General features: G+C 38.2%; 2 protein-coding genes across 3 annotated transcripts in view; both read left to right on the top strand.

Annotated features, from left to right (window-relative positions):
• OTUD6B (OTU deubiquitinase 6B) overlaps window positions 1–5,754 on the top strand; it is a 10,289-nt gene extending 4,535 nt beyond the window's left edge. For both annotated transcript variants that reach the window (XM_069005080.1, XM_069005081.1), the window contains exons 4-7: window positions 540–852; window positions 2,353–2,414; window positions 3,052–3,158; window positions 3,657–5,754. In XM_069005080.1, coding sequence (XP_068861181.1) covers window positions 540–852; window positions 2,353–2,414; window positions 3,052–3,158; window positions 3,657–3,741 — 567 coding nt within the window. In that variant the 3' untranslated portion in view covers window positions 3,742–5,754. The remainder of the gene's footprint in view (window positions 1–539; window positions 853–2,352; window positions 2,415–3,051; window positions 3,159–3,656) is intronic.
• Window positions 5,755–24,226: 18,472 nt separating this feature from the next.
• SLC26A7 (solute carrier family 26 member 7) lies at window positions 24,227–101,283 on the top strand. The gene is made up of 19 exons (XM_069005082.1): window positions 24,227–24,313; window positions 31,465–31,763; window positions 44,888–44,998; window positions 49,261–49,433; window positions 56,975–57,139; window positions 64,772–64,924; window positions 66,246–66,328; window positions 67,872–68,019; window positions 72,278–72,391; window positions 75,628–75,705; window positions 77,180–77,275; window positions 84,127–84,233; window positions 86,252–86,318; window positions 89,994–90,110; window positions 91,800–91,848; window positions 94,532–94,632; window positions 96,914–96,968; window positions 97,058–97,161; window positions 99,170–101,283. The coding sequence occupies exons 2-19, from the start codon at window positions 31,574–31,576 to the stop codon at window positions 99,203–99,205; spliced, it is 1,947 nt and encodes a 648-aa protein (XP_068861183.1). The 5' UTR covers window positions 24,227–24,313; window positions 31,465–31,573; the 3' UTR covers window positions 99,206–101,283.
• Window positions 101,284–144,179: the final 42,896 nt, after the last annotated feature.

The raw sequence follows: 144,179 nt of genomic DNA on the forward strand, positions 1-144,179 counted from the left end.
CCCTTCTAATATTCTCTACATGCATTCTTATCCATCCTTTAGGTTAGGAGCAGTCTTTCATGACGTAGAACACATACCCTGAGGGAGTTTCAGTTTCATGGCATGAACTCCATTATGCAATCATGTACTTAAGTGGTAGATCCCACACTTCTTACGAAAGAGTGGTATTTTCTGATGTTTAATTAGAATTGCCATACTTGAGTGTTGAAATAGGTGATCCTGGAGAAAGGACAATGATTAATAGCCTTTGTATGAGTGTTGTAAAGTGTTATTTTGCATGTTGATATAATTAAGATTTCTCTTGCCATAGTTTCGGGTGTGATGTCAGAGGCAGTTAGGATATATTGGTCACTTAGCATTTGTTAAAGTTTGGGTTTAGGAGGACTCTAATTGGTAGTACTGATTCAGGCAAATATTTCATAGGTAAGAATGTATTGAGAAAACACTGAAAGAGTTAGAAGCAAGCACTAAGCCAAGAACTGTACGGACATATTCTAAATTTAACATTTGATGTAATTTTTGTGTGTTTTTAATCTAAGGAGAAAAAAGCTGCTTTGGAGAAAGAAAGAGAAGAAAGAATAGCTGAAGCAGAGATACAAAATTTAACAGGTGCTAGACATCTTGAAAGTCAGAAACTTGCCTCCCTATTGGCAGCAAGGCACTTGGAGATTAAACAAATCCCTTCAGATGGCCATTGCATGTACAGAGCTATTGAAGACCAGCTCAAGGATCACCAAAATTCCTGGACTGTTGCAACTCTGAGGAACCAAACAGCAAAGTATATGCAAAGTCACTTTGATGACTTCCTGCCTTTTCTGACAAACCCTAATACTGGAGATATGTATAGCAGAGGTAAGACTTGTAGCATATGAGATTTTAAAAACTACTTTAAGTGTTCCTGATAAATCTCAGTCTCAGTTACATCTGAATTGGGACTTTTATGGTGTTTGTAACATTGTTACTTTATTGGTCTGGCTGTGTTCCATGGAACACAGAGTTATGATCTGCTATGAAACTTGGTGCACCTAGATCTCTGTAATTAATATATATTTTTAAATTAATCTAGGAAATGTTATTCCCCATTTTAAAAAAACAAAACAGAACTTGCTGGTTACTAGATGATGTGTACTCATTCTGGGGATATGATTTGTTATTATAAACAGCTTGTCTACCAGGCCGGGGTGTTTTTTTGTCAAGTCTTATATTGGTATTTTCAATGTACACAGGAAAGCTGTTAAAAATGGGTGTGAAATTCAAGCAAATCTATTTTATAATAGTTTGAACAGATGCATTTTCTTACTCTACCTTGTTTTTTCACTGCAAGGTATTTTGGAACAGTTTTTTACAAATAGACTAAACTAAAAAATATAAAGAGCTTTAGAGTGGAGCAACAGTGTAGGCTGAGTAAATGTAATTAAACAGAGTTTATGTGCCTCTTACTTGAGCAATACTTGATTTATTCATTATGTCTGGAACACCACAAAAATGACAGCATAGATTTCCTTAACTTAGTGCTACATTTGTTTAATAGGCTTTGCTGTGGATTTCATGTGGTCACCGGGTGCTGTCTTTCCCATGCTGACAGATTGTTATCACAGGATAAATGTGTCCCAGGAGAATACTCAATGAAATTCTGCGCAGCAACAGGGAATTGTGGTTTTCAGTTATAAGGGAAATGTATGAAAAGTCATTCTGAGCAGCGTTCAGAAAATCTGGATTCTTCTTTCTCAAAATCTGTTTGTAAGGTTCAAAAGCTTGAGGGTTTGTAATTTACAAATTTTAAACTTGGGTTCTGTAGAACATGATCTGAAAAGATTTTATTTAGCTATTTACAAAGAAACTATTGGTAATAAATACTTTAGGATGCTAAAACCAAAGCAGCTAATTCAGAAATTTAAAGAAAACCCAGCCAACTGTTTAACTACATTCAGCTGCAAGATTTTTAAAGCATACCTGACACCTGGCTAATATAAGAACTAGATATAATACTCACTGTCACATTCTTTACTGAAGTTTCTGAACATCCTCTGAACAGGAAGAAAACTGTATGCAATTTCGTGTTTGTTGTTACCTGTTGTTCTCTGAATAAAAAATTTAAAGTATTAACTGTACTTCTTTTTATACTCTTCTTTTATCCCTCTCCTCAGTCTGAAATTTTCTCTTTAAAACAGGATGAGTTCAGGTTTTTTTTGACATCTGTTTTTCTCTGCTTTTCTTAGTGAACATATATATTTTCCTTTAAAATGTGTTTGTACTTTTCTGGCTCTAGTTCTTCATTGCACAGTCAGTGTTTTTCCTCAGTTGCTTGTTCTCAAAAACAAGTACTAAAAGTTGTCTTTTCTTTCCATGCAGAGGAATTTGAGAAATACTGTGATGATATAGCCAATACAGCTGCATGGGGTGGTCAGCTGGAAGTAAGTATCGTATTGATAATTTTATTTGTGAAATTCTGAACTGGGTGAATATACCTTAAAAAAAGGGCTTCTTTAGAAAAAATACCTGAAGGCATAAGGGAACATAGTCATAAATAGCTTATTAAGTACTTCTTCCTGTGGTTATAAGTTGTTTTCCCAAAGTAGTGGCTTTTCTGATGGTGCACCACTGTTCTGATGTATTTGACAACATGCAAGTTAGTGAATTAATTTGGTTTAAATATAATTAGAAAGACTGACACTATAAGTGGGGGAAGACTTAGATAGTAGCAAAGATGCCTAGAGCAGAGTATTGTTAGGTTTTTATCATGTAGGCAAGAACTTGAGCTTCAAAAAATACATATTTATTTTAGTTTGTCTTATTTTTCTTGAAAGAACAGTTAGGAAATTAATGAAAGTAGCCCAATGTTGTATCCTCTAAACAATGATTAGTTCAAGGCAATCTGTTTTCAATTAAAGTTTTAGATGTTAAAATAATTTTTCTTATTTTAATAAAGTTTATTTTCTGAAAATATTTCTGGTGTTATGCTTGAACTGTCTGCTAAAATTAAATGCCTAGTTTTCCTGTCTCCAGCCTACCTTGTATTTAATCCTATTACTAAATTATTTTGCCTTAAAGCTACGGGCTTTGTCACACATTTTACAAACACCTATTGAAGTAGTGCAAATGGATTCTCCTCCCATTATTGTTGGTGAAGAATATTCAGGCAAACCAATAACACTTGTGTAAGTATGTCATTTTATCACTTAAATTTAGTGCACTTATTTCTGTAACAGAGGGCTCAGCTTTGATTCTCACCTGCTCTTTTACTCTCTGTTACGTATCTGGTGTTGAAACAATGCTTGAGTAATGGTTGTGCAGGTCAGAAATTGTTCGTGATTGACACACTTACTGTGGAGAAATCGTAATTAGGCAATGTCTGACGTTTATCAGTCACTGATTCAGAGAATGCTGCAAGGTCATTTTACTTGTTAAATAATTACAAAATAGTAATGACATTGAGACAAGATGGAGGAAACTTTTTTTCCCTCTTCAGAGTATATGTCAAACTGTGCCTGGAAGTCACCAGAATTAAAAACTGTCTTTAATACTCTTCTGTGTAATGTTCCTACATATTTTGTTGTTAAAACTTGGCTTTATTTTAATTGTCTTCCAGTGCAGTTACTGTTTGGCATGTATACTTTTTGTTAAACTGAACACTATTTCTGTAACTTTTTTTTTAGGTATATGAGGCATGCCTATGGATTAGGAGAACATTACAATTCTGTAAAAGTTCTAACAGACACTGCTACAGAAAACAGCAGCTAGCATACAAAAGTTGTGCATTCACATGGATAATGGTTGCATTGTGATGTGTTGGACTCCAGGAAATTCCCAGTAAGACTGGAAAGTAAATGGAATGGATTATAGATTTAAAAAAAAAAAATACCTGCAAGGTTTGAGTGTAAATCAGAAATAGATCTTGATTTGAAACCAAACCAAACCAAAACCACACAACAATATTTTGAACTTGTTGGTATTAATTATGTTTAGAAGATCTTCTGTAGAATGGTGGCTGTGTAGATCAGTTGTTTTTTTAATTGAGCTTCCTCCCATGCTGCAGGGAAAATACCAAGTGGTAAAAATTTGTTTTGATTAGTCTGCATTTCTGCTGAAGAATTAAGGTTACTGAAGGTTCCTGTTCCATTATTTCTGTCAGATTTTCATGATAATGGAAGAGTTCAGGCATTTGAAATAGCTGATTGTATTTTGGTTGATGGAATATCCTCTACATAGTCCTATCTGGATCTAGTTTTAACAGTGTTAGTATTGATCCCCTTCTTTATTTGGGCAGAGAAAATCTGGAGGCAAATCCAGCAGCAGAGTATCTTGCTTGGCTGAAGGAATTGCACTATCTTTTTAAAGATTTTCATGTAAGATTTTTACCAAGGTTTGATGTAGGGTTTTGGTTTTTTTTTTTTTTTTGCAGTTGACAGTAGGAATTCAACTCTTGTGCAGGAAGATCATTGTTATTTATGAGTGTACATTATAATGTCAGTGCAAGTTAACCTTACTGTTCATTCTCCATAGTCTTTCAGCTGTGCATTTTGGTGAATCAATCATCTTACAGGGCTCCTCAGTGTCCTCACTTCAGGTAGTGAAACTCACCTGAACTCATAATTTATGGATCTGCTGATCTAAGCACTTTGTCATCTAAAGTGTGATGTTTTATAATGCTGAAAACAGCTGGTTGCACACAGCTGAAGAAATAAGTACTTTGGGTTTTGTCAGTAACTAAAGGTGATCTGGAAAAGAATTGTTTATTTTAATTGCTTCTTACGATGCACAGAGACTTGAAAGGTTTTAATATGGTTTGACATTTTACATTAGAAATGTAGATTGTTGTCTGTAAATGTGACTTAAAAATTAGGAGCATCCTGAAACCAAAGTTGTAATGCAAATGTTTTTTAACAAGAGAAGTGATTTTTAAATTTTTTTTAAAGCCTTAGTCAATAAAATAATTGTCTGTATTTTACTTCTGCTGAGTTGGTTTGGAGAAAAGCGGTTCATGAAAAGATTAAACACCTTTGCCCTGGTTTGAGGATTATGACCTAACAGTACATATCTTGTAGTCCTTCAGTAAAGCTAGCTTGCAGACTGACATTCCTGGAACTTAGAAAAATCTGCTCTTACTTAAGAGGGAGATAAGTGATCACTTTATGGGTCAGATTATGTCTGATTTAAAGTGCTTTGAGAGAGAGAGGGGGTGAAAAAAAAATCAGGTAATTACAGCAGGGGTTTTTCAACAAGCAGTTCTTTGGGCTGGTGCCTGCCAGGAAAACAGATCAGGAGTTTTTACATTCTTAATTATCTGTTACGGTATAACAAATATAGCTGGTTTATACACAAAATCAGCTGGCTTCCTGTAAAATTTGGTTTACTACCTTCATTATATAAAATGATGGTTTTAATTTCAAACAAAAAATAGGATACCACAGCATGGAAAAAAATGTTTCTAGTCATAATACCATTACAAATTTCACTAAAAAGAATAAGAATAATAAATACTCTTCTCTGCATTGCTTAGAATTGATGTGATATAAAACGCACATGCTGAATTTTATAGATATGCAGTTCTTTGGTTTATTTGGGTTTCAGTTTTGTTTGATTAACAGAGAGAAAAGATGCTGGAATCGGGGAATGCCTGTACCAACAGTTTGTCATGTTGAAGATGTTTACAGTTTGTATAAAGTTAAATAATTTAATATAGCAAGTGAAAGATCCCTGCTCATTCTGTATGGGACTTGCCAAAAAGTAATAAATTGGTTTATTTGTGGCAAATCTTGTTGTGGTCAGTTTTATTTTGTAGTCAAATAGTTCCCTTATTTCCTAGTATGAATAAGCTTATCCATTTAAGTTTTAGGATCCTACTGTAATATGAATTCTCAAAAACTGACTGTATTTAGGCAGACAAAGCTTTAGTCTATATGAAATCAAGTTGTTTCTGAACAAAATTTATCTTCAGCATTTTAGCAGTTAAACTTGAGCTCTTCTGAAAAGCTGTATTTGAAAATACTGTTGAACTTTGCCATGCATAAAAATGATGAAGTGGAACTGAGAGGGGGTCTTCTCACAATTAAGCATTTAACTTCTTTGTCAGATTACACTTTTCTCTGCAGAGTGACACTATTTACTTTGAGTTTGTATGTATTTCAGTAGCTTTCCTTGCTTGTATCTGTAATTCAGTTTCTTCAGCTGCTGTTTCTTGTAAGGACTGTCAGGTATTCTTTTGCAAGATTAATTGAGATTAGTTGCCAGTAGGAATGTTCACATGAACAGGAGGGAAGCTGTCTAGTGGTCTGCAATAAATTGTGTACAATGTTCTGAAAGGGAAGAATGTATTTGTTGTTGAAAACAGTGGTCACATGTGGCACTTACTGCTTGTCCTTGTCCCCTTCACTTACTCTGCACTGGTCTCTGCTCTCCTGTCCAGTTGTGTGGGCTGCAGGCAGCCCCAGAAAAAGGGTGTGAGAGGTGGGTGGCAGCCAGAGAGACTGCAGACATGTAATAATTGATTTAAATAGTAAATTAATTCATTTAATAATTTATTATTTAAATACTAAATTAGTTCAAGGATCTTTTAAAAGAAAGAAATTATATAAAATGCAATGAAGCAGTGATGTCCCTTGCATGCATTTGTACAATTCTCATAACTTCTATTTATATATATTAAAATATTGCACCAAAGCTAAAACCAGAACTTTTTTTATGTTGAGGGTGGCAGAGCACTGGAGCAGGCTGTCCAGAGAGGTCGTGGAGTCTCTCTCTCTGGAGACATTCAAAACCCACCTGCTCTGGGTGACCCTGCCTTGGCAGGGTGGTTGGACTGGATGATTTCCAGAAGTACCTTCCAACCCTAATCTGTGATTCTGTAAAACACAGTGAAGAGGGAATTTGTTTCACAACCACTTGCTTTGAGGGCAGAATTGTCAATAGGAGCACTTTCTGCCTTCTCTCCATGGTCTATTCTTCTCCCTTTTTTAACAGGCAATTCAACAGGGGCTGTGATAGGCTCCAGGAAAAAAAAAAACAGTGCTGAAATTTTCGGTGTATGCAGAACACATCCCCTCTGCTCCTACTGTGACTCAAGGAGAAAGATGTGCTGGCAGCAGTGTGACTGGGTACATCTGCTGCTTGTGGGATGGTGGCTCCCCCTCTGCTATGTTATGCTTGAGTGTAACATAGTTATGAATTACAACAGTGGGAATTACTGGAGCTAAATGCATGGGTGGCCTTAGGGTTGGATGGGGTCAGGAGGGGCACTCCCTCTGGCAGTTTGGGCTGTGGATTTTACCCAGTTCCTCCTTCAGCAGCTTGTGAATTCAGTGATGTGACAGTGACCAAGTGAAGGCAGGCAGTGTCCCTTTTGTGGGAAATACGCGTAGTCACAGTGCACAAAGGGAGGTGTGTTCAGGGGAGTCCTGCTCAGACACTGCAGAGGTGTGCTGGGTCAGTGGCATCTCCAGGGGTGCAGCAGCCTTCCTGCAAAGGAGCCAGTGATGAATGTCTCAGAGATGGCCTGAAAGCTTTGGTGAGAGTGGACATCAGAATGTCCCATCTGCATCATCTGGGTACTTTGGGCTGTCATCTGTCATAGGCCATGGAATTGTTGCAAGTACAACTTTCTATTTTTAGTCCTTGAAACACAGCCTGCCCTCCTCTGTCTCCCAGCAGATCTCCTGGGATGTAATAATGAATGACAAGCAGCCGGTGTTTATTACTTAATATGTAAGAAGATAAGCAAACTTAAAAATAGGATCTGATATACAGAAGGCATTTTCTGTACTTTCCTTGGCTCCAGTGAGAATGCTAACCCACCAATTCCTTTGTTTTGAGCAACTAATAAAAGGAACACATGGGTTATGATTGATCATTAGGGCTGTATGATAGATGTACTTTGGAATACAACTAAAATCCTTAGCAATTGCCTCTGTATGTTAGAAACAGTTCTATCATAAAAAGAATTATTCACACACACAAAAATACTTGGTAAAATTCAGAATAAACTGATGTAGTCTCTGTGTTGAAGATTAAATAAAGACCTCAAGGTGTTAATTGAAAAGCTTTATACTCTTTACAAGTTAGAAAAATTGGAGTGCATAAACTTGTCATAGTAAGCAGATTAAAAAGTATTCCTAGGAGCTATATTTTCTGCAAAGGCTTCTTGAACTTCATCATGATATATGAAGGAGTTAGACATGTTAAGAATCTGACAGTGCTGTTTGTCCTGAAATAAAAATCTTTCAGATGTGAGTGGTGCTGTTTTATTTTTTATTGCTCTATTTTTTTTTCTTTTGAAGGCTAGTGTTATGAAAACACTTGAGCAAGATCTCTTATTTGAAATTATTGTGTAAATCAGGAAAATGCACTTTAAGAATTTGTCTTGGTTTGAAAGACAGGTGTCTGCTAAGGAAGGCAGGAGCCTCCCTTGGAAAGGCAGATGCAACCCCCCTTCCCTCCGAGTTATTATAATTTTGAAATCAAGGGGCTTTCAGGCAAAGATGTGGGAAATAGGAATAACAGTTCTTTACTATTATATATCTGTATGTGTATAACCAGTCAAACAAAACAACAATAACTATGGCAGTAACAGTGAACAATCCCAAACCCAGTCCCGGCCTTCTCGGCTGTCAGGCCCTTTCCCCTCGGGTGCAGTTCCGCTCGCAGCCGGCAGGGGCGCTGGCGGCTCCCGGTGAGCAGGGCAGGTGCGATGGTTCCCCCGCGGCTGCAGGGGGCGCTCCGGAGCGAGCTCGGGGAGCACGCGGCACCGGTGCCCTGGGGTCCCGGGAAGGGATGGGACAAAGGAGCTTCACAAACCCCTGGGCAGCCGATCCCGGTGTCCGGCTGGACCCTCGGGAACAGCAGGCTGGAACAGCAGGGACGAGCACAAATCCTGGTGGCAGACGAGATGTATCCACACGGGGAACCCCCCGGGGGTCTGGGCGGGCAGGGCGAGCAGGGCTACAACGCAGCGAAGGCTCGAAGCAACAGCGGGGCAGGGAGGCCACGGCCCGGCTCCCAGCGGGGCAGGGAAGGAGGGCTTGGGATCCTGGGGCTTTCTCTGGCAGAAGGAAAAAGGAGCCAAAGAAAGCAGCCTCCCTCTCTGTCCAAAGCCAGGGACCGACTGTCCACACACCCAGGTGAAACAAAAGAGTAGCCAGATGCACCCCACCCCACCCTAGTAGCTAGGTCTTTTGTTTTTCTTAAGTACCCAGCAATTTGTCCCCCTAGCAACATGTATGGGGAAAATTCCTTTAACAGAAGAAAAAACAGAACTCCTAAAACCCCAACACAATTGCATTCTGGAAGGTATTTAAATATTCTTTTGAGAAAGCTAAGGATGTGGAGATTTTAAACTAATAGTTCTTCCACAATAAGGCTCCATTGAGTGGGGAAAGAGTGAGGGACAAAAGATAGCACATCTAATGAAGACCTATTTTTCTTCTAGCTGTTTGCAGAATGTTGGAGCCCAAAAAAGCCATACACAGAATAGGGAAAGTATTTGTGAACTGTGGATGCCCACATGAAATGCACAAAATTATTCAGTGTTGAGGAATATCCCAGGTGCTGGTGGCTGGGTGTGCTGAATGTTGTGCCCTGGCTGGGGGGAAGTGACCGGAGCCCCAGGCAAACAGCTGTGAGTGCCCTTCTACACTTCAGTGTTTTGAAGAGTTGCTCCGTATTAACCAGCAGCCTCCACCATTCAGGGTTTGGTGAGATCCCTGAGAGTGTTCTGTCGGTTCACTGGCAGCCTATATTGCATCTTCTTCACTGGTTGGTGGAACCGCAGATTGCGTCAACGGATTTTAAAATCTTGATTTTAATCTCTGGTATATTTATCAGTATTGGAAATACTGTTCTCAGTGTTGCTGATTCCATTTTAATGCTTGCTGCTTGCTTGGCCTGCTGCTTGCGTGTGTTACCCATCTGCTTCTGAACGTTTTATCACATCTTTTGCAAACAGCTGAAGATTTAGAGTCGACTTGGAGATCTTTGAGAAAAACTACAGGGGACAAGGAGCTGGAGAATGTAATGAAAGAATGTTTTAAATCCAAGTTGAAAAACTGCTGTTCAGTAAAAAACAGTGACGAGAGTGTTAAGGAAAATTATTCTGCTGTTCTTCCAAACCTTTACATTTTAGATTGTACATTTTAGTTGTGGGAATCAAGTAAAAATTTTGTTTTAAGTAGAGAAGAAGCTGCACACCCCTGATAGAAGCTGCAAAACCTGAGTACATGCTGTCATTTCTAAGAGGTCCTTAGCTTTCCCCATCTTAACAAGTGATATTCTCTCTCTTGTGGAAGGACACATTACAAAAACTATGATAAGCGTCTTTTTCTAGGAAGACCATTTGGGAATTCTGTTATTTTTCATAAAACATTTTTGATGCTGTCATAATCATCCACATAACCACTAGGTCCTCCTTGTGCCTGGCTGAGAGCCTTCTGTCAACTACTCTTGTCACAGACATCATACGGATACAGAGTCTGTAGAAAGGACAGGCTGGGAAGGTGAGGAGGAGAGGGTTAGCTTAGTGCTTGTCTGTGGGACAGGTGATGGGTCTGTTCATAGCTCATGGGTCAGGATCAGAAGGGTGGCCTAAGTGGGCTTGTTGTTACACACAGCAAACATATTTCATATTTTTATTAAGTTTACTTACAGTGTGAGTGTTTTGCACTCTTTGAGCTCCCTGGCCAACTCCAGAGCCTTAATCTAAAAATAAGGCAAAGCAGACAAATTTGAAAACTTTTGCTTAGTAAAAACATTTGATTATGAAATCTCCAGTAAATCCTGTCTATACAGTATATATGTCTATACTGTCTCCAGTAAATACAGTCTGAAATGTTGCATGTTTCCTCTGCAAGACTTCTTTATGCATTTGAAGAAGAACACACAAGACAGGTTGTTTGTACAACATATGGAAGCGAGTCTCAGTAGAAAGATTTCTGGTAGTCTCACTTACTTCTCACAATGTATGTACGCATCACAATGATACATGTACCATCAAAGTTTGCCTGATGCACAAACTAAGGTATTGTTCCCAGGGTGGCCTTTCCAAAACTCATAAAAAATGTTACTTGAGTATTAAAATAGTCTTTATAAATTTCAAATGCATTGGTATGCAACAATTTGCAGTCAGAAGACATAAAAAAAATCGTTTTACTTAGCCCCATCCCTGGCAGTGTTCAAGGCCAGGCTGGACGGAGCTCTGAGCAACCTGGTCTGGTCCATGGCAGGGGGGTTGGAACAAAGTGATCTTTAATCCAACCCAAATCATTCTATGATTCTATGATCATTTCAAGGACTGAAATCAAATATGCATTTTAATAAGGGCAGAAAATAATCCAATCCTGTACTGTGTACTGTAAAAATAGATGAGAACTACTGACTATTATAATAGGATCTAAGTAGACAGACCAAAAAGAGAATGAACTGGTAAAGGTATAAAGCTTCTATTTTATTTATTAAAGCACTGTACATGTTAATTAGATATAGTTAAGAATAAACTCTCAGTAAATCTTAATTCAAGAGCCCTAAAAATTATAAAAGTAACTTAACTTCCAATTTTGCATATAGTACATCTCAGAAACATTTCCTTTTGAAGTATTGAAGTGAGGGAATAGATAACCCATAGCTATACTGAGTAACTCAAATTATATTTTAAATTTTGAAACTAAGATTCTGCATGTTGCTCTCATGCACATGGACATACAAAAATATATAGACATGTAAAACATATATTTACATATTTGGTATTTTCTTCAGTTCATTTTCTAAAGTAATGCAATAGTTAGGCAAATTTCTGATGTCAGGACTGAATGTATCACTGGCACACTATGCATATGACATTCTGTTCATTCAGTTAATGACTTCAAGGATAGTTTAACCAAGTATCACTGGCACACAGTGCACATGACATTCTGTTCATTCAATTAATGGCTTCAAGGATAGTTTAACCAAGTGTTTGAAGAACTGTACACCAAGATTAAAGATATGTATTGAATAACTTTTTATCTCTTAAATATTATAACCTGTTTCTGTAATAGCATAAATCAAAAAGCAAAGTGGTAGATGTGAGGTGGGAATATGGGTCTCGAAGCTGGGAAAAAAGTTCTTGAGGGTTATCAGTGGCCTCAATAACACATTTTAAAACTGAGCAAGTACCTTCCAACAGCTGGCTTACAAAATATCAAAATTTAATCACACTTTTCTAAATGCAGTGTAAAGTGAGTAAACATGAAGCATGATTTTCATAGAATATTTTAGTTTTAAAGGGATCTCTGGTGGTCCTCCAGACTGGCATCCAGCTCAAAGCAGCACAGCTTTCAGATAGAGCAAATTATTCTGTCTTTTGTTTTATGAGCATCATCTTGTGTGTGGAAAAAGGGGAGGGAAGGCAACTGAGAACTCTGTAGACACAGTCAGAAGAGAAACGCATGTTCTATGTGTTTGCTTCAGGTTGCAGGTCCCTTGTCTATATGTCCATGCCAGTCAAAGGAACCACTCTGCTCCGAAATTTTTTATCTGAAGAATTCCCCAGTCTGAGTTGAGTTTTCCAGCTTCTTCGGTGAAGAGGTCATAGTGAGGGAGCTGTTTGCTTGGGGTTTTCTGATCACAGTAATTGACAGAGCCAGCTGACAGACTAGAACAGCTTTAAAGGTATTTCTGCTTATTCAGCCTATTTACAATACTGGTGTGTTGTATTCAGTAGAATTAACTCACCTGATGCTTATTCCTTTAGACAAGTCTTTCATTCCATCCTTATTATTAACTCTGCCTTTCTCATATGAGTTACCATGCTTAGTGCTTTTCAGATAAACCATTTAATTGGAAAATAGCTGAGGAGTTGCAGAGGCTGTAATCTCCTTCTGCTGGGGACTGTGTGAGTTACTAAAGAATTGGATATCACTTGTTGCTTGAGACTCCTGGAGCTCTCAGCTGTGTACCCTGGTGGTTGTGACCACATTCCTGGCAAAGAAATCTGCTTACCATGTTTGGGCAGATGGGGAGCAACTCACCCTTCATTTTCTGCTTGAATTTCAGTTTGTCATTTTTTGTTTGCAATTTTCCATTTCCAAGGATCTTTTCATGATCACACCTCCCTCCAGTTTAGCAGCAGCTGCACATCTCATTAAAGCAGTTTCTATTTCTTGCACCTCTTAAATGAAGGTGTTAGAAGACTAGACTGGACTGGACATTACTAATGAACTTTGTCACACAGTATTAGCTATCTCTCTCAGCAGATGCCTTGAACTCTTATAATTCTCCCTGAGCCTTTCTACATCAAGGAATGCCAGTCCCAATGAGCATGGAGTGTTTCTGACACACTTTATTATGTGGCATCAAATACTTTGCTAGTTGGACATAAACTACACAAGTTATTACATAGAAATTGCTCATTTCATAGGCCTTTCACTACTTTAGAAAAGACTTCTCCGTCTCAGAGTAGGTAATGATTTCTTTGCATGTGCAATTCTTGCTGTGACTGCCAGTAAGAGTTCCACCCAAGCCATGTTTTTTTTCAAAATCTGAACTTCATCCATGAGTATCTGGTCTCAGGCCAGGGAGTTAATATTAAATAGTTTGCAGCAGAAACTCTCTGTTATAACTCATAGAGTATGTAATGAAAAGAGTGACTTGGAAATGGAATGTCCTAAATTCCTTGGCCATCTCCCTCAGCCATCCAGTCCTCAAGACACATTTGCAGTTTTATTTACTTTCTGAAGCTCTGATAGCCCTAATTTTTCCTGAGATCCTCTTAAAGTTATAGAGTTTTGGGAGTAAAAGATTCATGTGTTGGATAATGAACTTTCAACCCCACATGAAATGATGTAATGCTTTTAAAAACTGCTCTTGAAAGAGACTGAGGTGGATATGCCTCATTCCAAATGTGGGTGACTTAAAGGGTCCCATTATGGAAAAATAAATGAAGCTTCATACTCATAATTACTTAGCTGACATGTTTAGCTGAGCAGCAATAAAACATACATCATCTAAATCTATATTGTTAATCTTGGCAATGATTTATACCATGCAAGCTGAAATTACCTCACCCAGTTAGACAGAATTAAGTCAGTGAAAATCAGCTAAGGATAATTAAGCTAGACAAAGTGGCAAATAGGTTTTTCACTGCTTAATATATGCTATTATAAATTATTTAAATACTAAAAGAAAACATGAAATTCCTTTATTTTAACCGTAATTGGTCCTGCTGTGGATGTGTTAAAACAAAAAATATACTTCAGATATTTCATAACAGTAAATAAACATGGTTTTATTTCATTTGGAGAACTGTATTAGAATGTGCAGATTTTAGGCTAAGAAATATCTGCAGCCTTGACATTCTTCTGATAAATCATGGATGCAAAGCAACAAATAAACAGAAGACAACCAAGAGAACTTTGCTGTTTGGGGGGTGTTTCTGAATACACTTCTTTCTGTACTGCTTGTGAGAGAACATTTTTGTTTAGGTGTGTTTCTTGCAGTCTTTTCTAATCTGAGAGAAGTCAGCCAGGTGATGACAGGAACTAGGAATCTTTGTAATAAGAGAAAATAAAGTTGTGTGTTCATCTACCTTTTCTATTTGAGATGATTATTCTTTAGATAAAACATACAGAATTTATATTTATTGGGGTATTTGCAAGCACTTTAGCATAAAAGGAGATAATTATATTTCATTGTCTAACAATACCCTTATTTTCAGTTTGGCCCTCAGGGCAGTTTTTGTAGCATCATTGTGCAAGATGGGCTTGTAAGGTGTAACTGCTGGGCTCTGCCTAGCAGGCTGCTGCTCCCTGAGAGCTCAGGAAGGGTTTCCTAGGGCCATGCGACTGGTCTCCGCATCCCGGAGACCATTCTGGGCAATCTGGCTCCGGCAGCCAGCAGCGTTACAATGCAGTGGTGGTGGTAAAGAAGGTAGAGAAGGGTCTCTCATGAGGGTTTGAGATGGCTTTAATCACATCTTTTCCCTGCGATGTTCAGAGCTACAGAGACAGTGTGGGCTGGATGCGGGATGGTTTTGTCAGGGGCCCAGGGGCGGTCCCTGGGCGGGGTTGGGGTACAGGAGCAAATAGGGAGAAACCGAGGGAGCGGCCAGGGCTAGGGTAGGGAGCAGGGAGAACATGTGAAATAGGAAAAGCAGTGGATTAACAGATCCCCACAGTAGGGTTCATATACTTTTTTAAGTGCTCCATAATGAAAATCAGATGACCAATTTCACTAAAAAATAGTAGTTCAAACCTAAAAGAAAATCCATATGTTTTTAAATCTTTTGTCATTGTTGTTTGTCATTTTGTAACATCTTGGAGCAATATCTCAGTTCAAGATTTCAAACAGAACATGGTTGGCTCTTTAATCATGGCTTTGCAGTCTCTTAAGGCCACCAGCACTTATGTTCTGTATGCCAGTGAACACAGGAAAACACAAATGTCTTCCAAGCAAAGGCCTGACTTAATAAGCTGTTTCAGATTACTCCTAGCTTTTGTTTATGACTGAGTTGTAAAGGATATGCTCCTATGTAAGCCTAATTTTTATGAGGTGTTGTGAATTAAATTTCTATGTATGTTCAGTGGAACACAGGTGCATGTTTGTGCTTGTTATACAGACCACCAATTTGCTGTGGTAGATAAGGTCATAGAGGTTAAATGTTTTGTCTGCGATATGATGAATTGTACAACAGGAAAGAGAATTGCATTACACAAAGATGTGGGATCTCTAGGAAGCATTTAGATGCTCAGTACTGAGAAACAGGAAATCCTGAACCTGGTTCAGCCTCAGTGTAAATATCTATGTAAGTAAATTAATTTGAAAGTGGACAAAGTATTTGGATTTTAAAACTGTTATTTTTCCAGTTCTGGATGATCTTAGATAAGAGGATTTACAGTATATTCATTGTAGGACTGAATATTTGATTGGTTTCTTATACAGCTGCTTAACTAAAGGCTTTATTCTGGTTTATAATTTATAGTTTACAAATCATTTTAAAGACATCAAATATGAATGTATTTTGGGTCCCAGTGTAGGCAATGGAAAGGAAGATTAAAGATGGTCAACACCTGGAAAAACCAAATCTCTTAAGAGCCATTTGAACATGGAGCTACTCCCAGCCAACAGTAACATCTGGATTTCACGACAACTTAAGCAACTTTCCAGATGGATGTTGCTTATGTTCCTATTTCTGTAGACACAGTTTACATTGTGAAAAAAGAGTGAGAAGCTTGAGGATCTGTTTACAGCATCTGTATAGTAGTTACCTTGTTCTTACTAGCAAGTCATCCATTTCATGGAGCTTGAGAGTCATGGAATTGTCATGGTTGGAAGGGATCTCCTGAGATCGTCTAGCATAACCCCCTCCTCAGGAAATTTAAATCTCTTGGCGTGTGTCCTGGTTTTGGCCCAGCACAGTGGGAATGGGCAAGACTGTAATGTTACTTAATACCAATTTATGTCATTGCCAGGGATGGGGGAAAGGGATTCTCTCTTGTTTCCAAGATAAAGAACATTCTTTTCCAGTGGGAGAAAGCATGGTATGGTGGGGAAAAGTCAGATGGCATTTGTCATGGTTTTCCGTGTAAATCGTTTGTCTTATACCTTTTGTTATTAATATTGTTGCTGTTACTGTTCGTTTTCTTATCTCATTGTTATTTCCAGTAAAATGTTCTTATCTTAACCCGTGATTTTCATTTTTTGTGCCTCCAGTTCCCAACTCCATCCCTGGAGTAGAAAGGGGGAAGGGAAGGAGGGAAGGGTGAGCAATCAAGTGGTGTCTGGTTTGGGAGAGTCCTGGTAGGGCACTGAACTGGGGAGTACCATTCCTAAACCACAACAGTATGTTAGCTATGGATGGAAGTCACAATAGGTTTCTGAAGATGTTAAACTGGATGTTGAATAGAGAGTAATATTAACAGTGTCTTGAATTTTGAAGCAAGACATTACTAATCTGCTGGATGCATCACACGGCGGGACCTCACCGAGGAAAGCAGGGAGAAGGCTGCTGCAGCCCACTGCCAGGCTTTCTGCTGGACCCTGCTTGGTCTGCATGCCTTGAAGAAACAACTTCTATCCTTCATGTGCTCCTCTCATTTAGAGTTTCTGAAGCAAACTGAGGGCAGTTTGTCCAGCTCAGGAGGGCAACGTTTGTACAGAATGAAAGTGAAGGTATGTATAAGCATTTAAGAGTGCATGAGGATTCTTTGGGGTTTGTGGGTATGGAAAAACTTCTGGGATAGCACTGAAAGACTGAGTATGCAGAAAAAGGCAGAATTCACGTAACCTTATCCATACTGACGTTTGGCTCTGGTTTTTGAAGTGAAACCTCCTCCAAACTTTGCTCAGTTTGCAGCCCAAAAAATGCAGGGAATAAGCGAAAACTGAAATAGAATGGACATTGAAGTATCTGATGCACAAGTTCATGTTCTGACCCTCAGTTACTTATCAGTGTGGATATTTTCCATGAAGTCCAATCCTAGTTAGAATATTATTTATACTGCAACATAAAAAATAAATTAACAATATATTAATTTCTTCTCCCTAAATTAAAAATAATCTAAGTTGGTTTTTTTTGATTTTGGAAAATGTGTATTTTCTTCAGCAACATTACTATCCACTCCTTCCTCAGGGTTGTATATGACATGACAGATAACAATAGTCCTGTCCTAAAGATCTCTACATTTAAATATTAATCTTGAAGACAGAATTTGAATGCAAATTGTGCCGTTGGAAGCCTTTGTGCCTTCAAAACCATTTAGAAAGAACCAACAACACTGTACAGAACATCTGACAGAAAAAGGATTCATCAGAACCTGGTGTATAGATTTGTGGAAAGTAATTTTGAAACATTGGTGTTACACTGGTGTTCCTTCAGAAAAAATGTGCAGCACCTCTTATTTTCAGAAGAAAATGAAAGTAAGCTGAAATGTACACCTGCTAGTATAGAGACAATGCTGTGCTCCTACCCAGTGTAACCAGGGATTGGATGCTGTTGCTGTGCAGTAGAGCAAGCAGGGAATGCACACACTAGATCAATCAGATTGCTCTCTTTGGTATTGTTTACAATAATTGTTAATTAGTTTCCTAGGATAGTACCTCATTTGTGGTCAAAATAAAATGTACACCAGATGGAGAGAAAATGAATTCCAAAGTAGTAATCTATTCATATACATAATTATTCCTTGTAACTCTGTAATGGTGGTGGTTTTGGCTGTTTAAACTCCAGCAACAGATAGATCAAGCAGATGACATTGCTTAAACATTATTTGGGGTTTTATTGAGTAAACCATAAACAATCGATACATGATTGCTTTTTGACTGGCTTCTTTCATGTGTTTTAATCTGATATTGTCATTAACATTTTTTCACTTAGAGACTTTGAGTTCAAATTTTAAAGTTGCAGAAAATGTTTGGATGTGCTTAAAGTGTTACTTTTAATATGTTTCAGCATTTTTGCTATAGGTCCAGTCCTACCTTTCCTTAGTTTTGAAATTGGCTTTTAAAATGTGGTGTATGGATGTCTTGATTTAGAAACAAATACATGCTTAAAAATGAAGATAAAATACTAGGTTTGAACTGTTTGGAGGGTTTTATGTTGGTTTCTTTTCTGGAACAACTTTAAAGAATCTCTTATACCTCATAGAAAATAGTTGAGAAAGCATGAATTACTTTATCTTTAGAAATGCTATATTTATATCCTGCCATGTGGATTATTTCATTTGGAATCAAGATTATTGTTACTTTCTTTCAGGCTAAGAATCTGATCATTCATGTCATTTCTCTCTCCCCTGAAGTTAGAGGGGTTTGTTATTTCTCATCCTTTTGAAACAATCATATTTTTACCAAGACAAAACTGATTCAGGAAACATATTCCTAAGCATGTAGTTAGTAAGTAATTTCAGTGGGAATCTCAATGTGCTTGAATTTAAGGAGGTGCCTAGTAAGCTTCTTCAACTGATCCAAATTTACTTATTTTGAAATAATTCTAGTATGTCAACTTTAAGGATAAGTAAGTCAAAGTTCCATAAACAGGTGAGGATTTTTTTTCCTATGTGGATACTTTTTTGTGTTTAGAATAAAGGATTGCTGGAATGCAAACATTTCTAGAGATTCTTGGCTCTGTGATGCAGCCTATGGGGACTTTGGGCTTGATCTTTTTGCTTTGAACATTAAAACTGGCTTAGAGATGAACTTCTTTTATACTGCTGTGCAAACTGTGAGGGGTGTCTTGACAATGCTGTAAATGCTCCGTCACCTTCCTGAATCTTAACATTTCAGTAAGAGGGTGTTTAAAGAACACTCAATTCTATTTTGGTTGCTAGGTAGAATAAAAATGACATACTAAATTCATATCTCTATCCCATTAAGAAGACATTAAGTAAGCTGTTATAGTGCCCAAATATATGGAGGTGACAAAACCAACAAAACCAGAGCTGATCAGAGGATTTTTTTTGTGCTTTCCCTTTAAAGGTCTTAGAAATCAACATTTTATATGCAATCAACTAGTACTGCCAAATACAAGAAGATCAGGCTATTTTCATAGCTGTCTAGTCTATGATATAACATTAAACATGATATAAAAGCCAATTATTTAAAATGTGTAAAGAGATCCTATGAAGGTTTTATTTTTTACATTCAACTAATTTATGTAATGTATATAATACTTTTCCATTGGGTATGGGATAAATCAAAATCCATCTATGTCAAGGAGAAAAGCATATTACTGAAGTTTATACAATGCTGTCATGTGGAGGGCTGTGAGCCCTTGGCACAGGAACCCTCTGCACTCCCTTGGAAGAGAGAGGCTTGAGGGCAAAAGGACTTTCCCCAGAGATAAGCAACCTTCCTCGGGTCATGGTGACAAAGTGAACCACCCCCAGCATGCCTGGTTTCTATATGGTAATAGTCTTTACCCAGTTGGCTGGTTGGTTTCTACCCCACCCCCTGCCTTTCCCATAAAAAGCCCCCTGTTTCTGCCCCTCAGTAGGGAGCCTTGTCCCTGGCCTCCCCTTCACAGGGGCTGCTGGACAATAAAAGCTGCCTCTGTGGAACTGCCAAACGAGGCTCCTGTCTCTCTGTCCCCGAGTTCGCCTTGGGTGATTTCACAAGGAGATGAACCACAAGAGCTGGAATCACTTGTAGCTGAGAAGTTGCTACACTTGCTGGAATCACCTGCTGCCCAGGGAGGGCTGCCATCACCCCTGGAAGAGCTGTTCTTTGCCGGACTCTCTCTCTAGGAAGGTCGCAGCACACCGGGTTGTCCACCCCGGCTCCCTGAAAGTGATACTGTCAGAGAGCAAATATTCACATGAGCACTGGCACAATGTCTTGTCTGCGTAGGAAGACATCCACACATACAGGTTAAACATTTAGAAACCTTGGGAAAATAAATGCACGTCGATAATTCTGTGGAACATTAAAAATTATCTGTAAATTATGTACGAAAATTGTTCTGTCCATATTTTATTGTTAGAGGTACACATTCTAACTCACACTGAAATACTTATTCTGGTTTTTTTTTTCAAAAGCAGTTTCATTACAGCATGAAGTTTCACAGTGTTTCCTGTTTGATATTACATGGGGATTGGTTTAAGTTGTCGACTTTTTAAATAACACAATTTACAAATACAAGTACAAATGAATAAGGCAACATCAAAGAGGTAGATTTTAATTATACAGGCAAATACAATAGGTCTTTGATGGCAGACAGGGGCCTCATTCATCAGCCACTGGGATCTAAGATGACTTGAGGTAGCAGAAGGTCAAAGAAGAGCTGGAAAATGGAGTCATGGTGCAGCGAAGTGGGTGCCCGCTCTAACAGCTGCCCAAACCTTTGGGCTCCGGTGTAGGCTCTCATTACTCCTTTGTAGTTTTTCCAGTTTGTGTAAAGGATGGTCATGAGACATTTCACTGCTTTATGTTCTCATGAGCTGCTGAGTAACATTTGCTTCTTCCATTTATGGATGGACAGAGAGTATCTGAAATGGAAGAGAGGATCTTGCACAGAGCTCCTCTGTCCATGGAGACCAAAATGATCATTGTATGTGACAAATTGGTGTCAGTACAGACAGGTGAAATTAGTCTTGTTTCTCATCCAAAATGCTTAAGTAAGCATGCCAGATTTCTCTGAAGTCTGCAAAGGTCTGAAAAGTCTCTCTGAATTAATCAAAGTTTCTCCTTCTCATTCTGGTAACTAAGTTTTCTGTAGCAATTGTCCCAAGATGTGTTTCAAAGAAAGTTGGTTTTCTTTAAACTGCTGTATCTTGGAGGAAGTTTGCCCTCTCTCCAGTGAAGTCCTCTTACAATTTCAGCTGTGGCAAAATTAACTCAAAGTAATTATAGTTTGAAACAACAAATATGTGTTATATATACCTTATTTTACACACTGTTCTGTCCAATGTCTTACTTACAAACATTGCACGTTTCTGAGTGAATGATTCATTTGAAGGAAGTAATTCTAAACTGGGAAAGTGTGAAACTGATCTGTGATTAAGAAACCCCCAGTGAATAATTGCATCACTGCATTTGAGCACAAGGGGACAGGTTTTAACAGGGTGGAAGGGAAATGTCTGTATGATATATGGGAGTCAGAACAAAGAAATCTTGCATAAGAGGAGGAAACTTATTTGTAAACCAGTGTAAGAGGAGACAAAGGCAACACAAGAGCTAAAATGTCTAAATTTTAGAAGTAGCAATGGAAGGAAATATGAGGGGGAAAGAAAAAAAATGGTTTTGTCATTTGCAAAGATCAGGAACTAAACAAAAGCAACTGCTAAGCACCTGACTCAGCAAACTATCCAGCCATATGCTCAAGTGCATTTTTACTTAACAAAGCACTGCACAGTCAATTAAGCAATCACTGGGGTCAGGAGGAATCTTTCCAAAACAGCTATGAGAATTTAATCTCTTAGATTTTATTCCTTTTTAATTTAGCAACATGTAGATTTTGTGTTCCCATTATTTATGGGATTACACAAAATGAGGCTGAGACAATGATAAAGATTTTTATAGTTTCTATGCAAAATTTTAAATGTATGTATAATGAAAAGCACTGTCTTCCTGATTACTTTTCAAAAAGTATTTGAAGAAGTTGCATGAATCACTGGGTTTATGTTTTGGAAATACACCTTAAAAATACAGGGTTTGAAGTATGTAGGAGAGAAAATTGGCATGGAATTACCCCAGTTGTCTATACTCCCTCTCCATGACAAGGAAGAATGGTAACTTCATAAGGTTGGGAGCTATCTAGGACAAATATTGATTATTTGGGAAAATGTAAAGTTCTGCAACAGTTGTTCAGTAGGAGTGGTGCATTTCTCTCACCTTGATGAGCATCCCTGCTCCCTCAGACCAGAATGGTGCATGCCAGCCATCTTTATCAGCTTTCCTCCACCCTCTAGCTGGTACCATGTTCATATTGCTAGGAAAAACAAGACATACTATGTTGTGTGATGCAGATAATTGCCTTAGAGACCCAGGAAAGGCATCATGTTCAAAACCTTGAGATGTTTACTGAGACTACCTAACTTACCATTATCTATTGTTATATTGTCTAATTTAAGTAACAGTTGATAATTAAGAAACCACAAAACTATGGCCTTTTCTTCATCAGTGAGGTCATTAGCAATCACATCAGAAGAGAAAGAGAGTATATCTTAATTAGCATTAAGAGGCAGAGCTGTAAAGACAGAATGCATTGTTCAAGGTCATCTAGAAGAGACTTTTTCTCTGTAAATATAGATCAGTAACAATTAGGACAAATTGTCCAAATCATAGAGTCCAGAACATACAAGCATGATCATACATTACTTTTTTATATAATCAATTGTATAAAATAATACACAGTTGCATAAAAGGGACAAGTAGCAGCATTTGGTTGGGTTTTTCTTCTCAACTATTCCATAATTTTATGCAAATTAAAATGGACTGTGGTTTGGGACTTGGGGAATATGGATCTGTGTAGTGGGCATTTTGAATAAAATATATAGACTCATCTAGATGGCATGTATGAAAGAGCAATCTCTCTTTTTTTTTTTCTTAGTACATTTTAATGGATTCTTAAGCACCTGGCATGTGAGTCATGGTGTTCCCATTTACCCAGCACCAGTGTACCAGTGGGTTGTTTTTGTTCCTACACTTCGGAAGAAATTGCTGAAGGAGTAGCAACAGTCCTGATTTCAGGGCACTTGGCAAGTATACTGGGAAATTTAGTTTGGATTATTTCTATACTTTTGGAATTTGGAATTGTTACATTTTTATATGAGGAAGTTTAAAATACATGTTTTTAAACTTAAGTATTTTGTGTGTGTCTAGTCTCTAAGTCCCAGGCAAGGATGAGAACTTTTATTGAAGTAAGCAAGATAGTTCAGTGCAGCTGTTTGTTGTGAGACTTTTCTGAGGTTACTGTCTTGTAGTAGTAAAGTCATCCAGAAAATGAATGTTCTTATGTCTCTGTATATCTTTCATGCTTATTTCTGGAGCTAGTAAAAGTTGATGTTACAATTCGGATTATTGTTAGTACAGATCTTTTTGTCCACTCTTTAATTTAACAGCAATGGATTTCCTGTATACTTGCTGATGATTATTATGTCAGTCTTGGCAAACAACAGCTTTGGGGAGAAAAATCATTAAAGTTTTTTTGGTCTCAAGTTTGAAGAGCAAGCCCTTTTTTTATTCAGTATCCACTATGCATTCTTCATGTGAAGGTTTCTGTTAAGTGTGCAGACTACAAGGTAGTGGTCTCATAAAACATCTTTTCAGATATTTTAAATTACCATGAGGAAAGAAAGGACTGTGTGGATATTTAATGCTTTTAGATTATCTATTTGCAAGAACTGTTTTAGCTTTCCCACAGGCTGCATGGAATTTGCTCAGCTGTGATACTGTAATTCTGTCAGTTTGCTGTCTCTGAGGGCAGGAAGATATTAGCTACTTAAATACTAAATTTTAATTATTACACTTCATAGGCTTTCCTTTTTGAATGGCTGTACTTTCTGTCGTGTGTTGTAAAATCTATTACCACTGTGATTTATATTATGACAGCCTACAGATCTGGATTAATATGCTGCTTTATAAATACACTGTTAACTTAGTTTCCTCAGTGAGGTAATTAAGTATCTGTTTCAGCTGGATGAAATTAAGCTAATGAGTGAAGTATATGGACACTCTAATATTGCAGGTTTTTCTGATTAACGCTTTCACTGCCTGATGTGTCTCTGTAAAATACTTAACAGCACCAGTTTGTTGTAAGAGAGTAGAAATGAGGCACTTAGAGGTTTTTGCACTGGGAGAAAAGAGTGTGATAAGATATCTTACCACAGGATGCAAAAGAAGGGAAGGGTCTGGAGGCAAGGTATTGCTGATTATTCAGATAGTGACATCCTTTCTCTTTAGAGTGTCAGAACTTACTGTTGAAGAAAGGTTATGTATTTTCGGGTAATCTGTGATTTTGTATTCATTCCACTGCCAACTGTATTCATTCCACACTCAACAGAGAGGAGTGCAGTGAGGGGGTTAAGCACAAGAACAGTTTGTCCCTCCTGAGCAAGGTCCTGAGCAACTTGATCTGGCTTTGAAGTTATCCATTCTTTGAGGAAGTGTTTGGATGAGATGGCCTTCAGGTGTCCCTCCCCTCTTAAATTATTCTATGCTTCTAAGGATATCCGGAGATAAAGTCCTTCAGGAATGTTTGTTTCGTTATACTAGTTCCCAAAGAGTTCTCTCATGAGGCAAACTGTAACAAATCAGCACCTCAATGTTCTGTGGTTGATAACATTGTGTTCACTCAAGTAAATGGTAACTTATTGGGTTGCACTTCTTGAACATAGTAACATTTTAGACCTATCTGCTGTTTGTCTAACTTACAAGACTGTTGCACCGGAGTTCCAGGGAAAATAGAGCCCTGTCATGGGAGGTGTCAAGGAAACTCTCCTGCCTGACCATCCAGGAGCCACTCAAGCAGTCACAGTCCCACCACCTGAGCTGGGACTGAGACCCCTTCACAGAGGGAGGCCCCAGTGATCCGATGGGTGCCCTGCATGACTCCCTACGCGCACGCTCAGACTGGGTTTTCTTACTGGTTCAACCCCAGGTTTCCCATATCAGAATCTTAGACCTCTGGATCCTTAAAATAGCTTAATCATGGTGCAACAACAGAATAACAGCTTGTGCCAAGAAGTAGAGCCTGAATAAAGGACTACCTGAGGCTATTATACCCTTACCTTAGGTGTGCAGTAGTCTGCGATCTTCCTGTCAGTGCATTGGCTCCTGCTGTGTCTCTTAGTGTCAGGTCACCTGGCTGGTGTCACAGGTCCCCTGCCCTTTGCAGTTCATGGCCTCTTGCCACCCAGAGCTCAGCTGGCACTGCACCCCGAGCTACCTGCACTGACTATTCTTCAACAGGATCTCAGGTCTGGCCTTCCCAGCTGCCTCCATGCCTCAGTGTCCCACAGCCTCTGGTGGGCCAGGTCTCAGCACCATCGCTTACAGATTAGGTCTCAGACATTAGGATGGATATTCTTCAAGATGTGCTTAAATGCTTAGTACCCACTGATTTGAAATGAAAGGATAGCTGGAGTGAGCAGAGACTTTGAATCTCATTCTCTGGAGGTCAAGGCTAGAACTGAAACCAGTGAAGATCTGCTTCTGTGGCACGGCTGCTCCATTCCACAGGCTGCTGAGCACCGACTAGTCAGTAAGATATGCAAGGGAAAGGGTCACTTGAGTTTGAATTTTTTGGTTTCCTAAGTTGAAAAGTTCTCCCTTATTTGTGTGGCTTGTGGGCTGGTTTGTGCACTCAATAATCAGAAAATCTGGTTTACTCTCTCTGTCGTAACATTTGGTTAAGTGAAATAATATGAAGAAACCAATGCCTGTGATTTAAATATTTTTTTCAACATGCGTTTTTTATGTTGAAACCTTAAACAGCATCTCTCTTGCACCAACAAATCTGTGTCAAGGGTAAGGGATTGCCACAAAATATTTCTGTTAAATGCCAGTGCCTGTGTATATAGATTCATGTATTATGGCTATTAAGATGTGTTCTCAAATGTAAGAGTGCTTACATCTGTTCATAGTCTATTCTTTGACATTTAACCCAGTTTAAAAAGGAAAAATATAAGGTCTCTTTTACTAATTTGAAGGTAATCTTCAAACAGCTGCTAGAAACAACCTTAAAAGGAAATGAAAAATTGCATTTTCTTCACAGATATTTTCCATAAGAAAGGGACACTACTGAATTTCTTATTCTCATTTTAGATATTCTAAAAATATCTAATATAACTTGCTAATAATTTATTTTTTAAAAATTTCATTAGCATGGCAATTAGTATGGCAATTTATTAGGAGACAGCTGTAAGGATCTCATCAGGAACAGAGTTTAAGAGGATGGTTGCATTATTACACTATTATTTTTCCCGTTCTACACTCCCTTTGTCATTCATTAGATGTGCTCAGAGCAAACTGTGCCTGAGCATTATGAGCTTCCATGGTTCAGTTCCTTGCCAATCTATCAGTTGACCTCCTGTCTTAAATTTCTGACTAGTAAACACATTTGAAATGTAGTGAGTAAACCTTTTTTGATACTACAGATAGCTGTTTTTCAACTAACTGTGTTAATGAACTATGTAGTTAATATTATCCAGTTCAAAACCCGTCATGTCGCGACACAGCATCAGATCGGAGCAGTGCTCTTGCGTCCTGCAATAACCAAAGGAAAATACCAAGCGAAGCCACTCGATGTCAGTGTTGCTTCACCGAGTTTTGCCTAGCGCAGCATCCTTAAAAGCGCTGAAAAGCCCGTTTACAGAGATGTTTAAGTAGAGCCCAAGCCTTTTGAGGCATGTCTAGCTTCTGTGTTGCCTCGATGTTACTGTCCCCATAGTCTCCTAAATATTCTGTATGATGAAGGGATGGAGATTATAGCTTTGTCTGTTTCGTGAAGGGTAAGAATCACATCTTTGTCTGTTTAGGTCCACATTCAAGTATTTGGTGACTGAAATCAGGAGTACTTTTAAAGTTAATTATTACTGAAAATGCATTGGATCCAACTGTGGGAGATAAATTGGCAAGCTTTGGAATTTGTGAATTTTGTCTGGCTTTGATGCAGCAGAATTTCAGAGGGGGAAGTTATTTAAATATCAGAAATAAATGATTTGCATACTTACACATATGCTTTTTCTCTGCCTAGTGTTGTGGTTTAACCCAGGTTTACGTAATACATGTGGTTGATAACCTACTTTTTAAAAATTCTCAAAATTCAGGAATGCTGTTTGAACAGTGTGGATTTTTATCACTGTTTTTGTGTTGTTGTATTTGTCAGCGCTCTCTTATTATTCCATTGGCTTGTATATTCCCATATGCTGTGTTCTGCAATGTATGAACTACACAATTTGGTCTCTCTAAATTAGTTCCTATCACCCCATTTTTAAAATTTGACTTTCATTCCTATCCAGTTGTTCTTTGTCAAACTACTTAAAATTTTTCATAGGATCTGTCTAGGAATTTAAGCCATAGTTCCTAAAGACACCAGCTTTATGTGACCAAGATTTTTGCCTGTCTTATTTTCCTAAGTCTTTTATTTAGAATCACCTAAATCCTTTAGCCATACTTAACTTATTTGACAGAAACAGAGCAGTACCAAAACTGAGTTCATAAAAATTGTTGGCCAGAATAGAGGACAAGGATGAACAGGAAATAGTTTCTGCACAGAATAAAAAGGTAAGGAAAGCTCAATCATTATATATTCATTATATATTAAGATCTAAATCATATATATGTTTTAGCCAGTGGCAGCCAGAAAGGTGTGTGTAGCTTTGGATTAATGATAGCACTTACTTCCCTTTACCCAGTGATGGTGGAAGGGAGAACTTGAGGAAGTGACTTGGATGCTCTGGATGTTCCTGGAGAACAAATGATGCACATCAGCAGGAATACAGGTTTAGTTCTTTTACACTGGTTTAATACTGGATATTTGCAGGTATCTAGTTAAGTGATCTGTCTTCCTGAGAAAACTTACAAAGAGCAAGTCACACTGCAGAATCACAGTGTTTAAGGTTGGAAGGGACCACAGTGGATCCTCCAGTCCAGCCTCCCTGCTCGAACAGTGTTGTCACAGAGAACATGGCACAGGATTGTGGCCAGATGGTTCTTGATTATCTCCAGTGAGGGAGACCTCACAGTATGTTCCATTATTTCCATCTATGCCTGTCTTAGGTGTGAATAACTTCATTTAGGTTCTATGAGCATATGTAAACATAAGTATAGTTTTTGAAATTGCTTGCCAGTTTATGTGAAGTCTAAAAGCAGTTCTCATCCAAGAATCCGAAGATTTCCTACAAAATCTGCTTCCTTGTGAAGTGGGGTTTAGGGCTTCTCTGTCAGAGTTTGCCAGAAATTTTTCCATTTGAGGTCTAAGTTGGAGTAAGGTGTTAGATTTTTTTTTTTTTTTAAATCCCTTGAGGCCAGAGCTAGAGAATCAAAACTCCTTTCTTCACATATCCACCATGTATGTAAACACCCCATATATGCAAATGTTAGAGGAGCTGATGAAAATATAGTCTGTCCCCACAGAGCTTGCCCTATTTATTTTTGGAACCTGTTGTAAACCAGGTTTTAAAAGCCCACCATATCTGATCTATGATGCAATGAATATCTCCTTCTCTATACTACCTGTATTCTAAATTTTTGACTTATGGTAATTATCTTTTTAGCATTGTACATAAATATTCTACTAGAATTATATTTTTATGCATTTCCAGATCAAACAAACAAACAACCAGGTAATCACTTGTAAATAGATTTTACTTATATAAGATTATCAAAAAAGCTAATTGTGAAACATCTAATATTACTGCAGTATGTGTGAATACACTGACTTAAATGTACAACCAAATTTCCTCATGCTTATCCTTTGGTGTTCCAGAAAATGAAGCTTTATGCACTTGTTTCAGACCAGGAGAGGGTCTCATAATTCTGATAGCTCAGGTTGAGCCTATGAAAACCCTGCATAGTCTGGGAGTGTATAGATTAAAGATTTATAACTAACAAAAACCAGCTGATGGGAAAAAGCTTACACATTGTGGGTGTGATACAATGTGTTTCCATTAGGATACTGATGTGTTCTAGGAAAGTAAACGGGGTTTTTATGTTTCTTTAAGATTCGAAGGCTGTAATATTGTGTAGTGAGGTATAGGCATGTTGTCATACATACCTAGGCATCAGTTTTCCTTAAAAACCTTGATTTCTTTGGGGGTTTGTAATTGAAATGTTGCTTTGTGTCATTGCTAACTAAGAGTACTTTATTAATTTCAGAGTTACAATAAACAACGTTTTTTAATAGTGATGGCATTATCAACTTCAGATTTATGGATAATGCAGTTTTTTACTTATCAAAATAATTGTTGGAGTAAAACAAAGTTTCCACACAAATTCCACATCAGCTATAAGATGTTTGCACTCATGCATGCACACACCCACAGAGAGATACCATCCTTTGTTGTCGGTGGGGGACAAATGCTAATCCTAGGAGTTCAGGTATTAATCTGGGATTGATAAAAACTGTCCAGTTTTACTGAATCTTCAATGAGGAGGTGGGAAAATCTCAATTACAGACTTTTTCAAACATCTTCAGCATTTAGGTGCATGAAGGTTGAGGAATGGATAATATGTTCTTGTGTGTTTAGCAATGGTTCTTTGGTTTCCTAAAGTGGTTTTTTTTTTGCCTGTTTCAGAATACTCAGAGCTTCTAGCAAAACATGATTAAAAAAAAAAAAAAAGAGGCTAGGTTCTTTTACACAAGTATCTGTATTTGAGTATGTTTTTGCACATGCATATTTATGTGTATAAATGTATTTTGATTTTTATTTCACAGTAAATACTGTACTGTTAGAGGTACTGAACATTTCATCAAAACTAAGCAGCACCTGACTGCTGAGTAGCTCTCACTGTAGCTGTAAGGATTCCTGTCCACTTCTGACTACTGAAAGTAAGGAAAGATCTGTGTTGTGAAACACTTGGCAGATATACACACCTCAGTTATGATGTCCTTGAACTGCACTTCAAAGTTAAAAAACAGAGATAACCAAAAACACAAACCAAAAAAAGAAAAAATAAATGATGTTTAGAGGTTTAATCTAATGGACAGAAGTAAGATTACCTGTCTTTTAAAAGTGTATGTTTTTAATGAATGGGCAGGGCAAAGAATAAGTATGCCAGGAGTACTTATAAGTGAGGGTCTGTCTCAAACTAAGACATTCTTTCCTTCTCTTTCTTGTTTCTTTTTGCCTTTGCAGTGCTATGGGACACAGTTATGAGCATCAGCTGAATGTCACTCAGTAGAATTAACTGTGATGCATTTGTCCTTGTGCCAGTCTACCTGTTGCATTTGGAAGCAATCTCATTTTTCTAAAGCTGTTTTGGATGGAAAATGCTTCAGTTTTAGTTGCCTTAGTCTAAACAATAAAATGTAAATTAATTTCTATTTTAAAAAATGGAAATATTTTAAAATATATTTATTTTTATTGCTTACTGCAGAACAGTGATTGGGAAGACACTTCACCCATATGATGGATCTTGCATTTCAACTTAAATTTCTTTGCCATACAGAGATACAGAAAACTTACAGGAAAGCTTACAGTGTCTTTGTTCCATATCAGTCAAGGCATTTAAAAGCCTGAACATTTGAAGCTCTTCCATGTCCTTATCCCTTTGTGTCTGAGCACTTTGTATCGTACACAAGGTGCATGACATTATTACCAGAACAAATGTTGGTGAACTGTCTGTGCTGAGAGAGCCTTTGCTGAGTGGACAGCCAAGAGTAGAAAGGACTAGCTTTGAAAAAGAATGATTGTCACAAGAATTTTTGGCACTTCCATGTGAAGCCGATACCCTGCAGTCCCTCACTGCACTTTGAGCTTATTACTCTTAAGTTTGAGGTTTCAGCCTACAGAGAGAGTCTGTGTATGTTTCCAGTAGGACTTATTGCTACCTGATGTTCTGCATTTGCTACATAAATAAGCTCTTTACTGTAATTTAGAAGACAAAATGTTGGTGGAGTAAGACAAGTCTTCTAGCATGAGCTTTGCTGAGGTCTTAATGCCTTCCGCCTGTGGCCAGAACAGCTCCCCCCAGGAGAGACAAGGCTGCTCTCCCGGGTTTGGCAGGGAGATGCCTGCTCTGCTGGGCACTTCTTGCTCAGATTAGCATAGCCCAGCCTATATCACACACACACCCAGTAATACCTCATTTTGCCACTGGAATGAGGCCAAAAGCACAAGCATTACAGGGATATAAAGCGGGAAGTTACTGGAAAGAATCACAAACTAACGTGAGACTAGACCAAATTTTTGCAAACAGCAGAAAATGTAATCTTTTTTGTAGAGAGTTCTTGCATTTAATGTAGCTGTTTATATGATTGAAGCGCTTAATAAGTGTTTTCATTGAGTATAGTTACAGAACAGCTGCAGAAATCTTAAGTGCTTCTGTTCATTTTTTTTTTCTCTGTAGTTTTGGAACTGAAAAATCTCAGAAGAAAACTGGAGGCTGACACAGATCAGGGTGATTCCTCAACTGTGCACTCTCCTGACAGAGGCACTGCTTTTGTGGGGTAGGAACGATGACAGGGGGAAAAAGGAAAAGAAGCACAGTCTGGAGGAAGATCCAGGCTGTTCGCTTTGAAGATATCAAAACCTGGTGTATGAGAAGGCTGCCTATCTTGAAATGGGTGCCTGTCTACAACTGGAAGGAAAATTTGGTTCCTGATACAGTGTCTGGGATGATGTTAGCCATCCAACAGGTGACTCAAGGTACAGTTAACTCATTTCAGATTAGTATTTTAAGTTTTTCTGATCATATCTAATGTTGATTGGATCAAAATAAAAATATAAGGAAAAATATATATCCTTAACTCATGTATAGAATGGATGTGCGAATGTGGATAGAAATGCATTGTGTTATTGTAGTTAAATTCTGAGGAACTTTACTATTTATCCCATACCTTGACAATTTTTCAAACATTTAATATGGAAGGTGAGAGAGCAGTAACTCTATTCATACAGGATATGGTTATATACAATGTTTTATCAGTTAAATGACCACTTTTTTCTCTATTTCACATGGAAAACAAAATATAACTAAATGATAATTGCACTGTAAGATATGCTATTCTGGAAGAAATAAATGCATGATGCTATTACCTGCAAAATTCCAAAACACAGCAGGAAAAATTCACAACTTTCTGTGCATAAAGAATGTTCCTGCCAGAGACATTACCCAGGGAGAGGATCTGTGGCATCCATAGCTTGTGTGCTGATTTCATGCTGTGTTGCATTACCTACCACACCTCTTTTCAAGAAGCAATACAAAGTAGGGGTGGAGCTAGACTCCATTTTACAGCTTAAAAAAAATAAGAAAGGATAAAAAAAGAAGGAAAAGGAAAAGCTCTTCAAACCCTGCACAATGACCTGCAGAAAGCTTAAGTTCCAGTCATCTTGCTTAGTAAAGTGATTGCTACTAGGAAATAAATGCTTTTGTCAGTTTTTGCTGTGTCTTTGATAGTGTCACCTTCTTATGACATTATATTATATTTGTCTCAGACAAATCACAGCTTCTTATCTCGGATGAACTTTAGCACCTTCCTTCATTTCAATGACATGTATTGTTTCTTAACAATCTTCCATATTAGGTATGCTTAACTATCATTCATGTTAAATTATAAACACTCCTTTAATTGAGTTATGCTGGAGCTGGAAACAAATGATTTGTGTAAGTATTTGTGCTTTTAAAGTAATTAGGAACATCTGCATTGGCATGATTTAACTTTAAGAACCTTAATACTGCAAAGTACCTAATTTCACTGGTATGTGTGTATACAACAATTGTAATTAAAATGGTGCTAATAGCACTATGTTGAAATTCATAAAAAATGCCACATTAAACAGCATTTCTGCAGTGTTGATAGTTTTAGCCAGGATTTTCGTGTTTGAGTCTTGTACCAAGAAGTCGTTTAATGTAACAGATAAATTTACAAAGATCCAGTGAAGACAAAAAATACAGGTTTGTGTTTTCTAGATTATTTTTAAATTCTCTAGAAACAATATTATCCTTATTTTATGCTGTTTAAAAAGAAATTGATTGAAACCCTTTCCTCCTGCTGATCTGTTTTTTCTTTCTCTGCTTGCTGCTTCTCAAGATTTCAGAATTATTTTAGGGGATGAAATAGGAGGAGGGTTAGAGACAGAAGCATTTCATCTTGTTTGTGGTGCTTTAATTTGAATGCAAGATATTAGCTCTTTCCCTAGTGTTGTAAGCATTCCAGTTACCAGAACTATCCTGATATTTCCACAGAAAGACTTCATGCATGAAAAAATGTTCCATTTGTTATATAGCACAAAGCAAAAAACCCACATATTTTGAGAGGTCCTATTGTGACTGTTTCCTTCCACCCACAAGATAAACCAAGAAATTTTGTAATGAAACGAAAGGCAGAAATTCTAATAATAGCCGGAAAAAAAGGCAACCTGTGATAATTGACTTGTTGAGCACAGGTTTAAGCAAATTCAAGTATAAGGAAATAAACTTGAGTTATGAAAGTATTTGGAAAAATGTACAGCTGTATTTGTATGCAACAGTTTTCTGGGTGATGAAAGCTGCAAACTCCAGAGTAGAGAGCAGTCCAGTAGGTTGAAAATAATTAAGAAAGGCCTTCCAAATGAGCTGCATTTTTCACAATTTCCTTCTGTGGGATTTCTTACTCACCTGGCATTGGTCATATTCAGACTATTCAGGTTGGCAGCTGCTCCAATCTGGTGTAATGTGTTTGTCTTCCATCTTCTAATCTAAATTTTAGATAAATTTGCTGTTTTCCCTTTGTATAGTGAGGAAGAAAAGATGAAAGTTGCTGTCCTTACTGTGTCATAGTGAAAGCAACAAAACTGGGCTGGGGGAGAGGAGACCAAGGAGTGTAGCAAGATGGGAAGGAAAGACATGGGATTATCATGATGTGCTGCTTGGCATTTGTGATGAAAGAGTCATTGCTGAAACCAAAGAGTCATCCTGCAGTGTTCCTACAGTTGTTTCATTGTATGCTAAAAATGACAAATAAATATTAATTCAGGAGCCCCAAAATTCACTGCTGAACTCTTACGTCCTGTTTACCTATTGAGACAAGACCTTTATTGTCTCTGTAAGTTTCCTCTAGTTTTAGAGTCCTTTATCTAGTCCCACAGAATATGGAGAAAGAAGTGTCACAGATAGTTATATTTCTAAATATTTTATGAAAATATCATGTAGGAACAAGACTCTACAAGTTCTAACAAAAAAAAACCCTTTCAAATACACCAGTTGGTGGAAAGGCTCAGCTGGACTTTCAGTCTCAGACTACAAAGTCAGTCAGCCACAAGTCAAAACCAGTAAAGGAAATCAGGCTTCATCAGTTCCAGCTATTTAATATTAGTTCCAAATATAATTTAATAATGCTGACATAGAATCCTTATTCTTGCTTTGATACCTAAGGTTGAAAAAATAATCTTTCCATCTAAAATGAATGTCATGATCCAGTCTTGAATTTTGCTATATGCTGTAATAGGAAGTTAAGAAATTTGAGCTTTTATGTTTTAGTAATCACTACATAATTTGTCTCAAAAATTTCTCAAAAATCTGTTATTGATGGAACAGAACAAGATGTCTCTAAATTAACAAAATAAATCCCTAATTTTCTTTTTGGATTAGCATTCATTGCTCTCTTCCCTTTCCCTTTAAAACTTATTAATAACCCCATCAACAGTGATTCTATGAAGAGTCTTCTTTCCGCTTAATTCTGTATCCCTCATCCTTGCAAATAAATTCAATTCCTAGATCCCTGTAGATGTCCCATAAATGCCTAATCTTTTTTTTCCTTTCCAAATTGAAATGGAAAACAAAGGGTCTGCAGTGCAGGTAAGTACTTCACAGCAAGCTGCTTTTGTATTCTTCACTGGTCAATGAAGACTTAGTTTGTAAGAGTTAATGAACATTAATTTATTAGAGAGCATCCAAAGGAGGGTAACAAGGATGGTGAAGAGTCTTGATGGGAAACTGAATGAGGAGCAGCTAAGGTCACTTGGTCTGTTCAGCTTGGAGAAGAGGAGACCTCAACATCCTCATGAGGGGAGGTGGAGAGGCAGGTACTGATCTCTTCTCTCTGGTGACCAGTAACAGGACTTTAGGAAACTGAGGAGGGGTTTAGGTTGGATATCAGGGAATGATTCTTCACCCAGAGGGTGGTTGGGAATGGAACAGGCTCCCCAGGGCAGTGGTCACAGCACCAAGCCTGACAGCATTCAAGAAGCATGTGGACAACACTCTCAGGATCATGGTGTGACTCTTGGGGTGTCCTGTGCAGGGCCAGGAGTTGGACTGGACAATCTTTGTAGATCCCTTCCCACTCAGCTTATTCTGTGATTCTATGCTTGTGAGAGGTGGTGAATGACTGCGTTTACATCACTTTTTTTCTTTTCTTTCATTCACTTATTAAGTTGTCTATCTTGACTGACAAGTTTTCTCACTTTTGCTTTTCTGATTCTCTCCTTCATCCTTTGAGGAGGAGTGAGTGAGTGAGTGAGTGGCTGACTGGGTACTTAACTGCTGGCTAGAATCAACCCACCACAGGCGTGATTCATCTGACTAAATCTAACCATCTGCTTTGTTAAGGTTGATTAATTATATTAATAAGATTTCCTCTGAGTGTAACGGGATTGGCTCAGATGTAGACACTGATGAGGCAGACATCAAAGTTTAGGTGTCTTAACCATGATATCCATGGCAGTGTGGGTAATAAGCAATTCGTGTTTAACATGGCTAAAGGCAGGTCTTACTGCTGTCTTTTCTGTAATTCATCCATTGACCTGTCACAATAATAACAGAGTTATTTGTGGTTTTTTCATGTGACATGGTCACCCCATACTCATATAAGAAGAATACTTTGTTCAGCCTGGGTCTGATTTTTTCTTGGTTTCCTTACATGGTAAAATTAAGGTGCATTTTGATGCAGTCTTTCCATGTAGCTAGATTTCATATAACTGTCATCATGTTTTTTCTGTAGCCTTCTGAATATGTGCTATAGTCCCATCATATCTCTTCAGAATGCAGCTGCTTAGCCTATTTTCACAGTGGTAACTTTTATTGCACCAAGCAAATTATTCATCTTTACTTTCAAGGCCTTTAATAGGTGATCTTTCCTGACATTGTTTATTCATTACCAAGCTCTTGGTCCATCTATCATTAATCCACTTTGTTATCCTTCTTCATTCAGTCTTGTCTTTTCAAACAAATAGCTTTGTGCCTCAGGATTTCAATTTTGAAGTCTTTATTGGTTGGCAGTCATACCTCAGTATTTTGCTATTAGAATGTGGGGTTTGTGGTTTGCTTTTTGCTCATTTGTTTGGTTTTATTTCCTGGGCAGAACTGCACACTGCTCACAAAGGCTGGCATATAAAAAGCAAGTAGTTAGTACCATGACCCATCAATAAGCTTCCCTGAATGTCCCTGAATGTAACAGAAATAAAGCCAAGTTTTCATGAAAAAGTTTATAAAACAGACCCTCTGTCATGCAGCTGAGTTAATTGCCAGAGGAATTATTCCCTAAGTTAGTCTGCTTGAATATATATTTTAGTGTATGTAACTTATTTATGTTCTCTATACAGGTAGGGGACACAAATGTGTCTGAAGCATTTTGGTCATGACATGCTGTGAAAATTAAGTGCTCTGCATAACACCTGAAGTTGCCTTACTCTTTCTGGATGTAAATTCCTAATGTAGGTACCTAACTTCAGATGACATCAACCCTTCTCCCCAAGCTTTTTCCGAGATCTCTCTTGAGGTTTTGATAATTATAAACCTCATTTTCAAGCCATTAATGACCAGAGAGGGTCCTTCTTACACAAATATATGACTTAAATTCTATTTTTTGGTAATTTTCTGGGTGATGATAATACTTATACCTTGCACTTTTCATTATAACAATTTAGAGCTCCTTACACTGTCCAATAATAGAAAAATATATAGGTAGGGAAATTAGACACACAAAAATGCTTTTGCTTGAAACAGAGAAATTACTTATGCAATACTACATTGAGAGTTTATGGTGTGAAGAATTCAGGTTTCAGTAGTTTGCTACTGATCTGAATATCCAACATTGCAGCTGAGTTAGACCCTTCCAAAAAACCCCAAACCTACAAATGTTTTTCCATCCTTCAAAAAGATGAGCACAAAACAAAGGCATGATACATTCTACTGAAGTATTTGATCTGAATGGAAGCCTCAACGCAAAATTAGAACTTTGAAACTTCAGTTTGCTGAAGGATGATGACTTTGCCATGTGGGAGATGGTCAAGCACATGGATATATAACTGATATCAAACAGAGAAAATGAAACACATTCAGACTGAAGGCTGAGATGGGTAATCGCCATCTCAGGATTCTGAAAAACTAGATGGGTGTCATTGTGGATCTGGTAAGATGTGCCCTAGATGATTCTGTCAAATTTGGAATTATATTCTATGGTTGCTAGTGAGCTTAATGTTGTACCCCAGTTACAAGTCTGTATTGCAGATAAGGGACTGGACCAGATGCAAGCCATAGAGTTGTATATCTCTTTAGTAATAATAATAATAATAATAATAATAATAATAATAATAATAATGATAATGCAAAAATATATACATGTAGAGCAATAAAGGATAGCAGAGTGATTGATTCAGCTCTGCAATTCTGAAGCAGGACTCTAGGACAGCTGGTGGGTTTTGCTTCAGATTTATGTATGGATTCTAAAGACAAATCTGCTGCTGCTCTCAATTAGAGTTGGTTTTAATGATGTGTTGGAAAATGATCACCCTATTTGAAAAAAACATGGGCTGCTGTGTGAGTTAGGAGGTGCAAAGTTAGGAGGTGCAAAGAAGCTGATGACCACTGTTAGTGCTGTCTGTTGATCCATTATCACAAATATACTGTGTTGTTTCGGTTGCCTCTGTTCATGGAAGATGATCTCAGCAGAATAAAAGGCTAGGAGAAGGAGAAGAAAAACAGAGATTATATTTGGGAGAAAACTTAAATGGCTCAGACAGGTTAATTAAAAACTGGAAGGTTTTTTCCTTATCAGGAAAGGCTTTTAAATTAAAAGACAGTTGCAGCACATGGAGAAATGAAAACAAAGTAACATGAATATGTTTTGATTTAAAACTGGAAGTAGTTCTAAAAATATTGCATTCAAATACTGGGGTAAGAAGATGGATCTCCTTATCACATAATTCCATTCACAGATGTGCTAAATTCCATGTTTGGCTGAGGGGGAGCAGACCACAAGGGAGGGTCTTCATAATTTTATGCTCCCTTCCAATATCTGCTGCTGCTCAAAAAAGTTTTGAACTTGTGTGTATCTATTAAAAAGTTAAGACAAATGTGTGGGAGTTTCAAAACTAAAATACTGCCACTGTATTTCTGATTCAATCTTTTCTTGCTAAGTTTGTGGATTCATAAACATTATTCTGTTTCTTTTGAAATAAACATTTGTCTGTGTGCTATATTGCATGTACTCAAAAGCTGCCTATTGGAAGCATGAGGGTGTAAAGTTTGGACTTTCAAATTTATCAGATTGAAGTGATGTCAGTGTTTGTAGTCTAAAAAACAATATTTTTTTTTGTTGGCAGCTAGTTCAGGAGTATGCTTCATATAGAATTCATATATACATTTGCTGCCTTTCCTATGACCTATCATGAACAAGAAATGCTTTGGCTCAAGCGGATTTTGGTGGGCTGTTTTTTTGGAGGGTGGAGGGCCCTTGAGACATATTTCCTCTAAAAGTTAAATATGTAGATGGCATCTGATGAAATCAGTATTGTTATTTCTGCCAACTTCTTTTTTTTTTTTTCATTCTTCAAGCCCAATAATAACTCACTGAGTCTTGGTGTGGTTTGTATGTTTTAATTAAAGTTAATTTAATCTGGAGCTGGATTTATTGCTGAACAACTAATTCCTTAACACTGGCTGGAGACCTTGACATTAAAAAAAATTAACTATACTGCTTTTCTTCATTCCAGAATGGGTGCCCAGTGTTTTGGAAGGCACGATGCCAAAAACTTATATAATTTTTTTTTTCTTAGCTTTTCATGGAGGAACCCCAGCTGTGTCTTCTCAAGGGTGATAGTTGCCGGGGGTTTATTTCAGGCTCTGATCATAAATGTAGACATAAATATACTCTGAGCTGACTAACTGGAGCTAATAATTTTATTAAGGGGTAAAGCTGCCTTGTAAATATACATCTGGCTTACAAATAACGTGTAGATGAAATCGAATAAGCACCTTCGGAAACAGAGCCAGAAAAACCTCCTGCAGAATGCATTGGAGAGTCCATGTAGTCCATGATTTGTGGAAAAGAGTGTCCAGTTGAACTCTGTTATAGTTCTCCCATGCAAAGAATAATGATGTAAGCTGAATATGAAATTTGACATGTTAGTGAGTAAATGTGGGACAATGTTTCATACTTTACAGTCTTCCAGCAGAGGAGAAAGGCACTTAGGCTGCTGTGCATGCAATGTTTTATTTCTAGTGCCTATAAAATTCTTCCAAGTTACACATGTGCTAATACAGACCTGTCTAACAGACTGCTAGAAATGTGAATTCAGTCTCTGGATGACCTCTGACTCCTCTGGGGCCTCATGTCCAGGTACACTCTGCTGTACATACATCTTTGTATGACCAGATGAGCTGTGCGGATCCCTGTGCCTTGGGGTGCCTGAGCACCATGGACAGAGACTGAGAAACCCAGGAGATGTTGATTCTTGAAGGAAGAAATGACGCCACATATAATCTTCCAGATCATAAAACTGTTAGTGTTCAGATCCTTGGCCACCAATTTGCCAAAATGAATGCCCTTTTCATGGATTTCAGAAAGTCCAGTTCATCCGGATTAAGGCCTGTAATCACTCATGATAGGTTTTTGTTTCTCCACAGCATTGATGCTTCTCAAAATATTACCTCATAGTTACTTGCTTGCCAGAAACTTCTTATACTTCATTTTCTGTTTATTCTTACTGAAATACAGAGAGATTTACCTATAATCCACTTTCAAAATGCTTCGTTGATTCTGGAGATGGCCAAATTTTTCAGGTATTATGTCTGACTGGTGGATAATAGCTCATAGAACTCACTGTAAAACAATTTAAAGAATCTCTGTGGTGTTCAGATATTGTGTCAAATTTGTCCTAAAGAGGTCTTAATGTTTCATCTCATATTGTCTGTCAAGACTGATAGCTTTTCTTGAGGAGCTCTATTAAAAGAAAACACTCAAAATTTTTAATGTCAGTTTTGTATGTGTCTAAACTCTATTATGTACAGAAGGGTCAAGCTGTCTTGCATAATGAAATCATAAGTGGGTCCTGCCATCCACTTGTTTCTTGTAAGATAATGCTTGCATATTTTCCTTTTGAACATTTAAGATACAAATGTCAGGATCTGGAGAACTGTAAAGTGGCAGAATAGAACAGTGTTTTCTCAAACCTACCTTGGATGTAGTTGTCAGATGGTACATTGGGAGAGCTGCATTTCAGAGTCTGAAATACTGTGAATTCAGGTACTATGGCTAACAGAGCTGAGGTGCTTAACTCTCACCAGGCTGAAGGAGTCAGTTGCATGGGAAGGAACTGCACTGAAGCATCCTCCATAAAAGAGGGTGCTTGCCAAATCAACATTGTGCGGTCTCTGAAAGATTTATGGTTCATTTTTGAGGATCTGTCCTTCCATTTTGTCTTTACATTCTTCATTTGCCTCAGGCTTGAAATGACAGAAGAACCAAGGAATGATTTTAAGCTCTGGGTACTTTGTCACAAAGTAAGTCAGACAGAAGGTACAATCTACTTGTGTAGGCCCAGCAAATGGGGCCATTATGTAACAGAGGTCTTGCAAGCATGAATGTGCATTGAGAGAACTGATACTGTGCTTCCCAGGTTTTGGAGGTAAATGACACTATTTCCAAAGGATCATTTTGTGTTAAGAGCTTTTGCAAAATAGCCATTGTCAAAGAACCCTCCAGAACTGTAGGTTTGTGTAGGAAAACTGTTATGAAATATAATACTAACTTTTTTTTCCTGTGGTGGGTTGTTTTTTTCTTCAATAGAAGTTAGCTATCCTGGAGTTAGAAATTAAAGCCTGGGATACAACTCATTAGTTGTCTAATTTGTTAGTTCTCCAAGAAGCATTGATAGGAGACTCATTAAATGTGTGTCAATTCTACATTTTAGGGCATCCTCAGAAATATCTTTCTTACTGCATAGTTCAGCTTAGTGAAAAAATATAGAAATTGTATTTTTCTGAAGCATCAGAGAGTGACCACACTGCAGATAGCATTTTTGAGTGGGATAAGATGAACTAGTGTCATTTCGGGTTCCATAAACCTGGGTCTGACCAGCTTAGTATAACCACATTTAAGAGTAAAAGGTTACAATTACAGAAAGTTATTTGAATATACAGTCTATCAGAAAAACTTTTAAAATATATCGCTTTTTACAGTAAATACTAAATGCTACTAATGTTGATGCTCCTCAAATTAATTATAGGCTTAGTACTTTTCCTGCTTCTTCAATTAATTTCTGCTTTGTACCTAGTATTTCCAAAAGACATGGTAGAACTTTCCTCAGAATAGATGTATGTGTCAGGAGCATATTTCCAGATGCAGAAAATTGTTAACAAGTTGACCATACTCTGGTGATTCACAGCTCTTTTTCCTATGCAAATTATTTTTTTATTGCTGTACTTTTGGCACTAGTCTAATCAGCAGGAACTACCAACCTAAACTGAGACTCTTCTCCTGTGGTCAGAGATGGCCTTGTTTCTCTTTGTATCAAGCTTGTTATTTTGTAGTTACTTGCATTTGACACTGATTAACAGCGGGGAACATCTCTTGCTTTTCAGAGTGGTGTGCCAGAGGATTGTTAAGCACCTGGTGCTAGTCACAGGTCATGGTTTTCAGTGAAAGTGTGTCCCACAATGTTATCTTATGATAAGGAGGTAGTTAAACAAGCAATATCAGTGTACTGTATCCAAACTTACTGTTCAATATTTGTTTGCATTTCTTTTCATGGAATTTGTATTCTTATATGAAAACCTTAATGTCACTGCCATGGGGGCTTCTCCATGTTACCAGTGAAGATTATGTGAGATCCTTACTTTATGATCTATTTCTTTTAAGTATTACTGTTTGGAATGAAAAAATAATGTTTCCTGTCTTTTGACAGGAAAGCTCTTGAGCACATGGAATGCATTGCAGTGAAGTTTAATATGAAAATTAATGAAATAAGCTGAAGTATACTACTGATTACATCTTGAAAAAGTATTTTAACCTTTAGAACATTTTATGCCTAATCAGAAAGCCTGAAGTCTTTACTAATTCTGTTTTATAATGGCTGTCTGTTCTTACACACTTCGGTAAGTGACATGCTTCAGTAATGGGAGTAAAAACCTAATGAACAGAGCCAGGACTCAAGTCAAAGGCTTGAGTCTCAAGTCAACTCAAAGTCAAATTTTAGCTCTGTCCTGATTGCCATGACCTCACCATGAGAACAATGACACACTGCTTCTAGAAACTTAATATAAAAGAATGTGAAAGGTCTAAGCATGAAATGGAGAGCAACAAGAGCTGAATTTAAGTTCAGACTATCTGCCTGTAAACAAGTGATATTTATCAGCAGCAGATAATCTGGATTTATAACCATAACCAGGATTTACAGGCTGTTCCCAAAAACCTTCTAAAGTACGTAGCTTGCTCAGCATTCAGTACTGAAACTTGTGTATTTCCCTTATGCTTGTCCACACAGGCAGGTAACTTCATTTCAATTATGTTGCTATAATTAAAATGAGACTGAAGTTATACTGATTCTTCTGATTCCTTTACTTTTTGGAGAGTAAAATAAATTAGCCTTGCATAATGCTTTATTGAAATGTTGGAATATCTGTGTGAGTAGTATTCAACTAATGAATTAGTTCCAAATTTTTTGTTTCCTTTTGGTTTTGTTCATAAAATGGTTATAATGGAAGAGCTTTCCAGCGTTAAACAAGCTTTAAAACATTCTTTCTCCTATTCTCTACTTCCCCCCCTCCTCCATGCTCAATTTTGTCTGGACAGGGTCATGCAGTTCTCTCCTGTGCTGTTTTTATTCTCCTCAGGCACACCCTTCTGTGTTGCTCTTGGGTCAGACTCTCCTTCTACCTCTATTGATCATGTGAACATAGATATCACACTACAATTTCAAAGATCTTTTTGGTTTATGATAATGCTGTGCTAAGAGAAAAATGGAGAAGTGGCTATCAGTAGATGCACTAATTGCACTAGATGAATTGGCTGAAAAGCAACCAAGTCCATTTCTGTTTAAAAGAAGTTTAAACACATTAAAATATCTCATTTCCAAGTCATAATTGATAGTGCTACTTTGCTGAGCACAATGTGGATGAAAATGATTCATGTAGGATTCATCTCAGCAAAATCTGCATTGTGAGGTTTTTCTAAGAGCACATGAACTGCTTCACTGAGAACTTGACACTTCTGATCTTTTGGCATTTTCTTGCCTCCCCCCACCATGTGCACTTTGTTACAGACTCAAATGAAAATTTAAGAAGGAGATTTTGAATAAAAATATTCAGAACTGCCTCTGAAAGCCCATAAACAAAGACATTCTTTGGCACTCTCCATATTGTTAAAGCCCCATAACACCAACATTTCAGGTAAAGAATGCTTTCTGGAGCAGTTAGGAAGGCTTGGTGAGAACAATTAATCCTACACATTTAGTTTTCTTTGGAGATCTCAAATGTACACAGAAGGCAACTCCATTCCACAGATCTGAATCACCTCTGTCCCAGACCACACATGGTCATTCTCCCAGTGCACACACGTCTGTCCTAGGCTTGTGAGAACACTCAGGTTGAAGGGGAATTTCAGAAAGGCATCTTGTGTGTTACACAGGCCAGTCCTTTCTTCCAGACTGCATGATTCCCCAAAATTAATGGAGCAACTGTGCAGGGCAAGTTCTCCTTCTTAGTTTCCAGTAGTAAGAGCTGTGAAATGGCAGTAGAGCCTGCAGATCTGAAGCACAGTCTGGGGAGTCTCCTTCTGATGACTTACAAGAAGTCAGTGCAGTGTGACTTGCTATCTTAGGTATCCTGAGTTGAAGAGCAACCAAATCTGCTGCTTTGCAGGAGTGTCTCTGTTGAAAGATGAGTTCTTGTCGTATTCCAAGATTTTCTAAGAAAAGGATGGATGCTGTCCTCTATAGCTAAGCGATGAAGGTAATTAGTAAGTCTATAAAGTTAAACCCTAACCAATTCAGTTTGTTCTCCATCTCAACATGAAAGTCAAATACTTTCTGCTTCTGAACTGACAGCTTTACATGATGAAAGAAATGTTAATATTTAAAGGCTTAAAAACCCCAGGCACCTAAAGAGGATGGACTCTGGAATATTTTTTTGTTTAAGAAATTAGAAGAAAGCAGACTGAAGGGGCTCCATCCAAACCAAAATTACAGGTTTTGAAGTATTTGTAAGAAATAACCATCCCATTGCCTGGAGACCTGGCAATCTCAAACCCATGTTTGTGAGGGTGGGGGTGAAACAATGCTGCCTCCTCCTGTGAGGCCTGGCTATTAAAAGAGGTTTGGAACCACTGATGGAGGCAACTTGGACACATGGTAGGATATGGGGATTTTGATGATGAAATGAAAAACCTTCCACAGTTCTTTCTGATCCTTATTTTACAGTAGTTCACTTGTAATGTAGGTTTTAATAAATGAAGATGATTTTTTCCTGCTCTTAATAAAACTGTAGACATTTCCTCATAAAAATAAAAAACAACGAAGTGAACAGAACAGTTTTATCTTCATACAGTGAAGTAATTCTATTTAACTTTCTATAGGGCTGGCCTTTGCTATTCTGTCTTCAGTCCATCCAGTTTTTGGTTTATATGGATCTTTCTTCCCTGTCATTGTCTATGCCATATTTGGAATGGGACGTCATGTTGCAACAGGTAAGTGTCTGTCTGTTAAAATATTTTTCAAAAATAAGGACCCGGATGCTGAAATTTATATTAGTTTAAAGGTCAATGGAAGGAAAATTACCTATGATTAAACAGAAATAAAGTGTTTTTGTGCTTCTCTTTACAACTTTTTTTTTTCACTTTAAGTACTTTAAAGAGCCTCATTAAGAATATATTGGAGTTACTCCATATATTGGAGTTACTCCTGCCATTATAATTTAATATTGCACTGACACTTCCTTTGTAAATGTAATTTACTAAGAGCTTTTGTATTTTAACTCTGCTTTAGAAATCTGCTTCAGGCTAAGAGTTTAACAAAGGGCTCTGCCAACAAAATGTATGCAAATGGAAATGAAAAATGTTTGAGTGCATCTTAAACCACAGAAAACACACACTGCTTCTTACCTGTCTAAAACACAAATCCTGCATTTCTCAGGGGGAAAAAAACCCAAAAAACTACTTTCTGAGCCCATTACCTGCCATTGTATTAAAGCTAGAGACTCTCCCAATGAGGACTCTTGTCCTCTGCCAGAGTAGTCAGGTAGATAGTGAAAGGTGCTGCCTGGCTGATCTGCTGGTAGTTATGAGTTACAGGTTTACCCTCAGCAGAGCCTCAGCAGCTGGAGAATTGAATGGTTTTGTTCTCCTAATAGGTTGATGAATGCTCTGTTTCTGAGCCCAAAGAAATCAAATTATGGAGGGAAGCTGGAAATACTACTCATTAGATTGAACCCCAAATTCTTTGCTGTGCAGAAGTGGGCACTTGATGGCCCCTAAAGTTTGCAAGAAGTATGAGACAGACCCAGTAGCAACACACAGCATGTCTGGGTAAAGGGAACCTGTGGCTGTCAGAAGCTTTAAGCAGGGAGGAGGTATCTCTTCCTTGAAGAGGAGAAAATCTCCTGAAAGGGGGAAAGATAGTTCTGGGTAATCACAGTCAAAATGAACTCTGCAGAGTCTGATTGCACAAGTGTATGCAATGTTTTAGTAAGAAGATAGCAACACATTTTGAGCACCCTTTTTTATCTAAAATATTCAGATAAATTATAAAAAAATAAAATTCTGAACAGCTATAAATTGTCTTAGAGAAAAAGGAAAGCTGAAAGTTTGTATTCCCTTGATGCACAGAAAGTATTTAAGCCTTTTGATATCCAAAAAGGATCTGTGGGTGTGTTAGTGTCTTAATATGTATGAGTAAGGGACTGTACTCAACTCATGTTAAAAAGGAAGCATTCCAAAAAAAGGTGAAAATTTAGAATCTGGGAAATGAATTTTACTCTTGAATAGAGACAGATTAGTATACTCATTAAAACTTTAGCCTATTTTAAAAAGCTGTTTCAAAACTGAAAAATTTAGCAGTGTATTGTCAGAAGTTTGTTGGTGCAAGATTATTAGGAAGACAAGAATCCATCATATGTAGGAAAGTAGATAAGTAAGCATCTGGCTGACATAAATTCTAGCAATGAAAACAGATGATAGAATAGGTAAGCAGAAGCTCTTAAGTCTGACGTTTTATCCTTGGGAGGGAATACTGTTCAGAAAATGACTTACTGAGTTCCACAGCTTCATGTCTGCAGATTTCTGCATGGTCCTTGGTGTGGAAACCCATTCCATTCATAGGTCTCTACTTCAAAATTTAACCTCATTCAAAAAAAGGTAACAAAAGTTTCCTTGCACTGATGGAATTTTTTTAATTAATAAATTTGTGTGACATATATTGTTGATCCTTTCAGTAGAAAGGTCTCATGCACTTGTTCCACCAGCCTCAGTTAAGGCATCATGGTGTGTAGCTGAGTGTGTAGGAGCTATACTGCCTGCCTCAAATGCTCCATAATTCCTTATGTACATTGGAGACAATCACTTACCAGAATCTTCTGTAAGATCTGTGATGCTCTCCATATGTACACAGGCTGTAAAAGTGCCCTTTGTTAGTGAAGGCAGTCATGTTAATATGAAATGGAAAATCCATCAATGGCCCTGTTCTGTCAACTTTTATTCATTTGAAATGCCTCTTCTTTGAAATAGCTGATCTACTTCAAAAGATTTCCCACCTGAGCAACAAACACCTACACCTTTTTCATGACTTATTTTAAAATATAATTGATTTTGAACCATCCTGTCAGACAGCTTTGTCTGTCGTAGTAACACATACAAGTCTTTGATTTAAGATAGAATTTTATGTGAGCTCTTTTCAGATTTAATTTTATGTAAACTGTTGTTTTTTTTTTTTGGGGGGGGGGGGGGGGGTAAGGGAGAGGGGTAAGTAAAAATAAGAGAACAGCCAAAAGGAAAAAAAAGAAATCTGAAAAGAAAAATATTTAAAACTATCCTGGGTGTTTCTTGAAAAAAATATATTTTAGGCCTAGATAAAAAAAGGGAATGTGATCAAAAAAACCACCCCTTCATGGTTCAAGGGCAAAATTAAAGGGACTGTAATGGGTAACAGTTTGGCACTTGAAAAATTTTAGCTTGGCTAAATGAGGTGGGCAGAAAAGCCATGAAATGTGATGGGTCAAACTTATGCAGGAGTATTAAAAGGCTAAAAGAATTTGAAGAATTCTACAGAGAGTATGATCAAACTGATAGTTAGAAGTTCTATAAATACAGCAAAATCAGGACAATGAGAAGTACATTGATAGGACACCTTTCTGACAAAGGGGTCACAGGGACATTCTGTGGCAAGGCCACAGGATTATCAACTTGCCAGTATAATTTTGCAGAGTAGTTAGAAGGTCTCTGCAGGGAGTCCTGGGAACTGCAGACCTGTTGATAACAAAAATAAAAATACTGAATCATAGAATCTTACAACCATAGAATGGCTAGGGTTGGAAGGAACCTTAAAGATACAACCCCTCTGCCATGGTCAGGGACACTTTCCACTAGATCAAGTTGCTCAGAGCCCCTTCCAACCTGGCTTTGAACACTCCCAGGGATGGGACAAAAAAAGATGTGTATAATCAGACCCTGCTGGAAAGTAATTAATGTGAAAATCCTACCTCACTACCTCCTAGACTACTGTATGAATGTCAACAAGCACATGGAGAAGGGATATACTTTGAGTATAAGATATCGGAATGGTCAAACAGCTACTGATAAGGTTCCATACCAAAGTTTACTAAAGAAACCAAGTTGCCCTTGTGATAGAAGGAAAGTCCTTTTATTAATTATTAGCAGGTTGAAGGATATGAAGCAAAAGGCTGGACCCCATGGTCATTTTTCAGGGTGGCAGTATCCCTGGTGGGTTCCCAAGGAATTCATGCTGTGAGGTTTACTCTATGAAGGCCAAGGTGAGGGTAGGACTGTGTTCACCAGGTCCTGCAGCGGTAGAAAAAAGGCGAGTTCAAAGAGAATTCGCTTTAAAAGACTTCTAAAGTATTGATTAAAGAAAACAGTACAGCAGATGGTGAACTTCTGGAACCTGCTCTCAGAGGACACTATGGAGGGAGATATACAAGCTGGCTCAGACAAGCCTTTGACAAATTCATGAATTCTAGTCCACAAACAAAATCAAAAAATGCGAGCTAAGGAAGAACTTCTCTATCACAACAGCTATGGATGCTGGCAATAAGGGCAATGGCCTGCAGAAAACAGCCAGGCCTGTGTGCTTTCCCCAGGTAACAGCTCTGATTGTCACAGCTGGAGGCAGAGTACTGGGCAAGATGGGCCATTGGTCGGACATAGCAAGATATTTCTTATGCTCTAATAGCTCTGCATGTTTGTGTCTTTCAATGTTGAATTGTCATCCTCATTTATCTTTGTGTTATTAAAAATGCTTTACCTCTCTCAGCAAATAAATGTTTTTCTCATAATTTGCCTCCATTTATTAGAGTGCTAGGTACTATTTAATGGGCTAGGTGCTATATATAGTGGGAATTAATTGCCCTAGAAATTTGAGTGGTGAACACTTGGGATTCTCAGACAAATAGCTGCTTGATCACATCCAGGGTGAGTTAAAAGCATTTCTGATAACTTGAAATCATTGTAAATTGTCGTATTTGAATCTCTTTTGTAAACCTGTCTAAATGAATGTGCTAAAAAAAAAGGATTTATATTTAATTTGCCTGTATAAATGGTATTTTATGGGAAGAAATGTGTGTTACATAGAAAAATTACCTTAAAAATTGTTCTTATGATGACAGGAATATACAAAATGGCACTTTTACTCATAATGGCTATTTTGGAAAAGAGACCATGAGTGATGAATACAGACAGATATACAATTATTGGTGATTAATGTGTGGCTTTTTTTGCAGGAACTTTTGCTTTAACTTCCTTAATATCTGCCAATGCAGTTGAACGCCTTGTTCCTTCTGTCAGAGCTAATTTCACTGTAAACAATAATTCCGGAATTCTGGGTTTGTCGGAATTTGAAATGCAGAGGATTGGAGTTGCAGCAGCAGTTTCATTTTTAGGAGGAATCATTCAGGTTGGTGGTGATCACATTTTTTGTATGCCACTGATGTTCTGCCTTTGCAACAGCTGTGACATTTGTAATACTTTTTTTACTTCTCTGAGAAGAACTTATGGAAACATCTGGTTCAATGGTCATAAATGATGAAATTAATGTGCTTTAAGAATTTGCTACTCCTTTGTTGAGATGTAGTAATTATCTGTATACATGCTCCTAATGTGTTACAATATGAAGCAAAACCACATTCAGTCAGCTCTAATATAACGCTCACTTGCAGTTGGTGTCCCCTTTCCTTCTCCTTCAGAAGCAAACATGAATCAGCTCCTGGTAAGCACTGACATATTCCTGAGGCTTTCTGTTGCCCTTGGCTTGAAAAGAAACACTATACAATATCCAATAATTAAAAACAGTAGGGAAAACTTTAAATTCTCTTTGGAGTTCACACACCCATCATTAAAGTGAAATAGTAAAACAGATGTCTTCAAATGATTCCCTAAAGTTTATTCAAATGATCAGAGGTCTTTTAAATTTCTTCTTTTTTCTTATTCTGGCCACAAGGGCCAAGTTCCTTTATCCATTGCCAGTTGCTTAGGTCTTCAAAGAAGGCTTCCCTCTTTTCTTGTAAATATTAAAATAGAAGAAATGTTCCAGCTTGCAATATTGCAACAACTCCTGGGAAGCCCAGACCCCTCCACTTGGTGCTTTGGATGCCTCTACCATGCAGAGGAGGAGCAAAGGAGCCCATAATGGGATCTTCAGTAGCCTGTGTGCTTGGCAGGAACTGGGGCGCATACTTAATGCTAGTCACCAGGAAATATCAAGAAGCATTGTTATTTCTGTTGCATTTTTATAATTCTTTTATTGGTTTATGACCAGGATTCTTTTAGTGGATTATGGCTTGGGGTAGGACCATGAGGGACAGCCTGCAGACAGCACGGAAAGCAGAGCTGATGCAGATTGCGCTGTGCCTGCACGTGCTGTCCCAGTGCACCAGTATGTGAAGCACAGCACCGCATCTTATGCAGGGTGCTTGCAACAGCAGAGCATGAATGCAGATCTTCATGCAGGAGACCTGTGCTCACTGGAAATCTACATCATCCTCAGAGAGGCCAAAATGCCTCACACAGGAAGTTGGTGCCTGCATTCATTTGATCTCACTTCAAAATCCAGTGCAGAAATTATTTTGCTTGGTGGCTGTAGAATCCCATTAGATGTGTAAGTTCTCTAGACCTCTTACTCTTTCATCCTGAAAAGTTCTGCTTTTTCGTATGACTTCAATTGCATCAGCTGATTTATCTCAGCCTATGTCCTGTTTAATCCTGACTGGAATGAGAAGAACTACAAAATCCTCCCTGCATCTTCAGAGCAGGTCTGGTAGGGAACTGTGCCACGTGCATGGACTCCTCTCTCGGGTCAACAATGTCACTTGCAATAGAATCATATTAACACAGGTGGTGCTTGTCGTGCTGGCACTAGTCCTTTCTGTGTGTTTAATGGTTGCAGACTAGAGTAAAATACTTATTTCCTAAAGAAGTGCCTTGAAGCTATTAATACTGTGATACGCAGGTGAAAGTCTGGATCAAGGCTGAGATTAAACTTTGCCATCTTCCCAGGTGCTGTTAAGTGTGGGAATCTATGTTTCTCATCATGATTCCAGTCTCCGAACAAACAGTTGCTGCAAACCCCAGAGAAGGTGACAGGGCACATTATGCTCTTAATGGAGAGCTAAGTCAGTCACCTTCTTCTATTTATCAGATTAGATTAGAAATTAATTAATAGCCTGGAGTTAATGTATATTCTGGGACAGGAAGTATTTGAGGCAACAGCTTTTCATTGAAGACATCCTGAAATACAAAAAGAAGTTGTATTTTCAGTTTAGTTATTATTTGGGATGGTACTGCTATGGGAAGGGAGCAGACCTGGGTTATGTTATCTACTATAAGACTTAAATTTTTCTGAAAAACAATCAAAATGCAGCTCTCTAACCAGCCACTAATTGCACAAAACAATGGATGCTGTGACTAATCCATACCTTGGGCAGCCTCCACACAAAGGATGAAAAGTCCTTGCCAAAGCAGCTGTTTTGTTCTTGGGAAGAGTAGGAAAAGAGCTGAACACCCTCGGCCTAAAAAGCAATTTGATACTTTTTTTCCAGTAGCCTGGCTAAGTACTCTAAACAGCAAATAATGTTATAAAACAAGGGAAAACATACAAAATAGTGAGTAATGGAGGGAAGGCATGGGGGGAGATGTTTTTGAGAGGAACTGCTGTTGGCTAGTTTGTGTTTAGTACAGACCACAACTGTGCATTTATGTGTGAGACAAACTCTGAGCAGGCTCTGTGAATCTCAGTGCCATCCAGACATGAAATAAATTAGAACTGTTTTCTGGTCATAAGACAAGAACAGGTAGAGCTTATCAGAATTGAAATTTGGGGCTTAGCTGATTAAGTTTTTCTTAAGTAATAAATTTCAGAGTCCTAAAGTGCTTCTGAAATCTAATGTTTGAGGAAGTGTTCATAAAAGAGGAAAGATACTTAGTTATATTAAGAGGCATTCTGATGAAGATAAAATAGTATTAAAATAGAAAAGAGTTAAACATAAAATAAAACCTGTAATTACCAAAACCATTTAATATAATGTTTTCATTATCTCATTTTTAAAAGCAGGCATAATGGAAAGCATAATGAAGATTTTTTTAATGTTTGTGTAGCTGCTACTCTATAAGGAAAAACAGGGTATGGAAAACAAATCAACTTAATAGAATTCTTCCCTGATATTAAATACCTCAGAGGTATTGATGGGGAGAGAAAATGATGGAACATAACAGATACCTGTAGAGTAATTTTGTAATTAAATTGGATAGTCCCTTTATAACATTAAAAAAATCCTCAAAAGAGCTTTTGGGTAAGATTTTTTTTCCCTATTAACATATTATATGTGCAAGAATATTCGCATAAATATATGTGTCTCTAAAAAATATTAGCATACTAAATTGAAATTCAAGATTAAGATTTGCTGAATTAATAGAGGAAAGCTCCTTGCAGATCAAATTTTCCTTGCAGAAAAAAAGTTTACCCTAGGAAAAAAGCTTTATTCTTTTAAGACCACAGTGTTATAGACTTCAGCTGGGCTACTCTTCTGTAAATGAGAAATAGCTGCTTATTGCATTCCAGTCTTGTGACATTTTTATTGGTAATTTTTTCATCTACTGTATTTTAAAAACTAATATAATTAGTTTCTGATATACAGTGTTGGAAATAAAAATGTTTCTGGTTTTCAGGAGAACAAATTTACACAGCCTATTATCAATTTGCTTAATAACAAAGGAGCACATTTGAATAAGAAGGGTGTTTTTGTTAGGCAATATTCTTGTCCAAATCTCAATTTCCCTGTGGGAAAAATGATGCTGCACTATTCTATGTTGCACATAGTTCTGGAGGTAAAAACATGAGTCTATTGTACAGTGATAACCAGGAAAAAAGTTCATTTTTCTTTTAAAGTGAAAATACCTTCTTGCAGGCTCAAATTCTGTATCTTGAAAACTACAAGTGGGCTGGGTGGATGCTCTGGTTCCCACAATTATGGTCGAGCATACCATGTGTTAGTACAGAAAGCATATAGAAAATACTTTTTCAGGTCCTGGAATGAGGAAAGTCCACTCTGCACACCATCAGAAGCTACCAGACACCCTCAAGACACCCAGAATGAACATAAGAGCTTCAACTCAGAAGACCAAAACCTACTGATCTACCAGTTAGATGTCTATTGAAACAGGCTAGGGAGAGTTTTAAATTGGCAACTCAGTCAGGCTGAACTATGTCTGTCTGTTTTCCCTGGAGGGTTCATAGATGTCTTCACTTTTGCAACCTTTGATTTTGAGATAACCAATAAAATATACTGAGAGGCTCACAGTCTGTACAGTTTCCCTCCAAGAGATGTTCCCCACATCTGACCTCATCTACCCAGTCCATGCAGCAAATGATCAGAAAGGGCACCACCACTTTTGTTTGCTGTAACAGTGAAAAAACCCCTTCCAGTACAGTGACATTTTGAGGGGCTTAAAATTCATTCTCCAAAACTGAATCTGTGCAGAAGGTAAAATGATATCAGTCTTTCGATTTCTGTGGATAGAAAGTTTGACGTTAGTGATTTCCAAAGAACTGTTAAGTGATAAAAATTTTTACTGGCCATGAAGTTAAATTGACTACATGTTGAAAGGAATTTTAATAATAATAATAAACTGAGCATGTTGTCATGGGAAGAAAGTATTGAAAGTGGACAAGAACCAAAGGTTCTGAATTAATGAACATAGAGGGCTTTGCTTTTTGCAATTGCTCATTTTTCTTCTCCTGGCTGAATTCCCATTCTCTTCTACTTCTCAGAGTAAAATTATGGAACAGTAAAGACAGCTGCAAGAAAAGGTTCCCTTAGTATTATCTTTCTTCCAATTTGAAATGTACTTCTTTTTTTTCTATTTTTTTTTTTAGAAATCACATCTTCCACCAGTTCTGTCTAATCACTTCATTGTGTACCTTGTTTCTGTGATCTTTTCTCCTTTATTGTGCATTAACTCAAGGCTGCTTTCCCTCATTTTCTCTTTTTTTTTTTTCTCCTTTCCCTGAAAAGTCTTAATTTACATGAATTTATTCAAGAATGTATAGCTGGTGAAAGCAAAATTAATCTCAAGAAAGTTACTTCTTAATGAGCCTTTTTTCATGCTGTTATGTACTGAAAATGCCACACAAATAAACAATAGCCAAGTGCCTTTCAAACCATTTTTGTATTGTGCATATCCTTTCCCTGAAATATGCTTTTCTCCTCTAGGAACTAAGTTTTTAAAAATTAAAAATTCTGAGTACAATTCTAAAATATGTGAAAATTTTGTTTCTTTTACACTTCAAGAAAATCCCAGTATTACTACAAATAATGAAGAGAGAAAAATATTTGCCTTTTTTTTCTTTTTTAATTTTCTGTTCTAGCACTTCACTGTCACTTTTCTCTGTAATTTGTCTGCATCAGGAAGGAAGAGAAATCGTACAATATACCAGAAAATAAAGTGGAAGACCTGCAAAAATGAGCATCACAACCGTAGCCAAGACAAAGCAGATTGTTAGACATTTCTTTAAGAATATTGAACTTTCTACATTTTGGTCAGTGTTACTGGGTGAAAGATTTTATGACATAGTGCAATGTAATGTAATTGTGTGGTGTCAGCTTAACTCAGTTTCAAATGGTGTTTATTCAAAATGTAGTGGCAGCCAAGCTTACATGGCTGTTGCCCAGCATGGAGGGTTAATTGTAGAATCAAGCTGGGTCTGTGTAATTTCCATGTGAGAAAACTCACATGGAACTAGATTTGGGAGGCTTGTTTCAAAACTTTTTGCCTCCTCATGATCTAAGCAGTTTCTGTGCATTACTCATGTTGCAAGGACAACAGGAGGTTCCCATACCAGCTTATGCTGAAAAGTACATCCTCCACCCAGGATGTTCTCTGTTCTGGTTCCTTCACTGTTAGACCTTCTCCATGGAAGATGTATGGGTGCACATCATATTTATTTAACTATCATGTAAATAAAGAGTAGGATGTTCATGATGAAGAAGAACTGTCTTTGTTTCTGGAAGTCCTGAGCTACCTTCTGCAATAAGGAGGGGGGACCAAGTGTAGTCTGTTGCTTGTTTAACCGAGTGGCTACAGAAATTGTCTAACTGAAACCATACTCATGGTTTGCATGTATTTTACATAGCCTACAGTTACAAACAACCAATAAAAACTATATTTGAAATGTGATCTTTTAGTTAGTACCTGTGAAGCATCCTCTTAAAATGATGATTAAAAAAAAAGTAAAAACCAGTAAGTGACTCTGAAAGTGATGCTGAAGTTTCTAAGTTCAGCAATCATTTTCCTGTAACTCGCAATAATAACTTTCTCTGAAATGCTAATAGTAACTAATACTTCTTTGTGACATTATTCAGTACACAGAATTGTCTCTGCAGTTTTGATTCCAAAGCTAAATAAACATCCAATTTTCTGGAAGCTAAGCTATTACACAGTTAGAAATTTCACATTGAGACAATAGAAACTGATCTTAGAAAACAAACAAAAATTCACCAGGGAAGGGAGAATTTAATTCTTATTGAACTTTGCTACTGTGAGCAATGTTTTAAATATATTAGTAGGCACACTGTTAGAACAAACAGCTAAACAAAATATCTGAAGTTTGTAATTATCAGTTTTAGGCCTGACTAACTAAATTACTACCCACTGAGGCTATACAGTAATTATCATTATTGGAGTCCAATCTTGAATGACAATCAATGTTCCAATTGCTCATAGTACAAAGCAATTTACATGCTATTAGTGGGAAATAGAAGAAAAATCTCAGATTTAATCTCTCAAATGGAAGAGGAAATTGCTCACTAGAGATTTTGTAGCAAATTAAAAGCCACTTATTTTGGTATTTTTGTTTCTTTTGTGGTACTACGCTCAAAGCTCACTGCATACAGGTGAGTTTTATGGTGAAAAAAATGAATAGTGTGCAGACATAAAGAATGATATCACCTGAAAATGATACTTTTAGCTTCAGAACAAAACAAAACAAAAAATCAAGGGAGACTGTAATATATTCCAAAATGATGATATTTAGTATGATAAACACAAAATGAACCTCTTAGAAAATGTGGTAACAAACAACTCTGTGCCAAGAGCGTGCAACTTTTCAGGCAGAAGAACAGCAAATGCAAAAGACCATAGAAATAAGAAACTGCAAAACTCATTGTAAGGGGAGATAATGTCAATGTAACTTAATGTGGATCAGAAAAGCATTAAGCGTTATGTAAACCACAGCAGCAACTGTAGTCATGTGACAACTTTGTTGAAAGAATTCAGAGTTGTCAAATCTCATACTTTGGAGGGAAAGACTCTTTGAAGTCCAGGATAAGGGGAGAAAACAGTTGAACACAATAATACTTTGTCCTGTACTCCTACGAAGTACCTACAATAATTGTAGATTCTGCTGTAGTTTAAATTCCTGGATTAGAGGTCTCACCACAAGACTCTCCATAGCACCTCATAAATTTGGTATCTGTTGAAATTACTAATGTTGGGAATCCTGATAGTGACATGATGGCAATCAGTAAGCTGGAGCAAGATATGGCCCTTGGCCCATTGAGGTTGGATAGCAGTGGCGCAGGAATGAGACTTAGAACCAGTCTCACTTTTGAGTTGCTGTGCTTCGTGTTGCAGCATCGAGTTGATGTTTTTATGGTGTTTATTGTGCTCACGTATTTGAGCAGGAGAGAATACTAAATGTTTCTTTGAGTCTGCTTTTGTTACCAAACCAGTGTTAGAGTCTGGTAAATTAATGAGTAAAATAGTGCAGGTAAACCCACAAAACTTCAGTGGGTTCCATTTTCAGCTATATTTGTCCTTCAAAGGACTTTCGTTTTGTATCTTTAGCTCATTTATCTTATAATTTATTAAAAGGACTCTGGCTCATTGTCCTATCACCAAGAAGCTGCATTTGTAATTGCTGATCCTCCTGCCTTTGCCTTCTAGGTAGCGATGTTTATGCTGCAGTTGGGCAGTGCCACTTTCTTGTTAACAGAACCCGTGATAAGCGCGATGACAACAGGAGCAGCTACACATGTTGTGACTTCACAAGTGAAGTATCTGCTGGGAATGAAAATGCCATATATATCGGGACCACTGGCATTTTTTCATGTGAGTTCACTGGAAAAGATGGTTTACTTCATTAGCTATCGTTTTATTAAATAACAACGCTATTTGTCTCTGTGCAAGAGTAAGGAATTTGTTATGCACATGTGTGAATGAACAGAAGATAAGCCTTCATCTTGCTTTGATTGTTTGTAAGAAAAGATTTGGAAAACTTGATAGAGAACTAGCAGGAATGGGCACAGTAATTAATTTAAAATAGATGTGTTAGGGCATCAATAATTCCATTTATTATTCTGAGCCATTATACACTCATACAGGGAGGGTAATCTCTTTCTGGATCAGCATGTGGAAGGAATATAAATATAAATTTAAACATAGTTTCTTCATATGCTGCTGAATGAAATCTGACCATGATTTTGGTAAAAGGAAAACGACGCATGATTTGTGCATCTCCTATGCAAAAATTACTCTATATGTGTTGTCTATTACTTTATGACATGATACTACTTTGCCATAAACACAGCAAATGGACAGCTTTAAGGTAATTTTTATAAAATGCATGCAGCATTTCATGCAGTATTGTTGCAAATGAGCAGTTAGGCTACTTAAAGAATCACCATTGGCGAATGCAGGTATGAGCTTAATACGAACTTATGAAAGTGCAACTCTGACAGAGTTCAGTGGCAAGGTTCACTCTCTTACTTACTCCAAGGCTGAAGCATTCATAGGAAAATTGCATTAGTATCAACTTAGAATGGATTGCATGGAGACCGAGGTTGAAAAAGGGTAAGGGTGCAAAGGGTATGGATACAAAAAAGGTGTGCCAAAGGGTTTAACAGAATTTCTTCACTGAGTAATTTAACATTTATGAAGTGATTAAATGGGATTTTTAATAAATATAACAGACTTAATTACAGTTCCATGATAACAACATTCACACCATAGTAATTTCACACTCACACTCACAGGCAGAGATGTATACATGTCTGTCTGTGAGTGTAAAGGTGTTTATCAAAAATTCCCCTTGGCTTCAGTGAAATACTCATGGCAAATGCCTGAGTGTTTCTCAACAGGCAGGTGTTGCACCTCGCAGAGTATGTGCATGTCTGTGTACCAGCCCAGGCCTCGCCATAAGTGATGGTCTTTTGAGAATCGCAGACTTGAGGGTTCATGAGCTCTGAGAGGTGCCTCACTGAGGGAGGTGATGGCACAGCCCACTGTGGCCCAGAAGAGCTCAGAGGGACTCACTTAGGTCTCCTGTGTCACAAGGTGATTTGCTTTAGTCATGAGTTAGTTTCCATCCTGGCCATAACCCGTGCTGGCAACTACTGGAGTTTCCAAAACACTTGGAAATTGTTTCCAAAACTTCAGCAACAATGGTGCTGTTCTGCTTGGGCTCCAGGTCAGGTAGGGAATGTTCTAAGGCTGTCAGGGGATGACTGATCACCCTTTGTTCCCCACCTGGGCCGGACAGTGGATGTTGCTGTTATGGTGTTGTTCCCACCTGTATCATGGGAGAGCACCTGGTACACTCAAGGACATGTCACCACCCGGCTGTTTGGTCAAGGGCAGGGGGTGATGCACCACCACCACTGTCATGGTTACAGCCCTCAGAAAGTACATATTTTTGGCTGAAACCTTAAAGAGCAAAGTTGTATAATCTTATTACACAAAAGACATGAATATATTCTTGATGGTTACTTATTCCAGCAAGCCCTGAGTTTAGGTGCTGTGAGCACAATCTCTTGGCATTATTAGTATTACAACTCTCCCTGCCAAAATGATACGTTGCTCATAGTAAAACTGTATTTACTTGCTGAGGGGATATTTAAATTGCACTGATAGTGAGACTTCATCCAGTCAGCCACTAAATTAGGACACCTTATTTAAAAGCACTGACTGTCTTTGTGTCCTTTATTTTTTCCTATTATTTTGGGAAATTTGCTAATGTGAACTCTTTGATTAGAAGATATTGCTTTTTAGAATGTTTTTTTTTAATAGTATTTTATAAATTTGGTAGTTTTTCATATGGATAATAAATTGGTATGTTTTTTACAGGACCAATTTATTAATGAAAATTAGGGGCATGTAATAAATACAATTAATTTATCCATTTATCTTGAAGAGACATACCTAAACGTGTCATAGCCATTTCTATGAGTAGTCAGTTGGCTTATGAGACTATTAAAAATGATTCTTCATATATTAATTTTTTTATTATTTAAAAACCTTTTCATAAATGATTCTTAATATAAAATGTGAATAGCCTCTTTTTCATGGTGTTTCCATGGAGACTGTACTTACATATAGGAATATTGTCATCTTGTAGAGATGACTGGTGTTAAGTACTGCAGCCAAGGCATAATCAAAATATACATTATGAGCAATAATAAAGAACAGCAGTGATATGAAGAAATATTTCCACGTTGGTGTGCTCATGATATCATAAATGAGGTCATTCAAATGCTTTGAAAGAAATCTATTCCCTTATCCCTTGTATTTTTAATGTATTTGAAACAAGTTCTTTGCCTTTCACTTCTCTTTTGAAATCAAACCCCTTTGAACACATTCCAAAGAAAAATTTTCCTGATTTTTTTTAAGGTTCTGAATTGCTCTGTAAATTGTGTGAAAATAAATGACAAAAAAAAAAAATTTGCTCTGTACAACTCGAAAGAATAATAAAAAAGGGGCAATTTTACTACATAAATGTTTTACAATGTTTCTGGTATCTGTTCAGACTTATGAGTTTCCTTAAGAAGGTACAGTATCTCAGTCAGAAACACCAGAGCTAGACTTTAACAATAATTTTCTATGATGGTTGTAGTTTTATGTGAAAATTATATGAATTAGATATAAGGTAGTTTGCACATGTATCTAGAGAGTGAAAGGCAACTTTGGCATCTCTCTGGACATGTTCTTTACTTCAAATCCTTGAAATCCAAAGACTGGTACTTTTGCTTACATTTTTTTTCTTTGTCCACTCCAAAACACCTCCCACTCACAAAGCCAAGTTTTGCCTCAGGCAGCCTTTGGGTTGGCAAAGCAAGAATAAGAATGTTTAATAAAGTGTGATAGGAGAGTTGCAAGTATAGCAAGCCAGTGAAATGAATTCTTTATAGCATGTGAGATCATGGTTAAATACGTAGAAAGGGACTATGCATATGGAGAACAAATCTAGTACACTGGCCTTGAGCCTGTGGTATTTTTGTGTTTACACATAGTTCACATAACTTATTAAATTTTGTTTTCCCAGTACATAGTTTGTCACATTTCAGTTGAGCTGCACAGTGCAGCACCACTTGGTACTTTGCAAATGGAAAGGGAAAAGTGAAGGTGAAGAAAAATAATGAGGGAATACTGCATGTGAGAGCTAACTTTACAAGGGACAAGAAAAGTGTCATCAAGTTTTACTCAGCATCTGAAAACAGAAGAACATACATGTATTTGCTCTTTATGTATAGATATGTTTCTCTTTCCACACGTTTCTGAGAAAATACAACACTGCAAAATGAACTGCAATGTAAGAAACTTGCTTTGCAAAACGGAGTCTTTTGTGGCCATGTTGCAAGTTTGTTGCAAAATCCTGGTGTGGTTTTGCTGAAATTATCTGAAAAAAATCCCGAACTTTCATGTTCTGCTATCAGTCCTTTTTTTACCCCTTTTTTACCAAGTTACTTGTACAGTTTACAGTATTTGCCTGTACATTTTCCCTCCAGTGTGACATATTTAAAAAATATCAGAATGAAATAGTTTTTAAAATTAAATGAGGTTTCACTCTTAAAATGTATTTTGTTAAATAGCATGTTCCTTTAATTCTTTTGTTTGCTTCAGCCTCTATACTTATTTTAGGGCTAATCTTTTGGGGTTTCATGTATACACGAAAAAACCCAACTCAGAGCATTTCATTATTATATCCAAATACACATCCTTTCTAGAATATAAACCACTACAACATTCAATATCACCCTATGAAAGTATGTGAAAATATGGTGGAACTCGAAACTGCTGGTTTCCCATGAGAAAAGGAACATTCAATGTCTGTATATATATCTGCAAAGCTGGAATACTTCTTGTTTCACTTAGGTCCAAATTTGCACTGATTACCAAAAAGTCCACTGATTGCTTATGATATTGTCAGATAGGTTCCATTAAGAATCTTTACACAAAACTAGCAGTAAAACTAAAAGCACGAGGCAAACAGCTCAATTAATATATTATTGTTGATTTTAAAAACTTTTAAAATTATATAATGAAAAAGATTGCTTCGTACACTGTAATATCGAGCTAAATTCTGCTGGATAATTTCCAAATTATTTCAGTAAGTGCATTATCAAAATATGGTAAATGCTGAATTTATAATTATGTTTTTGATTAAAACATTTGTAAATACTTCTTTTGAATCAGATGCAGATGCTACTGCAAGTTTTAGCTTTATGTACTTAGGATTTATAGTTTGATCTCGGCTAAATACAGTAACTGACTGGACAGAGTACCATGTAAAATCTATAGTTTAAAGAAATGTCTATTGTATATGGTAATTACATTCATGTTAAGAGCCACATGCTCTTTCTTTCTTGTGAAAGGGTCTCCTTGCTTCACTGGTCATATCATGAATTGAGGGGTTTTAGGTTTTCAGAAAATGGTTACCCAGGAACCAACTAGTCAGTCGAAGCCCTTTAGTCTAATGCAGTAATTAATTTCATATTAATGTATTACTGTCAGAATTGTTTTAGTGTACTACAGACACTTTGGGGATAGGGCTGTTTGGGCTACTGAATTCGAATGAGGTACAAAGTGTTGGTAGTTCCATTGTTTTTCATTTATTGGCTGATGTAGACTAAATACAGAAGGATATGACTTCAAAAGAAACACCAAAGGATGTACTAGGCAGTTCATATAAAGATTCTGTTGCAAAGTCTGAAAAACCTATGACAAAGGTTTACAAGATTTGGATATATATTTTTAAAATTAAATGGAAGTGTCAATGTGTCAATAGAAGTTTTTTAGTCAATTTGAAAGACAGAAATTATAGCTTGTGCATATTTCTTCACTGAAATTATATTTATTTACTCAGTCTTTTGTCTCACTTTGTCTAGGAAAATTAGGTTTAATGCCATGAACACAGATAGCTAATGCTGACACTCTAACAGACAGCATTCATTTCAAAACGAATCACATCTCTCTCACTTCAGCAAGTAGGAATCAACCCATTTCTTCCCTTTTCTTGCCACTTCACCTTAGATCTAGCTCACTCTTTGTTGAGTTTGTGGGCAGTTTTCCAGATTGCCTCCTTTTGTCTTAATTAATCACAGCTTCTGCTTGGGCACTGCGCCAAGTCCTGTCCTTTCTTGAAAATGCATTCTTGGAAAATTATGGGTACAGAGCCTAGTTCCAAGCCACTCAAGATACAATCCACATATTGTCTGATTACAGTAGGGCAATATGTGGTTAAAAACTGTGGTTTAATTGCCATTCTTCAGATTTAAGACATTTCTAGATCACATTACTTAACAAGTTGATTTTAAAATATTTTCCTGGTTTCTGAGAAATGTTTGTGCTGGGTTTTATTGTGCATTCTTAATTGAAACTCCAAGGGCTAAATTTCAAAGGACTGGACTACTTTTTCCTCTTTATGAGGAAGTTACTTTTCTGTAACCAAATTTAGGTGGGTTTTTTTTCCATTTCTAGATTTTGAAAATATTCTCAGAGAGAAAAAATCAGGAAGTTATTTTAATTTACTCATTCTTCAATATGAGCATCACCTCTTCAATGAGTGCCAGAATCAGAACAAGAGAAATAAATTTTATCATCATATTGACTACCTTTCTGCTAGAACAGGTTTTTTTCCTAAGATAATTCTCTAGTACTTTTTCCTGTCCAATATAAATATATGTATTTAAGCTCCAAACTGTCAAAACTTGTTAGTATTATACATGTATTTGAGTATAAGTTCTCTGAAGCAGAAAATTATTAATCTTTATTTTGATAAAACTACAAGTGCCACTTTTGATTTTTTTAGTGGTCTTCTTAATCATTGCCAGAGAAAACACCATTTTTATGTATTACTATTATTATTTCAAGTCCCAGTTGCTTGATTTTATTATCCTTAATGTTGGGGTTTTAAAAAAAAAGTTACTTGTGATGACGTCTAAATCTACATCTTACATCTTAACTTCTGTTCTCTCTATGGTTTATACTTCAGGATGCACAGTAGTTCCCAGAATTTAAATGCAGAAGTCAGGGGATTGAGCCTACCTTGTTTTTTCCCCTACAGCTTTAGTAAGCATATGTATTGTATCCATATTTATGGCTTGCTGTTGTTCCAGGCAATAGAGTGTTGCTTTTCTTCAGGAGTCCTGAAAATAAGTTGGGATAGAGATCTCATTATTCTTTATTTATCAGGATAAATATTCTCTCTTTCTTCACCCCTTCTAACTGTTTCAGCAAACTTCTAATTTTTTTCATTACTTTCTGTTAATCTGCTATCATACTGATTTATGCCTTATTTCCTGAACCCACAAATTCAGCATAGAGGCAAAATTATAGTTCACTGCGTCATCTGTGCTGGTTTGAAGTCAACTACATTCTTCTGAGTCTGTTACTTACAACATTGTATTCATCATCAAAGACCCCGTTGCTCATCACTGTTGCTCATTCTACGCCTGCTCCATATTTCTATTCCCCATGTTCCTTACAATTCAGCACCATATTTCCTTTCTTCATCACAGATCCAACTATACTTTTCTAACCTGTTTTATAGGTTATTGCAGCACTTATTAACTGCTGAAAAGCTGAAGGCCTCCCATTCACAGCTCCATAGCTCTGGCCCAGTGTCCTCTTTCCCTTTTCACTCTGCAGTCAGCAGAAAAGGAAACAAACTGGGCTAAACAGATAACTTTAGTTATTTAAATTACCAATAACATATGTACGCAAGCTTGGCAGTCATTCAGTGTGTGCAGCCCCTGGGCCTGACCAAAGCATGCTCCATGGAGCACTGTGAAAGGGGCAAGAACAACCAGCGGGGAGACTGAGGATGGCCTGCTGAAATTACTCTGGAAAAACAACCCACAGATTGCAGAGGATGCCCTGAAGAGGATGCTCATCTTGGAAGATTCCTGTTGCATCTCTTCCCATCCAGCCACTACTGCATTTTTCATTCCCTTTTCTTTTTTCCTCTTCTTCTCTTTCCCCCCTCTTTTCTGTCTTTTAATTTTTTTTCTCAGAAGTAACTTTTACTACTAGAATTGGTGGATGTTTTATGCTATGTCCACTACGAATAAACCTTTGTGCAAGAAACTTTTCTCAACATTTTTATGTGGCACTCATTTATCTCACTGAACTTAATGAGACTGAATAAGAAAAGGAAACATATCACATTTATTGGAATTTTATCACTTTCTTCTACCAATAGAAATGTTAAAATTAATTTATACAAATATTCACTGCTTTTTTTTTTTTTTTGGTGTGTTTTCAAAAATCCATAGGAGTAGTAAATTTGTGGATTTCCTTCCTTGTAAAATCTAAAGTACAGGCCAAAAAGTTGACCAATGACTCAGCTCCTGCAGTATTGATTCAGCTGTCACTGATTATTTGTCTGAAGTTGTGAGAAGATGCCACAGCATGTGATCCAGAATATATTTTTTTTGACGTGTGATTGTTATTTGCTCTTCACTGTAGATTTATGCCTATGTGTTCGAGAATATCAGATCAGTTCAGTTGGAGGCATTACTTCTCTCCTTGCTGAGCATTGTCGTGCTTGTTCTGGTGAAAGAACTGAATGAGAAATTTCAGAGAAACATTAAAGTTGTCCTTCCCATCGATCTACTTTTGGTAAGTACAAAATTATATATCAGGCTTTTTCTTACAAAGCTTTCAGTAGCTCAATCTGCTGAAGTTTACTGTGCTGTCTATAGTTACCCACACCCACACCTGCCACTTATTAAATGGACAGCTGATTTTCATGGCTGTAAGTTAATTGTAAGAACAGGAAACAGTATGGCTAAATAATTAAGGAAGAAATGACATACAGTCCCAATTTGTATAATATTTTTCATATGTTCACTACTTTTTACATAATCACAAGAACATGAAGCCTAGAATGTTGAAGTGTAAGGAGTTTGAAATAGAAAATGAAAAGTAACTGGCACATTATAACGCCAGGCAAGTCTTGTTCTGAGTAGTTGTGACTTAGATGTTGCTTGTTATTTATCTACAACAAAGTTAAATAGCTATGCCATTGCTTTCTATCATTTTACTAACCGTTTTCCTTTAACATGGTATAGACAAAATTGAAATTAGCAATTGCATTATAAACCCCTGATTTAAGGATTAAGTTGTAGTCAAATGATCGGCAACAGATCACCGTCAGAAGGTTTCTGTTTTTCTTTAAACCTCTAAAAGAAAATACAAAGTATGAAGGACAGTTGGCTTTTAGGGCGTATCATTGCAATTACTCTTCTGTTACTGGAAAGATTTACAAGGACAAAATGCTCGAAAAGGAGGAAGTGTGGTCCTGGTCTCAGTGTTACCTTTTTAAAAGTATTGGATAAAATGTACCAGCAAACTAAGGATTGCAGACTGGAACTCATACCTGTTCTATTGTGATTTGTGTATTCATCTCATCTGAAATATGAGAAAATGAGTTTGAATCTCCTCGGGGTCAAACTTTCCACTCCCTCTGCAAGATTCATACCTGCTAGAACATACGAGGCAGACATATCTGCTGTGTTTTGTGCTGAAGTCAATGCTGCCAGTCTGGATCAGATGTGCTCAGAGAGCATCAGCTGAATCAGGAACACCTCAATTATGAGCTACTTTAAGCTGCTCACATGAATGGCAGTGCTCTGGGGCACATGCTGAATAGTGGGACTTTGATTGCCAAGGTTCCTGAGGCTTTACAAAGAGTCATACAAATCTCTTTCGTTAACACAGAATGTACAAACTGCACTATAGCCTCACTTCATTACTGTGTCCAAATCTCAGTTTCTTTTGACTCTTCCACATATGCAAAAAATAAATCATTATAATACTTTCCTGTTTTACTGGACTGATCTAAGGATAAATGTATGTGCCATGTACTTAGGTACAGCATTAATAGTGACCATGTCAGAAGCAACAGAAATGTAACATCTTTTTCTGTTTGAATCAATAGATAATTGCTACATCCATTGCTTGCTACTACGCTGATATGGAATACATCTATGGGATAGAAGTTGTGGGAAATATTCCTAAAGGGTAATGTTGGTTTTATTAGCTTGTGGCTTTTAAATATCTTTATTTCTGAGAAAGTCTCTGAAAAGGTCAAAGTAGTTTCTGAAATAAGAATTGGTAAAAATCTATTTTGTTTGTTTCCCATCTCCTCAAATACTCTTTCACAATTCAATCTCATGTTAACAAGTTATATGTGCATAGATATCATCACAAAAATGCATTCTTGTACATTTCATTAGCTTTTCATTGCTTTGTAGAATAAAAAGTAGGTACTAAGTACCTGATGATGTATGACAGGAGGGCAAGGCAGTCTTTACAAGATTATTGCAACCTCCTTTTTGAGAGTTTTCTTGGGTTATTGTAGCAGAAAGGATTAACAATGAGATAAGATTTGTAGATCACTACACTTCATTCCTCTCCACCCATATAGAAATTTTAGAAAATGTGGTTTCTGAGGAAATGTGAAAGATTTAATTATGTTAAATCTAGAAAAGAACATTTTTACCGTAGTTAGGGATACATTTTTCTCCATGACCTTGAAAAGAAGGCAAAAAAAATTCAATATAATTAACTGGAAAGAGAAATTAGATTAGTTGTCAGACAAAATGTTCAGACTCTACAGGTTGGTATGGAAGAGCGCAGCTGTTGTGTAATCTCCTGCTTGGATATAGCAGTGTTTCCCTAAATGTCACAAAGTACAGCAGGAATGCATGTGTGGCAGCTTGCACTGAAAGAAATAAAGTAAAGGACATTTCTGCGAAAGAAAATGCTTTTTAAGTATTCAGAGCATGCTATGAATCTGAGACTAAAACATGGCTAAATGTGCCCTTTCTGCGTGTAATGGATAGGTAAACTGTATTTGCAGCTTTAATCAGGAATTTATTTTCTGTCTAACCTCATACAAGTAGTGTTGAAAAAACAGAAGCAGAGCCTGGATCATTCCTGAGCATTTTTAGACATTTACCTGAAATACCTAACTGCCTTGTCAGTGGACAACATCAGAAACCTTAAGAGTACAATTTGGTTTTCAGTCGGTGTGATTTGTGCTCTGGAAAGACCAAAGTCTTTTTGAAGAGTTCAGAGACAATCTGGGGTGGTTTGGTTCATAACTTGAGTTGTTTCATTGAAACCCCCATTAGATGGAATAAATGTTTGTACTGTCAGTAACCAACAGGAATACAAAATTTTTTAAAGATTTAAATTTAACTTTACAGGAAAATCAACTATATTAAAAAAAAGAGAAAATATACAGTAGTCTCTTCTACTGAACATTACAAAATTAGTAAATGGTTGCTAATTTTATTTGTCAACATCTCTTTATAATTTCTCAAATTAAAGTTTTGAAATTGAATATTCCATCTGAAACTGTTTCATCTTCTACAAATTCTCTTCTTCTCTTCCCAACAGACTGATATTTTAATAATCTAAAATATGGAAAAATGTCACCTTACAAATAACACGAAAATAAGCTGTTCCTGTAGAGATTGTTTCTCTGGTATTTGCATGAATTGCAGGTATATAGAAACTATGTCAAGTTTTGCAAAAATTACTGTCTTTTTTTTTATAGGTTGCCATCACCAAAAGCACCACCCATGAGTGTCCTGCCTGAAGTAGTCACTGAAGCTTTTGGAGTGGCACTGGTTGGTTATGTAGCCTCACTAGCTCTTGCTCAAGGCTCTGCTAAAAAGTTTAAATACGCTGTGGATGACAACCAGGTAAAGCTCTTTCTCCTTAGTGTCACTGAGCCTTGAAATTACTTCACCATTTGGGGAAAGTATCATAGATGAGCACCCAGTAGGATAAGTTATGTTCCATATAGCATCCTGACACCTTCTAGTGTTTACTATAACACCCAAAACTTGTTCAAATTGTCTCTGCAGAATGCCCTCATTGGTTGATCTGCTCCTTTTGGGGAAGCTCATCCTTCAAGATAATCTTGTAAGGCTACATTCAGTGCAGCATTTGGATATTAGTGTATTTTCCACTGCTCTCAGATGAGACAACTTCTCTGTTGCAGTGGGGATACTGCAACACGCCTATATCAAACCAGGAGTCCCGTGGAAAAGAAACAAATATAAACGGACGGATTCTTGCTAGATGTTTCAGAGATGTTTATTTCCCCAGCCGCATGGCCGGGCTCTGCTGAGGGACTCTTACAGTCAGGACCTGAGCTGCTTTGCCCGCGCAGGGGAACACAAACCAACCAATGGGGAACGAGGCTGAGCAGGGGCAGGGAAACCCCGTGCCTCCCTCAGGGCTACATGGCGCGGGGGAGGGACCCCAACATCTCACCCGTTTTATTTTAATAAAAGGAGAATGAAGACAATTGGATAAACATAACAAGAACAGTTTCAAAACAAAACAAGCCACCCTCCTGAGTCTTTAAATGTCCAAACAAATTCTGTGGAACATCTCAGGGCTGACAGAAGGGAGACAGAACTCTCTGGACATGCCTGTGGGGAAACTGAGGCAGGAGAGGGTTTAATTTCTTTCCTCCCCCTTTTCATCCCCCCATCGGCATCGGAAAGGGATTTTTGGGGAAACAATTGGCAAAGGCAGGGGTTTGTGAGGGAAACCATGGATGAAAAAACAGATTGGGAATACACTGGGGGTAATAGGACATAGGGTAAAAGGGAAAGGTGGGATTAGGAAAGGGAGACTGTAGGGAGGGTTTACAATGGAGATATTGTCTAACATGACTACGATTTTTTGCATATATACTGCCTTTTACAGGAACACCATCAGGCCCAGTGACCTGCGACGCTTGTAACCCTTTTCTACCTTGTATGATTTTGAATTCCACCACCTCCCCATCTCCCAAGCTTGGGATGCATTTTTCAGGGTTATTCTTTTTAATAGCAGTTCTATGCACGAATATGTCTTGCTGGTTATCACATCTTGTTATAAAACCATAATTTTGTTTAACATTATACCATTTCACTGTCCCTAAGATCTTAGCTACCATGGTCTTTTCCTTTTTCCGAGTGGCTGCTGTTTTCTGTCTCGCTGTGTCTTTGCTCTCTCTTTCGGTCGCTCCCGTGTTGGAATTATCGGCGCGCTTTTCCCAGGGTCGCGTTCGGGGCCGCGCGGGCTGGGCCGGGCCGCGCCGCTCCGTTCTCCGTGTGTCGCCTCCTCTGGTCACAGCTTTGCTGCTGCTGCCAGGCGCTGCATCTCGGCCAGGCCCCCAAGCGATGACCCCCCCGTGCCCCGCTCCAGCGCGCGTTTCGGCTGGGCACGGCTCCACTCTGCCGCTGCCAGCCGCCGCCCGCGCGCCGCCCCTCTCGTTCGGGCGCTCTCGGGGCTCGCTCCACCACGCGCTGCGCGGGGCCGGGCGGGCACTGCCGGGTCCCGCCGCTCCTGCCGCGCCTCGCTCCGCCACTGACACGGCGGCCCGCGTGGCTCCGCCCGCGCACGGGAACCGTCTCGCTGCTGCTCGCAGAGCGCTCGGTGCACGTGGCCTGGGTCGCATGGACTCTGAGGCAGGTTTCCCTTCGCCAGAACACAGCTGACATTGCTCAACAGTCTCGGTTATTAAATAATATTCACGAAAATATTCTTCCATCGGCATATATTTTGACTCAAATATTAACTGGGTCCAAACGGTCTTCCAAAAGCTCTTGGTAAGAATTAGATCCCAAGAAACATAGAAAAAGTCCTTAAACAACCATGCCAGGAAGTGTTTCAGTTCTTTCTGAGCTTGAATCAAGCTAAAATTTACAAATCGTTGTTCAAGAATCATTTTAAGTTTAAGATAAATGTCCATATGCGGCTCTGAAAGCCAAGAGTCTTCCCACGGTTCCTCCATAGTTTAGATATGGAATAGCAAAACAAAACCAAGAAGAAGAATCCAAAGTTTCCAGGGTTTACTCACACAAAGTCGCTTTGGGATCGGGGATCATTCTGCCCTCAAATCTCCACCATTATGTTGCAGTGGGGATACTGCAACACGCCTATATCCAACCAGGAGTCCCGTGGAAAAGAAATATATATGGACGGATTCTTGCTAGATGTTTCAGAGATGTTTATTTCCCCAGCCGCATGGCCGGGCTCTGCTGAGGGACTCTTACAGTCGGGACCCGAGCTGCTTTGCCCGCGCAGGGGAACACAAACCAACCAATGGGGAACGAGGCTGAGCAGGGGCAGGGAAACCCCGTGCCTCCCTCAGGGCTACAGGGCGCGGGGGAGGGACCCCAACACTTCTCCTCTGGAAGTTGAGCTCTTATAGACAAGTTATGATGTTAAATCAGCCACCAATTAATAAAACAAAGCAACTGTAAAACAAAAACAGGTACTTATAGCCCCATGACTTATCTGATGTTGTGAGAAGAAATTGTTTATACTTATGCAAAGTGGAAGTCTCACCCAAAATGAAGGTTTATTTGTAAATAAGAAGCTATGTGAGTTCAGAGGGTGCTGCCAAATTTACAGCCATAGGAGCTTTCTGTTCTGAGTTCCACTTTGCAGAGGACATGCTTAAATAAAAGTGGAACATCTCTACGCTACTAGATTGCTTGTCGTGGTGGGTGGGTAACTCCAAGCCAGCTGGAAATCCATGGAGATGATAATTCAAGCACTGTGGTAAGAAAGGCTCAATTTCAGAGAGCTGGCACTAGTACTGTGAGCTGAAAATGCTGCCTCCACCTTTCTGTTAAGTAGTTTGAGATAAATGACATAGGGTTGAATGAAGAACTGTTGTTTTGCAGCTGGAGGTCTATTTGGACACCCTATCTAGGCAGGTTGGTCTTGCTACATCTGTTCCTGACCTTCACAACTCTTATGTCATTGGAAAACACAGTGAGAACATTCTTGTCTATTCAGTTCTCTATTTTTCAGTTTGAATACATTGGGCCATGAATTTCTGTTGATGCTTCAGAGCCACATTTCTATGGAGCAGAGGGAGAACGCTTTGAACTTAATGCAGATCAGACTCCAGGGTGACATGCTGCTATGTTTCAAGGCAGTCCATGGAACACAGCAACCTGTAGATCTTTCCGCACCTTTGGAAGTCTTGTACCTTACTCAGCTTCATTACTGAAGTCTTGGAAACTCTGTGTATGTCTGCATCAAATAATGGAGCAAAAGAGCAAAACCTCCATGACAGGAGAGCAGTGAGGGGGTGTGGCTGTGCTCAGGGGCCAGGCGCAGTGCTTGGCATGGGGACTTGTGCGTGTGTGAGGCTCCCGGGGGTGCTGTTCTGTGCTGTGAACACAAACTCATGAGCTGGTGTTTTCCCGGCTGGATACAGCACCATTTGTGTCCTAAGCACTCTGAGGTCTTTTCCTACATGTTTTCCTCATCAGACCAATATGCTCCTTAAATTCTGTGATGCTGGGTGGCCATGTTGGAACACGTCCTTAAAAAACACTGTTCTTCTTAGACTGGCTTCTTCAAGGTGGCTTCTCCACTTTTTCTTCTACGAATCTTTGTTCAGACATGTCTGCATTTTGACTGTGAACAAACACCAAATATATTTGTGATGAAACACAGCATGCCTATAATGTGGCTACCACACTTCACTCTCACTAAAACGTGCTCTAAAAAAAGAGAAATCAGTGGCTGTCTTTTTCCAGTGAGTCATAAACCAGAAACAATCTGGACAGTTTCCAGATACCAGTACTTGGGGCCCTGGCCAGTTAAAAAAGCAGACATGGATCAAAATGTAAATATTTTGGTTGAACTTCATCTTCAAAACGTAGCAATAGCATTTATTCTGTGAACAAAATGTCTCTTCTGCTTTTGATGAATCTGGTTCAACAGCTCTATCATTCAAATTAGTTCTGAGCTGTGAGAAGATATATTCTGTTGGGAAATCCTTTGTCATGCACCTGTGGGATTTTTTTCCCTCAAAAATATGTCCATCCCTTAGCATTGCTAATATTTACATAGGGGACTCCTATGTTGGTGAGAGGCATTGAAACAATAGGAAACATTGAACAATAGGAAAAAAACATCTTCTATTTAATGACTTTGCAGGAATTTTTGGCTCATGGCCTCAGCAACGTGATTCCTTCATTTTTCTTTTGCATACCAAGTGCTGCAGCGATGGGACGGACGGCGCTTTTATACAGTACAGGAGCCAAAACACAGGTAACAGCTTAGAGTAAAGTATGTCTGAGAATTAAAGCTGTGATTCTGCTCACTGGAATTTGTACTGATTTATCCATTGTGTTTCCCTAGTCTCCCTTTTCGTCTGTCCTGAGAATGACTCTGCCCTGTCATTTTTAACAATCTGCATTAAATTGCATTCAATCAGTGATGTCTTCCTAGGAAAGACAATGGTCCCTCTTATTAATTTTTATGTTTCATTCAATATAAACTGTAAGGTCTGTGGCAGCAAGGAAGTTAGGAGTTGTGTTTTCAGACTGCAGAAAACTACATAAAAGCCCTTTCAGTTAATGTGAATTTGTTAGCATTGTAACAAAAGTGCCCTCTAATGGTGTTTAATGGATTTAATGGTACTGTCTAAACCAAAGTTTTAGGAAAAAATCACGTTTAATTTAGTGCTTCTATCTGATTTCCAAAATAAAATGAAAGTAACCTTTAGAGCTGTTTGTTAAAAAACCACAAGTAACCTCCCAGCTTCTGCCTTGTGACATGGTGTACTTGTCCTATCCCTCAGTGTACACTGAGCCCAGAGAGATGATATTTAGATTTTTGAGGATTTTTTTGGCTATTTTCTGCTGTAGGAAACTAAACCCACAAGTTCTTATTACAGTCACTGAGGAAAGAGGAGACTGTAATTGCTGAAAATGATAACTGTGACCCTGTGAGCCCTTCATCTGTCTGAATCGTGCTTGTGAACAAGAGAGGTGGCAAGCCACCTGGGGCACCCCCACAGCATTGCCTCTTCCTCTGAAACTCAAGGGCCTTCAGTGGCAACCCGCCATCAATGCTATGCCCTTTGGAGTTCACTGGTATTCTCCCAGGTAACAAGTGATAGGACAAGAGGAAACACCACCAACTTGAGCCAGGGAAGGTTTAGATTAGAGATCAGGAAATTTTTTTTTCATAGAAAGGGTTGTAAAGCATTAGAACAGACTGCCAACAGAGTCACCATCCTGGGAAGTTTTCAAAAATTGTGTGAATATGGCATTTGAGGACATGGTTTAACGGTGAACCACCATGGTGGTGGTGCTGGGCTGATGGTTGTCTTGATGACCTAAAAGGTCTCTTCTAACCTTAACAATTCTATGATTCAATGATTCCATTGTAATTTTATAGCTGTTGTTGCTTGTATAAAGGACATTAGCTGCAAGGAAAAGGTTCATGAAGTACAAGACTAAGTGCAATCCATAGGTACTGTTTCTCCTCAACCATGTCCTGCAATTATTTCTCATGCAGATGCCACAATATTAAGGAATTATACAGGGCTTTACTTCAATACTCTACATGTCAAATACTTGCTAATTAGCCTACAGAGTACTCCGAACTCACTTAATAGTACTGAACAATCTAACAAATAATAATTTGGAAAAGTATTTATATGCAAATATTTTAGCTACCACTTGGCTATTAGTTATTTCATATATTTTAGTTGAATTTTATGTCACACCATGTGCCATCATCTCACAGACATTCTCTTCTGTAACCTGTTAATGTACTCATTTTACAATTTGCAGTTGTACTGCATCATGTTGTACTAGCTTTTCCATGGAAGATTTGAGGTAACCTGCAGACCTATAATGTGAAGAAGGCTCACAGGGTATTTGAGCACTTTGGCTCTGGTTCATGTAGGCAAAGACCCCGATAAAAGGTTATTCAATACATGAAATGGAAAAAAGAAACCACTATAATTTGATTTCAAGATAGCAAACACATGGTAAAAGTCTGCTTGGTTTATCCATTGGTTTCACAGTATAGCAGTGCCTGGCTCTAAAAGTCAGAGTATGGCTGAGTTAGCACTATGAGAACACTTTAATAGGCATAACAATTTCTCCCCTGCCTTCTTGGAAAGCAACACATCAGCTTAATCATCTCCTTAGTGGCTGCCTAGGCAGAATGAAGACACGAGAAGATCATCACTTATAAATATTGGTGAGGTCATAGGCAAAAGGAAGCCTTGCTTTAATTACATAGAGGGAAGTCAGTTTGGCACAGGGCATGGAAGAAATGCAGAGAGCCTTTCAGGGGCACAAAGCAGCTCTTTTTTTCTCAAATGGCTATACCTGAGATGTAGTTTTGTCATTTGTTCCTCAGTGGTATATTTTACTGAGAAAAAACAAAAGTGAGGAACTCTATCATGGACTAGAAGTGTCCTCCAAATAGAATCAACACTTTTTTTTCTTGCTCTTCATGAAGGCAGAAAGAGGGAAAAGTTCCTTGTGACTTTACCAGCAGATTTTCTGTCCCTTTTTCTGTAAACACTTTGTCTATCCTTCTTGATGATATTTTTAAGTACACCATGACTTTAATTTTCTAGTGTTTTAACAACTTGTCTGGTTTTGTTTTTAACAACTTGTCTCTTAAAATGAAACCAAATTATTTTAGTAAAGAAACATATTATCAATATAAAAATAAAGTGAGCATCTGTCTACTTACCGTCAAAAACCTTCTGTGAATCTCAACTGTATAAGACCAGAAATACTCAGTGAGCACTCAGAGCGGAATAGGACAGTGCAATTTTACTGTAGTTTTCCATCAGATTAATACCATAAATACTGTGAAGAAATGTATAATTATTACACCATATATTTTTCTGAATTTATATTACTTGCATTAATTATAATCTTTAATATATTTTTTTAAATGGTGCCTACATTTTCTTAAGTAAATAAAGCAATATTAACATGAAATTGTTAGTGGTTTCTGGTTTAACAATAGTTTTCTTTTAGTGTTAATCCAAATAAAATAAGTTAGAAGTCTTCTCTTGTGGAAAAAATGATAGCAAACATAATTCTTGCTCAGTGCTGTGACAAATCTGTTATTTAGTACAATATAGGGTACATGGCTATAAATAAGTTGCAGAATGACAGTAGGTGCTGAGAAACTTCTGGGATGAGATATTGCACACACACGTTCCATTTAATAACCAAGTGTGTAAGTGATGCTCTGATGTATATCAGTGGGCTGGCAGCAGGGTCAAGCACAGATATTGAGGTCTCTCATTACGTTTTCACTGTAGTTGATTAAAGGTAATAATCGGAGATTAAAATTGAAATTATATGCATCTTCAATGCACAGATACATTAACAGCTAACACCTTCAACATCTGATTCTTGACTTTGTCTACAATATTTTATAATTTATCCTTTTCACAATTTCTGTTGTTGTTGTTGTTGTTGTTGTTGGACTGACTGATCTGCAATTCTTGTTTATCGTTTTAGGTGGCTTGCCTTATCTCTTGTGTATTAATTCTTGTGGTGATCTATGCAATTGGACCTCTGCTCTACTGGCTTCCTATGGTATGGTACTTATCCTTTTTAAAGATTAAGATGTCAAACATTTTCTAATGACAGTTTCTTTCAGGGAAAGATAGTGCAACCTCTAAAACAGCTCTATTTGATTTCAGTGGCTGAAAGAATAGTCAGGGCACTACAAATCTCGAAATCATAAAATACAGAGGTGACAGCATAAGACATATAGATTTTAGACATATATAGTTATATATAGGCTATCATGTAAGCATATAGAAGTGAATTTCTCTTCTATGTACTTTTGGCAGGTAGTTTATGAAAAATATACATCCAGGTTGCTGTGAACTTGTAAATTGACAAAGTGTGGTAGAAATTAATGAAGATTCATTATATTTCTCGAAGATATGCATATGATACACAACTTTGCCTTTCAAATAAATTTGACACAAATTATTTTAGATAGTGATATAAGCTTACAGAAAGATTATGAAGTATTCCTATATCTCTGTCATGGAATACATCTACACTATGACTCTATGAAGCAGGGTGGCATCTTTTCACATAAGCTATATCTAGCTTTTGGTATTACAAATTAATAGTTAATTTTAACTAGAGGCATGTCAAAGCTGCAAAATACAGCTCCAAAATTATCCACAATTCTGCCATGTATGTACATGAAGTTTTAACTCAACCATGTTTAAAAATTACTTTGTGCTATTGTTTACATGGTGTCATGAAAGTTCTCACTTTTCAAACACAGATCCTTTTATAGCTTATTTTAACCATGCAAAGTAAGGACGCTTGAAGAGGGGTGCTCAATATGTCCTGATTTTTTGCTGTACTTCTTCCCTACTTTCATTTGTTTTTATATGGATTGTATGTGAATTTTGACTGGTTTCCTGTAGGCTTTCCCCCCTATATTTTAAAAATACCTTTTGGTTTTTGCTTTCTTGATAATTTATTTCTCTTCTAATATGCTTTTTCAGCCCATCTATGCACTGCAAGTCCATCAGTTTGTACTCTGTTCTTTTTGGCTCTAGATGATTTTTTCATCCATCTCTTCCTCCTTCCTGATTCAAAGAACAAAAAATTATTTTGTTTGCTTCAAAATTAATCGACTTTGGCCCTAGAGGCCTTCTCTAGCAGAAGGGAAGGAAGTGAGGAAGGGGAATTAAAATTCTTCACTGCGTAGAAGTTGAGTGCTGATTTGCTTTTGTCCTTCAGACTGTGGCAGAATGTATCTGGTCTGCTGATGCATGGAAGAGTCTTGGGTAGTCCTGAGGCTTCTGTCATTTTTCTCACAATTAGGTAGCCTGTAGACTGCCTTCACAAAAAAAGGGGGATGAGGGGATTGATGCTGTTAGCATCTGTCACAAGGATGCCTGTGCTTATGTCATTTTCTAAACACCTACCAGTTTTTTTACAATTTAATTATGATATCGACTGCTAAATTAAAGAAAAAGCAGAAAAATTGTTTTCACTAGCAATTCTGCAAATGGCTTTTGTTTTTATGTCTTTGCAGTGTGTGTTAGCAAGCATTATAGTTGTGGGCTTGAAGGGGATGCTAATGCAGTTCCGTGACTTAAAAAAATATTGGAAAGTGGATAAAATAGACTGGGTAAGTAAAATTTAATCTAAGGAGGTTTTCCTGAGACCATTTGGCAAACACCTGTTAGCTAAACTTTAATAGTTCTGTGGCCCTAGAAGAGACAACTGCAAGGTATTTAGTAGTACTTTTTGCGCACTATCAGCTCAGAAGAACAGCATCTGTAATATCATTTGTATTAAAAAAATGACATTTTAGTAAATGATAAAGAATCAAACCTAATGCTACAGATGTGTATACAGACAGATCAACTTAATGTCAGCAAATACGTGTCTAATTTTTATGTCTTCTCTATCTGTTTAACATGCTTTTGCTACTGTAGCATTATTGAACAGATTTTGGTATCTTCATCCTCTGGGAATATGGAATGACCATACAGGTCAAACAGAACTGGAAAAATAGTGATGCAGAAATATACAAATTGAGGGGTGCTGTAGGTAAATTGCCTTAACTCTTTCAGATTTTGTAAGCAGAATATCTACTGTTTGAACATAGTGAAAGATTCTGCTCTACGAGAGGAGGAATACATCAGAAAGAGAAGATAGGTGAAAAGAGATATAGTATGAAAATCTAGTTTAATGCAAAATCTAAATAGTCTGAGAGATTTTGCACAGAATGCCTAGCAAATTAAAGATGAATCCATATGTAAGGACACTCCTGGATTTCTCTTCTGTGGGAGATTTTGGATGTAATGGCCAATTAGTGGAACCAAAATTTCTATGCACTTACATAAATACATACATGCTGACATCCCATATGTTTGAGTTAACAGTACTCAGAAAGGTATTTTGGCCATATAAGCCTTTTCTGTGGTGGGATATACAAGTAATTGGAGTTAATAATGAACTTTGTTGACTTCACCAGTGACTTAGTATTGTACACCAGTAATCATTAAGTCTAGACTGAATAAAATTTTTTTTAATAGAGTACTGGATTAAGTATGGGAAACAGAGCTGAGTAAACAACATCAAGTTTGACTGTGAGATTTTTTGCACTTAGTTGCAGAAAACTAGAGGTGCAAAAAACTTGTTTTCAGGGGTTTCTTTTGTATTATCCAGAAAAAAAAGCCCTATCTTTCATTAAATCTTTTCTTCCTCAAGCAGTAAAATTCAGAAAATATTTTCTGTCTCTTGTATTGTATTTGATCTTCAGCTTAACCCATATTTTCAGTGACAGAACTGGTGGATGATGCAGATCAAGAATTGTTTTGGGAACAATGGACTTAAAATGTTGATAGTTATGGCAGAGAGATATATCTTCTCCATCAGTTCATTGAGATAATAAGTCATTATGTTTTCCAGCAGGATATTCTGGAATCTCACTAGATTTGACACATCTTCACAGATAGACTAGCCTAATTGATTTTTGCTTTTCTGGTTTTGGCAGAAAAGGTTGTGTGAGTGGTTCGTTACTACACCTCTGACATCTGTCATCATTTCTAAGAGAGGTTATAGAATGGGGGAGTTTGCTGGGTTCATCTTTTTGATTAAACATACTTGAGCAATGATTTATCTTCAAGTAGTTTTACCATCAGTCCTTAGCTTGACAGGATAAATCATCTTGCTTAAAATAGCATAGTTTAAAGTAAGCCTATAAACATTGATCTTGCATTGCTGCCTGCTATGAGGAGCTCCACCAAGGCCAGTGATTTGTGTAACTACACTGGTGTTATTTTGGCCTGAAAAGATTCACCCCAGAAATTGACAGAACACTGGAAATGAATCATTCCATCACCCAGGTTATCCAAAGTGTTTTGAAGATATAAACCCTAACAAAACATTTGGAAATAATTAGCAGCTGTCCTTTCTGGAACTGATTCTTTGAAGGGTGTGTGTCATGTAGCATTGAAGTCAGGTTTGTTTTGCTTATAAGTCTGGCAAATGATAGCGCATGGAAACAGAGTATTATGAAGTTTGTTACCTTGTTTCTTCTTTAAGCATCTCATTAAACACAAGTGGTATGAGTAATATTTATTTGTTGACTAGTTCTTTATAAACATAATCCTTTTACATGTGGAAGGTAAGATAATGTTCAGGAGTTGGACTTGGGGATCTTCATTGCTTCATCTATCACAGGATATTCTGGGTTTCTATGAAATCTCTTCTTTCAGCCATGGGTGGCTTTTTCTTTCAGATTTACATCCTGCCTCTCAAATCACATTCGACTGCTTTTTAGCTACTACCCCACTGTCCTTATTCCAGAGATCTCTTTCCTGCTGTTCATAGCATCCATATGAACTTCAAATGTCTCCTGCTTCACTTAAGGTTTTCTGTCAGTCCCTACACCTTGGTTGGAGAACTTCAACAATCTCAGTTTAATAATTGCACTATTCCACTATATATGTTATATGCATAACTGAGAGTGATTTGTCTTATTTTTTTCCTTCTTTTTCTGGGAACTGCCAGGAAGCTAATCTGGCATTAGTCTGTAAATATGTCCCATTTGTCAGGTCCTCAGGTCAAAATTTGATTTCCTTGTCCTTTCTATAAGCCTAATTTCTTATGCAGGCCCACTTGACTAACTTACCGTTTTTATTCTCCAGCTTGACAGTGCACTTCCCTAGTATCACTAAAAAGACCAGTGAAGCTCTTGTTAACTCTTGATTTTAAGGCTCAGCATCACAGATAAACTGCCTTTTAAGACAGACAAAACTACTGCCTGGCAATGGACTGCTGAAGAAAAATGTTCTCTTTGCTGTTAACAGTTGGACTTGAAAGTAAGATGGAGGAAAAGTATTTCAGAAGGTGATGTTCTAAGTGAAACATTATAATAGAATAAAGATCATTTTCATGAGTTAATTATATAGCAGGGATATGGGAAGTCCAGCAATGGAACACTTTGGCATTTAAAGAGAAAAGAATGTTTTAAAGTTGCACATATGTCTTGACCAGAAAACTACCACAGCTGAGACAAAGCCAGGTTACATGCCTGACATGTAGGGCAGGAAGAATGGCAAGAATTTGTGGTAAAAATTACACATTCCCAACATGGCACTGTGATGACAGGTAGTTATGGATGCATGAATTGTAATTGTATGTACATATATTAATATTAAAGGATGTAAGGAATGCTACTAATTCAGCGATTAAAGTAGATCCAAGAATGAGGGTCTCATTTTTGACCAGTATCCTCCAGGATCTTGCCATTGTGAATTTCCGAGACATGATAAAACACCCTGCCAATCTATTTTGTTAAAATACTTAGAGGAGAGGGCCTGGGAAGGGTCTTCCTCGAAAATTTTGGAGCTCATTAGTGCAATTTCTTGGGGTTTTTTAGAACTTCTTCACATATTATCCTCAGGAGGAAGATGGCCTTTTAAATTTGTTCATCACACATGGGTCCTGAATCATGAGAAGGCTCTGAGAGCTCTCAGGGCTCTGCTATAAAGACAATTTTCTATGAAGTAGGAAACCATCTCTTCTGTGAGAATAATTTTACATCAATGCCTCTAGCTTATGACATCATAGGGAGATTTTCTATTCTTCCTGCATTAGTGAATATGCTACTGTGAGTTATATTACTTGTGCTGTAGTTGGCCTCAGTGGGGTGGGAAGGAATTTGCAAATGCTTAATCCAACGAAAGTATGATAACCATATAAATTATTTTTAAAGAGTAATATTTGTATCAGTCCCTCTGTTTCCAGGGCTGTTTGCAAACAAATACTGTCTCAACCATTGTGGATGGAATGCCTGTGAAAAATTATATTAAAGAACTACCATACCACTTTATTATCATAGGATCATTTAGGTTGGAAAAGACCTTTAAAGACCACCTAGTCCAACTGTTAACCCAAAACTGCCAAGTCTACCCCTAAACCATGTCCCTAAGTGCATTAAGCAGCTCCTGCTCTATAGCTGTGGTGGTCTTCACTTGAATCCTAAGTTTTGATGAAGGGTGTGCTGAGGATGAATACACACATAAGTCATTTGTTTGCAGAGGGATGTGGGAGCATGGCCATGTCACTCAGTCCTTAGAGCCAGAACCAGGATTCCAGCATCTTTCCTGCTGAGAAAGCTCCTGAATGAGCAGGCTTTAATGGGATTCTCCTTTTGGCTATATTGTGGTGGCTGTAGCATGGGCCTCTATCTGAGCAACTCATCACAGCCTCTGGTCAGCTGAGTCATGTTCATCTCTCCCTCTATTAAGAAACAGCATAACCAGGTAGGAGTTAGATGAACTGCACCTTGAATTTTCTTCATCCTGATAACCAAATCCATTTATTATGGTAGGAAACCAGACAGCTGTGTTGCAGATAGTTAAGTGCAAGGAACCCTACCCATTCAGGTGATAGCTGATCATATCCTCAGTTTGCAATGAAAAAGGGAAGTGCGTAATCTGGTTTCAAACTCACACAGAAACATTTCTTATCACCATACCTTAGCATTGCATTGTTAGCCCTAGGTTCAGAAAGTATTCTGCAATTTATTTATATGCTTTTTCCTACCAGGTGCCAATTTTAGACTGTCATCAATGGTGGATGATTAGACCCTATGAAATGGAAAGTCTAAATGGAGGCAGCTGCTGTACACAGTCATTGTACCTCTCAGTGCTTCTGATACTTTCTGATATATACAGGAGTTGACATAAATGCATTTCTTCTGCTTGTTTCTCTTCTCCCTCTTTAGAGTTTTTCTCTAAATTAGTACAGTACAAGGATACTTTGAAGGTGGATTTTGTTTTGATTTTTGAAATTAACATGTGCCTATAATATATTATTGCTAAGATTTGAAGAGTGATTAGATTCTATCTGTTGTGGAGTATGCAATAACCATCTTTAAGTAAATTGCCAAGGAAAACTTTGGTATTTTTATGACTTCTTTGTTGAACTTTGCAATAACCCATGAATTAAAAAAAAAAAAGTCTATCAGATCAACATAACTTCTTTCTACAGGTTTGGTGCTACCCTAATTAAAGAAGTACTGACTCCAGGCCAATACAAAGCACTGAAAAGGTGATTGACTAATGAGCATATGATTGTTTTGGCTCAGGCTCTACAACAATGGCAGTCTCTGATTACAGTTAAGATGTAAGATACTAGACTGCTGGAGAGGCACTTAACTAGCTTTCTCAGTACTCAGCAGTACTTAAACATTTCTGGCTTTGATTCTTCCTATGCAGACTTTGTATTGGGGTTTTATGCTTTCTGTTTTCTTCTGAGACATAAGAATTTTGCAGGTCTGCAGCAGTGATTTAGTTAGATGTGATGAAGTTCAGGTCTGCAGCTTAACTGGATTGCACTGAAGTGGATTCAGGTGTTGTCAAGGGCTCAGTCTTATTAAGATAGGCTAATTCTTGATCTCTCAGGTTTATAGTAGTTCTGTTAGTTTTTCCATGTCCAGGTGAGTTTCTTTATAAATGTATATTGGATTTATAAATCTTAGCATTATTTTCTTATTCATGAATCAGAACTCAATATCTGTTGCTCATAAAGGTAGTCTTTGCAAATATATGCACAACAATTTGGTAAGATGTCATGTTAAAATACAACTGGTGATTGAGGACAGTTTCAGTTTACCTGTTTGCCTAGCAGCCATCCTGTTGAAGAAATGAGAACTCTTTTGCAGTAGTTAGGAATCTTGGAGATGAAAAAGGCTTCTTGATAGACTCATGTAACACTCTGTCCTCTATGAAGCACAAGTTAGTATAGTATGACTTACATTTTATAATTCATAAAATAACAGTTCTGGGATCTGCTCAAGCAAAATTCTTGTGGTTAGGCTGAAAGTATTCTATTGTCTCTGGCTTTCGTGAGTTAAGTGAAAGCATGAGAAAGGATAATCTTAACACTGATTGTGCCATTGTAATGTGATCTGTTATTCTGCAAACATGAACAAGAAGCACTGCAATTCTTGAAACAGGCACCTGTGGGGATCTGTATATCCAGAGGAGTGAAAATACTTTCTATTCTTCTTTAACCCCTTTTATAGAAATATTAGATAGCAGTCCTTGCTTAAGGCTCCCTCAAGGAAAGAAATATGTACTTTATTATAACAATTGGGTTGGTATAAGAGATCAAGTAATTTGTACTTTTCTTTTAATTGTAAAATCTGCATGTCTCTTAGCTGTACACATCATTGTAGTATGGAAATAAAAGTGATCATTTCTGGTTATAAAATAAAGGAAAAATTGAAATGTGAAAGTTTTTAAAAGTTTTTTTAACATTTTAAATTTCTTCTCAAAGTTACTTTAGTTTCAGATATGCTTGTGTGTATTTCTTAAACTTGTATTTAAAATGAGTCCAAAGTTTTAGTAATCAAATATTGAAAGATGGGGAAGTAATATGAAATCTTACCATTTCCACTGGAAGGAATTAATTCCCCAGTAATTTTTATTTATTATAGAGCTGTTTTAGTCAGCTGTACTCTGATAAACGCCACTGTTAATCAGCCTCCTTGCAAATTATAATTCCCACTTATATGATTAGTGGGAGAAAAGCTCTCTGTATGTGACCTCATTAGGGCACCTCATTATGTGAAAGGAAAGGAGGATTTAAAATCTGTGCAGTGAAGAAGGTGACAAGAATTTGCAATGTGAAAAATAAAATACAGGTTTTCCAAAACAACTGAATTCATTGTGAATTAAGCTGTTAGCACAAACACAAATGCTATTTTAAGTAACCCTGGAAGGAACCTCTGTGAGCACTGGGATGAGTTGTGCCGTGCTGTTCATGGCCTCCCACGGGGAGGCATTATTTTATTTGCTAATTCAGTCTTCAGTATTTGCCAGTTCAAAGATGAGAATGTTCATCATGTTCACATCTGAGAAACTATCTTAGTTTTAAAAATCTTTATTTCTGATTCATAAAGCTCACATTACTATAAAATTTGAAACTAATTACTTCTTTTTGCTCCCCTCCTTAAAGAGCATATGGGTTAGTACCTATGTGTTTACAATATGCTTTGCTGCTAATGTGGGACTGTTGTATGGCGTTGTCTGCACTATAGTAATCGTGATTTTTCGCTTTCCCAGGTAAGAAACAATTCATTGAAATGTTCTACTAGCACATTATTATGTATTCTTTCTGCATATTGCTTCACAGTCAGGATAGACATACGGTATACTAAATTTAACAACTCAACTTCAGTTTTTTAGTTGCAGAAAATTGCAAGATAAGACAATTCAAAGGGAAAAGTCACATCATTCATTATGTGAAGGTAGCATAAAATCAACAGGAAGATTAATAATATTTTTTTCCATTAGATATTTATTTGCTCCTTAAGGAGAAAGTATGTCTGGGAAGCTTTAGTAACTAAGAGCCTTTATAAACCTCTAGGTACTATGTTGCACAGGAGTTGGTAGTTGGCAATTGCACTGCTAATATAGATTAATGAAACATAACTGTACAACTATTCTAATGTCTAACAAAAAGTATAAGTTCTGTGTATCAATTAGAAAAGTCAGGATAAAGAAACTAGAGCAATCAGAAATTCTTCTTTTTTTTAATATATTACAGTTGCTACTTTGGATCATGAGTAAAGGGAAATATAGCTGAAGTTCATGATTGATTTGTGCTACAGAAATAATTCACAGCTCACCAGTCCTGGAAATTACTTGCTGCTTGCATGCAGTTGTTTGCATGATCATTGAATCCCACTGAAATTAAGCACAATATAGACAGCTCGATTAAATGCTTGTTAAAGTTAATGGTGTTAGACATTTGTGCACAGCTCTGTGCTCACAGAATAAGTTGCAGAACCAGCATGAAAATAGCTCAAAATTTCAAGGCACTTAAAAATGATGGGAGATTGATTCAAGCAGAAACTATCAGTACCTTTGTGATAACATTGTGCTACTCAGCAAACTAAAATTTTGGTATATTCTGGTAGTAAAACAAAAGGCAAGTTTTCATGTTGTTTTTACCCTGAGCCTGGATGTTAGAGGTTCTCCAACAGCAGAAAGGGATGGATATCTAACACAAAAGAGCCTGATCTAGTGGAGACCTCAGTCTGAACCTGCACTAATTAATGTAAATAAGACTCTTTCCAGTGATCTCTCTGTTCTTCAGTGAAGCTGCACATGCTTGTCCATGCCATCTAAATACATTGAACAAGGTAGCAGCCTTAAAACTGGTATGGCACAGATAGGGTTAACAAGATAACCTCTAGTAAGCCATACAGTCATGAGCAAAAGCGTTAGCAGGAGTGAAGCAAGGAAAATACCATGGACTACTTATTGTAAAATTTCTGTTCAGATGACAGACTATAGGATGTGGTAAATATTATGTAACAGAATGTATTAAAACCAGCAGCAGCCACAGCTCCATTTATGCAAAGATGAGAGAACAGCTGATATTTGAAAGGCTCGTTTATCTGGCCCCAATACCTGCAAATACTGCTTGTATATTGGTGCATCTGTCTGACAGGATAGCTAGTTTCACAGTCTTCAGCAGTTAAATGTGTTCCTGCAAAGAATGTATTGAATCGGAAGATCCTACGCTGAGCTCCCTTTCCAAGGCAACTTTCTCTTTTCACTGTGTAGAGAGCACAGGAATACTGGCCCTTTCCAGTAAGTCCCCCATTTTGATAGCTAGAGTGCAATGTTCTGCTTCTTAAAGACGTGTCCATTTCAATGACAAATAAAATATCTTTATTTTTCATGACCCACAGCTATTCTACATATTTATTTTCCCTTTCCTTACAATATGATTTTGCAGTTAAAAAATATTAAACTTCTTAACTTTTGAAGCTATAGGTTATATATGAGCTACTTTGACTTGAAAATAGTTCTCTTGCCAGCTAATGAAAATTAAGATTTTCTTCACCAGAGAATTTCATTATTCATATTTTCAAAATGATATAATTCGAAAATTTTTACTCTTTAAGTGGATGGTTATCAGAAAAGATAAGGTCTGTAATCACAAAAATATGCAGATTGCTTTGTCAGACCTTTAAACTGCTATGCTGTAGTTTGGGGTGTGTGTCTTTTTGTTTCTGTTCAAGGCTTCTAATGATTTACTGTACAGATTTTTCTCTATGTATTGATTACAGAGCAAAGACACTCAATTTGAAAAATATGAAAGAGATGGAATATAAATACAAAGCAGAAGATAATAGTGTAAGTTAATTTCTTTTTTAACCTTTTGTATGTGTGTGTGTTTCACTAATTCAGATTTGTTTGTTTTCTCTAGTTAGTTACCAGATTGTAATCAGGGAATCAAGGTAATGTGTTTATGATAAGACCACTTGAAATCTAAAGCCAGTATAATATAATAAAAACAAAACTAGTTGGCCATCAGAAACTGGAATATTTTCAAGGTTCTGCTGCTTGTCTGCAAAGTGAAGTTAGGCAAGTCCTCTTAGATCTATCCATCTTAGTTTATTTGTCATTTTTAGTTAACAAACACTCTTTCTAAAGTTTCCTAATTCCAAATTTAAGGAAATATCTTGCCAGGAATGGCAAGGGCAATCTGAGCAGACAATAGCAGTCTCCATATTCTTATCACATTTCCTAAAATCCTCTAGTATTCTCATCATCCCCAATCTCTTTTCTGAGACCATTTCTGCCACCAACCCCTCGTGACCAGACTGTTCCAGAGGACACCATATGGCTGGGCAAAGAGGGGCAGCACCACAAAGTTGTCACAGACTGCTTCACACATCTCATCACCCTTTGCACATGAAAAATGGATGGAAGAATCTCTCCCAAAGACTGTGCCTTTAAAATTTGGCTTCTTACAAACCTAAAGCAACCACTCAGATTCTTTTGGTTGTTTTCATTGCAATTATCATCAAAGTTGCTTTTGCTCAGGTCTATGGTAAGAAGAGAAGGGTAATGACCCAGAGAGGTGAACTCCCACCTCCAAGATGAAATGGTAGGTCAGCAGCCAAGAGAGAAGTAGAACCATGTGTCCTTTGAGCACAGAGCCCCACCACTGGGACATTCTGCCTACTCCACCGTGGCAGTTTCTCTTACGTCCTTTTTCCTTTCCTAGTGCTTATGAAAGATCTTATGTATCAGTAAGCCACATGCTCAGCAGTTATTGCTTCACCATTAAGCAGCTCTTCTTTAAAGAATTTATTATTTCTGGCAAATGTCTTCCATCAGAGCTAACTTGGGCTCAAAATCTGAACTTCCAAGGGCTCAAGGGTATTTACTGTTTTGGCATGCTGAGCAATGTTGGAATGTGAAAGGTACATAAGAATGGGGAGGACTCTGAAATGTGAAGTAAAAACACTGTTGTTGAGGCTGGCCCAGCTGTCAATTATTATATCACTTTTCATTCTTAATAAAAATGTTGGAGTAACTTTGTCAGAGATGGGTAACCAAAATTTGATTTGCCTGCTATTTTTTGTATCGGTTCATATCATGAAGCACTTTGTACAAATGCTTATACTTTTTTTTTTTTAAGCTATCTGCTCCCCTGCTACTTTTTTCCCCCTTATTCAGTAAGATTAACGCCAGTAACCTAGTAATAACAAACTAGTGTCTGCAGACAGTGGGGAAAATAACATTATGTTAGAGAAGAAAATTGCTCAAGAGCTTATTACACAAAACAAAGAAGGAAAATATGCCTTTAATTGAATTTAGTCACTGGGTTGCAGCAGGCATTTAGGGTAATTTTTAATGTATGAATGTTAGACTGATCCAAGTTTCCCTGGTAAGTAACAGATTAGACATAAACAACAAGACATTTAAACATGAAAATATGCAAGCTTAATGATCTACCCTGCCATTAAGGTCTGTGGATTTATAGGGGTTATTTCATCAATAAGAGAAACGACACTTTAATGTGGAAAAAAATCAAAGGGTGTTTAGAAGCTTATGTGAAACACATTTCATCCCAGGCATTCACTGGCACTGAACTCGTACCCAAGCAGAGCCAGTGCTGTGCAGAAGTGCGCAGGTCAATGGCCTGGGGCCTTCTAAGTGTTGGCAGGGACCGACACGTGAGATAAATTTCCTACTTTCTTTGCAAGGACTCAACAAAGAGGAAGCTCATTTTTCTCTGAGCAGTTCTTGTTAACAAAGAATCAAACCAGACCCAGGAATAACTGGCTGGTCAATTTTAGGCACAGTTGGCCTTGTCCATTCTGGACAAAAAAATTATACCTAAGTCTATCTGTTTGATCTGGCCTTATGGTTTGACCCTTTCAAGTTCTGTACCTTGTACTTTTGGAAGCTTGATCATCACTGGATTTGATCTTTGCACATCAGTCTTCCTTTTTTCTTAGTTTTTATCTTCTACTTTGACAGTGCTGCTATGGCACTGAAGTGTGCACTTGTCTCCACACCAAGCTGTGTATAACATAGTTTTTGTGGGATGTCAGAGCATTTCTCCATTCAAGCATATACTGTCCTCTGTTTTACCCTTTAGAGCTTTATTCCATATAAATGGAGACATTTTAACAGCCAGTTGAGCTTTGCCACTTGTCTGACTGGCACGTCAGTGATGTGGTATTTACCACATCACACTCGTAGGTAAATTGCGCAAAGTCTCTGTGCATACTCTGGGGTTCTTTGCCTCAGTTTGGGATGTTTGAAATGTTTCCTTTATTTGATGGTCACTGTGGTGGTGTCTGATAGCTCATCTCATTCCCAGAAGTCTGAACAGCAGTAAGGAGATAGTTTAGGTGGTTTGTGGTAAAGATTTCCATTCTTGTTTTGCTTGAAAGTCTGTTGGGAAAACTGCATATCTTCAATGCAATCCCAAGCAATACTACTTAAAAAAATGGTCTGTGTCAGCTCCACTTACTTGTGTTTGACTGTGACCTTGTTACATGACTTTTGTTAGGAAGAAGAGAGACTTTTTTGACCTATATTCTCTTGCAAATTCTTGATTTTTACTTCCATTGTCACACAACCTGTGGAAAATTGGGAGTTCAGTAGAATTAACTTAATTCTACCTCCTACAAAACCAGGATTTAAGCATGTCTTCCTGGTGTTCAATATATTTATATATAAATATTAATTTTCTTACTGGCTTTTGAAGGTGTTTTATAAGTACACCTTGAGAGTGAGAGAAACAGCCCTTGTTTTGTGCAAAATGTCTCCCACTTGTACCTGGGGGTTTCTGAACATTATCTGGTGTCCTTCCAAAATTGTTCTGCTGTGTAACACTTATGTTTTGAGCTACACAGTCTGAATGAAGGTACTGGTAAGCTGCTTATAGCTTATTCAGTGAAATGCAGAGACAGGATCAAGGGCAACTGATAGTTCTCATGTAGATTATTGTGTTGGTTGCAGATATTGGCTGGAAAGCTTTAAATGTGTCACTCAAGGTTGATCTGGATCCACCAAGTATTTTCATAGAGAACTATCTGTACTAAGGTCATCTTCAGATGACCAAGATGAATATTGCCAGCTTTCCCCAAACCACCTGCAGTGTTTGCCCTAAATCCTTGTGTACCTTTTTCAAGACATGTTTGTCTAATAAAATATACTACCTGTCTGCAAATGTTACCTTGTCTATGCTTGAGGATCACACCAACTGAAATAGTGCTATTATAATTGTTAGCTCACAGTTCTTAGTATTATGCTTTATAACACGCATGCTTTTTCTCATGCTAGCTAAAATGATAGAAAATTTTCATTATATATTACTTATATTTCCATTCTTCATTTATGTGTGAAGACTGATCAATAGAATTATCTGTTAAATTAGACTCACAATCCAAAGCTCCTCCTGGGTTAATTTACAGGTATTTTTAGGATTTTTAGAGAAATTAGTCTGGGGTTTGGTCTCCAAATCCAAGATGACCTTTTCAGCATTATGTTTATTTCATTCCACAGGAGTCATTAAAACGGGTAAAAATAGTTTCAGTCAACAGCCCGTTAGTCTTTTTGAATGCCAGAAAATTTCATGCTGACCTGTTAAAGATAATCCAGAAGGATGGCATGAGCAGCCAGGTATGTGATATTGTAAATGAGGTGGGATGTGCTTTATGCTTCAGTAATCACCGTGATTGGGTTGAAGATCGTGTTTGCTCTCCTTGCATTTCTTAGAGAATGCAATCAGATACTGAAACAAGTATAAAAAAGTAACATTAGAAATGATTCATTTAGAATAAAGCTAATCCTAATCTTAATCAGATTCAGTATGGACTATTCTCATATTACTACTTGAAAACAGTATCTCTACTGTTTCTGCTTGTGATCCTGTAAGATACATTAAAGCACTGACCCCAAACTCCAAAATTTCTGCAAGAACTTACATAACCTCAGCTAATGTAAGACTGGGATTTAGACAATGAATAGCTTTCATATTTCAACAAATATGCTTGAATAAAATGTGATTTTCTTTTTTTCTGAAAATAAGTCCATGAGAGATGGACGCTTCATTTCTAACTATAAGTTGTTTCTTTTTCCTCTTTTGCACTGATTGTATTAGAAAAATAAACAGCACACAAATTACATATAACATGTTTTTGGAGAATATTCCCATAAGTATAGTATTTTCCAAGTTTATTGGCACATAACTACTGCAACTTCCTGCAACATTTCCTAAAAGGCAAAAAATAAATTATCATTTTTCTTTCAGTACCATGAAGACGTTCCAATACTATACAATGCTTACTGTAGACAATTTCATCCAGTTTGGCCAACTGGGCTGAGAAAATCACAGCCATGCCTTAGATGGGTTGTTAGGACAGCAACATGTGTCTATTACCTCTGCTGTCCCTTGACAAAGAGTTGTGCTAGCCATATGCACATGGATGGGTGGAAATTCAGCTCAGAAAATGTGATGGTTTTTTCCCTTGTTTTTGCTAGGCTGACTGATTTGGATTAGTATGATAAAAAACCTCCAAACAGAGAAAAATTACTTAGGATTTGCATGGAATTAATTAGAGTCAATTCAAGAAGTTAATTTAATAAGTTAATTTATACATTCCTATAAGGGAGGTTTTATCCTTTGTCTCTTCTGTAAGGTACTCAGCAGTACAGCTGCCTGAAACACTGTGCTTCTTTTTAAATTTTTCTTTTGTTTAATAAATGTCTTTCTGTAGCACATAATGGGTGTGAAAAAAAAGCAGTTTCAAATTTTTTTCTGTGCTCTGTTTCTGGTTTTAATTCATGTTTCTACTGAGAACTTGCATATTGAAATAATTATTATAAAAATTCTCCAGATAAATGTAATTTTTTAATTAATTTACACATCAAAAATGTTCTTACTAAAATATTAGTGTAGCAGATGAGATTGCAGCAAGTAGAAAATTAATCAAAAGTTAATCTTATAAAATCAGTGCCTAGAATTTTTCTTTTCAAGAACATATCTCCCATCTTTTGACCACTTCTTAACCACAAAAACACTGTATCCAAAATATGCTTTCTAGTGAATCCAAACATGACAGAGGTTGCGTCATGTTTGGAATGAAGTGCAAAATATCAGTTTGAGAGTGTGCCTCAGTATTCTTCTAAAGTTATACCAGAAAATACTATACATCCAACAGGCTGTTGCATAGCACATGATTTTGGAGAGAATGAGTTAACTTTGATACTGAGAAACAGAATTCTTATGTATTGCATTGATTTTCTCTTGTTACTGTGCAATGGGCTAGTTTTCCTTGATATGTAAATCATTTGTTGCTTTTATTTCAGTGTGAGCAGAACACATTGCTCTGTTCATTTTCCAATGGAAGTTGTCATGGTGAGTTTATATCTACAAATCATATTAAAACCAAGATGGGTGTAAGTGTGCAAAATGGCTCCACATTTTTCTATATATTTCTAGGTGCCCACAAGTTTTATGGAAACAAATATTTTCAGTTAGACCAAACATTCAATGAAGCATGAATGCTAAACAATCTTAAACTATGTTAACTTTGGCCTAACAAGTCCTGGTTTTCATTCTGGTTTTGACTGACTTTTTAAGATTTCAAAAGCAGGGAACCCCATAAAAATGCCTTTTCTACAGGAGTGGAAGGTTCTAGTGGACACCTTATTGCCCATCACAGGGGGGTTGGAACTAGATGGTCTTTAAGGTCCCTTCCAACCCAAACCATTCGCTGATTCTGTGTCTCTGCTTGTGGCACTGGAATTACGGTGTGTGTAAAGAGACATGTATGTAGTGGGGGAAACACTTCCCGTGTTGTTGCCTGGACTCATCCTCAGACCAGGCTGAAGAGACTGTTTTGCTCAGCTCTGGTCTTGGGTATTTTTGGCGTTCACAATTGGTATGAAAAAGTAAAAGTAAGATTAGAACCATGTCAAATCTTTGTGATCTTTAAAGCCACATAAGAGAAAATCTCAGAAAATGTCAACTCAGTTTTCAGTGATGCCATAACCACCAATATTATACAGTATATCAATACAATACAGTATATCAATACAATACAGTATCAATACAACATATAATAAAAAACCCTAGAGGTTTATTTTTCAATTAAGCTGGATAACTCCACTCTTTTCACATTTTGTAACACTTAAACCAAATCAGAGCGCATACATTCCCACAGGAGAGCTGCAGCAACCTTTTGCAGTAGATACTTTATACAGATGACTTCATTGTGGTTAGAATTAAAACAGTGTTTATTTAAAACACTTATAAGCATTAAGGCCACGGTAGAAAATTTGATTTGGAAGCTGTTGTCTGATTGTTCGTGTTTGTTAACTAGACTCAGGACATTTTTATGAAACTACAATTTAGTTTTCTTGGGGGTGACAGAGTGCTTTGCTGTAGCATAGCAACCTATGAAAATGGCTACTGAAGATTATATTGTATTTTATTGACTATATTGTAAAATACTATGTCTGAGAAGGTCTTACCAGTACATATTTCAGTCATCTTGAAGATGAACTGGTTTCTCATATTACAAAAAGTGGCAGAAGACACAAGACGTCTTTTCTGAAAGCCGAAGTCCTGCCTTGAGGACTGAAGTGCTGTTTACTTGTACCAACCAGTCTATGGTGATTCTTCATGGGGTCTTTAAAACAACAAACAGAGAGAAAAAAGAAAAATCCCTGTAAAGAGAAAAGCAAAATGTGGAACTTAAATTTTCAAGAAGGAGGGGAGCATGAGGACACAATCCTTAAGCCTTATGGCAGTTGTCCAGGAAAGCATGGAAATTTATGCCTTTGTCAGAATCTTTCCTTTCTCCCTTTGGGAAATACTGTCTGTATCAGCACCAAATGAAACAACTGCTCTTGCTCATGCCACTTTTACAAAGAGGTTGCAGGTCTTTGCCTACCCCCTCATTTAGAGGCCAGGCATCCTCTATTGCAATTCAGGATGCAGCAGGGAATTTTTACACTGAGCCTGGGAGATCACATGAACCCTTTCTGGGTTTCTATGACAGTAATTTCAGGCAGGAGGTTCCCCTTAAAATTCTATATTTTTGTTTGTATCTATTCATGTGTGTTGGACAGTACAAAGACAGTAAATGTCTGGAGATGCAAGTCCAAAAGTCTTTGGCTCTCAGACTACTGTCAGAAAGGAATTACCACCATTATAAATTTGCATAATGTGGAAATTCCAAGTCCCCTCAATAGTTTAAAATCTTTACCTCTGCTCTGCCAAAATCATTTAGCTTAACTCGTCTTTACAATCAGAATTCCTTTCCTTCATATTTTTCTTTTCTTTTTTTTTCAGTTGCATGCATTATGATAACAAACATTTGCTCACAGAAAAATATAAATAAGTGTGTATTATTTTCTAGTTTTCCGTTTATGAATGCCAGGGATCATTTATCTATGTGCTAGTTCAGGATGCATTTAGAGCAGAGTATGTTTCAACTAAACAAAAGATGGCCTGAGGTTGAAGAATGAGTATAAGACCTTTGCAAATCTTACCAACACAATTTTCTTCTCCAGCATCAATATGTCATAGTGTATTAAAAAATTAACCAAACAAAAACCAGCATAGTAAAACCTTAGGAAAATGAAATGCTCCACTTTACATATGTCTTCCTTATGGGTGAATATTAAGTTAAGCCATAGGCAGGTGTTTAAGTACTATGGAAATCAATGTCATATCAGGACTTAAAACAAAGAGATATATTTTCAGTGTATCCCATGAAAAATCTTCCAAAGAAGCCAAGCTGACTCATTGAGAAATTCAAATTTGAAGAAACAATTGTTTAATTCTTGAGACACTATTGCTGCCTAAAACGTCTCATTAGTATGTTCTGCCTGTCATCACTTCTTTCCATTGCCCTACATGTTCTTCACTTGAGCTTCTAAAATGTGGTATTTTCTTGCCTGATAGCCTAGCACATAACAGTAAAAGTTTTACTGTGATAGTTTGGCTTATTTTGTTGCTCTATCATCATTCTTATATCCATTTCTTAAGTATTCTCCTTTTAATTAAAGTTTTTCATTTATCAAATGTTTAGGTGAGTCGGTGCAGTCATGTCACAGTGAACGACGTGTTTTGATATTAGACTGCAGTGGACTGAATTTCTTTGACTACACTGGAGTCTCAGTGCTTCTTCAGGTATTCATGACATTAGAAACATTCTGTATATGTTATAATTACACATATGAGTTATTGGGGCCAACTACTAGTCACTTCACCTATATCAGTGGAGAAATATTTCACCCATAGAAAATATAAACACAGATTTGGTATTAAATTGTACTGTGTGTATATATAAAATTACATTAAAATATTTCTAAATATTTTGGGTAACAGTGCAAATGTACACATCTGCAAGTAATGAAGATGAGCTTCAGAACTCTTTTTTTTTTAAACTTTGTTTAGGTCATATTTGACCCTGCTGTGTCAGTTGTAGAGACATGTGTAAATTTACTGCTTTAAAGTTTCGGCTATAATTCTGTGCTTTTATCTGTGTGCTCATCTTTTGACCTCTGGCTTAGCAGAAAGTAGATCTCCAACCTTTCTCCCATGGGCGACATATCTTGCAGACTGGGTTCAGGCATTGCAGGAGCTCCAAGATGCTCCCAGAAGACTAAACCCAGTAATCACTGGTTATTGGGGTGAATGGAACTAAATCCAGGTGGCAGCTGGCCTCAATTGGTGTTCCCCTGCGGCCAGTCCTCTTTAATATCCTTGTTGATGATTTGGACAAGGGGATTGAGTGTACCTTCAGTCAGTTTTCAGATGAGACCAAGCTGGGTGGGACTGTTGATCTGCTGGAGGGCAGGAAGGCTCTGCAGAGGGATCTGGACAGGCAGGATTGATGGGCTGAGGCAGACGGTAAGAAATTTAGCAAGGCAAAGTGCCAGGTCCTTCTCTTGTGCCAACCCTGTGCAGTGCTACAGGCTGGGGGAAGAGTGGCTGGAAAGACACGCATAGTGGTGGACTTGGCAATGCCAAGTTAAGGCTTGGACTCGATGACCTTAAAGGTCCTTTCCAACCTAAACAATTCTATGAGTCTATGGTTCTGCATAATAAGCAGTTCTATATAGTGGATAAATATTATGTTCAAAAGCTGTTTCTTACACTTCCATCAGATCTGGAGTTTAAAAGTTGTGTAGTAACTACAGAGTTCAGTGGGTATGGAAGGTTTGGTTTGCATAATTTTTGTGAGTAAGATAAAGGACTAGATGCAAACTTGGGTCTTAGCCCAGGTTTTGCTTGCCCTAAAAATCTTTTCAATTTACTGCAGTGATTGCACAGTGAAGGAAGTGTTGTCTTAAAAGATTTTAAATTAGAACTACACATATAGGCATGGATATAATGAAAAAGAAAACTGGAAAAATAAGGTTAGCGGGAGTGACTCTTTATTAGCTATCCCTTAGAAATATAGGGCATTCAATATAGTATTAATTTAAAAAATAATGAAACTGATTTCCAAAAGGTCTTAGAGACCTCCAAATTACAAATTACTTTAAAGAAGTGTTTGACAAATTTTTGAGAGGTAAGTCTGATGTGGGCTGTGAAGAGCACAGGTTGGTAGTGCAGCCTCTGGATAAATGGTTGGTCCAAAACCAAGTTGCTCAGAGAGGACCACACTCAACATGTCCTTGTTGTTACACTCCTTCCCAAAATATCATCACTGATGCCAGAGATGGAGGATTTTTGAACTGAGTAAGGTTTTTGGTTTATTTTTTAAAATAGAGTATTCTGATGAGGTCCTCACTGACTCTCTTCTCTCAGAATTCTTCTACTTCATATGGATTATTTAAAATTTTTTTGATGCAGGAACTGCTTTGGATATTCCCCATTTGGCAGAAAAATGCCCTACTCTGGTTTTGGAGATATTTTCACTTTTTTTTTCTTTAGCTTTCTATCTTATTAATATTTTGTCTCTGTGGAGTTGACCAGTTTCAAAGAGAGAATAAAGAACAACTTAGTTGTAGCATGATAGTTATGGTGTTTTTTTGATAAAAGTCTCAGTTTTCTAGGTCTGATTCCTGTCTATGTGGACTGGTAGTAAGCATATGGTAAGGGCATGGGAAAACACGTTGAAAAAAGAGAACTGGAAATAATACCCCTAAAAATTACAGTAAGAAAATGCAAAATTGTTAATCACATTCAGTTTTACTTCTCAGCAGAGCTGTAGAGTACTGTGAAGAGGTGGTAGGAAACAGATGTGGCTTGGTAATGTTTGCATTATAGAAGGGCTCACTCTGGTGGCTGCTGGCAGTACAGCTGCAGCAGCACTCCGGGCTCTGCCTACCTTGAATATGGGTAGGCAGGAATTTCTGTGTATTTTATTCTCTGTTGGTACTTAAAACAGGGTTGTTTTTTGGTTTTTTTTTGGTTGTTTTTTTTTTTTTTTTTTTTTAATTTCTTGTTTTCAAACATATAGATTTACGTGGACTGTAAAAACAGATACATCGATGTGTTGCTAGCACACTGCAAAGGCAAGTATCAACTTACAGTAAAAATTTTAACATGATGGTTTATGTATCCTCACTACCTTCTCAGTGTTCATGTGTTTGTTTTATTGCAGCTTCCTTGATAAAAGCAATGCAGTACGGTGGAAATCTTGAATCTGAAAATCCAGTATTTTTTGAATCTATTTCTTCAGCAATTGAGGCCATTCATATTCACAGGGTAAGACTTTTAAGCAGGAGTAAGTGAAGCCTGGAGGGCTTCTTGGATGCTCACAGCAATTTGTTAAAGCCTGGGAAAGTCTTATTTACCCAATGAATCCATTGTGTAGAAATTTTTTATCTGTCTGCACTCTAAAACTGGTCCTCAGCCTCAGGAATGCAGTTTTCCATTTTTTTTGCTGCTAGCACTCTCTTCCCATTACCCTGTCTCTTTTTGCATCAACTTCTTGATCTTCTATGGTAGGTCCAGAGGCACTGTGTTGTGGTGCTTTAATCTGGGCTCATTCTCCACTGGAAAGATTTATGTCATCTAGAAACACCTAACGCAGCCTCTCGGTGAGACAAATTCACCCACAGCCAGCTCTGCGTTACTGAAACTACACTCCTGTTTCTCAGCCTGGGGTGCTTGAAGCTGCTTCACACAGCACCGCACTGGTCTGACTGAAATGCTTCTGCATTCTCAGCAAGTTTGGTTTGAGACAGAAATCTTGTCTCTGCCCTGCACTGTAGCATGCTCTGCTGGCTCACTGGTGGAAAGAGGGGAATTGCACGAGGAAGAGAGAACTAGAGGGAGAAGGGAGGCTTGAGCATCTATTTACTTGCTCAGTTATACTTGCATTCCTTTTTAAAAAGATTGTAAACATTTCTTCTTGAACTATGTGATCCTTTTCCACTGTCATGCCAGTGTAAGTGAGCATGCATTACAAGCAGTGTGCTTTCCTGTGGTTTTATTTACAATTCAAACATGGTTAGAGCTTGGCTCAGAGCCTTCTCCAAGAGACGTTAAACTCATCATCGTCTGTGGTTTGGTTGTTTGTCTTTTTTTCTTCACTTTGTATTTTACCAATTAAATTAGAGTTGCCTATGGACAAAACCACTTTCCATTGATTTATCCAGATTAAGGTGAGTTGGCACAGCTGGTCTAGTGAATTGACCAGAAAAACATATTCTCTTCAGAGCTTTTCAACATTTTTCATTATGTTGTCCTACAAAAAATAATTTACTGAAATGGTAACTGCGGGGCAAAAATAACGGGGTTGGCTATTGTATATTTTGTCTGGGTCTGATTAGATGAATTAGAATGATTGTTGTGTTATAAAATGCCTGCATTTTTTATTGCTATTAATTAACTTTCCTAACATTCTTGTAAGATAGTTATGTACTAGCACTCCCATTTTATGGAAATGGGACATGGATAGACCAGGACAAACGTTCATAATGAAAAGCAGTAGTTAAAACTCAAAGTCCACTTTTTTAGGAACTGATTGCTTGTTTCTACCAGAGCTGCTAGGCCAATCAAATCTCCGTATAGTGGCTCAGCAGTTTAGTCTGAAAGGCTTGCATGCAGTCTCAAATTTTAAACATAATTATGAACAGTATATATATATATATACTGCTGACGCTTCTTCTTCAGAGTATTCTTAGTACGTGCATCAGGGATTTTTATGTGTTCATTGTGTTTAACACCTGAAGATAAGGTGGACAGGAGTGACAAGGCAGGGTGATGGCAATAGCAGCACCACACTGTACCTACCAGTCTATGTACTCCTCCTGTGCCTTTTTAAGCTGCTGAGGTCAGTAGGACTTTTGAGTGTTAACATGACAGAACCGGCAGAATAGGATAGGAAAATATGAAGAAGGGGCTGGAGACTAACAGAAAGTGATTTGTTCTGATTTTCATTTCAGCTTCCCCATACAACAGGAAATAGTCTTTCACTGTCAGAAAAGTACCGGCAAGAGGGCTTTGTGGCTAATTTTCATCTCTGATGCTGTTCAGAAATGCAAAGATGTTCTTATCTACATCCTCCAATGAAAATGTTGTGTCATTCTCATTTTTACGTTTATAAATTGATAAGAAACTTGCCTATTACTTTATGCAGTTAACTAATATTTCAAAAAGTTATTTACTATTTTCATAATGGTGGCATTTTCAAGCTTCATCTCCTAATTTTATATTATATTCTAAGAAAATATTATAATACTTTTTTTTTCTGTTTCTCTCAATTTAGAATTACAGCAAGTTCAGTGAACAGAGTGAAGTGTGATGCCCACCCATTGAGCATCACTAGTTTCATCTGCTCATATTCAAAATGAACTACATCATGCCTTCTCCTTAACTTTTTTCTCCAGTGGGTCTCATAGATGATCTTTTATATGCCATGTATATTTAGTACATTCAGTAATGACAGATCTGCCTTTCAAAAAGAAAAATCTTTCAGATGCAATCACTCAGAGAATGTTCATGCAATTGTTCTACAGTGGTTTTATATAATATTTTTATATACATTTAGATAAAAATTATTAGAAAGCAGACACGAGGTACTAACTGTGTTTACCAGTTAGATGTATTCTTTTAGATATCTTCTATTGTAACATTAGTTGTAATAAGCATTTGTAGTTTTGTGTATGGAATAGAGACATTATGAATTCTTAAAAGAGCATGCTATAATTGATACAGTATCCACAGGAAGGCATATACCAATGCATACTGTTTCTAATGGCTTTACTTACTCTTTCCTCTGCTCAGGCCAGCCATTTGCAGTAACAGCATCATATCACAGCTATCATATGCTTCCACTTTTTTTACTTGGCTTTGTATGCTTTTTAATGCCTGCCCAGATCAATGGGAGAACTTGCAAGTATATGCAGAGAAGGCAGATGCATGTTGACTAAGAACACTGGATTGCTTCCCCTCTATTAGTTGTCTTCTGCTATTATGGTTTGCTACATTTTCAAAGCCACAGGTATTCTGTAGCTGAGGCAGCTGAGAGGTGATTGTAGGGACACATAAGGTGTGGGCCACATTTCGGCCACAATCCTGATGTGCAGTACTGTGTGTGAGCACACAAAGTGGGTGGAGGAATTCACAAGTTGAGGATTTGGTTTGTATTTATGAGTTTTTGGCAATCGTGTTAGATTATATTATCAATATCATGTTATATGGCAACATATAGAGGCCTTCCAGTACCTGAAGGGAGCCTACAAGAAACATGGAGAGAGACTATTTACAAGAGCATGTAGCGATAGGACAAGAGGGAATGGCTTCAAACTGAAAGAGAGTAGGTTTAGATTTGATATTAGAAAAAATTTCTTTACTGTGACAATGATGAGGCACTGGAACAGGCTGCCCAGAGAAGTTGTGGATGCCCTAACTCCGGAAGTGTTCAAGGCAAGGTTAGATGGAGCTTTTAGCAACTTGTTCTAGTGGAAGGTGTCCCTGCACATGGCAGGGTGTTGGAACCAGATGATCTTTAAGGTCCTTTCCAACCCAGGTTATTCTACAATTCTACGTATGGCTTTTTTCTCTTGCCTTTGTTCCCTTATGTGAACACCAGCAGTAAAATGTGAGTTGAGCAAAAAGGAATCAACAAATGAGAAAGATGAGGAAGTAGGATTTTTTCTCATAAACTTAAAAAATCTATGGAAGCTAAAGGTAAATGAATATGGCACAGCCATAATGGCCATCTTAGCACTACAGAGAGGAGGGAAGTACAAGGATGCTTTGTGCAGCTGACACATATAGGCAAAATCTAGTGCTAAGCACTCTGTTTTCAGCAGCACTTACATCTGTATGCTCTGTCTGCCCAAAGCTGCTGCCTGCAGGAGATGAGGTGGCTCATGGAGTGACTTTTGCATCTCTACACAGTTAAGAAATTGATAAGCTTTTCCTCAAGTCTTGGTAACTCCACACTACTAGATGACAATGGGAGAAAGCCATGGGTTTTTCTGCCCTTTCAGTTATGAGTGACTCTTGTAGTCATTCTCTACTTTGTCCCACAGATAACCACAAATGTTCTGTACGAGTTCTTCTGAGACTGCTTTGGTAATTACTATGCAAAAGGTTGATAAGTAACTGTGAGAAACTCATTATACACAGGAGAAATAAATTCTGTGTACTGTCCCAAGCACATTAATTTCAGATGCTGTAGTTGATTGCAAATGGCTCATTACATCACTGGACTCAGTAACAGGCTATAACATTTGATTAATAATTTCCTCAAACAGTTTTAGTAATTTATTAACACTTTAGAAACTATTTACAATGTACTTTAATCGTAGAAGCATCAATTTTATGTCACAGCTGAATGGAGATTTCTACTTAACTGCAAACTGAATAAATGAATAAATGGTATCTTTTCTACTAGGTTCAGCATTTGTTCTTTGTCAGCTAAATGTTTTTTCTGAAAATTTACAGATAAGTTGATTAACGAAATTGTCAAAAATAGGGTCTTTAGCAAAGATAACATCTACCAGGAGACTTTCACTTTCGTTCTGAATGATCTTGTAAATGGAACAACACAGATACTTTTAAAATTCCATGTAGTATTAGCCTTTAATGAAACCTTCTGCATTTAATGATCAATTTTGTAGTGCTTATGAAAATTGCTTCCAATTTTTACTGCTTTCAATAGGAATAATTTTTGCCCAGTTAAATGGCTGTTTTAGGGATGAACATTTATCTCCCATTAGCTCCAATCTTCCAACACTGGGTTTTGGTATAGTTGTAATATTTCTGTAATCTATTTTGCTGCATATAATAAGTCTAAATAACTTTCCGAGAGTAGTTAATTATATTCCCTGTCTGACAAGTGGCATCACTCAAGATAGCTGTTTCTCAGCAGAACAGAGTGTTTAAGGGACATATGAAGGTAGCTTCCCTTTCAATTTCTTCTAAAATACCTGTACTGAGTTTAAGCTCTGTCAAACCAGAACTGCTCTACAGAACTATGGGCAGTGAGTGAGAGAGTGTCATTTTTTTTTTACCACTGACTTAGAAGAGCAAATTGCAAATTCATTACTGATTCAGTTTCCATTTCTCCACCACCCACCCTTCTGAGCTATTGATGTTTACTAAAACATGCTATTGTGCATTGCCTGTCTTCAAAAGGCTGGGATGCCATACCATCAGACCTCATGGATCATGCTTCATGTCCTCCCTGAGTTGCTCTGTGAATCCCTGATGCTGGTGTGTTTGTGCCACTCAGAGTCAACATAAAACAACTGCTTAATTCTTTGGTAAAGATTTAAGGAAACACCCTAAACGTACTGGATTAAGTTTTGGAGGCAATTCCCACTATCAATTTTAACCCTTCCCTCACAGCTTTTTTATACAGACTGCCCACTGGCTTTCCTCTGGCTCTCAGAAAGAATTATTATGTAAATATATGGAAGCCCAACCCAAAACATCACAATTAGCTTCACTGGAATAGAATGGTATAAAATAGAATACAGTAGAGTAACATTTGAAAAAAACCAACAGTGATCACCTAGTCCAAATGCCATTAGTATAAAAGAATATCATAATTAGAATAAGCCATACTTATTCTTCTCATCCAGAAGGGCAAAGGGAACCAAACTCATCCTGTACCAAAGAGCCTGCACCAAGTCTGTGTGTCCTTATGGCTGTGCAGGCTCTGGCCTCACTATCCCAGTGGAGGTGAATTACAGTCAGGAACAATAAGGGGCTTAGTTATTTGTGCCCTGCTGAGGCAGACATTCATCTTTGTACCTTCAGCCTTACTTACTAGAACACCCCTAGGGACTTTTCAGAATAATGCAAAGTTTTACTAGCTGTGGTTACGTCTGTGAGCTTGTGCAGTGTTAGGAATAAGAGCAAAGTGTGGAGCTCTCTCTCTCCTAAGTGATTCCTAAAGGTGCAAGAGAGATACTGCACCTGCCAGCAGAGGCTCGAGGAAGTCTCTCATTTACAAAGAGGTTCCAAGTAATGAAACCAATGAGTTTACTACTCTGAGCAAGCAATTCTGAAAATCTAACCATTCACTTTGATTCCTGTATGTACACTTAGATGCTCAGATTTCATACTGCAAAATTCAGTATGTGTGAGTCACCTAGCTTTTGCAAATCAGTGTTTCAATTTTGTTCATTTGGTGTATTCTGCACTTCAGAGGAGAACCTTAATACAAGATCGTTTTCCAGAGATGGTCCAGTGTTATCAGAGATGATATATTTGCTTGATGTGTTTAGGAATTTTTAGCTATTTTTATGAACTTGATCTACATTTTTAATAGTACATCATGTGAGTGAAGAGTTTTTATCAATACTTAAGATTTGCTAACCAGAGTATATTAAAATGGTGATCTGATCATATGCTTCTTATAGAATTTGTTTCACGCATTCCAAAACAAAGGAAGCAATGAGGAAAAAACTAGGGAGCAAACTGATGTTAAAGAATGAGTATAATGGCAATTAAAAATTAGGCATAAAATATGTAATAAGGAAAAAACTGTTAACATTATATTTATGCAAATTAAATGCTTCTAATTCTTGTCATATGTCTTTCATTTTAAAGGTTATTTGCCCTGATTCTATGATTCAAGTGTCACAAGGTCTGGCTGTAGCTGCTTTGACATAATTTATTTGACAGCTCTGTGTGTCATAAATATATAATGTAACAAGGAAAGGTATCTTCACTGTTGAATGAAAACATTAATGTGTCAATACTGCGTATGAATACTGTTTGACATTTACTTGTTTCAAAAATAAAACACACAGTATGCCTTGAAAATATGGTATTCCTATTTTTGGAAGATACTTTCTTTGTCTACAGAAACTCATAAATAAATGAAGGAGCACAGTTCCAGAGTGCATAATAAATGGTGCATTCATCATTAAGATAGATTTTTAGTAAAGATCACATAATCTGTATGTTTCCATATGTTTTATAATGCATTTAATCATTTTTTCTTTTTTCAATTCTGTGTATTAGCATATGCAAGAATAAATTTATACTTAAATAAATTTGAATATGAGACAATTTGCATGTAGAAGGAGGAAAATGCCCTCATTATTTGGTTTTACTTTTTACATTCTGTACTAGCCAGTTTGTAATGAGATATTTTGCCTTTTTCAACCTCAAAATGTATTAAATCTTAACAATGAACAAAGAGAAATTGCCTTACATTCAGAAGTTTTATTTCTTCACAGCTCTTACAGGAGTATGGCATATAACAGACATTTTTACCTCTATAAGAAATACAGAAATCTTGGTCCAATTCCTCCAGTATTGGCTCTTTGCATGCACAGTCATTTGAATACGTCTTTTTTTAATTGTCATTTGCATCTACAGATGGTGCACCTCATATCCAATTGGCACATACTGATGGCACTACTTATATACAGTCTGTGGCTTATCCCAGTAGAGACAAAATGATGGGCAAACCTTCCCACCACCTCCCAATAACTGTGATGACATTAATGAAAAATGGATTGACATATCTTTAAAAATTTGGCCTTGAAAGTAGCAGCTTAATTTTTCAAGCCTGGTAATTTATGAAAGAATTTGCTTCTACCAAAAGGAATGCAACCTCTACATTTTTTTGAATTTACAGTGGCTTGCAGAAGTATAAACAATTTACAGTGCCATGAACTCTTAGATGCTAGACAGCTAAATACTCTTAATGTTAATGACACAGGATATTTTCTAGAGCTTTTCTTCCCAATTGCACTCACACAATAGCAAGGAAACCTCCAAATTATCTCACTTTGGAGTGAGATAACAGAAAATACCATTATTTTTATTCCTAGAATGGGCATGTAGAAGCCCAAGATTGGCTCTCACCAGGAACTTGAAAGGTAACTTGAAGTGCAATTCCTTCCCTACTGGGAATCCTCTAGTTCCACAGCAGTTCTGAAGAGCATGACAAGCAAAAGCAGAGAAATGTCTGCTTGGTTAATTTTTTTCTCATGTGTTTTCCAATAAAGAGGTCTTTTGTGCTGGATACATTCAGGTGGTTAATAATTAAGAACCAAGAAAGTGGCTCATGCTGTTGCTCTGACTGATTTGATGATAAATATTTCTCATTCCCATTGTGCTTTGATTGTGATACTGTTGTAGTTTAAAAATGCACAAAATCTTAGGAATTCTTGAAAACTCCACAATGCTGAATTAATCTGTACTCTGTACATTCACTTAAATACCACAAAATATATCTCACTAATTTGGACACATTGTTTTGTATTCCATTTGAGAGGCAAAATTATCTGCACCCTTAATTGTTACTTGCAACTAATAGTTGTAAGATTTTGGGGAAGGTGCTTTTTGCACATTTGCTCTCATTTGTAGGCTCAGGTAGTATGGTCAAAAATGTCTGCTGCTCATTGGGTCAGGAAAGGAGGTCTCAGTTCACAGTCAACAGTCACCAAAATTGTGAGTTAATTCTCCAGAGCAGTATCACAGAAGTATACTCCAGCATAAATTAATAATTTCAAAAACTCTCAGCATTTTGCTTCAAGTTCCTTTTTCTCTTCTCTCTCTCTGTGACTGTTTTTAAATCTCAGGAATTTCATTACTTTCTGATTTAGCTTGGCTCCTACTGCCAAATTCTTAATTCAGAATACCTCCATAAAGGAAGATACGTTTTGAAAGAACAAGAGCAATCCTTATCAGTTAGGGAAAAAAATATGCTTTTTTGGTTCTGGAGTGCTTCCAGATTTGAAACATGTTTTGGAATATTACCTTTGCAATCTACAATTCGTGATCATTTTAATCTTATTTTTAGTAATAAAATTGTGTTTAAATCTGCTGATCACAGCTCAGGTTTGGTGCTGGACTGGCTCCACTGTTACCCCGACTTCATAGGTCTCCAGTATACCTCTTGTCTTCAGTTCCCAACCCCATGAAACAGAAATGGTGACTTGTAGGTGACCCGTGATGCTCTGCAGACCTGGGGACTGCTCGCTTTGCTCCTTCCTTCTGCCTCCCTCCTAGCAGGAGACAATCTGCTCTGCAGACTGCAGAGCACTAGTGGCTGCAGTACTGATCGAAATACAAGTGAGATGCTGCAGATGCAGAGCTGGAAACCAGGGCTAGCATGTTGGTGGGCTGTGAGTCTGTCGTGCATGGGACTGGGAGGAGAAGGGTGCTGGTGTGGACAGCAGGATATAGGCAGAGGCTATACAGGAGAAAAAGACTCAAGGGAACAAGACTGTGATATTGTGCATGAATGAAAAAGCTGAAGAGCAAAGGTGCAGCTGGTATGTCAGGCTGCATGAAGGTATTGGATGAAGGGGAGGCAGACCACAAAAATTTGAACCAATTCCTATTGGCAGGCCCTTGATAACCACACAAGGTCGTTTTCTTCCTAAGTGCAGTTTGCCTCACACAAAGATAATTTCCCCACACTGCCATTGCTCCTGTTAATGTTCTTTTAGCAGCATTTCAATTATTTCAAATGAATAAGAGTTGTTTGGTTTTTTTTCCTGGAGTCAGACAACTTTTTCAGACAAAATGCAGCATTTATAGCTGTTTCATTCATGTAAGCATGAAGTACATGTATAAAAAAGCTCACATCTGGCTCTTTTCAGCCTCACAGACTATACCTTTTCAGAGAGACAGGTGGTCCATAAGGAGTAACAGGTGTACCCCAAGTATTGCCACCTCCATGTTATGAGCAGCCCTTGCAAACACCGTGCTCAAAGCACTTCAGTCATTTCTCCATCATTGTCACCACTCAGATACTTCTCCAGGATCCACCTGGAGTAGTGGCAGCTCCATTCATGTAGTGCATCAAAGAAAATTTAGCACAGGACCAGAAGTGTGCAACAAAAAGAAATAAAGTTAAAGGGGAAACACTTTCAGTCAAAAGATTAATTCCAAGCTAGGATAACAGTTTTAGAATAACCAGTCCATTAGGACTAATCAACAGTTAGCTATGGGCAATGCTGATAGAGTTTAATGGGAACATGGTACCCTGTGCTTTGGTGTGTGCCTCCACTCTGTCCATGCAGGGAAAGGCTGAACCAGGTAGTGCAGTAGAGTCTTCAGCACCCTCAGTACTCTTCGGAGCTGCACTGAGATGCAATTGCCCTGGAGATATGCAGGCACTATACAGAGGACAACTGTGATCCACTTAGTACCGGGCAACCAAGCATTAGGGTAGGCAGAGACACTCTTGCACGTTTTATCAGGAGAGAGACATCCATGTGGGCTTGGACAGCTGCTGAATCTGTCTTTATTAACATCGTCCTCAGCTTAGAATGGCATCATCCTGCCTGGGCTGTGTGCATCAAGGTGTGGTCTGAGAACTTGAACTGAGTATTTCCAGATCACCAAAATCTACTGTGCCCAAATCTGGACTTACCTCAGGAAGGTACCTTAACTCTTCTATGCTTTCTCCTTCCTGTGGACATTATCTGGCTGCATAGAAAAGAGGACAACAAGACTCACTGGTGACAAGGGCAAAGACAGCAGACGGCATGAGCTGGCGATAGAAGTTCCTGGGATCATAATGGTGGTTTAAAGTAAATATATATATATATATATAGTCCTGGGAAGAGAGAATGGTACCCTGAAGTTCCTCACTCCTATGACTTCCCCAGGCACTAAAATACAGTGTCTCCTTTTGCCAGGCAGCCCAGTTAAGGCATAAACTCTTTTTGGCACAGTTTTGTTGTAAGGTATCCTCACCCACCACTAGGAAGGTTATTGCCCTGAAGGTAAAACGGTAGACGTGGATTTTGTCAGCCTGAGAAGGAAGTTGTTTCTGGATCTTTCAACTCATATAGCAGAACCTGGGCTATTGTATTGAAGGAGCTGCCCTATCTTATGCATGAAATGAGGACTAGCAATATGTTAGCTCTCTGCTGTCAACACAATGGACACACTGGAAAAATCCATGAGAAGTATCCCTGTATTTCTGCAAGGCGTAAGGGAAATGCCTCACTGCATGGTCTGGTCAGCTGTGGACAACTCTGGTGCTACAAGAGCCACAAGTCTGGACACTAGGTAAAAGCACATAAAGTGTTCTAATACCTAAACTCGTAAGCAACTGCCAAAACCTTTTATTAGGTGTTGGAGGTACTCCCTCTGCCCCCACAGTTGTCAAAAAGGAAAAAAAAAAAAAAAAAAAAGGCGATGTTTAACTCTGCAGCATGTAAAGCATTTCTGCATCAGCGATTGCTCCCCCACGGAACACAGCAGGTAAGTCTTGGTGACAGTCAAGCTTAAGCTTTTTTTTTCCCCTTCGATTTCCTGGCATTTGCAAATCTAAGATAGGTCCTTAATGTTATATTAACATAGATTTTTATGTGTCAATTAACAGATAAATTCATTATGAAAACTCATTTAGGAAAGGGCTGACACCAGATAAAGCCTTGAGGCAGCTGTGGAGTACTGGGATGAAACATCTGCTCCACCAAATTGCACTCAGATGCTCCCGTTTCTCGGCTGTTCACCCCTGCTCCACAGCATCTCAAGCAGCCACTTACCTCCTCGGGACATACAAGTTTGGACACAGACCCACAAAGGCCAAATGTCTCCATCAATTCTCCCAGGCATAACCAGCTAAAGAAAGTTGTCAAGATATGCAACCCTTTGACATCATGAAAGAAAAAAATCTGTACTACATGCCATGTTCATTTTTCATGTGAGATTTGCTTTTGTTGACTTATTTACTCAGTATTGAATTTGACAACTATCTCAAATATTGAATCTACTATTGGAACCCACCTATTTTTTATGTTATGGACCTCATTTGCTATTTTAGCTAATGCAAAAATGCCTTCTACTACTAGCTGTGTTGCTTCTTATGACATAATAGAAATTGACTCAGAACGTAGCATATGCTGTTATCACCCATAATAGATCAGCCACATCTCAAGGATTGGAAGCCAAAATTACCATTTGGCATGTCTGTAAATTCAAATAAAACGTCTGTCCCAAGCTGAAAATTAATGGAATTTTATCTATTTTATATATATATGTATCAAAGGCTTTGCTTTCACTACTGCCATAAAAGATTTTTCATTTAGTATTTGTGTTAAAGTAATTCTCTGTGGGTGTTTAATGTTGTTGAAGAGCTCATCAGGCTGCAATTTGTAAAACACATCTCCTTCTGCCTCTCTGCAGATTGTTTCTTCCACTTTGAGGTTCAGTGCTTCCAGAAACACAGAGAAGGTCCTGAGAAGCTGCTTCTCTATCTCCCTGTCCCAAGGCAGGACCCACTAAACCATTTCCAACAGTTTTTTCTTACAAAATAGAAGGCAATACTAAAATACTGTACATTTATACATATATACATCCCTTCATATATGTGTCGTGTACATCAAAATTTCTTCCCTATCGGTTGTTACTATTTAGTTTTTAAAGGGCCAGTAATTCAGAAAAGAGCAATTACTGAGGAAGAACCTTACCTGAACACTTTCAGAACAGAAAGCTCCCTGACAGCAGTCAGATCTTCATGCACATACATGGCAGGATCAGACCTTTCATGAGTAGCTCATTTCTTACCTGTAGCTGGGGTGCATTTTCAACCAGCACATGAGTTCTTTTTGAGGGTGGGGATTTTTTACCCAATTGTGCAGAATTTTTTTTCATCCTCTGCCACTCGTGTTTTTGATGAGGATTTCTTTTCAACAGCTATGGTTTCTAAAAGGGACAAATTATGCGTCCAGTTCTGCAAACCTGCCTGCAATGAACGCCTTTAGAAATCAGTGGAGCTTTCACATGGCAGATGGCTCCCTAGGATTGAGCTCTACATAATTTTGCGATATTTTAGCTGGGGATATTTTAGTGGCTTTTTCCCTATGCATGACAGCACGATTTGCTAGCTGCTAGAAAATGTCATCAGACCCTTTCTCATTCCACAGTGAAACCTTTGGATTTTTTTTTTGAACGGGCAAAAACGTTTTCTTTCCCTGCTGTATAGAACACTCCTATCCAACGAAAAATATTTCCAGATAAAAACAGTGACAGTAGAAGGGCAGAAGGGTAAACCAGCCATGCTGAGATTCAAAATAGATGTAAAGCCAAAAGAAGGGGGAAGAGGTTTTGCTAAAAGCCTTCAAACAAATGTTCTATTATTGAAAATGCTTCCATCCCCTAAAATCCTTGTGGATGACTTTCTAATTATTTCATTTATGGTGTCATCTGATTTCTCCTACAATGCAACAAATGCAAAAATATTATGAATTCACCAAGTTTAGCTTTTTTGCATTTGTTCAAAAAGGATGAATTCAATGATTATTGCATGTCAGTCCACATCTAGACTGCCTCCCACAAAAACACAGCAAAAGAAAAAAAAAGTTGCTGCAAACTTCTCTCTATTTTGCCAGCATTTGTCCCAGTCCCAGAAAGAATTAATTCACTATATCTGGGCAGGCCTATATCTGCATACAGAGATTGCAGTGGATTATTTTATACTAGTTTTGCCAATGGACTCTGCAGGGAACATTCTCCTTCAAGATGGTCACACAACTGGCTAGGAGTAACAAGACATGTTCTAACCAGCTACTATAGTGCTTAAAATGGACTTGCATGTCCAACAGATGTTTAAATTCAAAAGACCTGTCAGAGAGTGAAGTAAAGGTTACCCAGCTCCCTGGCCAGTCCATAGAATGAAATAGGAGTCCTATTTAGATAGTTTACATTTCCCAGTGTGTCATTCCCATAGAAGATATATGTTGCTATGACTTACCATCCCTGGCTAGTAAGACTGATTCTACTGTCAATTTTTTTGCATTTTTTTTTAAATATAAGCATCTATGTCTCTATTCTGAAGCAAAGCAGATATTCTGAACACATCTCACTCCATCCTAGAATATGTAGTCTGTAATATCATTTACAGCACACACAAATACACAACTCCTTTTGTATTTTTTTTCCATTTTGATCTTGTGAATAATTATTCCTTTCAAACGTTTCCACTTGTTTTCATAAGGCATTCCTTCTTCTTTGACCCTTCAGTATGATGGCTATTCAACAAAATTAAAATTAATGTGGCTTCCTTCTCTCCTTCTTTATACAACAGTGTAATCAATAATATCATCTGACTTCTGGAGACAGGAACTGTTAGTTAACCTTCCTTGCTGCTCTTGGCTGAACAGCTGCCTGGCATTGCGGCATGTAAGACATTGTAAATTACAGCAAAATAGCGCCTATCTTCAAAAATATGGCGATACAACAGTCATTTTAACAGCAGGATATTTTGATTCATTGTTCACATTCACTGTTCACATAAACAACACTTCAGAATTTGAGTCTGGGCTATTGAAGAGGGGTTTCTTTGTGCAGAATAATTCTTAACCACTGTACCAATGGTATTCTGAGGCAGACACTTGATCAGAAAGGTGTGGAGTCTTGGGAGACTGTTACAGTGGGGATACTGCAACACGTGTATCAAACAACAAGGCCCGTGGAAAAGAAATATATATGGACCAATTCTTGCTAGATGTTTCAGAGAGATGTTTATTTCTCCAGCTGCATGGCCGGGATCTGCTGAGGAACTGCGGCAATCACAGGACCCGAGGGTCCTTGCCTGTGCAGGGGAACACAAAACAACCAATGGGAACGAGGCTGACCAGGGGCAGGGAAACCCCGTGCCTCCACCCCAGGGCCCCTCTCCCAGGGCTACATGGTGGGGAAAGGGACCCGACATTTCACCCATTTATTTTTAACAAAAAGAAATTTAAAACTTAACATTGAAAACAACTGAATAAACATAACAAGAACGGTTTCAAAACAAAACAAGCCACCCTCCTGAGTCTTTAAATGTCCAAACAGATTCTCTGGAACATCTTAAGGCTGACAGAAGGGAGACAGAACTCTCTGAGCATGCTTTGTAAGGAAACTGAGGCAGGAGAGATTTTCTTCCATTTGTACCTGTTGGAACTCTAAACAACAGTATTAATTTCTTCCCTCCCCCTCTTCATCCCCCACTCAGTATTGAAAAGGGATTTTTGGGGAAACAATTGGGAAAGGCATGGTTTTGTGAGGGAAACCATGGGTAAAAAAACGGATTGGGAATACGCTGGAGGTAATAGGATATAGGGTAAAAGGGAAAGGTGGGATTAGGAAAGGGAGACTGTAGGGGGGGCTTATAATGGAGATATTGTCTAACATGACTACGATTTTTAGCATATGTACTGCCTTTTACAGAAACACCATCAGGCCCAGTGACCTCTGATGCTTGTAACCCTTTTCTACCTTGCACAATTTTGAACTCCACCACCTCTCCGTCTCCCAAGCTTGGGATGTAATCTTCAGGGTTATTCTTTTTAATAGCAGTTCTATGAAAGACTATGTCTTCTTGGTTGTCACATCTTGTTATAAAACCATAATTTTGTTTAACATTATACCACTTTACTATTCCTAAAACCTTAGCTACGATGATTTTTTCCTTTTTCCGAGTGGCTGCTGTTTTCTGTCTCGCTGCATTTTTGCCTTCTCTTTCGTTTTCGCTTGCTTCCGTGTTGAAACTGCCAGGGCTGTCAGTGCTGCCGGGGCTGTTGGGGCTGCTCGTGCCTGCGCGCTCTTCCCGGGGTCGCATTCGGGGCCGCGTGGGCCAGGCCAGGCCGCGTCACTCAGCTCCCTGCGTGCCGCCGTCTCCTCTGCTCTCAGCTGCGCTGCTGCTGCCTGGGGCCGCGCCCACGTCTCAGCTGGGTCCCTCAGCGACGGCCCCCCTGTGCCCTGCTCCAGCGCTGGGTGCGGCTTCTCTCCACCACCGCTGCCTGTGCGCCGCCCCTCTCGGTCGGGCATTCGCGGGGCTCGCTCCACCACGCGCTGCGCGGGGCCGGGCGGGCTCCCGCCACGCCTCGCTCTTCTGCTGACACTGCAGCTTGCACCGCTCTGCCCACGCGCAGGAACTGCCTCGCTGCTGCTCGCAGAGCGCTCGGTCCACGTGGCCTGGGTCGCAGGGACTCTGAGGCAGGTTTCCCTTCGCCAAGACACAGCTGACATTGCTCAACAGTCTCAGTAATTAAATAATATTCACGAAAATATTCTTCCATCGGCATATATTTTGACTCAGAAATTAACTGTGTCCAAACAGTGTTCCAAAAGTCTTTGTTAAGAATCAAATCCCAAGAAACATAGAAAAACATAGAAAAAGTTCTTAAACAACCATGCCAGGAAGTGTTTCAATTCCTTTTGAGCTTGAATTAAGCTAAAATTTACAAATCGTTGTTCAAGAATCTTTTCAAGTTTAAGATAAATGTCCATATGTGGCTCTGAGAGCCAAGAGTCTTTCCACGGTTCCTCCATAGTTTAGAGATGGAACAGCAAAACAAAACAAGAAGAGAAATCCAGAGTTTACTCACAAATCAGTCGCTGTCCTTAGGGATCGGGGATCGTTCTGCTCACATTATCCACCATTTGTTACAGTGCAGATACTGCAACATGCCTATCAAACAACGAGGCCCGTGGAAAAGAAATATCTATGGACCAATTCTTGCTAGATGTTTCAGAGAGATGTTTATTTCTCCAGCCTCCAGTCAGGGCTCTGCTGAGGAACTGCTGCAATCATGGGACCCCAGGGTCCTTGCCTGTGCAGGGGAACACAAAACAACCAATGGGGAATGAGGTCTCCCCCCCAGGGCCCCTCTCCCAGGACCACATGGCAGGGGGGAAGGGACCCTGACAGGAGACTATTCAGACTCTCACCTGAGATCTCCATGGAAATTTCATGCGCTGTTCTTCCTGAGCATGGAAATACAAATGGGAAAAATACTCACTAAGAAAACAGCACTAGGCATGATAAGGGATCTGGTGTTTTCATTTGTTTTTTTTTTAATGACGTATCAAATGGACAAGAAAATGTTATAAGAAAGGAGAATGAATAAAAAATAATTTGCTTTGGCAGTTGAGAATCATGAATGTGTTTTGCAGCTGGTAACCAACACAGCTAGGGAGGAAGAGTGCTCATTATTGCACCAGAGACAACAAGTTGGTACATGAAGAGTTAATAAGACCACATTTAGAAAATTAGGGAAATGGGACCTTAAGGAAGCACTCTAAGGCATAACATGAAAAGTCATTTTTGCTAATCAAAGAGGCATTGCAAACTTGGCTGACATTTGCTTTAATGAAAGACTTTCATTTTTCTCCAGCTCTTCCACAGAGTTCAGAACTGTGTAGCTGAACTCTAAATTGTCTGGTATTTTGTGTTGAAGGTCTGAACTTTTTTTGTCAATAATGCAATGGATTATGCATTCCCATTTTTCAAACTCTGTTCAGCCAGCGTAGGTGACCTCTTGCTTACAATCACAGACTTGTAGAGCTACGTTAGTTCATGAGGATGAAAAGGGAATTAATTTTGCTATAGGATTACCACATCAAATTTAGCATTCTTTGTACAAACTTACTGAACCAGAGCAGTAACTTCCTTTATATACTCATTTCAAAACATTTCAATTTCCTAAATATAGAAGCACTGCTCTCTGTATTTTGGAGGAACCTGTTTATTATCATCTAAGTAGAAACCTACCCATACACATGTACAATATTCTAGAAACAGGAAGTCTCTTGGTCTCCTTTTATAGTCTGAAAAATAAGTTACATATTGGATTATAACTTTAAAACTGATATATCCATTCAAGTTTTTCTCTGCTAAGGTTCTTAAAAAGTTTAGTTAGTCTAACTTAGATCAGAATTCAATCACAGAGGAGAGAAAATAAGGAATATTTACTATCAGAGGTAGTGTTTTCAAAATTGTCATAATTTTTATAATTTTTTTGTGGAGTCAAATCTGGAAAAAAGGCAATAATGCTGTCTTCTCCAATCCGAGATTTGAGGGGAACTATATCTTACCATGGCAGAAAAGTCAGAGCATCCCCGAGATCAGTTCACTGGCCATCAAAAAACATCATCAAAAAGAAGCTGGATTTATGGATTGAACCCTTAAGAAGAGTTGATGTGCCTGAGATATTCCCTGCCCTGCCCTCGTAGGTGAATTCTGACAGTACCCAACAGCATCCCAAATCAGAGCTAGTTAAAGAGAGGGTAAGTTATGTCTGAACAAATTAGTTCTTATGTTTTATTCTGGAAAAAAACTTTATTTTCATTCTTTGAGAAGGGATTGGGCAGGCGAAAGAAACTGTTTTGATTTTAAAAGCCCCTTGTTCCACCAGTTATACTGGTTTGGTACCTGAAACACGAAAGTGAAGTGCTTTTTGTCCACCAGTAACAGAAAAACTATTTAGTTTTTATTCGAAATTTTGTACTAATTAAAAGGATGAACATTTTTGAATTCTTTTAGTAAAATTTCATGTTAATTGCAAAATAATTTTTCACTGGGGAAAATATCTTGATAGAATGTTGCCAATTTAACCTAATGTAAATGAGAATTAAATCCTTCCATGCTGCTAGAGAATAACAATGATGTAAATGAAATTGTAATCTACCAGGGAAAAGCAAGTTTAATTTACAGGAGATAAGAGCCTCATAAGATAAGAGCTGTTCAGTTGAAAACCCTTAACATCCTTCCAAAGGCTCAGTCTGAGTTGCATCCGATGTTTTAGCTGCTTACAAGACCCAGATTTTAATTCAGAAGATGGAGCTGTCTTGACCAAAGCTTCTGTGGTGCTGTGTTTCCAAGTTGTTTCCCATTCCAGGAGATGCCAACACAGGCAGACCGTGAATGGCTGACACCCTTTTAACACTTTGATGCTATTCCATGAACTTAAACCGAGCTGAGCTATTTTTTGTTTTTTCATCATCCATTAATGATAAACAGCAACTCGGTTAATTAATCCATGTATTTCATGGACTGTCAATGTTGAAAAAAGGTGAGTTTTGGTCAGTATTTTGCACCTAATTCTTACTAACACTTGAACAACAGACCTGTAAAGTTTCTCTACTTCTTTGATAGTGACTTTGAAGAATGCACAGCTATGCTTGAACTCTATTACCAGGAATGAAATGCAAAACAAAAATGCTCCTAATCTAAGAACAGAAACAATGCTCTATTTACACTAGATGCTTATAACAATAACATTGATTATGTAATCATGACTAAATTATTTATTCCAATAATTTGTTGGTATTTAAGGAGATTCCTGCTGAAAACTCTTTGCACTCAATTTGTGTTTGAAAATGTTTTAAAAAGCTGAACTAAAACTGAATAATGAACTCTATGGGTATTTCACTGACTAACCAGTGACTTGTGACTTTCTATCTGAGAGAAACAGAAGACAATTTTATGAAGCAGCTTCCTGATAAAATTGCAATTTCATTATTCTCAGAATACTCAATCTATTGATTTTGAGCAAATATACCATGAAAAAAGTAAAAACAAAATTGATTTATTCTTTAATTGGTTTTATTTACTACCTTATTCAAATGCATTGAATATCATGCTATATGTAAGGGAGACTTAACATAACATAAAGTCCAAACAAAATATCTAGAATTATAACTGGAATCTCAAGAACTTTTACAATTTGAAACAGAGTGATTTTTATTTTGCTAGAATGATATTACTGAGATTAGAATACAATAGCACTAGACAGATTGTCAATATAGATTGCTTCAACCAGCATGTACTACAGATTTCTGGAATTTTCATTTAATGAGAAATACCAGAATTTCATCTCTCCCCTTAATTTAATTCAAAGGAGAAAAAAAGGAAGAAATTATTACTCAAAAATTTGAATGGCACTGTGTAATAATGGAAATTTAAAACTATGAAAAAAGACGTAATGTTGGGAAATCTTGGTCTATAAGGTTGCATGAAGACTGATATTTCTTATTATATTAACAAATCTGCATATGTGCATATGTTAAATAAAACCAAGGATGTGGGCCTGACAGTTAAAATATTCGGGGGTTCATAACCTGCATTGTCTTAACTTGAGTATAATTATCACTTTTATGAGGGCACATAATTTATAACTACTCTTCACTTGACTTGAGCCACTAAAGCAAATGGATTACCATCAGTTCAAGTCAGTTTATACAAAGATCCTTTTCACTGACAATGCACTGCTCCAGCACAATAACCTAACAAAGGCCCCACATAAAAGACTTCGTAGTGTATTTTTAGGATACTTTGTATAATTTTGATCTACTTCAGTATACTTTGCATACCTTCTCTGTGTTGATATTATTTGAGTTTTAAGTACAATAGACTTTGTATAAAACTACAGAGGAATGAAATAGGGAATTAAAGAAAAAAAAGACGAATCCCTTCAATGCTTTCATTTGTGGTCAGTCACCACTGTACTCCCTCTTACTTCTTTTGAGATTTGTAGCCAAGCCGAGATCTACGGCCATCTGTTTTTAATCTCTATTCAGGATGATAGTCTGTGGATCAATGAATTCTAGTCACAGTCTATAGAGAAACTGCAAATCTTTTTAGGATAATTTCCAGAGGATAATAATATTCACAAGAGAATTCTTTTGCCTTCCTTATCTCCAGCTATAGTTTTTCATAAAAGAATGGTATCATAGCTGCCTGTTCCAACAATTGCTTCTATCATGATGCATTATTGCCAGCGAGCTAAACAATTGAAGTCATAAATCTTTGAGCTTTTAGCTATGCTACCACTGCCCAAAGGAGATTTTGTGAGACACAAGTGAGCTAAAGAGAGTCAAGTGACTAAATGCAAGAGGGTGAAATGGGACAGAAAAGCTTTCCTTCTAATATATTGTCTGGATTTTCTTGCAAGAAAAACATACCATGAAATAAAGTTCCTTCACAAGTCTGAAATTAAGCAGGGTGCACTTGCTTCCACCAGACACAACCATACTGACAGAAATGAGTAATTCTACTAACTGTACATTACACTGAGAAACAAATATCAGCAGAAAATAGTAACTACTGGTTCCTGTCCTGGTGCCCATTGACTTGGCATCTGCTGAGAGTAAGACACACAAACGCGTATGCTAAGAAGTGCTAATCTCGCTGGCTCCTGCACACTTCAGCCGCTGAGCACTCCCCTACGCGCACTTCTGGGCACGACCTGCAGCCATCCTGCCAAAGCCAGAAAGCGCAGGGCTTTGTAAATCCCTGACGGTCCACACTGCTGCTGCTCCTCCCCTCCTCCTACTGAGGAAAAAGTGGAGAGAGTATCTGGGACTGAAGGAGGTACAGGTTCCCCATTCCCAAACTAAATCAACTGCAGTACTGGTGGACAGCACAATACTCTTCTCAGAGCTGGCTGAAATCGCCTGACTCTAAAGGGTCATTACCAGATAGGCAGGTCCATCCCTTGCAGAGGGACATGAGGGCATTACAAGTCAGCCTAACAAAGTGCTCCAAAGAAAAATAAATAAGCAGCAGTCCTTAACCCTTAGCTCTCCCAAATATGCTTTGTTATTTCTTTCAGAAATCTGTCTGAAATGAAACTGGCATAAATGCAGGAATTCTTTCTGATCTGAGATTCAGGCCTCCTATCTGAATTGCATCACTGCACTTAAAAACCACATCCTTGTTGACTGAATATCCATCTTTTCAAATTATTGTTATATATGTCATGTAAGTTGCAGCATTCTTATCTCTCTTGAGAAAAAATCCTAAGCTGACCACTCTTTCAGATTCTTGCAACATTTTTTTAGGATGTTGAGATTCTACATTTTAAATATGAACAGCTGAATTCTCCCCTTAGATACATAAATGCAATTCCCACCGAAATCAATTAAAGCTGTCTTGAAATCTCAGAGTACCCTAAGCTTTATATCCATTTATATCTTGGAAGTAATTGGACATATATCATGTGAATTGACTAATGGAAAGATGAATCGTCCCCAGTTCACTATCTGGAAGGAGAGTTTGGATACTTGATACACAGCTTTTCACTTCCTGTAAATTTTCAGAATCACAGCTTCCCTCCACATCTCCATTTGTATAAATTATTTCAATTTCATGGTGCTAATCCTCTTTTTTTTGTGAGCTTTACATGGTCTTCCTGCCAAGAAAGGAAGAACTATGGGAAAAAAAAAATTAGTTCTTAACTGAGTCTACTCTCATACAAAGTATTTTTATTCTACAACATTATGGGGAACGTTTTAAAACAAAACAGACTTTATAAGAAAACAGCAAGGCTATGGTATAAACCTGAGAAGTATTTACAAGGAAAATTACTACAGTGATGGAAATTCCAGTTGTTCCAGACTAGTGCTTACCCCATCCAAGTCAATAGATTTTTTTTGTCACTGATTTTTGTGCTGGACAAAATTTCAATCTGCTCAAGGTCTGGGACTTCTCTCTTGCCAGTGGAATCTTTAGAGTATGTGAGGGGAAAAAAAAGGAAATGAAAATTTCTTGCAAAATATTATTTCAAGAGTCCATAGAAATGCTGATAAGCATGTTGCTTATTCTAAAACGAATTTTTAAATTCCAAATTATCTCTACTTTCCATCGAAAATAATGACACCATTATACAAAATACTTCAAATTAATTGCAAAATATTTTTTCTGAAGTAATTTCTGAGATACTAGTTTCATTGTTTAAATAGAAGCGTTTTCTTGGTTTTAACAACTTTAATTCCAATTGAAATAAAGTTAGGCTAGGGTGGAAAATCCACTTTTAAAGACATGGAAGATATAGGTACAGGTCAGAAGCTATCAGAAGCCATTTTAGATAGCCTGTGTGAAGCATCATTCTTGAGAATGGAGTGTGAGTATAACCAGGAGGCAGCATCTGGAGCCAAGGACGAGGGGAAGCAGCTTTCCTGTCTTCCTTCCGTTTGTACCACAGACCTAGTTAGCTTTGGCTTTACATATGAAATTGCCTTCCTGACCATACTTTTAATAGAAGAGCCATAAACTTTTAATTAAGAGGTAATCTGAAAGAAACAGCATATTTTTGTAGAGTAATAGTCTCTTGCTGGCGGCAGACAAGGCGTTTACTGGAATGAGATTTATCTTCAAAGCAGAAGGTATCGATCATATGCTATTACAATCACAGCACTATTTCTTTTACCAGGTGACTGATGGTGAAGCAATGATCTTGATTGATGGATGCCAGTACACAAGAGAAACAGTGGTCTGATGCATTTTTTCAATAGCAGACCTCTGAACAGTTCAAGTCATAATTGTCCCTTCTGGGGGCCAGAAAACTAGGACAATTTTGAAATGAGAAAATAATGGATATTTCTTCCATTGAACAAATTTTCCATTTGAAATACCATGATTAGTCTATTTCTTAATCAATAGGCTCATAAGTACTTAATTACAATAATTTTAAATTATTTCAACTTTTTTTCCCCAGAAATAAAACTACTTCACTAGTAAAGTATAATAGAGAATACTTTTTTTTACATTCAGCCTCAGAGTTTCACCCAGGATTCATGAAGTGTTTCGAACAAAGTATTCCTGCTGCAATCACTTGCTTGTGCTTTTTTGGGTGTTGAGTTCATTTGTCCACAAATTGCCTACTGGGAGTTCAGGTTCTCCTCTCCTGTGGATATGAGAATCTCAATTATCTCTTAAGATCAGTGAGGAATTCTGTGTGTATCTAAGAGGTGTGGGATCTCCGTTCTAATCACTTCTTGGAGTACAGCTCTGCCTAATCCTACTTGGTCATCCATTTGCTCTTTAAAAACATCCACAGTTTGTTCATCCTTTCTCAACATATAAAGAAAGTATGTGAAAATACAATTCTTTAAAGAGAGGTGAGAAAACCCAGGTTTCTTTTATGCTGGCCATTTTGTTCTGAAAGTTGTAGGCAGGACATCCTATTCAATAAAAATGGTAAGAACTCTAGCTATGACTTCCTTACTCCTTTTCATATTTTTTTCACTTCATTTTATGTCTCGCTCCTGAGGACTTGTTATACCTCACAAATCATGGGATCTGCTCCAAATATTGTGGTCTATTAGCTTTACAAAGTCCTGGGCCTTTCTACCCTGAACAAAATGATACAATAATATTGTGTAAAAGTGATTAAGCATTTTTATCTTTATTTATATGTCTTTAATTAATTTACTGGGGATTTAGAAGCTGTGGAAAAATATTTTTTTCCTGTGGCCTAGTAGATATTATGGTGAATTGAAAGCCTTACATAAAACATAAGAAATTATACTCATATCTATTCTCACAAGTTTATTTGGTTGGCTTCAAGTCCTTCAAAGAAAAATAGATGTAAAAATAAATAAAGCATTTTGATATTTGGAAAAAATATTATGCAAAATAGGGTCTGGCACTGTCTGCCAAATGTAGATTTATGCTGTGGGTACCTAATGAAACAGTCCTGCTAAACTCAGCGCTAATATTCCCTAAGCACGTGACCAAGAAGGATAAGGGGCTTTGAAGACCTCCAGGGGCAGGTCTTTTCTGGAAGGTTGAGGTTCCTAATGACCTCCTCTCTGAGGGCTTGAAGGGGAATCTGGGCTTTCCTACTGATTATACATCACCGTCTTTGGTGACCCCCTTTCCCGAATACTGCATCCCTCTTGCTCCTGCTGTAAGAGCGGAGGACAAGGGCAGAGACAGGGAGCATGAGCTGGACTTTTGGCTTTCACTAGGCATTTTCTTGGCTCACATCTTGCTCTCTGGTTCTGCTCTGGTATCAACCCCAGCAAGTGTGGACTTGTGTTGTTAATAGCTTTGCTACCGTGGGGTATAGGGATGGACTGAAGTTTGGGCATGAAATGAGGAGCTGGGACGCAGATGAAAATGAAAATGGAACTTGCCTTCTATTTTTAAACCTGTCTTTGCTGCCTTGCTCGGTAGGATCGGCCACGTCGGTGTTTCGGGGCCCCGTGGAGAGGCAGGAGCGAGCTCTCCCCTTGCCCGGGTCTGCGGGCCATCCCTCAGCAGCGCAGAGACGGGGCTCCTGCCGAGGGGCTAGGGCAGCTGCCCAGCCGCGAAACGCCGCGGTCACCAGCCTTGTCCGGCTGCTCCCAGGCGCACGGCTGTGTGCGAGGGTGCCGGGACGGGCCCCCTCGGCTCTCCGGCTGCCCTGGGGCGGCCCAGGCCCGGCTGCCCGGCCGCTGTCCCGGCCGCTGTCCCGGCCGCTGTCCCGGCCGCTGTCCCGGCCGCGGCCCCGGCGGGCTCTGCGGGGGCACGGGCCCTTCCGGAGCCCCGAGCCCCGGCGCGGCCCGCCCGCCCCCGCTCCCCGCCCGGCCCCCGTTTGAATTAAGCCGTCATCAAAACCATTGGGCTGAGTCAGCGATTAAACCACTTAATTCCCAAATCCATACCGTGGGTGATTTAGAAAGGACAATTAAAAAGCCAGGGAACGGTCTCTATGTTTTTTTATTGTGAGCTTCATCAGCCCGGAGTGCTGCCTGCCATCCCCTTCACTAAAAAAAGCCTCGATGCACAAATTGCGATGGTATTTTATAGGTGCCTTCTTGGCTTCCCCTCCTCTGCCCCAGACTGTCAGTAAATGTTTTCTTGGATATAAATCACTATTCTATTTTATCATCATATTTTATTTTATTTTATTTTATTTTATTTTATTTTATTTTATTTTATTTTATTTTATTTTATTTTATTTTATTTTATTTTATTTTATTTTACTCTGACTGTAGATTTAGGGCTGGATTGAAAATAATCATGGCATAACCAACAGAAAGAGAATGGCAATGGTCTCATTGGTCAATTGGACTCATTGGCAATGGTCACCTAGTGTGAGATCAGCGCTGACTTGCTGTGAGCTTAACCACCCTTCTCCTGGGCAAAGTAAAGGAGCAGCAGGGCTTGGGAACGAGCCAGCTCCATCACAGCTCTGTTATTATGCCAGAAACCTTGGAACATAACCCTCCTTAGGTCTGGGACCAAGGGTTCAGTCTCACCTTGCCTGTCAAAGCCAAAGAGGATAGGATTTATACTTGCAATTAAAGTGGACACAATTCTGCTTTAATATCTATTAATTCTGGAGTAATAAAGCTAAGAGTAGAGTGACTAAAACAAAAGCCACAGCACTATTAATCTGAAATTAATTTTTTGTTCTCATGTTGCCCTTCTGGCTGCTCAAAAACAAGCTAATATCATGCTAATGTTCCTTTTAATAGACACTGCATGAAACTTGCCTGTTCACACCCTGCAGTATCTGAACAAGAACCTGGCCCAGATCGTATGTTCTGCGTCTCCATCTGTGCTGGTGGGTCAAACTGCTCTGTGAAAAGAGCTCTCCAGTAGCTCCTGGTATTCAGCTAAACTAGCGAGAATCTGAAGTGCCAGGGATTTGGATTCAATTCAGCTTTCCTTTTGCCTCAAAAAAATCCAGACAAACTCCCAACTGAAAGCCTTCCTGTCTTTTCCAGGTTAAAAAGAAGGGTGAGTTGGAGGAGTAGGTGGGAAAGCCTTTGCTTTCTCTGCTGGAGCAGAGCAGGTCATGGTGCTGGAGCAGCAAGGGGGAGAGATGCCTCTCATGCCTGGAGTGACTTAGCAGACAGAAGTTCCCCCAAAAGAGGGGATCTAGTCCACAATAGAGGTCCCTGATGGTGCTGTGTCCAGTGTGTGGGCCTTTGTGAAAGCACTTTCTCTCTTGCTGTTTCTCTCACCCCAGACAATTCACGATGCTCAGTGGATAGCATTAATGGACTTGTGTTTCCTTGCATTTTCCACAACTGCCTGGTTTTTTACTTGTCTCCCCTTTTCCGTTTCCTCTTGGCGCCGCATCCTAAGCTCCTAACCTCTTACACACATGCTCTGGTTTTTTTCACTTGCTAGGGGAGGTGCTGCACAATGAGATCCATGTAGTGAGAGTTCAATTGCTACATGTCGGAGCACGGCATATGCTAGCCAGTTTTCTCACCCACACCCCTCTCCGTGGGATTTCTCAGCACATTTGCTTCCCAGCTCCTGCACTCAACATGTGCTGCAAAGTGTAGTGGAATATCCGGGTCTAAGGTCCTGCAGTGTACAGGAGGACTCTTCCTGACTTGTATTAATATTGCTGCCAGTGAAATCTGTGGCATTTTGATTGCTTTGGAGCTCCAGTGCTGAAACACGTTTCTTTCTGCCTACCCATGTGACTCTCCTTTCAGCTTTTTGTCTTCACATGAAAGAGAGGGCAAAAAAAAAAAATCTTTTGATGTTTTTTGAGAATACTGCAAGATATTCTCATGAAAACACCATTTCATTTGCTCAGGCTCTTGTTCATACAGACTTACATGACTTCCAGGATTGACTATTTTAATTTGTTCCTGGTGGTGTTCCAGATTGTTTGCTAAACTGGCTGCAGATGGTTTTGAATGTTGCTGCTGCCAGAATTGTTACTAGGACTTGATCTGCAGATCATATTTCTCCAGTCTCACGTTCCCTCTACCCTGGTGCCTGTTAAGCAGCATATGGCTTTAAAATTCTTTACTGACTTTTAAAGCTTTCACTGGCCCTGATTCTTTTTACCTTCCTGGCCTTATAATGCTTTAGACTTTGGCTTAGGCTCATGGCTTATCTGATTTAATGGCCACTGACAGTTCAGAGCCAGCATCCAAAAACCAGGGTCAAGTATTGCTTTGGGTTTTGCTCCCTGTCATACTTTTCTGTCAGTGAGGTGAAAGAAGTGAGTAGATTTTTTGCTTCTATTGCCTAATATTCTAATGATTATCCCAAGCTTTTACACTAAGCTTTTCTACATAGATTTACACACAGATGCAGATGCACATGAAGTCAACATATAAACCGCATGCTCCTCCTTTAAAATTCAAAAATGCAAACAAAAGAAGCTTGATTCCCAGCTGATGTACTAGAGAACTGGTCTAATAAATTCTGGAGAGCCACTTCCTGATGACACTAGGTGAAGAGGGATAGGTCCTTGTTTGTGCATGGCATGAAAAGATTTGGGAACATCACCTTCTCTTATTTGCCTGCCCTTCAAATACTTTGATCACTGAAAGCTGAGGAGTGTCACTCTTATCTGTCTATCAACTTTGCATTGCCTCAGCTGAAAAGGAGGTAGGCAAGAACACTGCCTTGCATGGGTATATTTCATCACACAGTGTTTGTTTCTCCCCCTGACTAGTGAGACCCTGCTGCTGGTTTTGATCACTGCCAGATGCAGAACAAAGGACAATAGAAGGGGACTGGGTTCTTTTCATCTGTTACCGAATGTGCTCATAGAATTTTTATTAATGGTGGTACAGCACAAATGCACAATGGGTAAAATTTTGTATTTACTGAAATCTATGGGAATTTTCTTGGTGGCTTTATTAGAGCCCAGGCTTTAAGGAACAAAGTTTGGAAGCAGAGTTGGCTTGGATTGCAAGGTTAGCAAGTGCATGGAAAGAGTACTTGCTGTCAGTAACTTAAGTCAGGATTGCTCTGGGGGTCACTGTGGTGCAGTCAGGGGTTGCCATAGGTTTAGATCCCCTTCCTGAAAGCCACTCTGCAAGCCCAGCCACTGGTATTTATTCTTCAAAGGTTAGTTCAGGGAGAGTTCCTGTCCTCGTGCTGTCTTTGAAACCTTCTAGACACTGTCTCCATCTGGAAAGAATTCACAGTGCTCCCTTCTGCTCCCACCTCAACCTGCAAGGCCACACCAGGACCCCAGTGCATCCCATTCCTTTACCTTTACTGACTGCAATGCAGTTTTTTCTGAGAATATACATAGGACTTTCTTTGAACTGAGTAGTTCTGAGTTTACAGATCTCTTTTTCTTATTAGACTCTCCAGTCTGTCTCTTGGTGAGGTCCTATGTATTTTGTACTTACTCCTCTTTATTCTGTCTTTCAACAAAGTAGAAAGTTCACAGGTTCTACTTTCCCTATGGAAAGCAATGCCAGACTTTTTTGCTTCTTTCATTTCTTTCAGAATTGACCATAGTTTCAGATTACATAAATTTCTAGAAATAAAAATTTTTAAAAAAGGGGGAGGAAAATTTGATTAGGGAAAAAAAGGGGGAAAAGAGGGGAAAAGGGGGAAAAAGATAGAAGAACTTGAACACTTATGTCCACTGCCATTTAATCTGAATGTATTCTGTATTGCTTTTTTTTTGTGTTGTTCTATCAAAAAAAAAAAAGGTGGGGGAAGGAGAGGGAAGAAAGAATGGACATATCAGCACTTCTTCATAAAAATCCTTTTCTCAAGAGAGTTGTATATTTTATGAAAGAAAAAGTCAAAGTTCAGATTACTTTTTGGATCACAGAATATAATAAATTTATTCCTGTGTGGTAAATTCATCAAGGGAGAATTGTAGTACTCTATAAAAAGTTAGAGTGCCCTAGTAAGGTTAGAAAGTATTGGAAAGCAACTGTAGCTATAAGGCAGGGAACACAAGGCAAAGGACATGGAGACTCATTAAAGTTCATGACAATTTACTGCCATGATATTGAGGCCAGATGACTTATGAAGTCCCCAGGTATACAACCAGGTCAGTGATAAGTAGAAATCAGGAGTAACTTTTCTCCTGTGTGTGCATTTTAAGACTAGCATGAGAACATGACACATAGGACTACAGTTAGCTATTTAAACAAGGTGTTGAGCAATTAGAAAAAAAAGAGTTAAGGAAAATTAGGAAAAAGAGTAAACAAAATTTTCTGAAAGCTCGAGAATTTGCTTTCCCTTCACAGACTGGAAGCAGAGTGTGTTTATTCAAGTGAAAAGGTGGATGTTTAAGTAATCTTTAATCAAACAGATATGGCTACAGTGAGAGTTATGGCTGGAAGCTCTGGCCAGATGAAGTTAGAAGAAAACATGAAACAGGCCCTGAGCAGCAATGGCAAGGAACTACTGCAACACAATACTGAAAAAGCCCAGCGATACTGCCTAAACAGGTCTGAATGCTATTCTGGGAGACCTGTGTTCACACAGGTTTTACTTTAGTCACACATATTACTGAGTTCACTCACTGCATGGACACTGAATAAAATGCTGTGCTCTGGGACGTTCAGGAGAACAGACTGAAAGAGATGTTGGCTCATCCTTACCTTAAACTTTAGCAAACTGGGAGGTGACTTTCTGGATCAGGCCAGGCTTCTGTTACGGCTAGCTTCACACAGAAAGGTGGAACAACCCCAAGACATTACTTGTCTTTGTATTTTAAGGGAGAAAACAAAGAATATCAATATTTTTACAGAACTAGTTAAAATGCATTTCAGCAGATCCTTTGAATTCCTTTGACTGAAGTTAAATTTCTTAACAATGCCAAATAAAATGGTCTAATTTTGATTTATTTTTCAAAATATCATAAAAATGTTAGTTCAGGACTCAGAGGGACTTAGATTCCTCACAGGAACTGTAGTTCAAATGCAGCATCCCCATTTTTCTTCTGGGGTTTGGGGTCCCTGATTCAATTGCACCTGGTCTGGTGTTTCAGCTTCAGGAATGTCTGTGGTGTAACTCAGACAAAGAAGCTTTTGCACAAAAGAACTGGGGCATGTATTATCTGAACTAAACTGCCATGAGACATTTCTTTGACTTTTGTGACCATGAGGTATGGTCTAACTGATCTGGTCTGAAGTGTTTTAACTAGCCAAAATATTTTTCTTGGAGTCAGTGTTTCCCAGTGAAGATTCAGAAACTTCAAGGAAGATTATTGTTTCCTTGCAGTGAAGTTCAGTTTTGCAGAAAATGCATTTTTTATGAGAAAGCATTTGTGGAAATTTCCTGACTAGTTTTATTTAAGAACTAGAGAACCAGATCTTAATTGAAAGGGGGAGAGTGCCAAATATTAACACCCCCAGGGACAGCAAAACTGATTAAATATGTGTCTAATGTTCTGTTTTTAATCCAAAGGAAACTGCTTCGATGGCATACATGTTGTTTTAAGTTTTTTTCATTTTCTTGAAAAAGTGTCTAAGTGAAACAGCATGTTCTTTATGCTGGGGTCCCATTCCCTTGGGTTACTCTCATCATGCTCACAGCACATAAGTGCTGCTCTTTCCTCTGAGCAAGCAGACGCGCCAGCAGTGTGAGGGCTAGAAACAACGAGGGAAACACTGCAGTGGTCCTTGTGCGTGCCTGACTAACTGCTGGGTCGTGAGCTGCAGGGATTGGAGACCTGAGCGTTCTTAAAATTGTTCTCCATGGATGTGTCCCTTCCTGAAGTTACAGCTCTTATGAACAGCCGCACTTGATGATTAAAATGAATGGTGGGACACTACAAACGGCAAAGTTTTGCTGCAGAAAAATCCATCTCTTTTCAAAATCACAGATTCACAGATTGGCTGAAGTTGGCAGGACCTGTGGAGGTCATCTGGTTCAGTTCACCCCACTCAAGCAGGGCCACCCAGAGCCAGTTGCCCAGGACAATGTCTAGATAGTTTTTGAATGTCTCCAAAGAGGGAGACTTCACAGCCTCTCTGGGCAACCTGTGTTAGTGCTTGGTCATCCTGACAGTAAAAAAGTATTTCCTGGTATTCAGAGGGAACCTCTGATGCTTCACTTTGTGCCTGTTTCCTCTGTTCCTATCACTGGGCACTGCTGAAAAGTTCCTATAGACATTGATAAACCCTTGCTGAACTTCATGAGGACTTCCTTATAAAACTAGGTGTTACCTGATAATAATCTTTGCTATTCAGACACAAATTACATTAAAATAGAGTGGATAATTTAAATAGAATCATTCTGATCTTTTATCAACACTTACTGTTTTTGTATTCACCAGCAGCACTATCAGAGTCATTAAAGTATCCTACCTCCTGCCATACCAGATTGACCTTTTCCAGAAAATATCCATGATATTGATCATGTGCTTTAGCAATGAAGAAAATCTAAAGAGGTGCAGCTATTGAGGCCATTCTTAACTCTGAAATAACATTACCAAAGCTTGCAGATCTCTGCTGCCAAGAGAAGAAAGAAAACATCCTGATTTTTATCCTTTGACTTACTACCATTGCTGCCCATGCTGAGAGCCCAATGTACCATCTCTGAGAGAAAACCCACATCTCTATAGGACACACCTTTTAACTTACAGACAGTGATTAGATGGTCCATTGCAATACCAGGTGACTTAAGGAGATACGGATCACAGTCAAGATTGCCTTGGTAGCTCTAACTTTTCAATGCTTTTAAGTTTGTAGGATGAGTTGTACCAATGTTACTGTAATATTGTCTGGCTTAGTGCTTATTAAGCTGCATCAAACTGCATGATTTTTCTTGAAAAACATTGCGTATTTATATGTATGTGCATATACAGTTTTCTAAAATTAAATTTGTAACATGAGCAGCTGATATAAATCTAGGTGCAGTGCCATACACTTTATGGTACTTACTTCCCGGAAAGGCTAATGAATAATGGTAATTCCGGCAAATATATTTGCTTTGGTGACTCTAAGGCTGAAAGATGTCTTTATAATCTGGTGTTAAATACCATTTAAGAAAAAAATATCTCATCCAAAAGTCGTGTGCAAATGTAGACAAAGGTTAATTCAAATCTGAATGTCTTTTGCAGTACAGAAATGCAGAGCTGAGGTCACATTAAAACCGCAATCCAATTCTGTAGACAACATCCTGAGAAAAAGCAGAAATTCTGAGAAAAACTCATCCATCCATAACAAGCAGGTTCTTCTCATCAGTGAACACAAAACCAGAGGAAAAGACCAACAAAGCATTAGTTTACTTTGACCACTAATTTGTGGATGACTAATTGGAGATGACTGTGTAACAGCAAGCAAAAACTGCTTAGTGTTTATATCAAATAACCCAGTGAAATGGTCAAAGACAAGCCAAATCATTTACAGGAGACTTTCAGTGTGGCAGAGGGTTTCAGAGTGGCTTTGCCAGTACACAGCTAAGCTCTGCTGGAGATGTTGCAATTAACTGATTCTTCATGACTGATCCTGGGCTCTGCATGCAGGACTAGAACCATGTCTGCCTGTGTAAAAGTATTAGGTTTCTGGCTGCTGCTCTCTCTCAGATGGTTAGGAACATGGAGTTGGAAACCCCTTTTGGGAATGCCAAATACAGTCTCTAGAAAATAAATGCATTAAATATTTCCTTTCATATAGGCACCTTTAAAATATGATACAGAGCTAATAAATTTTGAAGTCACAATAAATTAAAATTGGGAAAGATGGGAAACCTTTTGAATAGCAATGTTACAAAACAGATAAACGTAAGAGTTCAGTGTGTACAGGTAGGAGTTCATCTCTGATCTGCAATGCCAAAGACATGTCTAAGGGAGGAAGCAGAAGAATTGTGGTGATTGGCACTTGTTTCCAGATCTGCTCCTGGATTAGATTAGGACTGCTGTATTTGTGACAAGGGTTTCCTGGCCAGAAGTATGTGTGCATGAACCACCCAGGTGGCCTACATATGAACTGGAAGTGCATCCCAACCTCAGCATGTCTGATGTGCTCTGCATGTGCTGTGCAGCTGTGCACACACAGTCAGTCAGATGGATCCAGTGCACGCTGCGTTTACACTGTCATCTGTACAGTCTATAAACTACCGGGGGAATCAGGCAAATGACACATGTACACAGTGTAGGATTTCTGCTTGCTTTTGGACTTCCTGCATCCTAAGATTCATTATGGAGGTAAAAAGAGGACATGCCTGGGACAACCCAGACACATGGGGAATGTTCTTTCTTACGTATGATTTACCCAAAAGGTGATTTTGTAGAAGTTGTAAAAAACCTGTTGTACATTTATGGACTTCAATACAGACAGTATTGTATGAGCTAAAGCAATGCGTTTTTCACCCAATGAAAGAAAGAAAGTGTTTAATACATGACTCCTGGACCAAACTGAGAATGAAATCATATCAAAGCAAAAATGCACCATTCAAGCAATGCAACACAGCTCCCAGATGCATAAACCTTTGGAGTAAAATAAAACCACATGATCCCCATTCATAAAAGCAGCCTTTGGTGGCATTTGCTCTGCCTTTGACTTGCAAACATTCAAGTGTGAAAGCTTTTGTTCATGAGGATATCTGCAGGGCTGTGAATACTCCTACACATGCACTGCTGATATTAAAAAGTATATAGGTATACAAACCTCTGTATAAATAGGCATCTCCTATAGTGATTCTCTTGAATGCGTCTCTTCATTTTAGGAGTTAGGAAGCAGGTAATATATGGTTTTGATGAGCAAAGGCAGACTTGGAAGAACAGAGCAGATAATCAGTTCATGTAAACTGCCATTATACAGAAATATTTGAAGAAATGTGTGAAAATTCTGTACTTTGGTAAAGCACTGTCTGGGAAAGGGAATATAAAGGAGACAATGCTTTGCTTATAGTGATAGGTGTGCACAGTTTTCAGCTGTTTGTAAGGTAACATTTTATTGTTCACAAGGAGAGAGGCTTGAAAGATTTACTGGAAGAAAATTCACAATAAAAATGCAGTGAGCATTTTTGCCAAAAGCAGAACCTCTTTCAGAACGTTTCTTTCCCTTGTCATTTCAATTCAAGACCTAAATGTTATTCACTGACACACAAACTAACAATGACATTTTAAAGCTTGCACAGTGCACACGCATCCAGCTCCCCTAGGAAAAGTCAGGCAAACACCTGATGCCTGCTGGGAATTTCGCTGTGGGTGCCAGACAGCTGCTGCCCATCAGTGCTTCCAGGTGTGCTTATTCGGTTGGGAGGTCGCTCCAGCTGCAGACACAATCATAGCAGGCACTCAGGCAGGCTGGAGAGACAGAGGACATGCTCAGATTTTGCTGCTTGGGCTGCCTTGGTTTTGCCCTGATTTAGAGCACCTGGCTTGTTTCAGGATGCAGATGTTTGCTCTGTTGCCCAAGAACCAGCACTTCATTCCCTTTATAATGAGCACTGTGACCTGGGGGAGTTATTAAATCTCTGGTTCAAAAGAGTCTAGTTTTCCTCTCTTTTTGTTTCTCAGCTGACAGTCTAAAGTTCACAAACAGATTAGTGGAAGGAATACATAGAAATTAAAAACCTAATTTTCAAACTCCTCTGAGTCAAATCTAATTGACAATTTGAATTATAGCCTGCGCTGTTCTTTGTTTCATTTTTCTTTGGGGAAATCCCTGCTTATAGTTTTGCTTTGTCCTTTACTATAATTTTACAAGCCTATATTTAAAAATTATTCTGAAGCAACTTCTAGAGGCTGAAGCAATTTTAAGGCTACTGCAGCGCTGGTGTGAGACCATGCAATATTCAAAATTGAAAAGATTATACCTTACTCAGGAGACTAGGTACCTTTTTTAAGACCATCAATTTAATTAAAAAACACAGGCTCTATATTAGCAGCAAGCTTATGGATCACCATATGCCAGTCAAACATAATGAAATACATGCAAATGTTAGATGGTGTATTCTTTTGTCTCTGAAATTAACAATTTCAGTGAACAATTTCTGTGCTGTATGTGGGGATTTTCTATATTTTTTCTTTATATTTAAAGAAGTGCCTATCTGAGTACATACCTTTTGAATGATAAGAAAGGTAAGAAATAATCTATTGTCAACAATGCTGTCTTTACAGCTTAAGTCTTGGCATTCCTTTCTTCCATCATGAATGTCTGCATCATGCACAGCATCGACATCGTGCTGAGGTGTCCCCTTTCCTACAAACACATTTCTGCCTTTGGAGGTTGTTTGCATCGAAGGGGAAGAAAGTCATGAAAGCTGTGGAGAAAATCACTTATGCTCAAGAAACACATTTCAGCCTTTCTGTCTGAACAGGTTTGTTTTCTATTCCAACTTCATTTTTCATCCACTTGGCCATTTGTGTTTGAGAAGTCAGGGGACAGGAGAACGTTTGCTCTTTGTGTTGCTGCCACCGTCATAGAGAGCTGTAATGTAACAGTTCCAGTGACTGTCTCTGAGGATCTTAATAAAAGCAAACTAAGTAAGGGACAACCTCACAACTGATAAGTATGCAAATAGAGCAAAATATACTGGGAAGAAAATCTAGAGTGTGAACCTGATGTGAAGACAACTGCAGAAACAGTGTTTCTGATCTATACATCTGATAAGAAAACAGAGCCTTAAGACAAGTTCTTCAGGATGTCACCAGTATATGATGCTGAGTTTAGGCCAAAGGGAAGGAGTTCTGAAGTTCTTTTCTTCTACAGAAAGTTATTCTATTATTGCAAGGCCTTTGTAAAGTTCTGTTAGTACAATTTTTGGTACATTATTGGAAAATGTTTCAGCTCTATCTAGAGATACTATTTCTATCAGTATAGGATCATCAGAAGTTCCATAATGACCAAAATAGCGTAGTGTGAATGGGTCTCATGAGAAAATTACCTTTTAAATCAATATATCAGATTTTTTTTTTTTCTTCGTGAATATGGCCATGCTTTGCTCAGTTATTACATTTGCTTGTGCTCCCAGCTTACCCTGGAGATATGCCATCATATTCTGAATAAAGTCTAGTCCTTCAAATACATTCTAGTAAAAGTGGTAATCAAAGTATTTCCAAAGACAGAAAGCCCAAAGGTGCTTATGAAAGAAAGGCTTAAATACTAGGCCTGATGGGACTTTGCTTTTCAAAAGCCACTTTTCATACCTATTTTTAAATTTTGTTCTAAGTTATTTTCTTTTATTATTAATATAATTTAAAATAATTCTATTTTGATTAGCATGAAGCTAAAACATCACATTTATTAAATATCTTCAATTTCTTCGTGCCTGTAATCCCACATATACAGAAAGATTATTGCCCATGTAAAATGCTGTTTGGGTCTATCTATCCCCCTTTTTTTTTTCATAGCCAAAATTTAGATTCTATTCTTGCTAAGTTATATAGAAAAAGAGAAAATACATCCAAGAAAAGATAGAGATAAAATATATGCTTTTCCTATAGTGGAACCACAGGATGTCACTGTTCCTCTTTCACAAGAAACAAACTTCAGCTGTGAAAGTAGACCAGATTCTTCTTAAAATTACCGAAATGCACAAAAATGACATAAAAAGCACAGAAATTAAGTCAGACATTTCTTTTTGTATGTGTGAGTCAATCTAGGCAATGTGTTGCCTATGTAGAATAACAATTTAATATTCAATTCAGTCTCATCATGTACCAAGATTGATATATTTTTGGTACATCCCTCCAGACAGAACTGACACATATCAATATGTCCCATATTGCATAAAGAGTCAGGCAGAGCTGAATAGAGTTCAGGCGAAAGTTAGTGTAAGACATTAAAACTTCTTGTAGCCTTCCCTAGTTAGCACTGAATTTCTAAAATTTAGCACCCTTTGCAACCACAAAGCTGGATCTTGACAAACACATGCTGCTTCTAGAGGTTTAATATGATCCCTCCATAAGATCCTTGGTCGCCTTCATATACAAAGTTCCCCATCCTAGATGTCCCAGCAGGCTACTGGAAACTAGCTCAGAGAGGCTTTATGATGTCAGTGTGCTTCAGGCAGTGTTTTTCATAAGTCTCTGAGGGCATTGCAGAATAGAGTCCTTTTCACATGGTCATCCTGGTGCTTTTCTTCACACACTTCCATGGGCCTGTCTATCCATACAGGATCATCAGAAGTTCCATAATGACCAAAATAACGTAGCGCAAAAGGATCTCATGAGGAAATTACCTTTTAAATCAATGTATCAGGTTTATTTTATCCAGGTCTTTTCTTATCACAGTACATGGGAAGACTCCCTCACTCCCTTCAAATCTCCTTTGAAACTACCTTGTTCAAAACTCCAGTAATATTGATCTGCCAGTTTACACAAGCCCAAATCCAGTTTTTTCAATTACTATTGGCTATTGATTCCACTTTTAGATTTCCTGCATTCTTAGGGAGTTATCTTGTTCTTTCTGAATTATTTCTCTATCCCAAGCACATTGATTGCACAAGATACACGATGAAGGAATTGGATTAGTGTCAGAGATTTTAAGAAATATTTTGTGTGGAAGATGACTGCTCCCTGGTTTTTCTGGAATGGCTTGTGTAAAATGGAGGCATTCTGGCATGTTTTACTCACTTTTCTGGTTTCTATACTCCTCTTCTCACAGCTTTGGTAAAATGGACTCTTCTATTTTCATTCCTTTTGTGGGATGACATGTAAAATATATGGAAAATGTGTAGGAAGACTTTTCACAATCGCCAATTTCATCCCCGCAGCCCACTGAGATCTCGAACTGAATCACACCCCATCTTCTACATGTCTGAAATAATTTCCATACTATTCTTTAAAATGGCAGCCAGGAGTCAGTGAGAGGCGGGTGCAGAGACATGAAACAGAAGAGAGTGCAGTACCTGCAGAAATCTTTTTTCTGAAGTCATTTTTTTTTCCTAGTCAAGACTAGATCATCTGGCATCTCTGTCTGAAATCTAGATTTTCCTGTCACTGAGGGACTCCTAAAAATAATTACGCTTTTAATCTTCATTATAAACAATGAGGGTACTTCACATGAATCTGTCTTCATAGATATTCTTCCAAAAAAATAGAGGAGGTATCAGTTTGGGGTGAGGGATTGTGTGGTGGTTAGCAAGACATATGGTGTGCAGCATAAGGACCATACTGGATACAACTCAAGGCAGTAGCAAAATTCCCACCCACACCACCAGATCCAAACCTGGCCCATAAATACTTTCTTTATTTGACAAACCGTATTATATACAACTTTTTATTTTATAAATGGACTCTATAATTCCCCCTAAATAGGGGTTATTATGAATGGCATTGAACTCTGCCATGCCAATGACACCTCATTGCCATAGGAGCTAATGTACTTGAAATGTGGAGAAAATGCAGACAGATTAAAAAAGGTTTGTAGGACCTAAACTAAATATGCAGTTACAAGAATTTCCTAGAAATATTTCAATATTTTGGGGAATATTTAGCTGAATTGCACAGAGGTAACCATAGGCTGGACAACAGGGATACAGCATTTAATCTACTGATGCAAGTTGGCTGGATGACACATTTGTTCCTTGAGCTTCCTATTTCCACAAACTGCAAGGAAAATTGCCTCTAAATACTAAATCTGTGCTCCCATGGGTCCGCCCATGCTACTCCTGCAGAGTAACTGGGTGTCTGACAGCAGTGTGACAGATGCATCTTCAGTAGCCTCATCAGGGCTAAAATAGAAGTAGCAGAACGGAAGATGTGGAAGCGCAGATATCAGCATAGGCTACCAGCTAAACACTCCCCTTGTGTGACAAAGTGTAACTCATGGTCTCCACTGCAGCGTTCCTGGGGCTGGTGAAACACGGCATCTTCGCTGCAGTCATACCCTGTGGTGCAGTAATAAGTTGTTCTGTGACAGCGCTTTCATTGGAGCTTTTCTCCACATACACTGCTGGCAGAATATGCAAATAAACACACCAACAGTCCTAATTTCACAACAGACACAGTTACGGCAGCAATATTTTTTGCTTTTTCCAGACCATGTGTCAAATTTTACTTTGCTTTGAATGAAAGCAGAATTTTCTCCAGAAGAAAAGATATGGGAGATCCAATTAGATTGAAGACAAAGCACCATAGGGAGACTGAGGGGGCTGAAAAAAAGACAACTCTTCAGTGTCTTTTTTTCAGTTGTACTGATTTTTTTTTTTTTAATTTCTATTTCATTTTAAATGAATAAAAATAATTTGTAGTCCTTAGGACCCTCAGGGGTACTGAAGCCTGCAGCAAATTTAAGCATACTTACCACTTCAAAGTCAACTGGGCTTTCTCTCATAGCAGACTAGTTAGCACTTCAGGGGGGAAAATTCCAGGGTATTTCTCACTGGAGATGAGCGTGGAGGAAATGTGCTTGGCTTCCAGCAGAAATAAGGTGTTTTTGAAATGTTACCTTTTTTTATATAAGGCTGTTCCTTTCAATGTCTTCTCAATCCTCTGTTGTTCAGTCACAGCTTCAGTCATTATGACCTACACCAGTCAAAATCTCTCCAAATCTGAGGAAATGAGCACTCTGAGGGCTTTCAGATCCAATGAGTTCTGGTTTTGTTGATCTTAGGGATGTGTGCAAAGCTGTTTTGGTTTGAAGAGACAATTACTATAGATTTTTTTGATATGTTATGGCTGGACTAGAAGATCCCATTGGAGATGTGTCCCCAGCTGTACAATGTGTCAGATGATAATGAGGTCTTAGTCAGTAAGGGAGTATCCAAAGCACATTGTGCTTTCAATGCTGTTTACAAATTGTTCCAGTGGGGAAGCAAATTAAGAACTTGTATGGAAAATCCTAAATTTGATTCATAGTCTAGCCAAGAGTGATGGCTGAAAAGAAACATTTCATGGAGTTTTAAGTGGCAGAAACTGGAGGGCCAAACCCCATTTTTTGCAGCTGAAGCATTGTTACCAAGCCATGGAGGCCACAGGAACTTGATTTTGGCCTCCTTGGGGACTTCTGCCAGAACTTGAGACAGAAAATTTGTTTGGTGCTAATGGCATGTCAGCAGTTCCCAGTGTCAGAGACTTAGTATCCTCAGTACCTCAGGCACCTCCAAGATAAAGCAACAAGTGAGGGGAATAGACATAGCTGCCAAGTCCCTTCCTGACTCTAGCTATACCTGAAAAATTCATAAATAATTTTTCCCAGCTCCTTTTTCTCCAATATCAAGACTATGTTGGAACAGTAACTGATGTCTTAAAAAAAAAAAAAAAGAAAAGAAAAACAACCCTGATTCATGTGTAAATCTTTCTGATCAGCTGAAAAGTGACATTTGTTTTGTGTTGAATGAGATCAGTTCTCAACTGGGTACAAACAGCAAGAGAAAAAAATAAACATCTTGGTTCACTTCAAAACCCATGATGAAGCCACATCAACAGTTTTGCATGTTTCTCTCCACTCAGAAGTACACAGGCTACATTTTTGAAGATCAAAACTTCACAGGCTTCCTGAAATAAACAGGGTGCAGAAGAGAAGGGAATAATACTTGTGGCTGGATACTAATGTCCTTCTTGATTAAGCTAGCAGGTCTCATTATGATTTTGCATCTTTCAGCTAACTCTGAACTAAGTCCAGCATTCAGTGATATTGTGCTCATTTATTTTATGGTCTAGATCTCTATAGGCTTATAAAACAACGACTGGATGATGCTTATTCATAGATTTATTATATTTCATTTTTCAGTACAAATTTACAAGAAAATACATCCAGATTTCTTTGTCATTCCGATTTCTTTGTCATAAAACTAAAATAAAATCAATCTAAACCACAACTAATTTCAACCATCAGCAAAACATATATTTCATTTACTCTTTCAAGGCCTTTCCTGCAACAATCCTCAAGTCTTTAAACGCACTGGGAAGATCATTAGAACTTTTTTTTGACCAAGTGGAGGAAACAGGTTCAAAGAAGAAGGCTTCCCACAGAGAACAAACTATCCTGTGAACATCTGAGCTACTGGAGTCAGAGTTTCTGCTAAACTATGTCTTAAGATTGAATTTGGTATCTGAGAAGGTGCTATTTTGATTGACATTTTGGGGAAAATTGTTTCTTGCTTGTTGGGGTTTTATCCCCATCCCCCCCAACGATAGAATAATGAAGTCTCTCTCCAGAATAGATTCTTTGGTTCTTTTCACGTGGCTGTCTCATAGGGACTCTCTCCTTAACTTCTCATATTTTTAAAGATGTTAATTACCTTTGAATCCCTGCATCTGTGTCAAATTTGTTTGAATCGGTCCAGAAGGATCAAATCATTTGTGTCTGTGTGGAAAGCTGGATTTGCAAAACACCTGCAGACTCTATTTTTAGGAACCCAGATTCTTTAATAATCTCCCTTTCTAAGTGATAAGAGATGACCATTCTTTGCTGATGGTGGCTAAGGCAGTATCCCACAGGTGTGGGATCCCTCCTCTACACAAGTGTGGTATGAACATGACATAGCTTGATGAGCTATCCAGATACACAATGAGAGGTGACTTGCAAGTAGGATCATCTTACACAGGAAGCCAGATTTGCTGTCACTCACATTCACTCCCTTTGCCCAGTTGTGGGACCAAAGCTGACTTCAAAGGTAGCTCTGTCAGCAATCCCATCACCAATGATTCCCTGGACTGAATGGTTTCCTTTCCTGTGGGGTAAACTGCTAGTGACTCAGACTGTGCAAGATCCTTCCTTGTCACCTACACATTGCCTTTGCTCCTCACTCATCTCAAGGCCATCTTTATTAAACAAACTACTGAATTTCTAAACAATCAAGCAGAAGTTTTCTCTTCCCAGCCTCCCCTGCCCAAATATCTGTTTTACAAATCTAAGAGCAAGGTTGGCCTAGAGACATCTGTCTTCCTTTGTGGTGCAGCATCACCTTATGACTGATGGCTAGAATTTGACAACACAGTGGGAGATCCAGCAGTTTATTTCTTTTTATGGGAAACAGGAAAAAATTTGGAAAAGTGGCAAAGGAGCAAATAGAAGGAGGAGGTAAACTCCAGGAGGATCACCTCAGGGCTGAGCATAGTGATTCTCTGCTCTTCAAACCACATCCAGCCCAGAGTGACTTGTTTTGAAGTACTTAAAAATGCAATTGAGTGGAAATTGCTGAACAAAACACATTGTAATGAACACGGGAGTTTCACTGAAGTGAGAGACACGTTGCACAGTATTTTGTCTACTGACTAATGCCACAGTCTAAGGGACAGACATCACATCAGCAGAGAGCAAGAAAACTCAGTGGCAATCCCCACTCACCCCAGCTGTGCTCTCTTGGCTCTGTACTGGAGATCATAGTCTGGCAGAGCTGCAGTAGAAAATGAGGTCTGGAACACTTAAAAACATTTTTCAGTGAATTCTGTTTATTAAACACCATTGAGACCTTTTATATCAATTTTCAATCCTTTCAATAACTTGTTTTCCAACAGCACTAAATCACCCACCTCTTCTTCAGATCTTAATTAGGCCATCAATTAGGTAAATCACATCTGCTTGTCCTTTTTTCCACAGTTCCTCATGTACGGTAGCTCTGGGTACTTTAGAGTATACATCCATGTTGGCAAGGCAAGATTGGCACTGCTCCCAATCCTGTTGCCACCCAGCCTCTGTTTTCGCAAGGGTGTGCACAGATGCAGCAGGGTTGAGGATCACTTCTGCTGCAAATGAGTTGGGTCTGAACAAGGGAGTTACTCTTGGCTGAAAACCCTTAGTATAGAGAAGTATAAACAAAATCAGCAATAAACGTGATCAGTTTGCATGACTGTGCACTCAGACTAATGATGAAATAGTTGCCTGGGCTTAAGCTGCTGCCAACTGCTGTCACTCTGCATATCCCATGTTGTGTACAACTTTTCCGTGGCATGGAGAAGTAGGAACTGTTTCAAAGAGGATGCAGGTGTTGACTCACACCTGGCATGTTAGGAGGAGGTACCTCCTTCACCCTGCAGGCCCACCATGCTGCTGGCAGATGGAGTGTCAGGAGCTGAACAGCTCCCCATGGCTCCAAGTCATGCATGCTGTGTGCAGGGTGCCAGGGACATCCCTGCAGGGCAGGCTCTTCGTCCTGCCTCCAGCCCTACTGCAACTGTCTCCTGCCATTTCTGCTGGCACCAGCTGCTTATCCCCCTTGTTTGCAAAGGGGCTGAGCCCACCCAGGGCTCTCCATCAGTTTATTAGTCCTGACCAGACTCACATTATGAGTCTTAAATTCTTGTTGGTGTGGATGGTATCAAGAAGCCCTGAATCCTCTTATGCCAAATTTCTCTCACTCATCAGATGGCTTTCACTTCAGTACCTCCCAAATTCAGGTTTCTTGTCTTACTGGACACAACTGAGGAAAGAACATTCAAGTGGATGAAGGTTGCAAAATCTGTCTTTGAGATTATAGGTCCTGATTCTTCTCATCTGAGCTCCTCACAGTCATCGCCACGAAGGAAGTATAAGTATGGAGTGGGTGTAAAAAACTACTACTTAGAACTTCCCTCTCAGAAAAAAATGTATTTATTACACTTCCCACACTTGAAAACTACTTACCTAATATAAAAGGCAGTGTATAATTGGTCCTTCACATTCAATTTTCTGGTGGAACAAAATAACAGCATGAATATTACCAAATAAAGCATATTTTACAAGGATTTCTTTAACAAATTGAAATTGTTGGACGAGACATGTTAAAAATATGCTAGGCCTTTCAAAATTCAAAAAATAAGTTTCAATTTTAGCATTCAAAAGTTAAAAAAATTGCTATATTAAGATTGCATCTAAGATTATTTTGTTGCACTGTGTGTGCACTTTCAAGAGGTTTCAGGTGCTCTGGTGTTATGATGCTGCAGTGAAGGAGGGTGCCATTACTTGGAAAACCCTTGTTAAAGAATTTGGGAATCTGATTGGATGTGTTGTAGCAAAGAAATTTCATGCCAGCTCAATGAAATGCAAATTTAGAGAGCTGGATCTATGGCCTAATATTCCTCTGTGATGCTAGAAAAAACACACAAAACCTTTTTTTCCTCTGAGGATCACTAACCTGTCTGCTTCTTGTTTTCTGGTCTCCTAGTGCAAGTTTCTTAAGACCAGGCTAACAGAGATGCAAGGTGCTCACAAAGGTAGAACTGATGGATTGGAGCCATGAGAGAATGGGTTATGGGCTAAAAGTTGCAGTGTCATCTGAAGAATCAGGACCTCATCACCTCCAGTGTTCATCCAAAGGAAGGAGCTTGCACACCTGTGACTCAGTTCCTCAGAGGTTAAATTGTAGGGGTGGCAGGAATGCCGTACAACTGATATTTTTAATGTCCGTGGAAGAACCAGAAAGAAGAGCTCTGTGACAATTGAAGATGTGATCAGTATTTAATTTAAATGATGTCTGCTAAAGCTGTTGTGGGAGTTGTGGGCTGTGTGCTGAATGGGGAACACTGAAGAAGGTACTGAGTGGGATCCTCTAGGATGAAAACAATGTGGCAGCTTCATTAGAGTGCTAAACCCGTGCAGTGGGTGTGCAGAGGGGTGTGCCTTCACGGGCAAAATAGACATCCTTGGTGTTTCCCTCGGCAAGATCTACACCCCAAATTCACCTGGCCTTTGTTAAGTTAGGGAGTATCTAAGGCATTACTAAATTAATCTTTCTGAGGTAAGAGAATGTCACATATATGACACAGGCCAATCACATCACTCCCTAATCTTTTGGAAAGCAGCACGTGGTACTGCAATGAGGGATTGAGCTCTACTGGGAGGTGCAGTACACTAATGGTTCCATGGCTCATGGCAGCATAATTTTGGTAATTAATCAGTTTCTCTTTTCCTTCCATGTTTTCTGCTCTGTTGATTACCACCCTCCAGTCTTCCCACTCGTCTTTTGAGATGGCATGGATCACAACAGCAAATATCACACAGGCATCAAAAAGGGCTTCCTTCCTCTCCTTTCAGCAAAAGAAATGCATTCCCAGGAATCCTTACCTGTCTCTGAGAGGGCTCTGAGGGGGAGCTTCCCCCTCTGGGGATCTGGCTGCCAGCCCAGGGCTGGCTTAGAGACAGGGCAGCCTTGGGTGGTCCATTCCTTTGGAGACATGGGAAGATGGTCCCAGACAGCCTAAGCTCCTGCCCCAGCCTTGGCCACCACTTGCCCCAGGGAAGTGGCTGACGCCCAGGGCTGGGTCTGCCCAGTCTGTCCCCTGTCCTGCCCTGTCCCTGGCTGGGGCAGTGGGGCATGGCAGGCTGTGAGAGAGCCCCCAGCCCATGCAGTATATTTACAGGGAGAGAGAAAAATTTCATCAGAAGTTTCTTGCTCATAATTTCTTTTGATTTTTCTAAAATTAATTTCCATTTTAAAATACCGGCATGCAAATGTTCTGACAAGTTTATACCAGTATATATAATGTACAATTTGAAGTTAAATGTGATGGAGAAAACAATTTTCTGCACCCATATACAAAACCAGGGCACAAAAGTTGACCTTTGCTAATAAAATTAAGTTTTTTTCTACTCTGCTCTCCTGACCACAGGTGTATCCAGGAGAACTCTGGTTTGCAAGGCTGGAGATCATGAGACCATTTATTCTCTTGGTGAGGACAGTGTTCTCTTAACTCAGTGGATTGCCACAAAGGTTCGTGATAGTGCAACAAGGATCAGTTGAGCCACAGGCTTTACAAGTTAAGCCTAGATCACTGCCCTTTTCCTGAAGGGGGATGCAGAGGTCTCCTTTCTCCAGATCAGGTCTTCCCTGGTGCCATTTAACACAGTATTTTTAAAGAGGCACAACTAGTTTTAAAAGTTTCCACCTTCTTCCCACCAGCCTCTCATCAGCATCTGTCTGCCTGCTTGCCCTCACTTGTGCTGATTTAATGGGTTGTGAGAGAGCAATGTCAAACAATCAGGAGAAGGATTCAGACACACACGACTTTGCTAAAACATTTTTCAGATTTTTTAAACTCAAATTCTTCCTGTGGATCCCAAGATGGGAGAGCTGGCTTCAGCATAATCAGGGTCACAGCCACAGAGATGTTGTCATCTGTATTGTCATGAAATAGATTCTGCCAGCCTCAACTGTTAATTGCCTTCTTGTGGTTGTGTATGTGACAAGCTACTCCAATCTATTTTTAACACTTCATCTAGTGTTAAAAAACTCTACAGTAATAATGGGAAAGATCAGGGCTATACACAACTTTCAGAGCAGTATGACAGAGAAGTACTACCATCCTTTCTTTTGGAGCACTCTTCCTTTACTAACTAGTTGTATGCCCAAGTCTTCTTCCTCCCTTGTCTCTGTATTTACTGTACTTTTCAAATGCTAGAAGTCACAAGTTGCACAAAACCAAAGTGTTTCTCCAGCCCAGCTGCTTGAATTCTCCAGAGGTTTTTTCCTGGCCTTTCTCAGCTGCAGAAGGGAAGACTGCCTCTTCTTTAAATTCCCAGATGAGTCATGATAAAAATAGTGTGGCATTCATATTCGTACTAATGCACCTGCAGTATCATCTGTCTCCCAGCTATGAGGCTGCAAATTTCTGCACTTATCAGTGCACAAGTTAAAATGCTTATAAGTCTCTGCCAGAATAAAACATGTCTGCAACTCTGCAAGCTCAGCAGAAACTCTGCAGAGAGACAGGAGAAAGTGTATGGCCGGAAGAGTCCTGACTGATGGGAAATTCATAAAACATCATACAAGTTATTCAGATTCACATGATTAGATTTAGATTTAAAACCATGTGATTTAAAACATTTTAGGCCAGTCTCCAACATATTTTTGTGCTCATACAATGTTAGTTCCACAGTAATATGTTAGTTTCAGTTATTCTTTTTTGAGTTTACTTACTTTGTTCTAGATCTCATTTGTCAGTGCTAGTTCTAATATCCAATAAAAATATTTAATCATAATTTTATAACATTTTCAATTAATTTTCAATCTACTGTGCCACACTAAGACATCAACCTTGAATATGCTTATTTAAAATTAATAAATACATAATTGCTGAATTTTGTATTTGGTTTGATTCTGTCTAGTCAATGACACCCCTCAACACTGTTCTCGTTCTCCTTGCATCCCCACAGGCTCAGCCTGCTGCTCTTGGTTCTGTTTGATTCTGACAGCTCTGTGCAGCTCTGTCCCTGGGCCCACAAGCAAATTGTGTGGCTTTCACTGCCAATAC

Source organism: Aphelocoma coerulescens, chromosome 2 (assembly GCF_041296385.1).
Source record: "Aphelocoma coerulescens isolate FSJ_1873_10779 chromosome 2, UR_Acoe_1.0, whole genome shotgun sequence".
Taxonomy (NCBI): domain Eukaryota; kingdom Metazoa; phylum Chordata; class Aves; order Passeriformes; family Corvidae; genus Aphelocoma; species Aphelocoma coerulescens.

Bases quoted from the DNA above. Each gene is read 5' to 3' on its own strand.
- SLC26A7 (XM_069005082.1), top strand. From the start codon at position 31,574: ATGACAGGGGGAAAAAGGAAAAGAAGCACAGTCTGGAGGAAGATCCAG. The intron at 72,392-75,627 runs GTAACAGCTTAG...TTATCGTTTTAG, and splicing joins GTACAGGAGCCAAAACACAG to GTGGCTTGCCTTATCTCTTG. The intron at 97,162-99,169 runs GTAAGACTTTTA...CTCTCAATTTAG, and splicing joins AGGCCATTCATATTCACAGG to AATTACAGCAAGTTCAGTGA.